Source organism: Loxodonta africana, chromosome 1, assembly GCF_030014295.1.
Source record: "Loxodonta africana isolate mLoxAfr1 chromosome 1, mLoxAfr1.hap2, whole genome shotgun sequence".
NCBI lineage: Eukaryota > Metazoa > Chordata > Mammalia > Proboscidea > Elephantidae > Loxodonta > Loxodonta africana.
Genome location: NC_087342.1, coordinates 105,988,867 through 106,114,249, shown reverse-complemented (window position 1 = coordinate 106,114,249; position 125,383 = coordinate 105,988,867). Strand labels below are relative to the sequence as shown.

Below are 125,383 nucleotides of genomic sequence, written 5' to 3'. Positions count from 1 at the left end.
ATAATGTTGGAGTCATTATTACCTGTCCTTGAGCATAGAGAATGTGACCCAGCTGGGGTTGGGCTTGCAAGGACTCACAAGGACACATCAACTGAGGTATAAAGACAATAGCTAAAATAATCTTGGAAAATATCTTTTAGGGAACCTGTCACATAAGCCAGAACACAAAAGACTTTCCACTCTTTCTGTTAACATTTAGTGAATAGAAAGTTGTTGGACCAGTGAAGACCCTCCGACTGCCATTACTGAAACCTGTATCAATGATTGTTGAGAGAGACAATTCAAAATGTAGGATCACAGTTTCTAGCCAATCTGTGAAAAGGTGAAGCTTTCAGTGGTTTTGCCCATTTTGTAATGTTAATATGTACTGATGACTCTGTAAGGTTCCTTGGACTCGGGCAGACTTGGCTGTGGCAGCATGCTTGTCCGTTTTCCCATTCTTGCTTATTCTATAATATTCTCTGAGCTCGGGCAGGCATGTATGTGGCAGCAGGCTTGTCTGTTTTCCCATTCTTGCTTATTCTGTAGTCTTTCCTCAGACTGGGGCAGACATGGCTCTGGCAGCATGCTTGTCCGTTTTCCCATTCTTGCCTATTCCATAACATTCTCTGAGCTCGGGCAGACATGTGTGTGGCAGCAGGCTTGTCCGTTTTCCCATTCTTGCCTATTCTATAATATTCTCTGAGCTCGGGCAGACATGTGTGTGGCAGCAGGCTTGTCCGTTTTCCCATTCTTGCCTATTCTATAATATTCTCTGAGCTCGGGCAGACATGTGTGTGGCAGCAGGCTTGTCCGTTTTCCCATTCTTGCCTATTCTATAATGTTCTCTGAGCTTGGGCAGACGTGTGTGGCAGCAGGCTTGTCTGTTTTCCCATTCTTGCTTAATCTGTAGTCTTTCCTCGGACTTGGGCAGACATGGGTGTGGCAGCATGCTTGTCTGCTTCCCGCTTTTCTCTTTTTGAATATATGCTGAATAAAACTTTCTTCTTGCTTTACTAAACTTTATGATTTTTTTCCCCTGCAACAGTGGGAAGTGGCAAAGGGAGAGGAAGAATCTTTAAAAGAAGCATTAGCTTCCCCTTTTACCCTCCTTTGTGGACTCTAAAGATGCTCCTTGTCTTCTGGCTCTTAGATATCTCACACTTACCTTCACCCCATTCTGCTTGTACGCATGCAGTGAAACACACAAGTCTTTGGAGGACATAGGTTTTCATTTCTCATGGGTAGGTACCTAGCTGTGGAATTGCTAGGTTTTGTGGTAAATTTATATTTAAATTTTTAAGAAACTGACAAACTGTTTTCCAAAGTTTTTATACTGTTTAGCATTCCCAATATCTGAGGTTTCCTGTTTCTTCACATCCTGGCCAACATTTGCTATTGCTTACCTTTTTATTTTACTCATTCTAATGGGTGTGGGATGGTATCTCATTGCGGTTTTAATTTGCATTTTTCTGGCGGTTAATGATGCTGAACATCTCATGTGCTTATTAGCCATTTATATATCTTCTTTGGTGAAATATGTATTTAAATAGTTTGCCCATTTTTACACTGGGTTGTATTGAAAAAATGCTTTTATATGTATGTTTAATATTTTAAATACATAACTTATATACATTGTATATTCGTATATCTTATATTTTGCATCCGTGTTTAAAAAATAAAGGAGTCCTGGGTGTCACAAATGGTTACGTGCTTGACTACTAGCAGAAAGGCTGGCAGTTCGAACCCACTCAGAAGACCAGCCTGGCAATCTACTTCCAAAAGGTCACAGCCTTGAAAACCCTATGGAGCAGTTCTACTTTGTTCAGACCGGGTCGCCATGAGTCAGAATTGACTCCATGGCAACTAAGGACAACATTTTAAATATATATTTCTTATCAAGATCTCGGAGCTACATATTTAGCTTGTTCAATGTATGGAAAGTATCTTCCATATAAATTTGTTAGCACAGTCATTCCTCTTTGTCAAATACTTCATCTTTCAATTCAAATAGGTTAATATGGACCCAATGATAATGACAACTCATTTCTGAAGTTTAATGCTAAATGGAGAAGCTATGGAGTCTTACCATGAGTTTGTTTTTGAATGAAATAAAGTGCTTTTATCTGCTGTGTTTGTTAGCTACATTCTCTTTGCTTTGTTCTCAGGGACATTCCCTGCGGAGCAATGCATTCTTCAATAGTAAGCAGGGAGCAGAAGACAAGAAATTACCATCTCTCTGGCCACGGTCTACAACATACAACATATCTGAATTCCGAATGTTCCAATGTGGGCCAAAATACTGCATTCCTAATCATGCTTGTTCATGACAGAAACAGGTATAAGATGGGGGAGACAGAAGTCCTACAACAGTGACCTAAATAAAGGAGGCTACTTGTTTGGTTCTTGCTCCAGAAATTTTTACTGGCCAGAGAATTTTGTTTTTGCATTTCTTTTGCACCACATTTTTGTTTTGCATTTCTTTTTTATTTTCAACTTTTTATTTTGAAATCATTATAGAGTCACAGGAAATTGCAAAGTTAGTACAGAGAGGTCCCCTGTATCCTTCACCCGGTCTCTCCCAATAGTTACATCTTACATAATTATATTTTGATATCAAAACTAGGAAACTGACATTGGTAGAATGTGTGTATAAAGTTTGATGTCACTTTATCATGTGTAGATTTGAATAACCACCTCTGCAATCAAGATACAGAATTATTCCTTCACCACAAAGATCTCCCTCGTGATACCCTTTGAAGTCACATACCTTCCAATCGCCAACTCTGACAACCCCAAACCATTTTCCGTTTCTATAGCTTTGTCATTTTGACAATGTTATATAAATAGAATAATGTGACATTTAGAGATTGGCTTTTTTCACTCAATATAATGCCCTTCACATCCATCCAAGTTGTTGTGTGTGTCAATAATTCATTCCATTTTATTGCTGAGAAGTATTCCACAGTATGGCATATTACAGTTTGTTTAACCTTTGACCTATTGAGGGACATTTTGTTGTTTCCAGATTTTGACTATTAAAAATAAAGCTACTAGGAACCATCGTGTACATGTGTTTGTGTGGACATAAGTTTTCATTTTTCTGGGATAAATGCCCAGGAGTGTGAATGGTGGTCGTATGGTAAGTGTATGTCTGGTTTTTTAAAAAAAAACTTCCAAACTATTGTCTAAGGTGGCTTATCATTCTATATTCTCACTAGGCATGTATGAGAGGTTTCGTTTCACTGCATCCTCACCAGTATTTGGTACTGTCACAGTTTTTTATTTTAGCTGTTCAATAGATGTATGCACTTAATTTGCATTTTCCTAATGACTAATGACGCTGAACACCTTTTCATGTGCTAATTTGTCATCTGTATATCCTTTTAGGTGAAAGGTCTCTTCATGTTTTTTCCCATTTTCTGATTTTTTTTTTTTACTGTTGAGTTTTGACAATTCTTTCTACATTCTAGATTACAGACAACAACAATTCTTTGTTGGATAAGGGGTTTGCAAATATTTTCTCTCAGTCTGTAGCTTGCCTTTTTTTTTATCCTCTCAACAGAGCCCCTCACAGAGGAGAAGTTTTTAATTTTGATGAAGACCAATTTATAGATTTTTTTTTTTTTTTTTAATGAATCATGCTTTTGGCATCAAGTCTAAGAACTTCTCACCAGGTGCTGAAGATTTTCTCCTAAAAGTTTTATACATAAATCTATGATCCATTTCTAGTTAACATTTGTATAAGGTGTGAGGTTTAGGTTCTGGTTCTTTTTTGTTGCTGTTGTTTTTGACCTATGGGTGTCCAGTTGTTCCATCTCCATTTGTTGGAAAGACTATCCTTCTTCCATTGAATTGCTTTTCATCTTTGTAAAAAACTAATTGGCTATGCTTCTGTGGGGCTATTTCTTGGTTCTGTAATCTTTTCCCTTGATCTATGTCCCTTCACCAATACCACACAGTTTTGATTATTACTGTCGTTGGCTCTCATCTGTTCAGCATCATAGCAACACACAAGCCTCCACTGAGGGAGAGGTGGTGGCTGCATTTGAGGTTGTATAAATGATTTGGGGGCAGTATCTGACTTCCTCTAACTTCACAAGGAGGAAAGAGAATCAAAATCAACAGCCCAAGGCTGATCCCCATGACCTAGAGGTCAGACATGTCTCCTCTCTCTGCCATCTTTACCAATTTTGACACCAACTGTCCTTGTCACAACACTCTACTTCTGTGCTGGGTTCAATAATTCACTGCAATGGCCACACAGAACTCACAGACAATACTTAACAATTGTGGGGTTTATTAGGGAAATAACAGGTTACAATCTAGGCTCAGGACCACTTAGGATACAGTTCTTCCATCAAGACAGACTCTTCCCAGTCCCGTTTGCAGACACACCTCTCCCTGGCTCTCTACCTCTACCCAAAGGCACTCAGCTTTCTCTCTTTGTGAGCTGAGAAGCCCGCCATGCCGTCTCCCGCTGCTGAGTCTCTACCACCGCTTCTCGCTGCCTTCACTGTTACAGCTCTCTCTCTCTCTGTCTCCTGGTTGCAGGAGCTTCTCAGTGCAGGGTCCCAGGCCCAAAGGACATACTGCTCCTGGCCGTTCTTCCTTGGTGGTAGTGGGATCTTTTCTCTCCTGTTTCTAGGATGGTTCACCTCAAACCCAGAAGGATGGCAAAACTGATCAATCCCTTTGGTGGGCCACAATTACCCTAGCTACATAGTCCCACCCAATCATTTGGGTGATAGCCCCAACGCTACGGCAGGAAAGTCCACACAAAAGGGATCCATCACTCTGCAGAGGTGCATTGGCTGAGAATCGAACCTGAGTCTCCTGCATGAAGGTGAGAATTCTATCACTGAACCATCACTGCCCTGTTTGATTACTATGGCTATATAAGTCTCGAAATCGGGTAGAGTTATTCCTCCACTTTATTCTTCTTTTTCAAAATTGTTTTAGATATTCTAGTTCCTGATTTAATGTGGTACGGTATGAATACCAGGAGTCAAGGATCATTGAGACTGGCTATCACAGCTGGTGTCTTAGTTATCTAGTGCTGCTATAACAGAAATACCACAAGTGAGTGACTTTAACAAACAAAAATTAATTTTCTCACAGTTTAGGAGGCTAGAAGTCCAAATTCAAGGCACCGGCTCTAAGGGAAGATTTTCTTTCTTTGTCAGTTCTGGAGGAAGGTCCTTGTCTCTTCAGCTTTTTTCCTGGTTCCTTGGAAATCTCCAAGTGGCTTGGCATCCATCTTCCCCATCTCTGCTTCTCTTCCTTGCTTGTTTAATCTCTTTTAAGTAAGAGATTGACTTAAAATACACCCTATACTAATCCTGTCTCATTAATATAACAAAGACAACCCATTCCCAAACAGGATTATAACCACAGGCATAGAGGCTAGGAATTACAACATACGTTTCTGACGGACACAGTTCAATCTATAAGAGCTGGTAAGTAGCAGAGCTGGAATTCAACTCAAGGTAGTCAGGCTTCAGAGTCAGGAATCACAATCACCATGTTATACTGCCAACTATGGCAAGATTTGAGGTGGGTGAGAGGTATGGTTTCTATTGTAAAGGGGAAAAGGGAAATTGAGAAAGGTCAGGTGGTGTTCTCAGCTAGACCAATTTTAGGAAAAAGGACATATGGAGATTGAGTATGTGAAAACTGATTCTCTTAAAACTATCCATGCCTGAGCTCTTGGAAAACTGCTTCATGCCCCAGGGGTAAGGGAACCCCAGTCTGCCATCCAGGATGACTGTTCTCCACCTTCTACAACCTTCTACATCTCTTTCCCTTTTCACTCTCAACTGACAACATTGCTTTCTATTCCACAAAGAAAATAAAAGCAAACAGGAAAGAGTTCCTTTTCTCTTCCATCACAATATTTTCCCATAAAGCATCTGTGCTCACACACTCTTCCTTAGATGCTATAGACAGGCTGTCTCTGCTTCCAAACGTAACCTCCTCGACTTCGGTGCTAGATTTCTCGACTTCGGTGCTAGATTTCTTCTCTCTCAACTACTTGAGGACTTTGGGTTGGGACTGTCATCCATTCCCCCCATCTCCTCTATCAGCAGTTTGTCTCCCTCGATTGAATCATTCCCATCAGCATATAAATCAGGCTATGATATCTTCCAGTCCCTGGGTGGTGCAAACAGTTAAGTGCTCAACTACTAACCAAAAGTTTGGGAGTTCAAACCCACCTGGACCCCTCAGAAGACAGGCCTGTCGATCTGCTTCTGAAAGGTTACAATCTTGAAAACCCTATGAAGCTGTTCTACTCTGCCCACATGGGGTTTCCATGAGTTGGAATCTACTGTCTAACAACAATGTATATAGAGTACCTAAAATGTGCCACACCCAAAAAAGTTCCCTTTAGGCCCCTTTACAGTCAATCCTTCACTCTACCCCCAGTTCTAAGCAACTATTGATCTGGGTTCTATCAGTACATATGGCTTTTGCTTTTCCAGAATTTCATATCTACAGAATCATATAGCTTGCACTCTTGCGCCTAACTTTTTCCACTGACCACAATGTTTTCGAGATTTATCTATATTGTCCCATGTATCAGTGGTTCATTCCTTTTTATTTTTTCATGAGTTGCCTATTTATATCACTAATTTTTTTATTGTGGTGAAAATATACATACCAAAACATTTGCCAACACAACTTCCACATTTACAATTCAATGACATTGATTAAATTTTTTATGTTGTGCCACCATTATCACTATCCTTTTTCAAAATATTCCACCACCATTAACATAAACTCAATGCCTCCAGTGGTTCATTCCTTTCTGCTGCTGAGTAGTAATCCATTGTATGGATATACCACATTTAGGTAATTTTTGCATGTTTCAGGTTAGGAAAATGGGAGTTAAAAAAAAAAAGATGGAGGAGGGGAGAAGGGAGTTGCTAATGCAGAAGCTTAATATGGAAGACCCGTGCTATACGTTCCTTGTCAAATAAAATTCTTTCATCTATTTCTTCATTTCAGCCAGTTAAATTGAGACCTAAGGGGTTGCATTTAGCTTTTAATGCTACCTAAGTAAGAAATAAGAAATTCCAAATCCTGGCCTTAAAATACAGGTCTTAAAAATTAACAAAAAGATGTCTATGAAAGAAATGTAGATGTCCCCTCTTCCCTGCTGCAACAGAGGGAGAGATATCATTCTGCATTATAAAATGAGTTCAAAGAATCTGATTTGATATGACATTAAGTTGAGAACATTTACAAAAATATCAATCTCTTTTTCCTGTGCAAAATGAAGTCTTAGTGACCATCCCTATCTTCAACTTGTTCTGTTCTCTGGTAGTACAACAAAACCTGTGAAAGCCGGTACCTGGGTAAGAGGAAACCTGTCAGAGAAGGAAAACTCAGATATTTTCCACTAAAATGAGTGGTAGAAAAGTGGTAAGACTGCACCCTGTCAAAAAAAAAAATTTTTTTTTTCAAAAGGTGCAGAAAAATTTGAGAGATCCACCAAACAAGGCAGTACTGTCAAGTTCCTGCTCTCACAGTTTTCTCTGTATAAATCTGTCCTTTTCGAAGTATAATTTGAATAAAGGGGTCATGTAAGAATCACAGAACCCTGGTGCACAGTGGTTAAGGGCTCAGCTGCTAACCAAAAGGTAAGCAGTTCGAATTTCCTGCCGCTCCTTTTTTTTTTTTTCCCTTGGAAACCCTATGGGGCAGTTCTACTCTGTCCTATAGGGTCGCTATAAGTCCGAATCGACAGCAACGGGTTTGGGTTTTTTTGGTTTGTAAGAATCATGTCCTGGGAAATTTACTTTCAAAATAAACTTATAATCCTTATTAACTTTCTTACTTGATAATTTATTTGATTTATTGCCTTATTAGTAATGTAGTAATTGGCATTTCTAATTTTCTAAATGATATAAATACTGTAAGTATAAATACCGTCTCATCGGCTGATTGGCACAATGGAAAACATAAAAGCCTCTAACTCTGCTAGATTTTTATTTTAACAAGGACATTGAGTCTGCTTGTATTTAAATTAATACCCAAGAACGAAAATAAATGTGAAAGAAGCTCCCTCCAGAGGTGAGAAAGCATAAAAATAATTTACACTTGTAACAGTAGTGTGCTTACAAGATTATACAATCATATGTGCCAAGAAAATATAGTCTCTCTATTTTATATAACTGATCAAATCCTCTTCACAACCCCAGTCCCACTGGTTGGTTGGTGACTTTAACTTGCCAATTAATAGAATCCTCATCTCTTTTGGTTTAAACAACAAAACAACTCTTTCCAGTAAATTCTCAGATCTTTAGATATTCTCCTCTTCCTCCCGCTCTTCTCTAGTATGTCTTCAGGGTATATGAAAGAGCTATGTGGTCTCCTGGTAAATGGACAGAGTCTTGAATCTGCTCTCATAAGGTCTCTCGCACCTTTGGTTTCTGAAGCAGTTTTCCTTTTCTGTCTCTCTGGTCATCGGATGAGGAGCCATGGTAGTGCAGTGGTTAAGCACTTGGCTGTTAACCAAAAGGTCAGCAGTTCAAACCCACCAGCTACTCCACAGGAGAAGGATGTAGTGATCTGCTCCCATAAAGATTAAAGCCACTGCTGTCAAGTTGATACCGACTCCTAGTGACTCTATAGGATAGAGTAGAACTGTCCCATAGAGTTTCCAAGAAGCACCTGGCGGATTCAAACTGCCGACCTCTTGGTTAGCAGCCACAGCACTTAACCACTACATCACCAGGGTTTCCCCACAAAGATTACAACCTTGGAAACCCTATGGGGCAGTTCTACTCTGTCCTATAGGGTAGCTATGAGTCAGAATTGACTCAACAGCAATGGGTTTTGTGGGGTCACTGGGCACCTTCTTGGTGACTGCCCTTGAAGTCTACACTCAGTGAACTGTTGCTCTATTTGCTTGGCCAATCATGGCTCAGTGGTGTCTCCACTGATAACTCAGTTTCATATTGGCACTTGCTGGCACTGTACATCTCTCTGAGTCTCATCCATGTCCTTCATAAGTTCTTGGCTCAAGCTGACCTATTCTTTTGCAACATTGTGGGATCTAAGGAAATTGAGGAGGCTGTCTCATGCCATTTGCCTAGTGCACATTACCATGCCTACATTTCTACCCATGGCAAGTGTCATGGATTGAATTGTGTCCCCCAAAAAATATCTGTCAACTTGCCTAGATCATGATTCCCTCCTATGATTGTATGATTTTCTACCATTTTATCTTCTGATGTGATTTCCCTATATGTTGTATGTAGTATCACTATGATATAATAAGATGGATTAGCAGCAGTTATATTGATGAGGTCTACAAGATTAGGTAGTGTCTTACGCCAATCTCTTTTGAGATATAAAAGAGAGAAGTGAGCAGAGAGACATGGGGAGCTCATACCACCACGAAAGCAGAGCCAAGAGCAGAGCGTGTCCTTTGGACCTGAGGTTCCTGTGCTGAGATGCTCCTGGACCAAGGGAAGATAATGACAAGGACCTTCCCCTAGAGCTGACAGAGAAAGAAAGCCTTCCCCTGGAGCCAGCACCCCGAATTTGGACTTCAAGCCTACCGGACTGTGAGAGAATAAAATTCTGTTTGTTGAAGCCATCCACTTGTGGTATTTCTGTTATGGCAGCACTAGATGACTAAGACAGAAATAGAGGGGACTAGAATTGAGGTGCACATCACCCAGCTCTTAAATTTCTTAAAGTCCAAGTTCTTTGCTTTACATCTGACTTCTCCATTCTTCCCCAACTCAAGGCATTTTTAATTTCTTCTAAACCTGTAAAGTATTTCAAGAGTATTGTTTATAAAATTTATGCATTGAGGTTTTCAGGCTCCTGGTTTTCACACTGAAAACTTTTCTCTCAAACTATTTTCTTTGCCATGAGTTTAAAGTAGCAATTTTTTTTTTAACTTTTATTGAGCTTCAAGTGAATGTTTACAAATCAAGTCAGACTGTCACATATAAGTTTATATACACCTTACTCCATACTCCCACTTGCTCTCCCCCTAATGAGTCAGCCCTTCCAGTCTCTCCTTTCGTGACAATTTTGCCAGCTTCCAACTCTCTCTATCCTCCCATCCCCCCTCCAGACAGTAGATGCCAACACAGTCTCAGGTGTCCACCTGATACAAATAGCTCACTCTTCATCAGCATCTCTCTCCTACCCACTGTCCAGTCCCTTTCATGTCTGATGAGTTGTCTTCAGGAATGGTTCCTGTCCTGGGCCAACAGAAGGTTTGGGGACCATGACCGCCAGGATTCCTCTAGTCTCAGTCAGACCATTAAGTATGGTCTATTTGTGAGAATTTGGGGTCTGCATCCCACTGATCTCCTGCTCCCTCGGGGGTTCTCTGTTGTGCTCCCTGTCAGGGCAGTCATTGGTTGTGGCCGGGCACCAACTAGTTCTTCTGGTCTCAGGATGATGTAAGTCACTGGTTCATGTGGCCCTTTCTGTCTCTTGGGCTCATAGTTATCGTGCGACCTTGCTGTTCTTTCTCCTTTGATCCAGGTGGGTTGAGACCAATTGATGCATCTTAGATGGCCGCTTGTTAGCATTTAAGACCCCAGACGCCACACTTCAAAGTGGGATGCAGAATGTTTTCAAAATAGAATTATTTTGCCAATTGACTTAGAAGTCACCTTAAACCATGGTCCCCAAACCACCGCCCTTGCTCCGCTGACCTTTGAAGCATTCAGTTTATCCCAGAAACTGCTTTTGGTCCAGTCCAGTTGAGCTGACCTTCCATGTATTGAGTATTGTCCTTCCCTTCACCCAAAGCAGTTCTTATCTACTAACTAATCAGTTAAAAAACCCTCTCCCACCCTCCCTCCCTCCCCACCTCGTAACCACAAAAGTATGTGTTCTTCACAGTTTATACTATTTCTCAAGATCTTATAGTAGTGGTCTTATACAATATTTGTCCTTTTGCCTCTGACTAATTTCGCTCAGCATAATGCCTTCCACGTTCCTCCATGTTATGAAATGTTTCACAGATTCGTCACTGTTCTTTATCGATGCGTAGTATTCCATTGTGTGAATATACCACAATTTATTTATCCATTCATCCATTGATGGACACCTTGGTTGCTTCCAGCTTTTTGCTATTGTAAACAGTGCTGCAATAAACATGGGTGTGCATATATCTGTTTGTGTGAAAGCTCTTATGTCTCTAGGGTATATTCCGAGGAGTGGGATTTCTGGGTTGTATGGTAGTTCTATTTCTAACTTTTTAAGATAACGCCAGATAGATTTCCAAAGTGGTTGTACCATTTTACATTCCCACCAGCAGTGTATTAGAGTTCCAATCTCTCCACAGCCTCTCCAACATTTATTGTTTTGTGTTTTTTGGATTAATGCCAGCCTTGTTGGAGTGAGATGGAATCTCATTGTAGTTTTAATTTGCATTTCTCTAATGGCTAATGGTTGAGAGCATTTTTTCATGTATCTGTTAGCTGCCTGAATATCTTCTTTAGTGAAGTGCGTGTTCATCTCCTTTGCCCACTTCTTGATTGGGTTGTTTGTCTTTTTGTGGTTGAGTTTTGACAGAATCATATAGATTTTAGAGATCAGGCGCTGGTCAGAGATGTCATAGCTGAAAATTCTTTCCCAGTCTGTAGGTGGTCTTTTTACTCTTTTGGTGAAGTCTTTAGACGAGCATAGGTGTTTGATTTTCAGGAGCTCCCAGTTATCTGGTTTCTCTTCATCATTTTTGGTAATGTTTTGTATTCTGTTTGTGCCTTGTATTAGGGCTCCTAATGTTGTCCCTATTTTTTCTTCCATGATCTTTATCGTTTTAGTCTTTATGTTTAGGTCTTTGATCCACTTGGAGTTAGTTTTTGTGCATGGTGTGAGGTATGGGTCCTGTTTCATTTTTTTGCAGATGGATATCCAGTTATGCCAGCACCATTTGTTAAAAAGACTATCTTTTCCCCAATTAACTGACACTGGGCCTTTGTCAAATATCAGCTGCTCATATGTGGATGGATTTATATCTGGGTTCTCAATTCTGTTCCATTGGTCTATGTCCCTGTTGTTGTACCAGTACCAGGCTGTTTTGACTACTGTGGCTGTATAATAGGTTCTGAAATCAGGTAGAGTGAGGCCTCCCACTTTCTTCTTCCTTTTCAGTAATGCTTTACTTATCTGAGGCTTCTTTCCCTTCCATATGAAGTTGGTGATTTGTTTCTCCATCACATTAAAAAATGACACTGGAATTTGGATCGGAAGTGCATTGTATGTATAGACGGCTTTTGATAGAATAGACATTTTTACTATGTTAAGTCTTCCTATCCATGAGCAGGGTATGTTTTTCCACTTAAGTAGGTCCTTTTTAGTTTCTTGTAGTAGTACTTTGTAGTTTTCTTTGTATAGGTCTTTTACATCTTTGGTAAGATTTATTCCTAAGTATTTTATCTTCTTGGGGGCTACTGTGAATGGTATTGATTTGGTTATTTCCTCTTCGATGTTAAAGTAGCAATTTTTAAATGCGAAAGTTGATTAAGCCATCAAAGACAAAGTAAGAAAGTAAAAAGGCAAGCCACCATATGCGAGAAAAATTTGCAATACATAAAAAAAAAATTTTTTTTTATAACTGACAAAGGACTCATAACCAGAATATATGAAGAATTCTTAAAAATTAATAAGAAAAAGAAAGGCAATTCCATAGATTAAATAGACAAAATACTTACGCAATTTACAAAAGAATATTCAAATGACCAATAAGTATATTAAAAGATGCTCAATCTCATTTGTCATCAGGGACATGCAAATTAAAACCACAATGGTGGGGAACATCTAGCTCAATTGGCACAACATAGCTTATTAGGAAAATGTTCTACATTCTACTTTGGTGAGTAGCGTCTGGGGTCTTAAAAGTTTGTGAGCAGCCATCTAAGATACTCCACTGGTCTCACCCTGTCTGGAGCAAGGCAGAATGAAGAAAACCAAAGACCCAAGGGAAAAATTAGTCCAAAGGACTAATGGAGTACAACTATCAGAGCCTCCACCAGACTGAGCCCAGCACAACTAGATGGTTCCAGGCTACCACCACCGACTGCTCTAACAGGGATAACAATACAGGGTCCCAGACAGAGCTGGAGAAAAATGTAGAACAAAATTCTTACTCAAAAAAAAAAGAAAGACCAGACTTACTGGTCTGACAAGAGACTGGAAAAACCCTGAGAGTATGGCCCCTGGATACACTTGCAGCTCAGGAATGAAGTCACTCCCAAGTTTCACCCTTCAGCCAAAGATTAGGCTGGCCCATAAAACAAAATAAGACTAAATGGGCACACCAGCCCAGGGCAAGGACGAGAAGGCTGAAGGGGACAGGAAAGATGGTAATAGGGAACCTAAGGTCAAGAAGGGGACAGCGTTGACATGGCACGGTGTTGGCAACCAACGTCACAAAACAATGCATGTATTGTTTAATGAGAAACTAGTTTGCTTTGTAAACCTTCACCTAAAGTACAACAAAACAAAACAAAAAACCACACAATGGAATAGCACTACATCTACTAGAATGGCTAAAAAAGTTAAAAAGAAAAACCCAAAATACCAAGTTTTGGCAAGGATACAGAGTAACTGTAATGCTTATACACTTCTGGTGTATGAGGCTTGGAGAATAGGAAAAATTAATTAAAGATAATAAAAGTTAGAATAGTGACTACATCTATCTTAGGAGATACTATTGAAAAGGAAGGGGCACAAGGAAGCTATTGACCCAGTGAAATCTTTTTCATTGGCTTAACTAACACAAAACACGAGATACAATACCCAGCAATACACATTTATTTATTGTCTCATGGTTACATGGATTCTCTAGCTCTGTGCCACAATTTAATGGTACTTCTTGGCCATCTTACCCATTCAACAAGGCATCTTGCTTATCCACTAAATTGGTGAATCAAGGTGATAGGACATGCAGAGTATAAAATAGTTTTGAGAAGGTGGGGAGCCAAAGTACAAATGCCATCCACTTCACTGAAGTTTCTTGAGATTTAGTTATCTCGCACATAGGTGTCCTCTCCAAAATGAGGGCTAAGTTGCTAACACTTATGCTACCTACCACCAAACAAACAAAAAGCACATCCCTTTGTGGGCTTCTTTGAAGTTTAGAGGCAATATGTACCATATTTGGGCATGCTACTCTGACTTACCAGGTCACCTGAAGTCACATTTGAGTGAGACACATTTGAGTTGAGCAAGAGAAGTTTCTCTAGCTGCTCCAGTCTGTAGTGTAATTTGGTCCTTATCATCCTTAAGATCAAAGTGTTTTCTACACATTAAGGTAATGTGTGGAGCCTGTCTATGCCAAGAAATTTGGAAGAGAGCTACCTGGCCAACTGACTAGAAGAGATCCATATTTGTGCCCATTCCAAAGGAAGGTGATCCAACAGAATATGGAAATTATCAAACGGTATCATTAATATCACACACAAGTAAAATTAATTTTGAAGATAATTCAAAAACCGTTGTAGCAGTACATCAGCAGGAAACTGCTGGAAATTCAAGCTGGTTTCAGAAGAGGATGGGGAATGAGGGATATCATCATTCTTGATGTCAGATGGACCTTGGTAGAAAGCACAGACTACCAGAAAGATGTTTACCTGTGCTATGTTGACTATGCAAAAGTATTTGGCTGTGTGAAGCATAACAAATTATGGATAACACTTCAAAGAATGGGAATTCCAGAACACTTAATTGTGCTCATGCAGAACCTGTACATAGACCAAGGGGCAGTCATATGAAAAGAACAGGGGGATGCTGTATGGTTTAAAATCAGGAAAGGTGTGAGTCAGGGTTATATCCTTCGGCCATATTTATTCAATCTATATGCTAAGCAAATAATCCAAGAAGCTGGACTATATGAAGAAGAATATGACATCCCGATTGGAGGAAGGCTCATTAATAAACTGCAATATGCAGATAACACAAATTTACTTGCTGAAAGTGAAGAGAGCTGGAAACACGGAAGAAGATCAAAGACTACAGCCTTCAGTATAAATTACATTTTAACATAGAGAAAACAAAAATGCTCACAACTGAGCCAATAAGATTCCTGAAGTTGTCAAGAATCTCATCTTACTTGGATCCACAATCAGTGCCCATGAAAGCAGCAGTCAAGAAATCAAATGACATATTGCACTGGGAAAATCTGCTGCTGCAAAAAAATCAAGTGGACAGAAATAATATAGACAAAAACTGATGATAATGAACTAAAAAGAAAAAAGAAATTCAAAAGCCAATTCCTTCAGAAGACCAATAATAAACACTTCATGAACCTGATCGGGAATAAAGAGAGCGAAAAATATCAAGATTAGGAACAAGAAATGAGACGTATCTATAGACACAAAAGAAATTAGGTAAAAGAATTAAAGAGAATGCTTCACTAGTTCTATGGCAACAAATTCAAAAACCTAGAGGAAATGGATGTTCTGCAAGAAAAAAGCAAATTACTAAAATTGACCTATGAAGACGTAGAAAACTTGAAAAGACCAATAATGACAAAAATTATCAGGAAGATAATTACGGATTTACCCTTGAAGAAGACAACAGAACCAGATGGTTTCACAGCTGCCTTATCTTTTAGCAAACAGATGACTCCAGTGGTGCTTCATTTTTCTAGAACAGAAAAAATAAGAAACTACACACATCCTCACCTACGTCTGGAATTTTAGCCATGTTGGTGAGTGTGAAATGGTATCTTTTTATGGTTTGAATTTGCGTTTTCCTGTTACTTGTGAGGTTTCATAGCTATTTGTATTTCCCCTCTGAGCACCTATTCAAGTATTTTTTCCACGTTCCTAATGGGTTATCTCTTTTTCGTATTGATTTATAGCTATCATTTATATATTGTGGATATGAGCCCTTGATTGGTTTTATGTATGGCCTGTATCTTTTCCCACTTTGGTACTTGAGTTTTCACTCTCTTAATGGTGTCTCTTGACAAACAGAAGTTCTTAATTTTAATGAAATCAAATATATCAATATTTTCCTTATTGGTTGTGTTAGACTGGGTTCCCCAGACACCAGAGCCTGGTTTATTTTATTACGGAGTCCAGGGAACAAAAGTGAGGAACAAGGGGATTGAAGCAGGAAAGGAAGGCCAGCCAAAATAAGAATGCTTCATCAAGCTGATGCTGCCAAATTAAACTGATCTGGGGACCGTGCCTTCAACAAACTGTATCTTAGCACCACCCTGGGAGAAGTGAGATAGGGGAAGAGATGGGGGGTGGGAGGTTTGTCCATTGGCTCCTATCTCCCACTGATAAAAATTCCATCCCATGGGGCATTGTGTCCCTCATACCTTCAGGTTGCACGTATGAGTTTATATCTTGAAAAACAGACACATGCACACACAAAAAAAAACCTTTACTATCATTTTAAAGAGCCCTGGTGGCACAATGGTTAATTAGTACTGGGCTGTAATTGAAAGGTTGGTGGTTCAAACCCGCCCAGCATCTCCAGGGGAGAAAAATCTGCTTCCATAAAGATTACAGCCTAGGAAGTCCTATGGAGCAGTTCTACTCTGTCAGTGGGGTCACCACAAGTCGAAATCAACTCCTCAGCACCTAACAATAACAGCCACTACCAGTAGTCATTTTAGTGGGGTTTAGGGTTGAATGGTGATAAACGCATGGATCAAACCTACCACATTTAACAGAAAATTCATATTTTCTAATAGAAACATCGGTGATATCAGGGTATTATCATTCTGGTCATTAGCAGGGAGTGCCTAGGCTCAGGTTCTGCTCTAAAGACTGTCAATTTTTTTTCTCTTCTCATTCATTTGGCACATAGCTTTGCATAAAGCTATTGCTTCAAACAGAAGGTTGGCGACAGTTTTGTTCACCTTCCTCGTCGGGGTAGGGATGTCCCTGTTTTCAAGCTGAAAGCTTTGCCCAGGTCCTCTACCTCCTGGTGGGACTTAAGTCTCCATTATCTCACAGAAGTCAAATCTCTTGCTTCTAGACTCATTTCAAAGTATTAGCATATTCACTGGGGCGGGGGTGGGGGGCGATATCTTGTTTTAGAGCTTAGGTCTCTTTACTTTTCTCTTTTCATATTTTATCTTTCATTGCTATATGTCTGTTCCAGTGTGCATCAAAGCCTTAACCATTCCACCATTCTGGTCAGAATTTTAATAGAAATTCTTGAATTGATGACAGACAACAGTTGTGACAGGATGTTAATTTAGATCCTTCTTCTAGTCTTTCTTTTCTGTTGTTTTTTCTTGTCTTTGGAATTTTAGTAAAACCTCAAAGACAGAAAGCAACACAATAGATGCCAGATACCTCCCTCCTCCCATCTTAAAGGAGGATGGTAAGAGATTGTGAACCTAGTAAGCCTACATTACTGATCACCCACATCCGGTCTACATGAGAGAACGAATGCTGTGTTGGATAGTTATCTGTGGGCTTTCTGTTTCTTTGCCCAGCACTGTGGATGGAGAGGGGCCTTTCCCTTTGTCTAAAGCCAAATGAAGGAGAGACCTTCATTAGAACTATTCAGAATGATTGGCCTGTGTCTCCTAGGGTTTGGATGACTTAACTCCCACCTGACTATTGGCCCTGGAAAGGCAGACCAAGGTGGTGGTATGGAGAGAGAACCCCATTGTCCTTGCCAACAAGGGAAAGATGAACGAATTGTCCTGTGGGCCAAGTGTACCTGGAAGAAAACTAACCTGGGATCATTTAAGAGGGATCCTTCACGTGAGATATGTCCAGATGGAAAGGGACTCTAGAGGAGTTAGCTTTACACGAGGTGAACCTCCAAAAGGCCAAGGACTGGGCAGTCAACCAAAGGAGGCACGTTGCCCAGGTCCCAGCAAAAGAGCCCTAAAAAAACTCACAAAGATTTTATAAGTGAGAAAAAGCCAACATTTGCGAGTCCTAGTTAAGAGCTGGAAACCCTGGTGGCATTGTAGTTAAGTGCTACCACTGCCAAACAAAAGGTTGGCAGTTCAAATCCACTAGGTGCTCCTTGGAAACTCTATGGGGACAGTTCTACTCTGTCCTATAGGGCCGCTATGAGTTGGAACCGACTCAATGGGTTTGGCTTTTGGGTTAGTTAAGAGCCATCATTTTCTCAGACTTCTTTCTTTCACTTCCCTCATCAACTCTGGTATCTGGTTTCCTTTAAGGGCCACTTTTTTCACACATACATAAAAAAAAAATTTTAAGTTTCTTAATGTATGTTACACACACCAAGAGAAAACAACAGAAATGAGTTGAGATATGGACAGTAGGCATTTGGCCAGGTTCATTCATTAGCTAGGTAACTCATTCTAAGGTTGAGGTCCCCAGGCTTCAGAAGATTCCACTGCCTCAATCAAGCAGCTTGCTTGGTACACCCCACAGTTTTACATTAAAATCCTGGTTCCTCTCTCCTTAACTGCTGCCCAAAACTAGAGGAAATTGGCAGAAACCGGTTTAGGGGCCATGTGGACATTAGGATAACTTTTTAGCTCATTAAATACCTCATACATAATAACTTCCCTGCCTCTGGGTGGAGTTTAACTCCCATTTTCTGAACATGTATGCACAAAGTTCTATGTAAACCCCATTGCGCCTTCGTAATATGATTAAGAACATTGCTGATTTAACTTGCGTGAGCTTCCTACTTATAAACCCCTTCCCACTCACCAGTTGCCGATCAGTCTTGGCAGCAGCAGCCCTGACTGTTTCTTTCCTTGTGCAACGAAATAAAGGCTCCTTTGCATTCTCCCACCTAGGTCCTCGTTTTTCTGGCTGAGGCGAGTTCCCCTGAGCAGAGCCTGGGGTTCCCACCTGGCAACAATTCCTTCACTACGGCTTCCCAGTTTATGTAATCTGAATTCATGTTTCACATTAAACTTGGCTATCCATCCATAAAAAATAATTTTAGATTTTAATTCAGTGGATTCTGTGAGGATTCATAATAAAATTCCAGATGAACTAAAGATGGGAAACAAAATTATTAAAGTCTTAAAGAAATATAGAATATGTGATAATGCTGGCATGGGGAAGGTTTCCTTAAGCAAACCACAAAGCCCAAAAATCTGAGATCAGACGTTCCAATACCTATAGGGACCAAGCAAGTAATGTCAAGGAGTAAAGCAAACTGGTATAAGAAAAACCAACTAATAAAGATTTTCAACTTTATTTTTACTGAGCTATTATGTTATCATATGCCATATTACAAGCATGTGAAAATGGATATATTTTATATAGAATCATATAAATTAGAAAATGAAAATCTTTTATAACTAAACTTTTTTTTGTTTCACCTTTGCTTTGGAAGCAGAAATCTAATTTCTTCTACCCATTTCAGGTTTTGTTATTTCTAGTTGATAGATGAAAAATGTTTAGCCATTGATTTCAAAGAGTTTGACTAGTCAGGGCCAAGGCTTTTGTTTGTTCATTTGACCACTGTATTTCCTCTTTTGTGTGTTTTCTTGTTTTTTGTTCTTAGGATGCAAGCCCTGAGCCTGGAGACTATCCCTATAGCACAGCTTCTGTGAAAGTTCCAGCCATAGAGTTGGGGTCTGGATAGCTCACCAAATGTTCTCCAGGCCTCCTTGGTCATGATGTGGGGCCCCTCGTGGTGTGTGACCTTCACCATTATCACCAGTGCTCTGTTTGAGAGGTACAGACACCTACCGAAAATTTACTCTGATGTGTTTCGATTTGAGGGAGTTTAATTTTCACCCCGCCTTTCCTACTTACCCATCTTCAATTTCAACCTCTAGAAATCAGGCAAATTGGAAAGTAGGCCAGCGCTGTTGTGCTACTTCTGTGCAGACCAGAACATGGGTGTTCGCTTTTGTCACGGTGCTAACCTCCAAACTAGCTAACATTTATAAGTTATTTATATTCCCATCATTTATAACCATTTATTGTCATCACGGAAACCCTGGTGGCGTAGTGGTTAAGTGCTACTGCTACGGCTCCTAACCTAGAGGTCCGGCAGTTCCAATCCGCCAGGAGCTCCTTGGAAACTGTTATCAGGCAGTTCTACTCTGTCCTATAGGGTTGCTATGAATCAGAATCCACTCGACGGCAGTGGGTTTAGTTTGGTATTGTCACCACACCAGGAGCCCCGGTGGGGCAGTGGTTAAGCGCTAGGCTACTACCCGAAAGGCTGGTGGTTCAAACCCACCCAGTGGATCTGGAAGATGTGGCAGTCTGCTCCTCTAAAGATTGCAGCCTTGGAACCCAATGGGGGTAGTTCTACTCTGTCCTACCGGGTCGCTATGAGTCCGAATGGAGTTGACCGTAACGGGTTTGGTTGTGGTTAGTATTGTCTCTACATAAGGTCGCTATGAGTCGCAGCCAACTCAACGGCACCTAATTGTCTCCACATAAGACAGGGTTGGGGATAGGGGAAAGGGAGATGTTCCCACTGCCTCGCAGCCAGCCCGTCCCGAAGCCTCAGGGATCCCTGGAACACCTCGCATCTCCGGCTAATCTTTTCTTTTTCGCCCCGGGCCGCAGAGCCTCAGGGTCACGTGATCTTCTGGGAAAGGGAAGTGGGCAGCCGAGTGACCGCCATCTTGCCAGTTTGGGGCGGAGCGTGCAGAACTCAGGTCGCGCGCTTCACTTCCCCGCCCCCTCACCGAGGCTTGCCCGGGCTTCCGTGCTCCTCCCCTTCTCCCTGGCGCTGTGAGTGGAGGAGCCGGAAGCCCCGCGGGAGGGGATGGGGGAGTGGGAGGGGGGGTGCCGGGAGCGTGCTCGCGCTCTCCAACCGCCAGCCGCTGCTGCGGGGGCGCGCTCGGCCGGGCCCCCGGGCGGCGCGGGGCCGAGGGGGAGGGGATTGCTCTTGCTGCGGGGGCGGCGCGCAGCGGCTGTAGCTGCGGCGGCGCGCTCGGGGCCGACGTCCAGGTTGCCGCCGGGTCGGACCTGCCGCCGTGGCCCCTGCAGCCGGAGCCATGTACCGCAGCGGTGCGCGCTCTTCCGTCTCTTCGCACCGGCCTAAAGACAGCGGCGGGGGCGGCTCGCGTAGCGGCCGCAACTCCGGCTCTTCCTCAGGCCCGGCTCGCCGCGCCTCGCCGCCGCCCTCCGGTTCCTCCTCGTCGCGTACCCCGGCCCGCCGGCCCCGCTCGCCCTCAGGGCACCGCAGCCACCGGGCCTCGCCGTCCCCGCCGCGGGGTCGCCGCGGCTCCCCGTCCCCGCCCCGCGGCCGCCGGGCCTCTCCGTCCCCGCCACGGGGTCGCCGCGGCTCCCCGTCCCCGCCGCGGGCCCGTCGCGGCTCCCCGTCGCCGCTGCGGAGCCGACGACTCTTCCCGCCGGGCCCACCCGCCTTCAGAGGCAGCAGCCGGGGGGAGTCCCGCTCCGACTTCGCCCGGGACTGCCGCGGAGACCATCCAGGCGACAGCGGCAGCCGGGTAATTCCACCCCTCACCCGGGAATCCCCCCCGTCCCAGTGCCCGGGGTTCTCGCTTCCAGCAACGCCCGTAGCCGGGGCTCCCCGAGGCCTCCAGGCCAGGGTCTCAAAATCGAAGGCCTGTCCCCGCCACGGTCCCCCTCAGCGATGCCGAAGGCGCCCCGTCAGCCCTGTGAGCTTCATTGACACAATAACGGACTCGGGCCCGGCACGGGCGCCCCGTCGGGAAGGGGTGCCCCATTTCCTTGGAAAAGACTATTTCTTTCACTCTGGTGAGGTGTGGAAAAGTTTGCCACAGGCAGGGGGATTTCGCCCGAACCGTGTGCCTTGTACTTTTTGGATAGTTGACATTTCCTCAGAGTTCGGGGTTTTGAATCAATTCCCTTAGACCTGAACTGCCCCCTGGGTCTTAGAAAAGGAGGTGAAATTTCCATCTTTGTGGCGAGATAGGAATGCTTGAGTCTTACCAGGGTAGAGACCTGCAGTGGAAGATGTTAGCTACATAAATTGGAGCTGTTTCTCTGAAATAAAGTGTGCATAACCACAGTCATTGTAGTAACTGCCACCACTTACTGAGTTACATGGCAGGAATTATGCTTAGTCCCTCACTTTATATGTTCTCTTTTCATCCTCACAGCTGTATGAGGTGAGACAGTTAATGGTATTCCTTACAGTACAGCTGAGGGAACCCAGAGGGGTTGTAAGTAACTTGACCAAGTTCACAGAACTAAGAAGTGGCAGTGCTGTGATTTAATTCCGATCTGCCTGGTTCCCAAAGCCAGAATTTTGATGGGTGTGTTTTGCTGCTAGAGGACCAGAGGGTGAGGTTAAGAAGTTTAGCTTAGACATAATCTTGACTTTTCACGGTAACCACCACTCTAGTACAGTCTCTGCTGTTTTGGAATTTGATTTTATTTTTCCATTTCAGCAAACTTTTTAAACCGTTGACAAAGTTTTTGTTTTCTTGAGTGGCTGTCTAACATGTGTCTAAGTGTTCTAGGAACTCTGGTCATAGGTGATTGGCTTATCACTATGTTAAGATTTTCGAAGCCAGGCAGTGTCAATGTGAGGGTCAGTCACTACACAGGAAGCAGGAAGAACTATACTTGTTCCCACAACCTTCCTCTGCATCTCCAGTGCACAACTTCTTTGCCCCTGTCTTTTCTGTCTCAGTAAATGGCATCACTCATTGCTCAAGTCAGAAACAGTCATCTTTGTCTCTCTTCTTCCCACGTACAGTCCACCACCAACCTTGTCCGCTCTACTTCCAAAGTACATCCTGAAAACTGACCTTTTTCTGCCTCAGCTCTGGTTTAAGCCTTATTACTTCTTGCCTAGAGTACTGGGTTAGGCTTTTTTACACTTTATTCTTGCTACCCTCCAGTTTATTCTGTGCACAGCAGTCAAAAAATGATCTTTTAAAACCTTCATTTTATACATTTGACAGATATTTATTGAGCATCTTATATGTTCTAGACACTATTCTGGGCACTGAGGATATGACAGTGAACAAACTGACAAAAACCGCTGCCCTTGTAGAACTTGTATTCTAGCAGGGGGAGCTAGTTAAAAGATCAAGAAGTAAAATGCTACGGCATGTTAAATGTGTTAAAGTGCTGAAAAGAAAGTAGAACAGAGAAGTTATAATTTTTCATAGGGTGACCAGGGAAGACTTCCTGAGAACGTGGCTTTTGCATAAAGACTTGAAGTAGGTGATGATGTGGGCCATGCAAGCATTTAGAGGAAGAATGTAGTCAGATCACATCATTCGCCTGGCTAAAACCCTTCTGTTGCCTCTTATTACACTAGAATAAAATATGCATTTCTTAACCATGGCCTCTGCCTTTCTTCATCTCTTCTGTCACTTTGCTACAGCCACACTGGCTCTGTTACTCAAAACACACAAACTCATTACCAAGGTTGCTCTTCCCTTTGCCTGAAACATCCTTACACCTGTTCTTTGCAAGGCTGATGTCTCATCTTTCAGGCCTAGGTGAAATGATACCTACAAAACAAACCCACTGCTGTGGAGTCATAGTGACCCAATAGGACAGAGTAGAACTGCCCCGTAAGGCTTACAAAGCTGTAACCTTTACAAAACTGTAACGCTCACAGAAGCAGACTGCCGCATCTTTGTCCCATGGAGCAGCTGGTGAATTCAAACTGCCAACCTTTTAGTTAACAGCCTAGGGCTTAACATCTGTGCCACCAGGGCTTCTTGGAAAAGCCTTCTCTAATTATTCTATGTAAAGTAGCTCCTCCTTTTCCCCAGTCTCTTTCATGTTATGTTTTTATGACTTTATAGCACTTATTGCTATACACTCTTTTTTTTTAAACCTGTTTTTGGCTTGTGTGCTTCACTAGAATGTATAGGTTCTAAGAGCAGAGACTTTATTCATTCCTCTATTCCCATGCCCAGTCAGTAAAAGAATGAGAGGTCACTGATTGGGAGGTAAACGAATCATTTATAAGGATCAACCCAAAGCTGGTTCCTATGAGGCGGATGTTAGAGATGTCCCAAATGTCTGACTTTTCCAGGTTGCAGCACCACTCCATCATCTGTAACATCAACTATTCCCTGTCACCTCAGTACTCTCCCACCTGCCTTTGGTTCCCTAATTTGCTGCAGCGTCTCACAGAACTCACGAACCATATGTAGGAAATGGCCCATGTGGTTGTGGAGGCTGGCAGATCCCAAATTCATGGGTCAGGCGTAGACTTCTCCCTGGCCCTCAGTCTCTGCCCAAAGGCACTCAGTTTTCTCACTCTGTGGGCCAAGAAACCACTGCTGTCTCCTGCAGGTCTCTGCTGTGGGTCTCTCCTTTGGTGGTGTTAGGCTCTCCTCTCTGCTCTTTTTTGGCTCTTTTAAGGCAAAACTGACCAGTCCCTTTGGTGGGCCACAGCTATCTTTGATTTGTACAGCCCCACCCGATCATCTCGGTGGCAGTCACAAGACCACGGCTAGAAAGGCCACACACAAAAGTAATTAATTGCACTGCAGGTGGTTGGAGATGTGAGGTTTTATCTCTAAAAAAATGATACTTTTTAAAAAGGTCTTTATTTTTTCGGAATGGTATCTCATGAAAGAGGAGCACTGAAGGTGCCTTGGTTAAAGTGCTCAGCGGTTCCAACCCACCAGCCACACTGAGGGAGAAAGATGTGGCATTCTGCTTCCGTAAAGATTTACAGCCTTGGAAACCCTGTAGGGCAGTTCCGTTGGATCCTATAGGGTTGCTATGAGTCAAAATCAACTCAGCAGCCATGGGTTTGGTGGGATTTTACCATAATCATTTCTTACCTTGTTCAACCACACCTTCTGACTAGGCAGAAGAGCATATTTGGGTGTAGGAATGTCTTGACACTACTTGACTACCGTTTTACCCTTTACTTTCGTAGAGACATTCTCCTGGTCTGCGTTCTGATTCTTCCTTGGAACAGAGTTTAAGGATCACTGTTGGCAATGACCACTTCTGTGTTGGCACACCAGAACGGAGACGGCTTAGTGATCGGCTGGGGTCACCAGTGGATAATCTGGAGGATGTGGACAGGTAGGCCTCGCCCAAGTCAAGGCACACTACAGTAGTCCTTGAAGGCAGCAGTGTTGTTGTTTTCTTAGTGTTGTATTTGAAAGGATAGTGCCAGCACTGAAGTTATGCGCTATGGTCGTGTGTCCAGTACGAAGTGTAACAATGGAAAAGGTTTTCTAAGGGGGAAGGGTATATTGATGTGAACTTTGTTGCTGAATGAATTCGGTAGCATCCTGACCCAACTGCAAAGAATAAGACTGAGGGGATGTAGAGTTTGCTAAATCAAAGCGTTGAGATGATATGAGTTCTGAAATATTGGAACTAGGGGCAGTTTCTGAAAAGGAGAAGTTCTGAACAGAATAGGAGATCATTTTTTAATGATGTTGTTTTTCAGCTTGTCTAGACTGAAATGTAGTTTCAGAAAGGGTTTAGATAAATGTGTATTTAATATGTGTATATTAAATAGGAATTAATAGCAAGTTAGAAATCTTTAAAAATGTGTATGTTCAGTTATTACTTTACAACTATTGAGTGTTGAGGAGAGGCAAATGCATTCCACACAGCGTTAAATGTAGACCACAGGTACTAGGAACTTAATTATACATGAGAAGTAAATAATCACATTAGGTGTTTTTTTATTTTGTAGTAGTCAAGATTGTGAGGATGGCAGTGGAGGAAAGCACTCTTTCTGAAAGCTGAGAGCGTGTCTCTAATCATCTCTGCCAAGCACATTGGGAATTAACCAAATGATTAGCAGCAGCAATAAATCTATGTAATGTCCTGTCAAACAGACTTTCCATGCAGTGGTATACAGAGCATAGGCAGGCAGGTGGGGGACAGCTGGGCAGGAAGCCTGAGGACCAGTACTGCACTTGGGTAATGCTTACTTCAAAGCTGCAGTGGCTGTGGATGCAGAAAAGCAAGGTAAGACAGTCCTACGTGATATAGTACTGAAGCTTCTGGAAATTGGGCTGTCAAGGCATGTGACTGTATCACTTATTTGAGACAACAAGCCCTTGCTCTTTCGGCTGCTTCTGTTTTGGGAGATGATTGAGTAGGCAGTCTGGGTAGGTGGTACATGGTGTGATTCTCTTCCTTCCTTGATGAGGTTTTGAGGTAACTTCAGCATTTCCTCTTGGTAGGCCTAGGGTGTCACTTCTCCTTTGTATAAACTTTGCTATGTGTGTATGCTTCAGATAACCAATTGTCTGTATTTAAGTTATGAAAATAAAAACATTTTTCTTAGGGAGTTTAGAATAGTAATCTTCTTTCCTAGAGTTACATGTTAGAGAAAGTGAGGTTAAGGCTCTGAAAGGAAGTACAAGGCCATTCTTTACACATTTTGCTCCCTGTACATCTGTGTTCCTTTCCTCTTGCTTCGTATAGTTTGTGTGGATAATTACTGTGCATTAAAACCAGGCCATAGGACTCTTGGCATATTTGGATATCTCCTGAGAGTGAGTCTAGTCTCAGCCAATGAAATAAACCATTTCCAGCCTTTGTATATAGATACTTTTTACCCCCTGAGCCCTGATGTTTTTTCCCTTCTTTTACTGAATTTGTTAAATTTTATATCAGGTTTGAGTTACAGCCAAGTTGCCGGAGTTGTCTCTGTCCTCAGCTTGGCGGGACTGTAACTTATTCTGAAAAGGGAGTATGAGCATGTTGTGTGAAAAAGTCTAAAACACTTCTAAAACCATGTGGATGTGAGGTTGATTTCCTCTGGTTATCAAAGAACTCTACACATTATATGTTCCATTCATGGAATTCTTATCTCCTAGCTCCTTCTTGGCCTTGACATAGGTTGAAGTCAGGTTTGTTTTGTTTTGTTTTTTGTCTGTGATCTGCCTTAGGGAAAAGACAGAAGGAAGCAGCTTTCTTGGCCCCATTTGGAGAGTCAGCAAAGGAAAGAATGAGACGTGTGGGCTCAGAAGTACCTTTTTTCTTTTTTTATCATACACATTTTTAAACAGCTTTATTCAGATATAATTCACACACCATACAACTCACCCATTAAATTGTTCAATTCACAAAGTTATGAATCCACCACTACAACCAATTTTAGAACATTTTCATTGCCCGGAAAAGAAACCCCACACCCCTTAAGTATCACCCCGCAGACCCCTTATGTCATCATCCCTAGGCAACCGCCTGTCTACTTTCTTTTTGAGATTTGCCTATTCTGGATATTTTGTATAAATGAATTCATGACAATATATGATCCTTTGTGACTAGCTTCTTTCTCTTAGCATAGTATTTTCAGGGTTCATGTATGTTATATCATATATCATCATTCCGTCATTCCTTTTTGTTGCTGATAATATTTCTTTGTCTGGATATACTGTGTTTTCGTTTATCCATTCCTCAGTGATGGGCATTTGGGTTGTTTCCAGTTTTTGGCTATTTCAAATAATGCTTCGGTGAACATTTGTGCACAAGCTTTTATGTGGACATGTTATATACATTTTTAAACTCGTTTTAATACACATTTTTAAACACATTGAGTCCCCATGTACCCATCACTCACATTAACAATCAATTTTTTAAAAAGATAGACCTTATTTTAGAAAAGAGTTGGACTTAACCAAGTCTTTCAGAGAGAATTCTTCACTGGACTATTCCTGGTTACAGGAGATGGGAGCTCTTTTCAGGGCTCATTGTTACTGCAGCTAGTTCTCTGTCTTATCCTTTGGAGTGTTGGGGAACGGAGACATAAGTTTCTAATAGCAACCTGATTTCTGCTTTTATTTACATGATAACTCATTCTTTCATTGTTTTTTTTGTTTTAGTTTTTGCCTCTTGCTGGAGATTACAAGTGTGGAATTGAGACTTTCTGAGAGCCATCTCATTTCAAGCTTCTTGATATTTATTGCTAGACTAGAGCCTGAGCTAGTATGTTATTTAATGGTGACATGTAATACTCGTAGCCAGGAGCTGGACATGGGAACATGGATGAACTTGCTACAAGCTGTGGAGACCATGTTTTCCCCCATACTGATACGATCAGAGGCTTTTTGTATGGTAGGTGGTGTTTCAGCAACAGTGACTCAATTCAAGGACATTCCTCCTTGGAAAGAGGTGTGGAGAGTTATTCATGGCCAACAGACTTACAGAACCAAACTTTCTATTGCAGTTACTTTTTTTTTTTTTAATTGCGGTACCATCTGTATAACATAAATTTTGCCATTTTAGTCATTTTAAGTGTACAATCCAGTGACTGTAATTACACTCACAGTGTTGTGCAACCATCATCACTGTTATTTCAAAAACTTTTTCATCACCCCAAATAGAAACTCAGCACCCATTAAGCAGTAACTCCCCACTTTCCCACTTCCCTAACCCCTGTAACCATTAGCCTACCTTTGTCTCTATGCATTCTACAGTTACATTTGATTTCCAGTTCTTTCTCACTACACTGAGACCTTAGAATTCCCCAGATTCTTGTGGAGGAGGTGGGTCACAGGGACCTGGATTCTCAAAGGTGGCACTCTTGCAGAGGGGGTGATAGTTTATCTTTGCTGGCTTTTCCTAAAGTTGTTTATAGCTGTTGCCTAGGCCTAATACATGGCCGGTGAGTAAGAAAAGAACTTTTTGATGTTTTGCTAACTCTGCAGAAACAAAAAAAGTCATTTCTAGAAACTCACTAAAAACAAAAGTTAGGTACTAGAAAAAGACCTGGATGGTAATTGTGAAGCCCTGGTGGCACAGTGGTTAAAGCATTCGGCTGCTAACCAAAAGATTTGGTGGTTCGAACCTACCGGCCGCTCTGCAAGAGAAAGATGTGACAATCTGCTTCCATAAGAATTTGCAGCCTTGGAAATCCTATGAGGCATTTCCATCCTGTTCTGTAGGGTCGCTGTGAGTCAGAATCAGTTCTACAGCTGTGGGTTTGGTTTTTTTGGTTTGGATGGTAATTATCACTCTGGATTATGAGTGACACATGAGCACTTTAATTTTTTGTTCAAATTACTTAAAAGGTATATTCTTAAAGTGTTAGAGGATCTTTATTTCTCTTTATAATTTAAATCAGGAACTTTCTTTTTGTGCCATAGGAGCTCCATGGGTATAGTGCACAAAAAGACTAAGACTACTGTGTGTGACTTAGAGTTCTGAGCTGAAAGGATAGCTAGATGCCCCATCCTGTATTTCCGTCTCCATGACACGAAGATCCAAGACCTTTTTACGTCTATGAAATAAAAATAGTGAGCCAAAGCATCACTTAATCTTTCCTGGGTTTAAGATTGCAGAGTGTGGATATCCAGGCAAGGCAGGAAAGAGGGTGACGAAACAGGCTGAGGGAGTTCTGTGGCTTTTAATATGTGAGCCAGCAAGACAAAGCATTGGAGAATCTTTAAAAACTTCTGAGAAAACCATGCCAATCAGATAGATCAGTAGTTTAAAAAAATTTTTCCCTACAGAGAAACCCATTTTCCAAATTCATTATTGTTTAAAACTGTAATATTTAAGCACAATAAGTTGGGGCTAGTATGATTTGAAAGGAGTGGAAGGCCCAGAGCCCTGCCTGGTGGTTTGCGTTTCCAGTGCTCAGCTTCTGAGCACTCTTAAGAATCTCTGTGGAACTCAGCTTAAAAACCATTGACGTAAACCAGTGTTTTTCAAACTTTAAAGTGCATATTAACTACCTGGAGAACTTGTCAAAATGCAGATTCTGATTCAGTAGGTCTGGGGTGAATCTGCATTTCTAAAAAGTTCCAGGTAATAGTAATGCTGCTGTGACCTGGACCACACTTTGAATAGGAAGGAACTAGAATTTAGCTAGTGTGGAGTTGTGTAATCTGGGGCTCTTTGTAGTCTGTTAGTGGCGTTTTCACATCTCCCAAACCATAGCATGATACTTTGCATCCCCAAAGTCTAGTCAAAAAAATTATCCTAAGAGTACTGTCTAGATATATTGGTGATATTTCCCCTTGATTAGAAACTGAAGCTATTGTGCTCCTGAGGAAAGGAAGAGGAAATGTCCCATGGATATACATAGATTTGTTCTTGGTCTTCATGTTCATTGTCTTTTGCCCCAAACAGCCTATAGTCCTTTTACCAAATGTCACTTTCTTCGCCTTGTCTGGTCTTGCTCTTCCCAAGTCCATTATATTCAGTGATGCTTGTCTCTTTTCTCAGGGATGACCTAACTGATGATTCTGTCTTCACTCGAAGCTCCCAATGTTCTCGAGGTCTTGAGCGATATATTTCCCGGGAGGAGGGGCCTCTTAGTCCCTTCTTGGGACAACTTGATGAGGACTATCGAACAAGAGAAACTTTCCTGCATCGATCTGATTATAGTCCCCATATCAGTTGTCATGATGAACTGTTGCGTGGCACAGAACGGAACAGAGACAAACTCAAAGGCTCCTACTCTGTACGATCTGAGGAGAGAAACCGGGAGGCCAAACGGCCCCGCTACGACGACACAGAGAAGATACACAGCATGGGAGGGACTCACCTGAGTTTTACATCAGGGACCCGCAACTATCGACAGCGTAGACGAAGCCCAAGCCCTAGGTTTCTAGACCCTGAGTTTCGAGAGCTGGACCTTGCTAGGCGAAAGCGAGAGGAAGAAGAGGAACGAAGTAGGAGCTTGAGTCAGGAGCTGGTGGGAGTTGATGGTAGTGGCACCAGCTGTCCTATCCCTGGATTATCAGGTGTCCTACCAGCATCGGAGCCAGAATATTCTTTACATCGGCCTGAGGAAGTATCTGTGATGCCCAAGAAGTCTATTCTGAAGAAGAGGATTGAGGTGGACATGGACCCTTCCGTGCAGGTCTCGGCAGCATTTCTTCTTGGGTATCTTGATAGTTCCTCTAATACCTTAAAAGTCTGGTTGCTTTCCTGGGGGCTGTGACCCAAACGGTATCTTTGTAATGTATCGTGAAATGTCATTGTCATGCCTATGAGCTGCACCTTCCAGGACTCCCCAAAGGAACTGTAGACCTCATAATGCATCAGTAGAGAGCTTCTATTGCCGTAAATAGGCTTTCTAAACAGACATTTTGGATAGTGCCTACAACTGGAAATTTTTTCCCTAAACCGGATAGCCCTATAGGGATCTTTGAATATGCATGTCGTAGAAATGAAGCATAAGGGGCAAAAGGGAGAGGTGATCTGAATTTCCTCATCTCTCTTTAGAGGGAAGACTATATTTGTGAGTGGTAGGACAAAATAGACCAGAAATCAGGTGATTCTGCTTCTGGACCCACTTCTGCAACCAACTTGCTGTGTGATTTTTTTTTTTAGACAAGTCATCTCACCATTCTGGGCCTTGATATTTTTTCCCCACCCATGAAAAGATGGTCAAGCAAGAGGACTTGTTTTTAGCTGTGCTCTTAGGAGCTAAAAGACGCCTTAAAGAGGTGCCTTTGAACACTTAGAGAAGCAAGGGGGAGGCTGAACAGTTAGAATTCCAGAGTTTCCTGTCCCCATTTTAAGAAGGCAGCTCAGCTTTTATGTTTCCTCTATTGGAGAGCCACAGAAAAAATCAGTAAGCTAGAAGATCTCTAAAGCCCTTTTCAATTCATATTCCTTGATAAGGACCATTACACATGGGTGAAGGAGAAGATTGTTCAATCTACGTCATTTCCTATCTCCCCTTGCTACAGCAGAGACAGCTAGAGAGATGGGGACCCATATCTTGAGCCTGGCTAAAGGTACTGTCTCTCCCTTTCACCCATTCTTATCTCTCCAGTATTAACTCAAGAAGTAAAAAAGGTATTTTTATCTCAGTTACTAGTTTTCTCAGATTCTGCATAGGGACTAAATCAGTTGTGTTTGTCTTTGCAGCTCGAGAGATTTTCCAGCAGTACCAGCTCCAGCCAAGATCACACACTCTACTCTGGACACCAGTCTCTTCCACTAAGTGGTGCTATAGCTGCTTTTGCTTCAGAAATTGAGAACAACAAAGAGACTATGGTGGAGACTGCCTTGAAGGAACATCAGGACAACCTCTACCAGTGGGGTTCCCTCCCTGGGATGACCAAAGACAGCAGTCCTCTCAGAGAAAAGTTTGGAAGTTTTCTGTATCACAAAGAGAAATTGGATATGAAGACTGAGGGACCTGAGCGGCACGCAGACTTCTTGCTGCCCCATAAGAGGGCTAGCCAGGACGGCAGTGGTTTTTCCCGCATTCTGAGAATGTTGGCAGATTCTACCAGTACGCAGGAAAAAAGGCGACGTAGCTTCCCTGACATTGAGGATGAGGAGAAATTTCTCTATGGGGATGAAGAAGAGGACTTAAAGGCAGAATCCCCACCAAAGCCCCTTGGGGGCTCTGAGAGTGAAGTTATGAGGCAGAAGGCAAGCTCCCTTCCCTCTTCAGTTCTCTCTGTAAAGCGAGAATCACTAGAAGAGACCAATCCAGAATATGCTAAGATTCATGACTTGCTGAAGACCATAGGACTGGATATTGGAGTAGCAGAGATTAGTAATCTGGCTGCGCGCACCCAAGAACGACTTCATGGCAAGAAGCCATCATCACGTTCCTCAGATGACCGCCGTTCCTCAGTTGACCGACACTTTTCATCTGACTGTCGTTTCTCAGTTGACCGCCATTTCTCAGCTGACCGGCGCTCCTCAGATCCCCACAGACTGGAGAGCAGAGAGGCACACCATAGCAATACCCAGTCCCCAGAGGTGTCCCATCCACACCCAGCCTCCCTCATGGATCCTTACCTGCTCGCAAAAAACAGCCCCCCTTTCCTGAAGTCTGACCATCCAATGGGTCAGGTTGCAGGACCAGAGATGGTTGGCGGTGGGTTTCAGTCATCTGTTGCAGTCAGATGCATGTTGCAGTCAGCCCCATCTGCTCCAATTAGACTTCCACACCCTGCTTCTTTATCTCAGTTTCACATACCGAGGGCCCCTCAGTTTGCTGCAGCGCGAATACCTCCAAACTACCAGGGACCTGCCATTCCCCCTGCCTCCTTTGATGCCTACAGGCACTACATGGCATATGCAGCCACAAGGTGGCCCATGTACCCCACCTCTCAACCGTCAAATCACCCTCTACCTGAACCACACAGAGTGATGCCAGCTACTAAACAAGCTACTCGAAGCCGTCCTAATCTCCGTGTGATTCCCACTGTGACTCCTGATGATCCCAAGCAGGAGGAGTCGGTGCTAAGCTCAGTTCCTTCTGTTCAAGTGCCTGTCCAGGTGCCCATCCCATCACTCATAAGATACAATCCTGAGAAGATCTCTGATGAGAAGAATCGGGCTTCCCAGAAGCAGAAGGTAAGTATTAGCTGTGGGCATCCTGTGCCTATGCCTTCTGTTTTAACAGAAAGTTAATTTTTTTCTTTGAGAGAGGGCTGAAAATTTGTAAGGCCTTTTCACTTTAAGTCCTTTGGAGGCTGCTGTCGTTGCCTTTAGTAGATGTATATAACCTCTTTGTTTTTTTCCACATAATTTCACAAAAATGAAAAATGACCTTAGGTCCCACAGTGATTTCAAGGCCTTTTTTTTTTTTGAAGGTCCTTTCCCTAACTGTATTGATAATCTTATAACATTGTGGGTAGGAGCTGGGCGCCTTGAAGTCTTCAATATGATCTCAGAGGGTGGAGAACCAAAATTGGGTTGGGTAAAGGAGGATCAGTAAACTTATATTTCACCCCATGAGTTTCAGATCCTTCCCCTGTAGTGATTATAGGGATTAAAAACTATAATAACTAGGTGTTGCTTGATAATTAAAACAAACCAAGAAATAAGCTTTGCTTGTTTTGCTTTATCAGTGTCTCTAGGAATAATAATACTTTTATGACACTTTTTTTATAAAAGCAATTTTTATGCCATCAAGTTTCATTGGATTTCCACACTTTGGTAAGGAAGCAGAAGCAGGGGTAATCAACCAAAACGAAACCCAGTGCCATCAAGTCGATTTCGACTCATAGCGACCCTACAGGACAGGGTAGAACTGCCCCATAGAGTTTCCAAGGAGCACCTGGCGGACTTGAACTGCCGACCCTTTGGTTAGCAGCCGTAGCACTTAACCACTACACCACCAGAGATTCTGAAGCAGGGGTAGAGGTATAATAATTCTAGGTGTTTTAAAGCAGTAGGTAAAGATTATGTAGGGATGGGGAATACAGAATAGATGAATTCTGAGTGGAAAAATTAATATATATCCTTTATTGTAAAGGTCCTTAATAACAAATAACTTACTGGGCTTAGGAACAGAAAAATGTAATATGTGTAAATCTGTTTTGCTCATAAATCAAGAGCTAAGGAGAAAAAAAAATTGGAGGGCCAAACAACGTTCTCTTAATTTTCCATTGTCCTGGGATACCCTGAACTTGAGTTTTTAGTTATGTTGAAGTCTTTTGGGAAGGAGGAGGATAGGTTCAATAAAAACAAAACTTAAGGCTTTAGACACCGTTTGGAGACTTGGACTTGACTGTCTCTCTTAAGAGCCTAGCACTTAAGTCAGGGCTGATATACACAGGTATTTCACACTAGCCTGTTATAAACAAACCGTATTTGTTTTTTCCCTCAGGCGTTAGTAGTATAGTTGAAAAATCGTGAACTTTAGGCTAGGTATACCTAGATTTTAAATCTACTCTTACTGTGACCTTGGATAAGTTACTTAATCTTTTACAACCTCAATTTTCTTACAGTAAAATAGAGGTCATGAAGATTAGAAAAGATGATACATGTAACACCTATTAATTTTCTTTTTGATGATTCCCTTTGAGTTCAAAACCACTATCTAATAGTTGCTGTCAGTGACTTTGGGTTGACGTTAATAGTATAGGGCTTCCTGTGTAAGAATAGAACTATCTGGGCATTGTAACTCTGAAACTTGGATTGGAATAAAATAACACCTTGACTATAAAGGCAGAATCTTTGGGGGTAGGCCTTTGGTCCTCATATTCAGGTATTACCTAGCATGAGAGCTTATGGAAGAGAGCAGTAGAAAAGGTAGGATGTTGGAGGGCAAAGGGCTGTCTCACTGCTGTGCATTGCAGGTTATTGAAGAGAGGGAAAAGCTGAAGAGTGACCGGGAAGCACGCCAAAAGAAGATGTACTATCTCAGGACTGAACTGGAGCGGCTTCATAAACAACAAGGTACCAGACAGTCCTTTGCATGACTGCCTTTTTGTAGTAACTTGAGCAGTAAACCTAAATAGAGAGCTTTTGGGACTCTCATACAAGGCCTGTGACCTGAGGCCTTACTTTGTAAAAACAAAGTTTGGTAATTAGACTGACAGAAAAGTTCCAATAATAGTGCAAAGAATTCTCAGATACCCTTTTCCAAGATTATTAATATTTTATGACATTTACTCTAGCCTTTTCTCTCAGTTTATATATGGGTGTGTATGTAATTTTTACCTGAACTGTTGAAGAGTAGCTTATAAATAAGATACTCTTTCATCCCTAAATACTTAAGTATGTATTTCCTAACAACAATGAATTGTCTTACATAACCAAAATGTACTTACCAAAATTGGAACATTGACAATAATACAATATTATTATCTAGCCTGTAGCTCTAATTCATATTTCACCAGTTGTCCCAATAATGAACTTTATAGCAAAAGAAAATTGAAGATTATGTGACACATTCAGTTGTCATGTTCTTTTAGTCTCCTTTAATCTATAACAGTTCTTGAGTCTTTGTATTTCATGATACTTTTTAAAATTTTTTTATTTTAAAATAATTTGTTTTCATTGTTGAGAATATACACAGCAAAACATATACCACTTCAACAATTAGTACATATACAATTTAGTGACATTGATTATTTTCTTCGAGTTGTGCAACCATTCTCATCTTCCTTTTCTGAGTTGTTCCGTCCTCATTGACGTAAACTCACTGTCGTCTAAGATTCCTGTCTAACATTTTGAGTTGCTGTTGTCAATTTGACCCCTTATAGATAAATCTTAAAATAGCTCAGTGCTCAAGGCGGACATTCTTTACTAGTTCAGCTAACCTATTGTTTGGTTTTAAGAAGACTTCAGGAGATGTTTTTGGTTTAAGGTTCAAAGATTATCTCAAGGCAGTTATTTCAGGGGTTTTTCCAGCCTCCGTGACTCCAGAAAATCTGGATTCTGTGAAAATTTGAAATTCTGTTCTGCATTTCCTCCTTGTGATTAGGATTCTTGTGTAGAATCTTTGATCAAAGTGTTCAGTAATAGTAGCCAGGCACCACCTAGTTCTTCTGGTCTCTTGGCAAAGGAGGCAGTTATTCATGGAGGCAGTTAGCCACACATTCCATCTTCCCTCCTATTCCTGACTCTCCTTCTTCCTTTGTTGCTCCATGCGAGTAGAGAACAAGTGTTGTACGTTGACTAGCCTCTTGAAAGCTTTTAAGACCCCATACACTACACAACGAACCAAGATGTAGAACAGGAGCACTAAACATGTTATTAGGCCAATTAACTGGATATCCCATGAAATCATAATCCTAAACCTCCAAACCAAGGAACCAGATCCCGTGAGGTGTTTGGTTGTACATAAGCAGCCTCAGCTCTTCTTTTTCTTTTGTCATTGTTGTAAACATGACATCAGTGTTTTTGAAGAGAGGTCACATATTTTGTAGACAAAAAAAAAAAACCAGACCCACTGCTGTCAAGTCAATTCCAACTGATAGTGCCCCTATAGGACAGAGTAGAACTACCCCACAGAGTTTTCAAGGAGTGCTTGGCAGATTCGAACTTTCCAGCTCTTGGTTAGCAGCCATAGCACTTAACCACTACGTCACCAGGGTTTCCATATTTTGTAGAATGTCCCTTAATTTTGTTTTTTCTGATGTTTCCATGTGGTTAAATTCAGGTTATGTATTTTTGGCAGGAATACCACAGAAGTGATGCCGAGTTCATATTAGGTGTTGCTTTGTCTTGTTACTGGTGATGTTAACTTTGATCATTTGCTTAAACTGGTATCTGCCAGGTTTCTCCACTGTAAAGTTGGTATTTTATACTTTTGATTAATAAGGATCTTGTGGGGGAGATACTTTGAGACTATGTAAAGCATTCAGTTACTCCTCAGATATCCACCCACTGGTTTAACATTCATTGATGGGTCTTGCCTCAGTCAGTTGCTAAATTACGATTTTCTAATTGCGTCATTCCTTCTACTTTTATCAGTTGGCTTTCCACTGTAAGGAGGAGCTCTCCCCCTGTTTATTTCTTTATATCATTGTGAACTCATGAATTCTTTATTTGATAGGTTATAATCTTTTGTTTTAGTTATCTAGTGTTGCTGTAATAGAAATACCACACATGGGTGACTTTAACAAACAGAAATCTGTTTTCTTAGAGTTTAGGAGGCTAGATGTCCAAGTTCAGGGTGCCAGCTCTAAAGGAAGGCTTTCTTTCTCTGTTGGCTCTGGGGGAAGGTCCTTGTTTCATTGCAACTTCTGTTTCTTGATTCCTTGGAGATCTCATGGGGCATGGCATCTCTCATCCCCTATCTATGCTTTCTAGCAACTTGCCGACTCTGCTGTCTTTCAAATTTTAAAAAAGATTGATTTAAGACACACCCTACACTAAAACCAAAAAAAAAAAAAACCAAACCCAGTGCCGTCGAGTCAATTCTGACTCATAGCGACCGTATAGGACAGAGTAGAACTGCCCCATAGAGTTTCCAAGGAGCACCTGGCGGATTTAAACTGCCATCCCTTTGGTTAGCAGCAGTAGCACTTAACCACTGTGCCACCAGGGTTTCCACCCTACACTAATACTGCCTCATTAACATAACAGAGAAGCCCTGTTCCCAAACGGGATTATAACCACAGGTGTAGTAGAATTTACAGCACATGTTTTAGGGGGACACAATTCAATCCATGACGTCTTTATTCATTTATTTTCATGCTCAAATTGTCCCAGATATGGCCAGTGGGAGCCCCTTTAAGCTGATACCTATGTCCTTTTGATATGTCCGCATCATTTTTTAAGCACTTCCTTACTTTTTGGCACAAAAAAGATGTTCTTTGATGCCTCATTTTTGATTCCATCTCCATTTATGCTTTCAAAAATTTACACAATGAGGAAAGAACAGAGGAAGACTTCTGTATGCAGCAGTTTGTCGATGGTATGGAAGAACAGAGGGTAGGAGAAGAGTTGCTTTTGACTGGGTTTGGAAACTTAGTTATGAATCCTGTGAGAATTAATACCTGAGGACATGCAGTTTGGGATAAGAGATAACATTGGTTGAGCCTGAGGCAAAACCTAAAACTCAGTGAAGGGAGTTAGTGAAGGATCATTAAATCAGATAAAGTCAAATATGTGACTTCGAATGTTTCTTACATTCTGGAAAATCTTTGTACCCTAGATTCATAAGTACAGCATTTATTAACCTTTTTCTGGGTACACGACATGCACACAAACTTGGACATACCATTTTGGGGGTTCATAGAGCCCTGGAAGCCTGTCTGTAAATCGCTGGCTGATAACCCCTACACAGAAGATAATGTAATCTTCCATCATTTATCTCCATAGAAGGTGCATCTAAACCAACCATGTGGAAGGAGAGTCTTGTTTGCTCTTAGAAACTTTTGTGAGAAAAGATTTCGTAACCCTAAGATCCTGATAGATTACTACTTGTGACTGGAAAATGATTCACTCTCTTAACTTTCTTTTCCTGTGTTGCTTTCTGTTGACATGTGACTACTCAGGAGAGATGCTGCGCAAAAAACGAAGGGAAAAGGATGGCCACAAAGACCCGCTCCTGGTGGAGGTGAGTCGGCTTCAGGATAACATTATGAAGGACATTGCAGAGCTACGACAAGAAGCGGAAGAGGCAGAAAAGAAGCAGTCCGAACTGGACAAGGTGGCTCAGATCTTGGGAATTAACATTTTTGATAAATCCCAGAAGTCTTCAAATGACAGTAAAGAACCTGCAGAGAGGTCTGAAAAAACAGAAAAAGCTACAAGCCCGGAAAAAGTGTCATCCCCCTCAAGCTCCTCCAACAGCAAGGTAACAGCTCAGCTTTTTCATTTCTGTTATTTTATCTTTTATCTCCCATGGCTCTTACAGACGCTTTCTAACTATTTTCTTAGCTTTCTTTTCCTATCTGTTCTTAATCTTGTTAGTGTTATTTTCTTAAACATAGATCAGATCGTGGTACTCTCTGGAGTTTCAGCAGTTCCCTGTTGCCCACAAAGTAGAATCTAAAATCCTCAGCATTCAGGGCCTCTATGATCTTGTTCCACCATTTACTCCTTAGTCCACTCTAGTGTGACTTCTAATTTTCTCACAGTTTGTATATATTTAATTTTGGGGTTCGTATTTAGCAACAGGGTCATCACAATGCTGCTGAAGCCAGTGAATGTATTTCAGTTGTCAAGTGAGCAATATTTGACACAGGGAATCACTCTCTCCTAAAAATACTTTCTTCCCTCTGCTTTTCTCACACGTGTTTTTCTCCTAGTATTCTGGCTGCTGTTTGTTTAGTGTCCTTTGCTACCTATCCTCTTGCTATCTGATCTTTAAATATTTGAGTTTCTCAGGGCTCAGTCCTGGTCCAGTTCTCCAGAATTCTACTCTCTCCCTAGGCCATTTCATCCAGTTCTGTGCACAGATACCATACTGACAACTTCCAGTTTTATATTCTACCTCAAATCATCCTTCTGAGGTCCAAACCTGAGTGTCAGCACGTCTCAAACTAATGATTGTGGTCACCCTCCCTCCAACATTTTCGTCTTCCAGTGTTACTCATTATCAATGAATAGTACCACTATCCATCAGTTTTTATGCCATCAGTGCTTCCCTCTCCCCAACTACTACATACCCAATCAGTTACCAAATTCTGCCAGTTCTCCCTCCAGAGTATATCTAAGTTTCATTTTGTCTTAGTCATCTAGTACTGCTATAACAGAACTACCACAAGTGGAATACTTTAACAAAGAGAAGTGTATTTTCCCAGAGTCTAGTAGGCTAGAAGTCCGAATTCAGGGTGTCAGCTCCAGAGGCTCTCGCTCTCTGTCAGCTCTAGGGGAAGAGCCTTGTCATCAATCTTCCCCTGGACTAGGAGCTTCTCTGCGCAGGAGCCCCAGCTCCAAAGGATGCGCTCTGTTCCCGGCACTGCTTTCTTGGTGGTTTGAAGTCCCCGACCCTGCTTGCTTTCTATTTATCTCTTATAAGATAAAAGGTGGTGCAGGCCACATCTCAGGGAAACTCCCTTTACATTGGATCAGGGATGTGACCTGAGCATGTTACATCCCACCCTAATCCTCTTTAACCACAGGCAGAGATTATGGTTTATAGCACATAGGAAAATCACTAAATGGAAGACAACCAGGCAATACTAGAAATCATGGCCTAACAAAGTTGACACATGTTTTGGGGGGACACAATTCAATCCATGAAACATCCTCTTCATCTCCATTGCCATCCAAATCCAAGCCACCTTCAATTCTTGATTGTACTGCAACACTCTTAATCCTTTCTGCACATTATAGCTGATGATTGTGATGTTCCCTTGCCTATGTTTTGAGCCTCATTTCCTGTCTCTTTTCCCTCTTCCTCACTATATTTTCTTTATCAGCCTTTCAGTTCCTCAAATGCATCATCCCTCTAATGCCATTGCGTCCTTTGTTTGCTCTGCTTACCATACAAACCCCTTTCCTTATCCCCTCTTACTAACTCACATTTATCCTTCAGATCTCAGCTTAAATTACTTTCCCGACTCCCTTCCGTGATTCCCCAGCCCGTTAAATTTGCCAGGTAGGCACTCATAGTATCTTATAATTTTCTTTCTTAGCATTTATGATAGTTGTAATTATATAATTACATGTGTAATTATTTTATATCGGTCCCCCAATTGGATTTTTAAGGTTCAAGGGATCAGAGGCCATATCTGTTTCAGGCATCGATATAATTTCCAATACATAGCTCAGTGCCTGGCATGTAATAGAGTTCAAGAAAATATTTGTTTGAATAATGAACCTGTCTTTCCAGATTCCCTCTCTGCTACATCTTACACTCCCACCACTTCAAAATGCTTGTTGCTTTCTAGATGTGCAATATGCTATTACACCTCTGATTTTGCATTAGTAATCCTCTCAGCTGGCATAATCTTTCTCCCAGTCCCCGTTTTTCATGAGGGCCCAACTTTAATACTACGTATTTCATGAAGAATTCTTAGAATCTTACCCAGATTTAGTCAGCTCTTTTTTAGCACTCCCATAATATACAATTGCTTCTTTGAGACTTATTTCATTCTGTCTTTTTGTTCTCATGTGTGTCTCTTTCATTAAATGAGAGCTTGAGGATAAAAGAGTATAACTTATTTATCTTCGTGTTTCCCGGGGCATCCAGTATGTCCAGCACATAGTAGATGCTTGGTTAATTTTGGGATTAGGGGAAAGGATAGTCTGTATTCTCTTATCAACCTGCTCTAATTTCTACGTGTCTTCCTGGAAGAGTAGTTCTCTTTCTCACCCAGATAGGACTATAATCTTTTATACTTGAGTTACTTAGTCCCGGACCTTTGACGGAAGAAGAGCTTGAAAGTTTGGCCCTTTGTATTTGACTTACACACTGTTTGGAGTTTTTTCTATTCACCAGCCCCATGATAATTGATCAGCTCAGTTTTGATGAGTCTTCATGTTCCTTGAAGCTGATGAAAATATGTTGCAATCCAGTTTCCATTTCAGCAGTAAGGAATGTTTTGTCTGTAACCTCTTTTTTCTGTCTGTCTTTGGTATTCTTTCTTTGCCTTTCTTTAAAAATACATAATTGGTTTGAGGTTTTCTATCTCTTTATGTTCATTTCAGGGAAATAAACACTGACATACAATCCCACAATTCCGTCCCCTAGAGACAACCATTATTAATACTTCAATGTATATTACTCCAAATCCTTCTTCTGTTCATTAATTCATTTAACAAATATTTATTGATCACCAAGAAGGTGCCAGGCACTGTTCTAGATATTGGGAATATAGTCAGGAACAGTATAGACGTGAATTAAAAGACAAACAAATAAGTGTATGTTACATAGTAATAAGTACATTAAAAAAGAAAACAGAATCAGGGATTTAGAGTGACTGTATTTGATATGGAGTGGTTAGGAAAGGTCTTTTGGATAAGGTGACATTTGGCGTTTTATGCCTATTTACATATCTTTTTTGATATTCGCCATGCTTATTCAATCTGTATGCCGAGCAAATAATTCAAGAAACTGGACTGTATGAAGAAGAATGCAGTATCAGGATTGGAGGAAGACATTAAAAACGTGCGATATGCAGATGACACAACCTTGTTTGCTGAAAGTGAAGAGGACTTGAAGCACTTACTGATGAAGATCAAAGACTACAGCCTTCAGTATGGATTACACCTAAACATAAAGAAAACACATCCTCCCAATTGGACCATTAAGCAACATCATGTGATAAACAGAAAAGATTGACGTTGTCAAGGATTTCATTTTACGTGGATCCACAATCAACGCCCTTGGAAGCAGCAGTCAAGAAATCAAAAGATGGATTGCATTGGGCAAATCTGCTGCAGAAGACCTCTTTAAAGTGTTAAAAAGCAAAGGCATCACTTTAAGGACCAAGGTGCACCTGACCCAAGCCATGGTGTTTTTAATCTCCTCCTATGCATGTGAAAGCTGGACAGTGACTAAGGAGTACTGAAGAATTGATGCCTTTGAATTATGGTGTTGGCGAAGAATATTAAATATACCATGGACTGTCAGAAGAACAAACGAATCTGTCTTGGAAGAAGTGCTGCCAGAATGCTCCTTAGAAGGGAGGATGGTGAGACTTCATCTTATGGACTTTGGACGTGTTATCAGGAGGGACCAGTCCCTAGAGAAGGACATCATGCTTGGTAAGGTAAAGGGTCAGCAAAAAAAGAGGAAGACCCTCAACTACATGGATCGACACAGTGGCTGCAACAATGGGCTCAAGCATAACAATGGCTGTAAGGATGGCACAGGACTGGGCAGTGTTTCTTTCCATTGTACTTAGGGCCTCTTGAGTTGAAACTGACTCGATGGCACCTAACAACAACAATAATTGATATTCAAATATATTTTATTACTGGTTATCTCAGTATATCATAAACATCTTTCCATATCAGTAATAGATTTCTATAATATCACTTTTAACAATCTTATTAGTTTTTTTTGTTGTATGGATACCAAAATTTACTTAACCAATCAATCACCAGTTGTCTGACATAATAATTTCCTTAGGATAAATGCCAAAGAGTGGAAATGCTGGGTCAAAGGGTATATAAAATTTTAAGGTATGTAATATGTATTCTTACATATATAGTATATATTAAAAAAAAAAGTATATATTACATACCTTAAAATAGTATTCTTGGAGCCCTGGTGGTGCAGTGGTTAACACCTCAGGCTGCTAGCCAAAAGGTCGGCAGTTCGGATGCACGAGCTGCTCCTTGGAAACCCTATCGGGCAGTTCTGCTGTGTCATGCAGGGCCACTATGAGTCAGAATTGACTTGACAGCAATGGGTTTGGTTTTTTTTTTAAATATGTATTCTTAGATTATCCTCCAGAAAGGTGGTGGCTAGTAATACTCTTACCAACAGTGACATATTCATCCCCTGCCTGCCTGGTGTGATCTTTTCAGTGACTCTTGCATAGGACTCTTAATAGTGAATGGTTATCTTTGCTGCCTGATTGTTTCTTTTTCTTCCTCTTGTCTGTTGCTCCCTACCAGCCAGTATTCCAGGAACCCATTTCCTTTATCTTATCTACTGTAGAACCCCATTCATACTTACCCTCTCTGTGTTCCAGAACTGTCTTTTTTCTGTGCCTTTCTCATCTCCTAAGTGCCTTTTCCCCAGCTTGCTGACAAATTAATTTCCAATAAAACATTTGTTATATTTGATAACTTAATGTTGGAGAGTTTTAAAAGATTTTGTTTTGAAATGTTTCAAAAGAAGATTAATGTTAACTCAAAGTTGTTAAATACAAAGGGTAATATTTTAGGCAGTTAGAAATATTTTACCCAGATTTCTTTTAAGTTATTACATGACTTTTTATCTATACACAATGCAGTTTTTGCCTCCAGTTTTCTATACTAGTATTCATCAGTGATGATGAGCTCACTGTTGTCTGTTTTCTGCATTTGCTTTGCTTAAGCTGTCAACTACCTTTGCCATTTTGGTTTTTCTCCCCTTCCTAGTTGTCATTATGATTTTTAAATTTAGTGTATTTAGTTGCATAGGTAATAAAAAGACCTCCTACCCACTCCCGCTCTCCAGTTCCTGTCTCCAGAGGTAGCCAGTATTTTCATAAACTTGAGTGTTCTTCTAGGATATATAAGTAAATATATGATTTACTCTTCATAATGTGATAGCACTGTGGAGTCTGACTGGTTCTATTTGCGCCTTGGAGACAAATTTTCCTTGGGTTTTTCCCCAGTTTATGCAGCTTTACCAAAATCAAATCCATTGCCATTTAGTCAGTTACGACTCAGAGCAACTGTATAGGACAGAGTAGAACTGTCCGAAGGGTTTACAAGGCTGTAATCTTTATGGGAGCAGACTGCCACATATTTTTTCCATGGAGCAGCTGGTGGGTTCAAACCGTTGACCTTTCGATTAACAGCTGAGCACCTAACCACTTTGCCACCAGGGATCCATTCTGCAGCTTTAGGCACTGGAAATATGACCCTTTATTATTGTGGTGGAGCCCTGGTGGTGTGATGGTTAAGCATTCAGCTGGCAACAGTAAGGTCAGTGGTTCAAATCTATTAGCCACTCCTTGGAAACCCTATGGGGCAGTTCTGCTTTGTCCTATAGGATCACTGTGAGTTGGAAATGACTCAGCAGCAATGGGTTTGGTATGGTTTTATTCTTGTGGTAATTGGAGCCCTCGTAGCTTAGTGGTTAGGGACTCGGCTGCTAAACGAAAGGTCAGTGGTTTAAACCCACCAGCCTCTGCAAGAGAAAGATATGGCAGTCTGCTCCTGTAAAAATTTACAGCCTTAGAAACCCTAGGGAACAATTCTGGTCTGTCCTATATGGTCACGATGAGTTGGAATCAACTTGACAGCAGTGGGTTTGGTTTTTTGGTTTATTATTATGGTAGACTACTTGCTTCTTCTGAAAGATGACAGATCTAGACTGCCTTGAATTCCTTCTAAGTGCAAGTTTTTCCCCTCAGGAATCAAAGCTAAATAATGAGAAGTCATGTGCTAAGAGCCCCAAGCCTGTTGAGAGCTCCCAACCAGCCGCTAAGCAGTCAGATCAGCCCATTACTGCCTATGAGTATTATGATGCTGGCAATCACTGGTGCAAAGATTGCAATTCCATTTGTGGAACCATGTTTGACTTCTTCACCCATATGCACAATAAGAAGCACACACAGGTAGGAGTCTTGCTGTTTGTTATTTCCACTCTCTTCCTCCTTACCCTCCAAGTTCTATACCCTTCTCTACATCACAAAGCTGGAAAATGAAACATTCTCATATGGGCAGGAGCCCCAATCTGAAAAGCCAGGAGATATGAGCAAAGGAGACACCATCCCCAGGGCTCTGTCCAGGGGACCTGCCTTGTAGCTAAACACCATGACAAGCGTAAGTGAGGCTTTTGCCTCTTTTGATTTCTTGAGTACCTGATATTTTTGTTTCATTTTATTCATCGCTAGTACTTGTTCTAACATATGTTTACCTTTTCTACAGGTGGTTTCCATTTAAACAGTTGGCAGAGTGGGTGGTGGAGGGTAGTTGGGGCTTGTGGTCCCCTGTTCTTATGTATGGGGGAAAAAGAGAGAAAAGTGGGTTATTGAACTTTTAGTGCTGTTGTGTGAGCGCATCTGCCTCTTGCAAATAGACACTGGATCCCTACAACAGACCTTGGGCTTCAAAGACCCAGAGTGAGGCCAAGCAAGATGCCGTAAAGCGCACTGACAAGATAACTGTTCCTGCAAAAGGTATGCTTCCTCCTTGCCTCCTCTGTAGCTTGTTTACATTCACTAAGGAAGAGGTGTCCCTGAAATAAGGTCTTCTGAAGCAGCATAGGGTGAGACATGGCCATTCCTTTTAACAAAGCTGGGCTTCTGTGTATGAAATAGTATACTAGGTCCTGAAGAAATAAAGAGACCCATCAGATAAAAATAATCTCTACTCATGTGGCCAGAAATCTACTAATAGATGTAAAACATTTACATACCACTCTAAAATATAGCAGAATAACTGTCTTTGATATTGGTTTATTTATTTGAAATCCAGATTTTTTAAAAAGGACAGTAAAGTATTTTAACTGCCTTTCCAACTAGGAACTATAAAATGTTTTGAGTAGTTGTTATTGGGGATAAATTGAGAAGTAGAAAGTTCTTCTGCCTTTAGACCTCCCAATATCTTATCTCCACAAGTAGTCCATGCTGCCGCATCCTTTAGATCTGGACAAGATAAATTCCTGAGGAATTAATACCAACACAAGAGATCCTCATACCAGTGGTACTGGGCTGTTTGGGAGTAATTTTTAAACCTCCTGAGATGCTTAGTGCTAATTGGAGTTTGAGGGGATTCAGCAACAAAAATGGGTCTGGCAGAGGAGATCCCTGAATTGATCAATTAGTGTTCCCAAAAGGTAGAGAGGATAGAGGTTCAAGACTTAGATTGGGGGACTGTGCTATTGAGATTCATCTAAATGCTACCTTTGACTCCAAAGTGGGTAAAGCCCTCTCTGCTATACCATTTTAATGCAAAGGGAGATAGGGTTTCTTTTGGTAACTGTGAATTTGGGTGGAAAGAACTTATTTCCATGACTTTCTTCTGCTGCTTCCAGGCTCTGAGTTCCTGATACCCATCACTGGATATTACTGCCAGCTCTGTGAGGAATTTTTGGGGGATCCAATTTCTGGAGAGCAACATGTGAAAGGTCACCAACACAATGAGAAATACAAGGTTCGTCTTTGTAATAGCCTGTGAAGTTTCCAGCTTTTTGTAGCAATCTTTTTGACTTAGTCACATATCTTCTTCAGAGCCAGAAGAAGTTATTTACATTTCTTTAATATTAACTACTAGGAAGTTCTCCACAATCCTAATGAGAGCTGCTGAGTTGATGGTACTATCTATATCCACGAGGAAGATGATTTTAGGAATTTTCTACTAGATGAATTTTAACAGTGGTAGGGTCAAGATTTTTTTCTTTTGAAGTGTGTTGAACAGTTATTGATCCTTTATCTTTTCTCTTCCCAGAAATATGTGGATGAAAACCCATTATATGAGGAGCGGCGGAATCTGGACCGCCAAGCTGGCTTGGCTGTGGTCCTAGAGACAGAACGGCGACGGCAGAGTGAGCTTAAACGCAAACTTAGTGAGAAACCAAAGGAGGAGAAGAAAGAAAAAAAGGCAAAAGTCATGAAGGAAGTAAAGGAGGATGACAAGGTCTCTCTGGAATTAGAGGACCAATTCTCTGAGGGTGGGAACTCCCCTGAAAAGGCTGAAAATAAAAGGAGAGTTGGCACCAAACTGCAATTAAAAGAAGAGGCAAAGAAGGAATCACCAATATCTTCCTCTTTTGGAAAATTCAGCTGGAAGAAGCTAGAAAAAGAGGATGAAAAAAGTTCAGTGGTACCCTCAGGTATCCCTAAGGAAGACATTGCGGAAAGCATTAAGGACAAAGAAGATGGCAAAGCTGAAGCTGGGAAGGCAAAGCCCATCAAAATCAAGCTCTCTGGGAAAACTGTTGTTGCACATACCAGCCCTTGGATGCCTGTTGTGACAACTTCATCCCTAACTAAGATCCGACCCAACCTTCCCATCCCATCCACAGTACTTCGCAAGTCAAGTTCAGCCACAGTGAGTAAGCCAGCTCCTCTCAACACCTTTCTGTCTATCAAGTCCTCTGGAACCACTGCTAAGCCTCTGCCAGTGGTCAAAGAGTCTTCATCTGATCTCCTCTTGCCTCCAGACATCATCTCCAAAGCATTTGGAGGGGAAGAGGTGATTCTGAAAGGGTCTCCAGAGGAGAAGATGGTGCTGGCTGAAAAAAATGAGCCATCCCATATACCTGAGCAAATGCTACCACCTCTTCCACCACCCCCTCCACCACCCCCTCCACCACCCCCAGTTTTACCTCATCCAGCTGCTGCATCACCTGCTCAAGCAAATGCTGTCTTGGCTCCAGTAAAATCAAACGCAACTGTGTCTCAGACTCTCAGCCCTGGCTTTCTGGCTCCTAACATTTTGAACCCAGTGTTACCTGTAGCCATCGTGGCCTCGGCACAGCCAGCTGCCATTCCTTCTGATGAGACTGCTCCTGGGGTGAGTGAGAGTGACCGAGACCAGGCCCTGTTCTCTCTGTTAGTGCGTCCACCTCCACCCCTCTCAAGTGTGTTCAGTGAACAAGCCAAAAAATTGGAGAAGCGAAATTCATGCCTAGCCACAGCCAATGCTAAGGACCTATATGATATATTTTACAGCAGTGGTGGAAAAGGGGCCCCTGAGACTAAGCTGAGCAGTGGTCCATTGGCCAATGGGGAAAACAGCAACTTCTCCAGAGCAGAAAGTTCAAACAGCTCTTCCACTTCTACTTTGAACAGCAGTGCATCCCAAGAGGAGATGCCTCAAGATAGGGCTTTAGTCACTGCACCTTTAGTCAGCAACCCTGAAATGCCCATTGCAAAAACTGTGATGTCCCTAGGGAAATGGTCAGTAGTAGAACACACAGACCCAAAAAGCAGAGACAGCAGCCATGGCTTCCTGCAGCCTCTGACAAGGTTGTGCCAAAGCAGGCATTATGAAACTATTACCCCAAAGACAGATACTTTGGCCATGTGGAATTCTAGCTCCTTCCAGAGTGACACTAATAAGGATATGCCTCCAGAAGGAAAAATCAAGCTTGATTTGGGAGAGCCAGGACCACCCAGTGCAGAGCCAGGCCCTCAGCGGTCAGAAACACATTGTCATATCGTTGAATCTCAGAAGTTGGTGGCAGTCCATCGCATAGAATCTGGTAACCAGGATGAGGAAAACCAAGAGCTCCACCAATCTGAGGATTGTGGAAAAGGGGAGGTAGAGACAAACACTGAACTAAAAAAAATGGGAGCAAAACTCTCTGAGGGGATGGTAGCAGAGGGAATGGATATCAACGTTAAGCCCCACAGGATAGAAAATTCTAATTTGAATGATGGAAGCAGGTACATGTGGGAGGGAGAAGTGGAACAGCCCAAGTTGCTGATGACTGACAGAGAGGCTGAACAGCCCAAGAAATTGATAACAGAAAGTGAAACTCAAAGTAAAGTAGTGATTGAATTGAGTGCGCAGGCTCTCTCTTCCACAAAGGCAAAAAGAGACTCATTTCCGTCAGAAGCTAGGTCTTTACTCCAGAATCCACAAGATAAACCTGTGAAGAACTCTGCCCCAGAATTGCTTCTTCAGTCCTCAGTCAGATCAGATACGTTTTTAACAGGTAGTCTACAGGAGCAAGGAGTTTCAGTTGGTGAAGAATGGCTAGAAAATTCAGCTCCAGAGTCAGCTTCCAAAATTTCTAGGTACAGAAGCCTCAAACTCAAGAGACAAAGATCAAAAGGCTTTCAGGGCAAAATGATCTATGAATTGGCTGTTTGGGATGAGAACAAGAAAAAGCAAGAGACCTGGGAGAACCCAGAAAAACGAGAATCAGAAGCCCTGGAGCTAAGAGGTGTCCATCCAGAATTAACAGTGACAATAGAAAGCAAGACCTCAGAAGACTTTGAAACTACAGACTTAAAATTAGCAGAGCTTGTTGCCTTGGGGAATCTGGGGGATATCTGTGTTGATTTCTGCAGTACTCAGGTAGAACCAGCACGCAGATCCCCAACTGCTCTGTCTCAGAAAGTGTGTCAAGAATATTCTGCATCACTTGTAGAATGTAATCCCTCCACTCCTGCTGACTTTGAACCAATCCCATCCTTTTCTGGGTTTCCATTAGATTCTTCAAAACCCCTGGTGCTTAACTTTGGGGTAGAGGGTGAGCAAAACTCATCTAATCCCAGAAATGGGAGGATCACTCCTAAGATTTTAAAAACTGGACCGCCTGTAGAAAATGTTGACCTTGGCTCGGGGAGCTTAGAGGTAACACACCAGGCCCTTGACCTCTTAGCAGGAGGAATGATGCCTGAGGAAGTAGAAGAAACTTCCCAGTTAGAGAAACAAGAGTCACTTAGATTAGAATCAGAAACAATTAACTCTTCAGGCCTTGGGCCATCTCCTTGCCTTCCAGACCTTGTTGACTTTGTCACCCGGACATCTGGAGTTCAGAAAGACAAGCTGTGTTCTCCTTTCTCTGAGCCAGGTGACCCTCCTGAGTGTAGCTCTCTCCAAATGGGACCACTACAGCTGGAAATACCGAATGCATCTGTCACAGAGGTAGCAGTTCCTCAAGTAGATGAAGAGAATTCACGGCCCCTTCCAAGGGAGCAGGTAGTTGGAGGTAACATAGCCCCTCAGCAAATGCCTGTACAAGAAGCTACAGTTGATACCATCCGGGACCTCATGGAATCCAGTGTTCACAACTGAAAGAATATATACCCAGAGCTACTTGTGGATGAATCACATTGGCTTCTAGAAATCAGGTGCCCAGATGACCCAGTGCTATTTGGCTATCTCCTCTGGAAGCTAGACCAAAAGATGTTGTTAACATCTTACAGTAAATGTCCATGGAAGCTAAAAAATTTACCTCCTTTCCTTTTTATTTCTTTTCCCTTAAAATACCAGACAAATCAATCATAACTGCTTCTATATATGTCTGTAAAAAAGTATTTTGTGTTAATTCTTTTTGGCCATTTATTTTCTCCTACTTTGTCATTAAAATCAAATGTCTATCTGACTGTCCACATAGTGTGCTTTGATTGTATTTTGACTTTGACTCTGTAATTTCTGGAATATGGGGGAGGAGGGAGACAGCTGACTTCTCCAATTGCTGTGTTGTATTCCCACCCAATTTTCTGGGCAGCTGATGGATCTCTGGGAGAAACACCACAAGGCTTTCTGAAATGGAAAACTTCTACTGATGAAGGAAGAATTGTTCATCCCTTAGGCTTCCAGTTTGGATGGGCCTGCCTTAACATTGTTTGAAATGCAGCGTGAGTAGCTCTTTTGTTTACTGTTTACTTCCCCGTGGCATGTGAGCCCCCATACTTCCCTTACTATGTTGCCTTTGCTGGAGATGATCCTGCCAACTCCCAAACCTGTTTGGAAATGGCCTCAGTAAACATGGAAGAAAATCTAGCAGACTCACTTTTGGAAGACAACAAATCGGTAAGGCTTACTCATGACTCAATGAAGCAGGTATATATTTTGGGTCACTTTTGTTTTTGAGATGGCCTTTAGCTCATTGTATTGTGATCCAGAAATACTTTATGTTAAATTGTTTAGTAGCCATTTCTGTTCTGAAGAGGTAGATGATCTGAAACTTGTCTTGGGATCGGACTCATTCTCTGTTCCACAGACTCACATGTATCTCCTCTACCTCTCCCTTTCCCAAGTTATTTCCACCATAGTGTGATGTTTTGGGTTGTACATTTTGTTAAAAAGATTAAAGAATTCATGTGTTGGCTTGGACAAGTTTAACTTTATTTTTAATGTGTTAATTACTTGGAATAAATGCATTAATCTCATGTTTCTTTCTGGATTTTTTTGTTTTGAAACCACACACATTTGAACTCAGGAAAACTAGAACAATGAGTCCCTGCTGCTGCCCTATTGTCTTCTCACCCTCACTCCCACTCCCTGCCAAGCATTCTTTCTCCACTTGTCAGAGCTACTTCCAGCATGGTTAGAATGTTAAATTATATACTGTGTGCCCCACTGCTGCCTGGATGGGTAGTGACTATGCAGTGGCCATCTGGTATTGGTTGTGAAGCTTTTTATACACCCTTGTGCTGGCTCTGCCCGGAGTCCTCTGGGAACTGAGCTCCCCACGGATATGCATCGTCCTGCTGAGGGCCCTCTTGGGAGTTAGGAAGTTCAGCCCTGGGATTTTTAAATCTCCGTGCCATTTTTACCGTGACATCCTATTAGCAATTTGTAAACTGGCTTAACAGAGACCTCAGAGTCCCACTCCCCTACCCGCTCCTCAAAAATAATGCAGAGTTGCTGGTCTTTTCTCCTAAGATTTCATATTTCTGTTTTTCTTGTCCGCAGAGCTGCAGAATCCCTACATTGAGTTTTAGAAGGCTATTTAATTTTTCAAGAGCCTTGACTAGCGTCAGTTTAGGGATTGTCCTGTCCCCTCTTTTCATGTCGTGGAAAGGGTACGGGTTGGGAAGAGCTAGATCCTTAAATACGCTTCAGCCATTTGCCTTGCTGTGATTTTGGACAAGTTACTTCACCATGCCACAGATTTTGTATTTCTTCTGTAAGATGAGGTTCATTCTGTCCATCCCAGCACTAAATGTGTACAGGGTTAGGCTGTCCTGAGTAATCTTCCTAGGCCTGCTTTTTAGGCTGAAGTCTGAGTTCAGTGTACTTTTCTGGCCTGGAAACCAGACTGACTGAGAAGATGCCCCACAGAGGAGCTTGAACCCAGGTGAGCTTCAGAGATGTATTTGTTTCTCCAGAGAATATACCCCTTGTCCAGTCTAGGAGGCTATCTACAGGAATTCAGGGAACATAAAGAATTTAAAATGCCAGTTTGTATTGATTTTCAGGCCTATTCACTTAGTAAGTACCACTTGCCTTTGGGGTAGAGACAGGTGAGTGGAAAGAGATTACCAAAGCCAGATCCCAGTCCTAACCTCACCCCTTCTCAATGGGACTCAGAATCTAAGTCTCTAGTTTAGGAGGGGACCGCTTAAAAGAGGTAGGAAAGGGAAGAGCAAATCTAGGAAGGACAAGAAGCTGGGACTAGAGTACTTTGAGCTTTAGTTTTGGTAGCAACTCCTCTTATACTCAGCCACGCTCAAATGGTAGTCTCTCAGACTCTATAACTTCAGGCTTTGCACCGAAGGCATTTACTAATCTTGGGCTTTTCCTATAATGATGCCCACTTCTGGACTTGGTGGGAGCCCTGCTGGCATAGCAGTTACGTGCCTGGCTGCAGACCAAGAGGTTTAGACCCACCAGGTATTCCACAGGAGAAAGATGAGGCAGTCTGCTTCTGTAAAGATTGCAGTCTTGGGAACGTTATGGGGCAGTTCTGCTCTGTCCTTTAGGGTTGCTATGAGTTAGAAGGAAACCCTGGTGGCGTAGTGGTTAAGTGCTATGGCTGTTAGCCAAAAGGTCGGCAGTTCGAATCCACCAGGTGCTCCTAGGAAACTATGGAGCAGTTCTACTCTGTCCTGTAGCATCGCTATGAGTTGTAATCGACTCAACGGCAGTGGGTTGGTTGGTTGGTATGAGTCAGAACTGACTCGATGGCAACGGGTTCTAGAGTTGAAGAAACGGCATTCTTCATATCTGCCTTATGCAGGAGGATGCTCAGGATTCTGTAGTCTGGGAAGCAAGTGTTGGCTGCTGCATCGTCTTAGCTCAGTGCAATCTACCTTTGGCGCTCATTCAGAGAAGTCATTGGAAAGAAAGGGCAGAACTCTAACTTAGGAGCTAGTGCCTAGAGGTAGAGCCTGTGTCTTTTTATTCACACTTTCACAGCACTGAATAAATTTTCACATTAAGAGGCGAAGGCACATGCCAGGAGTGGGCCTGATTTTTACGTGTGGCTTGTGGTGTCATATAACTATGGTTCAAATTTCTGAAAACATCCGAAGCAAGTATTACTGACTAGTGAGAATAAATCAGTTATGTTTAAATTGAGACAAACACCTAATTTTACCTAGGTTGTGTAAATAACCCCTTAATATTCATTCCCCTTGGCTTTGTGAATGGATACCTCCCTGTTTTACAAGCCATCTTCCTCATATTCACAGCTAGCTTCAGGACACATAATACTCAATAACCTTTCTGCTAATACTGCTGAGTAATGTAGCAGAGTATTCCCACTTCACCCCATGCCGCTCCATCTCTAGAAAATCAAGAAGTTAGCTGAGTTTTTGGTAGCAAAGCCTGCATTAATTTATTAGATTGCCAGATTCAGGGACTAAGGAAGAATTGGGGGTTTGAGTAAGGACACAGGGATCCCAAAAGGGACATTATGTATATTACTGAAGAAGTTGGGGAGGTTCAGAGAGGATATAGCCTTGAACAGAACCTAGTGAGGAGGGGTGTTGTTTATTTTTAATATATTCCTGAACATTGGTTCTCCACCTTAATAAAGCTTACCTACCAAACCATTAGGATGAGGAGCTAAACAGAGTCTTCATTCACGATTTATGTGAGAATGGAGACAAATGAAAATAATCTGGAATTGTGGGCACATTTCTTTATTTAGAGTTTAATTTTGTAATCGTGTTTATGCGTTTTTTAACTAAAAATTATGTATATAATAGCACTATTCATTGATAAATCAAGCAGTTGCATTATAATGAAAATTTACCCTTAAAAAAAAACCATCCTGATTTGCCCTAAACCCATAAACACTTTCAGAGCACCATGTACTTTTATGTTGTAGCACTGAACGTGGTTGCAATTTTACATTTATGTTTCTTTGATTAATATATGTCTTTCTCCCTCACCCCATCCCAACTGGATTATAAACTCTCCAAAACAGAAGTCTGTCTTTGCTTTCAATGTTACTTTTTTTTTCCATCATTGTATTTATAGTGCACAGTTGCCTGACCCTTCAGAGGACATGCAATAAAAATTGGATGAAAGAATCAATGTGGTAATAGTAGCTGTTATTTAAATTAAGTGATTGTTAATACTTAACAGTTAGCAAGTGGGTAAAAACCGTAAACTAATGATTGTTATTTGCTGGATGTCTTAGTTATCTAGTGTTGCTGTAACAGAAATGTTACCAAGTGAATGGCTTTAACAAACAGTAATTTATTCTCTCACAGTTTAGGAAGCTAGAAGTCCCAATTCAGGACGCTGGCTCTAGGGGAAGACTTGCTCTGTCTGTTGGCTCTGGAGGAAGGTTCTTGTCTCTTCTGAGCTTCTGTTCCCGGGCAGCCTTCATGTGCTTGGCATCTCTATTCCCCCATCTCTGCTTCCTAGCTTACTTGTTTAATGTCTTTTATATTTCAAAAGAGATTGACTCAAAAATCTACCCCCTACACTAATCCTGTCTCAATTAGCAAAACAAAGATAGCCCATTCACAAATGGGATTATAACCCCATGCATAGAGGTTAGGATTTATAATACATAATTTTGGGGGACACAATTCAATCCATAACATTCAACCCTTGGGCTCCCAAAATTCATACCCCTGCCCCATGCAAAACACATTTACTCCATCACATCATCCCAAAAGTCTTAAAATCAACTGCAAGCCTAAAATCTCGTCTTCGGAATCATCTAAATCAAATTACAGGTAAGACTTCAGGCGTATTCCATCCTGGGGCAGAATAACCTGTTCATCTGTGAACCTGTGAAATCTACGCAACAGGTTATCTGTTTCAAAAGTACAATGGTGGAACAGGCACAAGGTAGACATTTCTATTCCAAATAGAAGTTGGACGAAAAAAAGGATAACGGGCACCAAGCAAGTCCAAAACCCAGCAGAACGGTTACATTAGCTTTCAAAGCTTGAAACTAATCCTTCACTCTTTGGGACCATCTAGGCAATGGCCCTGCCGGCCAGACTCTGAGTGTTGGCCACCACCTCTGGATTCTGGGTGGCGGCTCCTCAATCCTGGGTTTCAGCTCTGCCTTCCAGGCGCACGGGGATGGCAGCTCTGCTCCCTCAGTACCAAATTCTGTCTTAGTTACCTAGTGCTGCTGTAACAGAAATACCACAAGTAAATGGCTTTAACAAACAAATTCGTTTTCTCACAGTTCAGGAAGCTAGAAGTCTGAATTCAGGGTGGTGGCTCTTGCTCTCCGTTGGCTCTGAAGGAAAATCCTTGTCTGTTTGAACTTCTGCTCCTGGACAATCTTCATGTGCTTGGCATCTCTCTTCCCCTATCCCTGCTTCCTAGCTTGCTTGTTTAATGTCTTTTATATCTCAAAAGAGGTTGATTTAAGACACACCCTACACTAATCCCGTCTCATTAGCATAACAAAGGTAACCCATTCCCAAATGGGATTATAACCACAGGCACAGAGGTTAGGATTTACAATACACAGTTTTGGGGGACACAGTTCAATCCATAACACTGGGTGCTTAGAACTCTATAGGCTGACTGTCCTGTTGCTCTGTCCTGGGTCATTGTATACAAAGCACTGTCTACAGCCATGAGTGCATATCAAGGCTGCTTGTGATCCCTTCACTTCAACAGCATTCTGCAGTAGTGGTGTCAGGCCAGGTGGGGGACACACTACGCCCGCAGCTCTAGAAGAGAAACTGAGGATGGGGAGGAGGGTAGAGTAACCTTAGAGTTAGAAGTAAAAGGCTTTTGGGGCTCTGATTTTCACATCTTTTCTCTGTCTAGCCAGAGTTCAGATGTTAAAGTCAGCCAGTCAAACCTCAAATCCCTCTGATTTGGCTGAAGGAATAATTCAACCTTTCATAGCCCAACAGTTTCTTGTCACCTCTCAAAACTGGAAATCAAGCTATCACAATTTTATTTCTGGAAAGAAACAAAAACATTAACCAAAGAAGTTTGTCTTTGGAAGAGGGAGGAGAGATGGTTTCTTTTTTTTTTTTCTTGTTTTGTTTCAACATTCTGCCCATGAAAATGCATTGCATGCGTGTGTTTATCTGTCTATCTAATCTAATCTTTGTAAGGGTTAACTGGGGCTGCAGAATTACAGGCCAGGTTTTTTTCCTTTCCGTATTAAAAAAAATTAATGATTTTTTGTGTGTGTGTGTCTCACATTCCGTACATCTTCTCATCTATTTTCCATCATTACAACCAGTTCCTGCTGTTTTTCCCCTCAAGACTCCCTCAATTCTTCTACTCCCGTTGAACCAGGGCAATATACCTTCTTCAGGAATCTGCTACCCTTCTTCTCCCTCTCTTCCTCTTCCCTTTTTGTTATCCCAACTTCTGTTGAGCTGGTTGTGCATATTCGTTGAAACCCTGGCGGTGTAGTGGATAAGGGCTATGGCTCCTAACGAAAAGGTCAGGTCGATAGTTTGAATCTACCAGGTGCTGCTTGGAAACTCTGGGGCAGTTCTACTCTGTCCTATAGGGCCCCTATGAGTCGGAGTCGACTCAGTGGCAATGGTTTTTTTTAAATTTGTACAGGCACTTGGACATTATATAAATCAAGCTACCTGTCTTCACAAAACTTACTTTTATTCAGGTCCACAAAAGCTATCACAAACTTTGTTACATACAAAAGGACAGAAGACTACTACTATCTAGATGTAGTAAATTAAAACTTTACAGGCTTTTGTTCCATTTGTAGAGGATCAGGCAAGGAAGGAATTTTGTAGAAAACAAGGGAAATGGGCATGCTTAAAGGAAGTGAGTGAGCAGGGTGAAAATAGAAGGCAGAGTTACATAATGAGAGAACAAAAGAGAGAGTGGAGAAAGATAGCAAGGAGATAAAAAGTATATTGAGGTATTATTTACATTCTTGGCTTTCTGATACTCTGCCCCCCGCTAAGGTTCCATCCATCCTTTCCATAGCCTACCTGCATAAGATGATTATGATGACATTGTTATTGACTCACCAACCTGTCTTTCTTTTCAGGAGCAATTCAGGTTTCCAAAAGGAAGGACTGCAGCAGACATCTCTGCCTCAGGGAGGCCTGGATGGAAGCCACAGAGTCCACAGAAGTGATGAGCGCCCTTGTGGCCAATAGGCAGTTACCTAAAGGGTCTGACTTCCAGAAGGTGGGTATAGCTGCTGGGGAAGGGATAGGTTGTGGAGAAGACGCTGCAGTTTCACTTTCCAGGAAATGATGAGTTGGGTGAGTAAATACTTCTATGTGTGTTTGTATCTTCATACCAATAGAGGAGGCACAAGGTGAAGATGGGCATAGAAGGTGCCCCTCCTCACCTCATTTAGCATTGAATCAGCTATCACCTAAACTTCCATCTCTCATTTTGTGCCACGATACCGTGTTAGAGCTGTGGAGTTTGGGTTTGTCCATCCCTTCTGGGCCCTGTGCCCAAATGTCCCTAGCAAGTAGAACATCTTCCATCTCTGTTCCAGTGTCCCTTACCAAAATCAAGGTAACAATTGGGCATGTCCTTAGAGGAGTGTGATATGAATAGTTAAAGGAAGTTGCCAGGAAGGAGGTATAATCACAAAAAGGATGTCTGAGAAATTCTGGGGTATCACACCCTGTCTTAGTTATCTAGTGCTGCTATAACAGAAATACCACAGGTGGATGGCTTTAACAAAGAGAAATTTATTTCTTCACAGTAAAGTAGGCTAAAAGTCCAAATTCAGGGCGTCAGCTCCAAGGGAAGGCTTTCTCCCTCTGTTGGCCTTTTCATCAATCTTCCCCTGGACAAGGAGCTTCTCTGCACAGGGACCCCAGGTCCAAAGGACTCACTCTGCTCCTGGCACTGCTTTCTTGGTGGTATGCGGTTCCCAGCCCCCAGCATCTCTCTGCTTGCTACTCTCTTTTCTCTCTCAGGAGATTCTCTTAAGACACAATCCAATGTTGTAGACTGAGTCCTGCCTCATTAACACAACTGCTGCCCATCGTTCCTCATTAACATCATAGAGGCAGGATTTACAACATATAGGAAAATCACACAATATGCGGAATCCTGGCCCAGCCAAATTGATAACACACATTTTTGGGAGACATAATTCAATCCATGACTTAACCCCATTCAGATTTACTGCTTCTGCACACACTGAAACGTCAGGTACGTGGAAGCAGCAAGCATCCTTTCAAAATACTGAGGAAACCCCTTAGTCTTGTCCGTCTAAATTGCCAGTAGGTGCTTCTTTTGTACTTTGTGATTCTGGGAGGGAGAATACAGTGGGGTTGAGAACAAGAACAACAACAAAAAAAAAATAAGCTGACCTTTAAGTTCTTCAGATGCTTAAGTTCATTTAAATCTGAGCTATCCCAGTTCCAGATTTATCTAGAAGACCATTAGCGTAGTTTTGTCCCTTATTTGTAAATCGAGGCACTTTTAGGATCCTGGGGGTCTAGTTTACTGTCCAAATACATCTGTGGTTTTGGTAATTTTGGGGAGTACTCACGATGTCATAAATACAAAGAACTGCATAATGTACAAACAAAGCCATCAGTAGAAAAGGGATAAGAGGTGTATCAGGGCCTCTTGCTGCTGAGGTTTTATCAGTTGAAGGACTACTCATTCCTGAGGCGTGACCCTGTGGATGAAGCAATGGAAAGCAGTCTGGTGCCAGGGCTGCCAGCACATTGTCACCACCACTTTCCTTCCCTGCGCCAGCCTAAGATCTGTTTCTCTTCAGCCACCACATTCCTCTGCTCAGGAACAGTCAAGGGTGTGGGTCACAAGCTTTCATCCCTAACTGTGAATTCCATTCCTACCTCCAGCCCGTTTTGCTGCTTGAACCCCCGTTTTCCAGTGGTGTGTGAAGTACATGACTGAGGTGTGCTGATCTGGGGGATGGGCAGGGGAAGGGGAACATTTTTGAGAATAATATTTCTCTCTTGGGGCTTCTTTTGTTTGATATGTTAGCATTTGTATATATTCAGAGTGATGAAATATTTAAGATCTATTCCTTTTTTATTGACATATAATTCACATAACATTACATTTCACATGACAAAATTCACCATTTTAAAGTATACTTTAAAATGGTGATTTTTTGGTATATTCACAAGGTTGTGCAGTCATCACCACTATCTAATTCCAGGATGTTTCCATCACTCCCCCGAAAACCTTGTGCGTATTACCCAGTGTACATATTAGTCTCTCCCAATTCCCTCCTGCCCCCAGCATCTGGCAACCGCTAATCTACTTTCTGTCTCTATGGATTTGCCTATTCTGGACATTTCATATGCATGGAGTCCTACAACATGTGGCCTTTTGTGTCTGGCTTCTTTACTCAGCATAATGTTTCCAAGGTTCATCCATGTTGTAGCATGCATGTATCAGTTGTAGCAGTGCTTGCTTCTGTATTATGGCTGAATAGTATTCTGTTGTTTTTCTAGTCATTTTGTTTATCTAGTCATCAGTTGCTTGGCATTTAGATTATTTCCACTTTTTGGCTATTATGAACTAATGCTATGAACATTTATGTACAAATGTTTGCGGGACCTATGGTTCTAATTCTTCGGGATATATACCTAGGAGTGGAATTGCTGTGTCGTATGTAACTCTGTTTAACTTTTTTTTTTTAAATAAACTTTTATATTAAAGTATAATATTCATATTTTAAAAAAGCACACACATCAGAAGTGTTTAGCTCAACAATACTCAGAAAGTAAACACATCTGGGTAACTAACACCGAAATCAAGAAAGAGAATATGACCAACACCCCTAAAGCTCCTCTCATGCCCTCTTCCACTTGCTACTTTCCCAAAATATAGCCATTATTCTTCTGTTGCAAGCGCTTTTTTTATTACTGAGGTGAAAGTTCAATAATGTAAAATTAAAGGTATGGAACAAGTCAATGTCATTTAGTACATTCACCATATTTTACAACCACCAGTTCTAATTCTAAAACATTTCATCACCCCAAAATAAAAACCAAACCCATTAAGCAGTTAGTCCCCATTCCCCATTCTCCTTCACCCGAGCCCCAGTGAAACCCTCTTCCTAAATGTTTCTTCGTTGGGAGGTTTTGGATTACTGATTCAGTTTCTTTTCTTGTTATAGATCTGTTCAGATTTTCTGTTTCTTCTTGAGTCAGTTTTGGTAATTTGTACGTGTTTAGGAATTTTTCCATTTCATCTGTGTTTTCTAATTTTTTTGGTGTACAGTTGTCAATAGTATTATAATCCTTTTTATTTCTGTATGATTGGTAATAATGTCCCTACTTTCATTTCTGTCTTTAGTTATTTGTATCTTCTCTTTTTTTTCCTTAGTCGTCTTAGCTAAAGGTTTTTCAATTGCATTGACTTTTTCAAAGAACCAACTTTTGGTTTCATTGATTCTCTGTAATGTTTTTCTATTCTCTATTTTGTTTATCTCCACTCTAATCTTTATTTCCTTTCTTCTACTAGCTTTGGGTTTAATTTCCTTTTCTTTTTCTAGTTGCTTGTTGTAGAACTGTTTATTTCTCCCTTTAGTTCTGACAATGTTTGCTTCGTGTATTTTATGTTTCATATATTTTGGTGAGTCTGTGTTTATAATTGTTATATCTTCTTGATGAATTGTTCCTCCTTTGTCTCTTGTAACAATTTTTGGCTTAAAGTCTATTTTGTCTGATATTAATATAGCCACCCCAGCTTTCTTTTGGTTTGCATGGACTATCTTTATCCATCCTTCCACTTTGAACCTATTTGTGTCTTTAAAGTGATTCTCTTATAGACAGAATATATTATATTTTTATGCAAATAATACATGCCTTCTATGTTTCTTTGCCACCGGTGCCCTTCCCCATGAGGTATTCTCATAAGTGCCGCTATGCCAATTATTTTTTAGTGTAAAAAAAAATTGGCATATTGGCACTTATGAAAATACCTCGTGGTGCGAGGGCAAGGTTAGCAAACAAACGTAGAAGGCACACATTATTAATGTAAAAATATCGTAGTTGGATCCCTGAAAATCATACATTAAGAAAGTACGTATATAGTACTATCTACAGTGTCAGACCCTTTGTACAAGATGATAAAATGCTTAAATACAAGATGCTTTTCTTCTACTACAAAGGCGCATGTTATAATAGGTTATATTAATTAGGAGTTTTTGGTTGCGAGTAACAGAAACCTAATTCAAACAAGCTTGAGAAAAATAAAAGGGTGGGAGGATTTTGTGGCTTGGTAACTGAGAAACTAAGGTTGACCTAGATCCTGGAAGGCAGAGATGTCACTAGAACTCTCTTCTTCACTCCTGCAGCTCTGCTTGACTCTGTTCATTTCTTCTTCACCTCATTTTGAGAGCTCTTTCCACTCGAGCAGGATGGTCCCCATCAGTCTCAAGCTGCCATGGCCTTGTAAGCTTCCATCTAGAAAATGACAATGTATCTTTTCTGGTAACACTAAAAGTCTCAGGGAGGACACCGATTAGTCTATCTTGGGTCACATTTCTATCTCGGAACCAGCACTGTGGTCAGGTGGTTGGGGTACTCAGACCAGGCCCAGGTCACAAGTTCACCATGGGAAGGCAGGGTCTGCCCTACTGAACCGTCTTGACATAAGTTGCATTAACATGGTCTCGAGGAAGATGAGGTTCTCCAAAATAAATTCTGCTAAACAGAAAATAAAAATGTCCTCTATAGAGCTGCAGAGATTTAGTGCCTTCTTTCTTTTTAGCCTTTCTCTTTGTGACTTTTCATCAAGAGATGGGTGCCCAGGTTCTTGTCTCCAGTACGATAGTAGCTGCGCCTCCTTTTTTTTTTTTAGTAGAGATTAGAAATAAGAACTTTATAGCCTTGCCTGTTCCAAAAGCTCAGAATAAGAAGAGAAAAACCCCAGTCATTTTGGAGTTGAGAAGAAGCTGGGGCTTGACTCCTGATTCTGTGACCTTGAGCTTCATAGAGGAACTAAAAGACTCCTTTGTTGAAAGGTAAGCATTTGCATTTGTCTGAATCCTTAAGTTTAAACCCTTTTAGCTTTGTTAACATACTGTCATGATCTAGAAGAACTGTACTCACATATTATAAAGAGTTACCTCCCCCTAGACCTTAGTACAGAGATGAAGAAGTTTGTGGTAGTTTATGCCAATTCCAAAGAGCATTGTTACCATTACTAGAATGATAAGCAAACTGACCACTGAGTTTCACTCCTCTTTTTTTTTTTTTTACCTCCTTAGTTTCTGGCATATGGATACATTTTCATGCTACAGATATTTGGGAGTAGTTACTTTTATATATTCTCAGATGAAATACACATTTCCAGATGATACTACAGAAGCCAAATCCATCTTTACATAGAAGGCCATCGTTCAAAACTGTTATTGATTTCTTTATGAGCAAAGATTAAAGGCAGTCGTGGTGAAGGGTCAGGGGGTCCTCTATGCAGTCTTGATTCTGAATTAGTCCAGCTGATTTCACTGAGTCACAAAATGTAACCCACTCAGTAAATCCCAAGCTACCAGTACAGATAGCTATACAGAGATTGCCTTCAATAGGTTCCTGTGATGCCAAAATGATGCTGGAAAACAAGGGGAAAAAATCAAACAGATTCTTGAAAGAGTCATAGGAGATGTATGGCTATTAAGCAACAATTCTCTACAGGTAGGGGGATTAGTGTGTTTTTATTAAAGCATATTCATTCTATTTGTTTTTCTGTATATTTCCATTTGTATTACATTTTTTAAAAGTAATATAAACTACAGAAAGTAGGGTTTTCTTGCTGGAGGGGATGTGCGGAAGATGGAGTGAGAAAGCTTAAGGGATATGGGTAATAAAGATTAAGAAATACACTCTAAAGAGGTAAGACTGATTTTTCACAGACATACCAGAACCAGGTACTTTCCCTTTTAAAAGTGTCGTCTAGGAGCAAAGTTCTTGATAATGCCTTAAAAGGCACAAGCCTATGACCATTTAGTTGAGTAAGTCTACAAAAACTCACTGCAAAGCTAACCTGCCATATAGTAGCAGCCATATATGCAAGGTTCTTTATAGTTTATATAACACATTCTCTGATTTGCCACATATTTAATGATAGACATAATTGTGCTACATGCTAATTAAGCTTAATTAGCAAGTTCTTATGGATGACTAATTAATGGGACTGGTTTGCTGCCAAAACAAAATTTCAGTTCCCTTTTTACATTATGAGCTACCTAGTATTTATAATCAGGATCAGTGTAAATTATATTCCCTTTTGGGCATCATACATACTGATCCTCATGTACATTAAGAAATTCCTGAGATCTTACTCCTAGGCAGGTGAGCTTCCCTCACTCCAGGGCTTCTGTTACTACTAGTGTCCCATTAACTCTCAACCCCTTCCTATTCCTACATCTCTGTCTAACTTCCTATTCCTACTGACGCTCGTCTACTTATACCTGAGGGGGACTTGCATATAACATTTACCATTCATTCACCAACAAATGTTTATTGAACATGTATGCCAAAAGTTGAGCAAGGCACTAGAAACATACACAGGGGTTGGCAAGACAACCCTGGTCCCTGCCCCCGTGGAGCTTACAGACTAATAGGGTAGACAAAGCCTAGACTAGGGTCGGGGAGGTAGGCAGGAAGTTGGCAGGCCTATTTGACTCTTTCACTAAGCTACAACCTAGCCTTTACCGGTAATGCATGGGTCTCCATCTGCCTTTTATCCCTCATTTTGTCCAGCAGTCAGGCAAGGAAAACAGGGTTGTCATTGATTGGGCCCCCTCAGCCCTATAGCACAGGCTGTAATGGGATATAGTACTTGGGACCAATAGCCTGGTATTGAGTAGGTGAGGGAGCTGAGTGAGCTGAGTGAGGCAGGAATTGGTAAGGTGAAGTTATTAGAGAAGTGAGTTCCCAGCAAAGAGACAGCATTTGCAAAGGCCTTGAGGCAGAAAAGAGTTTGGCAGGTTTAAGAAGCTCATTTAGTATGGATTATGCAACAGGAAGAATGGCTAGAAGATTGTAGAGGTGGAGGGCCTGGGTATGGAGGGTTTTAGAGCCAAGTTAAAAACTTTATCCTGCTGCCACTGCGAAGCCATGGAAAGGTTTCAGTGACATTTTCGTGCCCCTTGTCTCTCAACCCATTATTTCCTGGACAGGCCCTCTTTTCTTCAGGTACAGAGCTACCATACAGATAAATTTACCATCCTTTCAGGCTGAAACACGTGGACAACTTAGTAGAAATCAAGCTTAGGAGCATAGAGTGGGAAGAGTGTGGACTCTGGAGTCAGAATTCTTGGGGCCTGTATAATGTTGAAGAAAGTTCTTAACCTCTCCAAGCCACTTTCCTTTTCTGTACTTGTGTTAATGTAACATACATACCCCTCATCAGGTTGTTGCAAGGATCAGAAATAACAGGTACAGTGACTGACATTCCATAGACGGTAGCTGTCATTATTTCAGCAATGCTCTCTTGCTCACACAAATTCAAAACTCCTCTTTGGGAATGGAATCACAGAATCATAGATTGTCAAATTGTGAAGAAACCTTCAAGGCCTGTCAGCTTATGATGTTTTCATCCCTTATGCACACTGATGATCAGTTGGTTTGTTGTCCAGTGTTACTTATATCCAGACAGGAAGCTCACTACTGTTTGAGGCGGCCTCTTCATGTTTGGGCTCTGTTAAAAGGTTCTTTCTTAGACTGAATCCAAATCTATCTTCCAGTGGTCTCTATCTAGGGGTCTTGGTAGTGCCCCTAATACTTTTTGTGACAGCATTCTAGGTGTTTCAGGTCATTGTCTCCACCCCCACCCCCTCCCCACTCACCTAGAATTGAAAAGCTGAAGGGGAAAAAAAAAGTTGAAGAGCCTTTCTCACAGCAGTAATAACAATATCAGTTCATCAAGAAAACACAACAATCCTAAAACTTAAGTGTACCTAATTGTTGTTGTTATCAGGTGCTATTGAGTCGATTCCAACTCATAGTGACACTATGTACAACAGAATGAAACACTGCCCAGCCCTGCACTATCCTCCCAATTGTTATGCTTGAGCCCATTGTTGCAGCCACTGTGTCATTCCATCTTGTTGAGGGTCTTGATCTTTTTCACTGACCCTCCATTTTATCAAACATAATGTTCTCTAGGAACCGGTCCCTCCTGATAACATGTCCAAAGCATGTGAGACGAAGTCTCTCTATCCTTGCTTTTAAGGAGCATTCTGGCTGTACTACTTCCAAGACAGATTTGTTCGTTCTTTTGGCAATCCGTGGTATATTCAGTATTCTTTACCAGCACCACAATTCAAAGGCATCACTTCTTCTTCAGCCTTAGTTATCCCACAGCTTTCACATGCAGATGAGGCCATTGAAAACAGGTGCACCTCAGTCTTCAAGGTGACATATTTACTTTTTAACACTTTAAAGAGGTCTTTTGCAGCAGATTTCCTCAGTGCAGTGTATCTTTTGATTTCTTGACTGCTGCTTCCATGGGTGTTGATAGTGGATTTAAGTAGAATAAAATCCCCAACTCAGCCTTTTCTCCATTTATCATGATGTTGCTTATCAGTTCATTTCTGAGGATTTTTGTTTTATGTTGAGGTGTAATCCATAATGAAGCCTGCGGTCTTTGATCTTCATCAGTAAGTGCTTCAAGTCTTCACTTTCAGCAAGCAAGGTTGTGTCATCTATATAAACGCAGGTCGTTAATGAGTTTTCCTCCAATCTTGATAGTCCAGCTTTTCGGATTATTCGCTCAGCATACAGATTGAATAAGCATAGTGAAAGGATACAACCCTGATGCACAATTTTCCTAACTTTAAACCGTGCAGTATCCCCTTATTCTGTTGGAATGACTACCTCGTGATCTATGTACAGGTTCCTCATGAGCACAATTAAGTGTTCTGGAATTCCCATTCTTGGTGGTGTTATCCATAATTTGTTGTGATCCGCACAGTCAAATGCTTTTGCAAAGTCAATAAAACACAGGTAATAGTGCTTAAAAACATGAAGCCAAAAGTATTAGGGGAAGATTTTTAATAGTAATAATAGTAGTTATCATGTAATGAACACTCACACTCTACTGAGTGCTAGAGATATACAGAAAAGTAAGCCTCAATCCTGTGAATTGAAAGTACGACAAGTAAACAAGTATGAAAACATTATGGATACTGTGAGAGAGGTCTGTGCAGGGGACACGGGCGGGGAAGATTGTCACCTGGTCCTCATGAGAAAGGGGCTTGCCTCTTAGAGGAGATGGTACAAATTGCACCTTGACCATTGAGCAGGTATAATATACACTCAGCTGGATTTATCCATTTGTGGTATTTGTTAAAATACCATTTTAGTGAGTTTAGCCACAACAACTGTTTTTTTTTTAAAACAACCACTGTCAGTAACAGCAAATACATTCCTACAAGAAATGTTGGTTTTCCCTGTTAGCATTTGTAAAAAAGGAGTCAGGGTAGTCTGACCTCCTCTAACTTCACAAGGGGGAAAGAGAATCAAGATCAACAGCCCAAGGCTGATTCCTATGGAGGTCAGATATGGCTCCTCTCTCCACTATCTTTACCATTTCTGACACCAGCCATCCCCCCTACAGCACTCTCTACTTGTTTTCTGAGTTCGATAATTCATTGCAACGACCACACAGAAGTCACAGACAATACTCACGATTATGGGGTTTATTAGGGAAATAATAGGTTGCAGTTCAGGTTCAGGAACACTCAGGATACAGTTCTTCCATCAGGACAGCCTCTGTTCAGTTATGCCCACAGGCATGCTTCTCTCTGGCTCCTCAGCCTCTGCCTTGCTTGGGCAAGTGTTACAAAGCTCTTTTAGCCCTGCCAATAAGTACCCCAAGACACCGCACTGCAGCAGTAAGCCTTGGACCGAAGATGCTCAGCTCAGGCTCAGTAGGTCAGCAAACCTAACTCCACCCAGGGCCCAGAGGCACCCTACTCTGGCAGCAAGCCTCCTGCCCAAAGGGACTCAGCTTCTCATACCGTGGGCCTGAGAGCCCACTGTGCCATCTCCTGCTGCTGCTTATCTGCCACTGTTTCTTCCTGTCTTCAGTGTTCCTGCTCTCTCTCTCTCTTTCTTTCTATGTCTCAGTCTGTGTCTTCTGGTTCCAGGAGGTTCTCAGTGCAGGGATCCCGGGTCCAAAGGATACACTCCGCTCCTGGTTCTCCCTCCCTGGTTGTGGTGGGATCCTGTCTTTCCCGCCTCTGGGGTGGCTCATTTCAAGCAAAACTGACCAACCCCCTTCGTGGGCCACAGTTACTTTATTGGTACAGTTCCACCCAGTCACTGTGTGTGAGTGACAAAGGCCATGGCTAGAAGGGCCACATTAAGTAACTCATTGCACTGCAGCATTCTGTACAAAGCCTCTTTGTAAAGAATAACAAAAACCAGGCAAGAAAGGAGTGAAATGCTGTGATTTGCTGTATGTGCAAATGGATGGCAACTGTTTGGAAAGGAGCCTCCACTAGCCTTTTCTCAGCACTGACCTGGAAGAGCTAAAGGATGCTGTATTTGTCGTGGCTATAGAATACGGGAATGTCACAGAAAACGGGAAGCAGTAAAGCATTTGCCCCACTGACATTGCAACTTGTGTGAAAACAGCATGGAACTCACACTCAGATGCTTGCTTCTTGGTTTTGGACCCTGTGCTGGATACTAGGGTAAAGATGACCTGCCTAGGAGGCATGAGGCACCTGCAGAAGGTGATCTTAGGTAGAAGGTGCCTGGAGGCCTTGGGAAGGGATTATTTGATGTGCTGTGGAAGTTCTAAGGAGGATAGATCCCTGGGCAGATAAAGTTAGGCCTTCCTAGAGGATGAAGCATGTCTACAAATAAAGACATCAGTGCAGTGCTTCACTCTCCTAACGTGGAGGCTTCTCCATGAGAGCCATAGAGAACCTTTTGGCAGTGAACTTAAAACTGCCTTCTTCAAGAAGAAACAAATGAGGCAGAAGCACAAGAGTAAAACTCAGATGAGGATTAAAATAAACAATAAACCCATTGTTGTCAGCTCCAACTCATAGTGACTATAGAACAGAGTAGGACTGGCCCATAGGATTTCCAACACTAAATCTTTATGGAAGCAGACTGCCACCTCTTTGTCCTGCAGAGAGGCTGGTGGGCTTGAACCTCCGACGTTTCAGTTAGCAGCCAAGCTCTTAACTACTGCACCACCAGGGCTCCTATCAGTGGAGGATAAAACTGTAATATTTTTCAAGTTTGTTATAACTATTTTCAACAGCTATAAAACTAAGGATCTTTAAATAGTCTCCATAGCAAGAAACAAATAATGAAAAAGTGTAGACAAACTTGTCCACAATGTATAAGCCTTACACCCTTAGAAGTCAACAAGGAGGATAAAACAAGTGTTGTAAGCAAAAGGTACTGATGGAGACAATGTAGGAAATAAGAATGTTGAGTGGAAGTTCATAGACTTCCAGGGACCTTAGGCACTACCCCATCCCCATTGCTCATATGAATCCAGAGAGGATCTTGGACTCCTAGCAGGGCACAGGACTACAGCCCAGTGATGAATTTAGTAAACATGGTCCCTTCAGCCCTTTCTGAGCTGGCTTGACATAAGAAACGAGCTTACTCCAGAAAACTTTTCCACCACAATACATCATGGAGGGGTTGTCTCCTTTGCTGGTCAACTGGCACCAGGTAATTAGCTCTCCCTCTTGCTCCTCACTTGCTTAAGTACTGTTTGTTTTTAGTTTCTCTTCTTTTAACTAGTTCCCTTCAGGATGTTTTATTATCATTGCTATTGAGACCTAATTCATATATCAAAAAATTTACTCTTTTAAAGTGTATAATTCAGTAGTTTCTGGTACATTCATAAGACTGTGCAACCATCACCACTATCTAATTCTCAAACATTTTCATTTCCCCAAAAAGAAACCTGGCACCCATTAGCAAAAGACAAAAACAAGACCAGTTGCCACTGAGTAGATTCCGACTCATGGCAACCCCATGTGTTTCATAGTAGAACTGTGCTACATAGGGTTTTCATGAATGGAACCTTTTGGAAGCATATTACCCGGCTTTTCTTCTGAGGCACCGCTGGGAGGTTCAAACCACCAACCTTCTGGTTAGTAGCTGAGCACTTAACCATGTTCGCCACCCAGGAACTCCTGTACCCATTAGCAGACAATCCCAATTCCTCCTCCCTCCAACCCCTGGTAATCACTAAATCTACTTTCTTCCTCTATGGATTTACCCATTTTGGACATTTTGTACAAATGGAATCATACAATATGTGGTCTTTTTGTCTGTCTTCTTTCAGTTAACAATGCTTTTAATGTTCATCCATGTGTAGCATGTATCAGTATTCCATCCCTTTTTATGCTGAATAAATCATTGCATGGATATACCACACCAGGTGATAGGCTTTAAGGTGTTTTCACCTTTTGGCTATTGGGAATACTGCTGCTGTGAACACTCGTCTACAAGTTTGTGTGTGAACATGTTTTCAATTCTTTGGCGTAGTGGTTAAGTGCTACGGCTGCTAAACAAAGGGTCAGCAGTTCAAATCCCCCACGCACTCCTTGGAAACTCTATGGGGCAGCCCCACTCTGTCCTATAGGGTCGCTGTGAGTCGGAATCGACTCGACGGCACTGGGTTTTTTTATACCTAGGAGTGGAATTGGCAATATGGTAACTCGATGTCTAACGTTTTGAGAAACTGCCAGACTGTTTTCCAAAGCAGCTACTCCATCTCACATTCCCACCAGCAGTGTATAAGTGATCCAGTTTCTCTACAACCACACCAACACTTTTTATTGTCCATCTTTTTAATTCTAGTCACCCTAGTGGGTGTGAAGTGTTATCTCATTGTGGTCCTGATTTGTATTTCCCTAATGCTAGTGAAAAAGATTCCTGAGAAGGGAAAATGGTTAAGCACTGGACTGATAGAAAGGTTGGCTGTTCGAACATACCCAAGGGCAATCTGCTTCCAAAAGGTCACATTCTTGCAAACCGTATGGAGCAGTTCTACTCTGCGCACATGAAGTCACCATGATTAGGAATTGACTCCACAGCAATGGGTTTGGGTTTTTTGGTTTTTAAATAAACGTTGAGCATCTTTTCATGTGCTTAATGGTGCTATTACTGATATCTTTAATTCATTATATCATTAATATCACACACAAGTGACATTTTGCTGAAGATCATTCAAAAGCATTTATCAACAGGGAACAGCCAGAAGTTCAAGCCAGATTCAGAAGAGGATGTGGAACTAGGGATATCTTTGCTGATGTTAGGTGGATCTTGGCTGAAAGAAGAGAACAGTAGAAACATGTTTAATCTGTGTTTTATTGACCATGCAAAGGCATTCAGATGTGTGGATCATAACAAATTATGGATAACATTGCAAAGAATGGAGTTCCAGAACACTTAATTTTGCTCATGAGGAACCTGTACATAGACCAAGAGGCAGTCGGATTCCAAGAGAACAAGGGAATACTGAGTGGTTTAAAGTTAGGAAAGTTGTGCGTCAGGATTCTATCCTTTCACCATAATTATTTTATCTGTATGCTAAGCACATAACCCAAGAAGCTGGACTATATAAAGAAGAACTCGGCATCAGGATTGGAGGAAGTCCCGTTAACAACCTGTGTTATATAGACCACACAACCTTACTTACTGAAAGTGAAGAGAACTTGAAGCACTTACTGATGAGGATCAAAGACCACAGCCTTCCGTATGGATTACACCTCAGCATAAGGAAAACAAAAATCCTCAACTGCACCAATAAGCAACAACATGGTAAACGGAGAAAAGATTGAATTTGTCAAGGATTTCATTTTACTTTGATCCACAATTAGTGCCCCCATGGAAGCAACCATCAAGTAATCAAACAACACATTGCTTTGGGCAAATGGGCTGCAAAAGATCTCTTTAAAGTGTTAAGAAGTAAAGATGTCACTTTAAGAACTAAGGTGTGCCTGACCCAAGCCATGGTATTTTCAGTCACCTCATGGGCATAGAGAAGCTGGACAATGAGTAAGGAAGACCGAAGAAGAATTGATGGTTTTGAATTAGGGTGTTGGCAAAGAATATTGAATACGCCATGGACTGCCAAAAGAACAAACAAATCTGTCTTGGAAGAAGTACAGCCAGAATGCTCCCTAAAAGCAAGGATGGCGAGACTTCATCTCACATACTTTGGACATGTTATCAGGAGGGACCGGTCCCTGGAGAAGGACATCATGCTTGGTAAAGTGGAGGGTCAGTGAAAAAGAGGAAGACCTTTAATGCCATGGAGTGACACAGTGGTTGCAACAGTGTGCTCAAGCATAACAATGATTGTGAGGATGGCACAGGACTGGGCAGTGTTCTGTTGTACATCGGGTCGCTGTGAGTCAGAACCGGCTCAAGGGCACCTAAGGACAACAATAGTGCTATTTGAATATCTTCTTTGGAAAATGTCTGTTTAAAATCTTTGCTCATATTTTAATTGGGTTATCTTTTTATTGCTGTGTTGTAAGAGCTCTTTGTTCTGGATATTAAACTCTTAATATATTTTCTTCCATTGGGTTGGTTGTCTTTCACTTTTTTTTTTCCCCCACTTTTTTGGTAGTGTCTTTTGAAGCACTGCTGAGCTACTTTAAACAAATATTTCAAACTAAAATTAGACTTATCTGATTTTAAAGAAAACTAAATTAGACATATGTAATTGGTGTCTAAACTATACTTTTAAATGTAATAAGGAAGCATTACACTTTTACAAGCAAACCTTTGTATGCAGACCACGTTTTGAGGATTCCAAACTAAATCCTGAGCCCGTTAAGGGACCTAACAGAATGACAGCTATCACTTCTATGGAATTTATGTGCCAGGCACTGTTTGGGCACTTCACGTATATTAGCTCATCAAATTCTCACAACAATCCTATGAGATAGAGACTGTTATCATAATATTTATTGTACTGCTAAGAAAACGGAGGCAGAGGGAGGTTAAGTAATTTTCCTGAAGCCAAACAATAAGTAGCAGAGATGGGCTCTGAGTCTGGCTCCAGATTCCCTTGCTCTTAACCATTCTCCTAAAGTACCAGCACGGGATTCGACCATTTCAAAGAAGCTTATCCCCTCGCTTTGGGGACAGAATCTAGTGTTTTCATGGTGTCTGCACGCTGGGCATTTTTCCTCTCGGTACCAAGCCACCCATGTGTCTTCCTTGCATCGCTTCCCTCCCGGTCCGGAACCCGCTTGGTTTCAGGACCCTTCCTCCTAAAGTGTGAGAGGCTTTAGTATTCTTCAAAGCAACTGGGAAGTCGCCTGCGTCGCGCAGGTTCTAAATTCCTAGCGGCCTATGGTCGCCGAGGAGCTGTGGAGTGAGGCCAATGAGGCTCAAAGCTGGGCCGTGGGCGGAGCTAGCGGAGGGGGCGGGAACGGAGGCCTCTCGGCAGTACCTACTGTGTGCTGCGTTTGCTGCCCAGAGCAGAGCCATGAGCTGGACCTGCCCGCGTTGCCAGCTACCCGTTTACTTTGGTAAGGGCCGGGCTGGGGGGGGTGGGGGGGTGGAGGGGAGGGGGTGAAGATGGGCGAATGTGGACCACTGTGTTTTCTGAGGTGCTGGTGACAGCGGGGTGCCAGACCCCTCTTTCCACCTGTGACGGCGGGGGGGGGGGCCCCGAACCACCACCCTTTCCCAGCTGGGACCCCCTGCAAGAGCCAGGTGGGGCACATCGCGCTGGGGCTGGCCTCCCGGAGACGCACCCGGCCGTCTCCAGGTAGCAGGGCGGACGGGTCTGGTTTCCCCAGAAGGCTGAGGGGTAAAGGAAGGCGCCCGATGCTCGGCCTGGTTCTCCGCAGCCCGGTTCCACCTTGTCCCCCACAGCTGAGAAGGTGAGCTCCCTGGGCAAGAACTGGCACCCCTTCTGCCTGAAATGTGAGCGCTGCCACAGCATCCTGTCCCCCGGGGGGCACGCAGAGGTGAGGCCCGGACAGGGCACATAGCCTGTCACTTCCCCCAGCCCCCGACCACTGCTTTCAGCCCTGGAGGCCCGCCAAAGGCAACCACAGAGACCAACCCCAAAGCCACCCACCTGTGCGCTCTACTCCAGCAGTGGGGGTTAGAGTGGAGGACAGTAGTGTCGCTCGACCCACTATGGCCCTTCCTCCCTCAACCACATTGGTAATTCTGCCCAATGCCCACCAATGCCAGCCCACCCCCCACCCTCCCAACTCTACCAGGCCAGGTCAGCAGAAAGACACACCTGGCAGGCTGACTTGGGGGAACACCTGTGGGGCACAGAAGAGGGCCCCTCCACCCCTTGACCCAGAGCAACCCCCCCTTCTGCTTTTACCCAGCACAATGGGAGGCCATATTGCCACAAGCCATGTTACGGGGCTCTCTTCGGACCCAGGGGTAAGTAAGTACCAGCCTGGAAGGGGCCAAGGCACAGCAGAACTCTCCTGTGGATGTGGTCTGCAGACTCAAGCCTGTCCTCCCTTGTTTTCTCTGCAGGGGTGAATATTGGTGGTGTGGGCTCCTACCTCTACAGTCCCCCCACTCACACCCCTGCCAGCAGCACTTCCCTCAGCCCCAGCAGCTTCAGCCCCCCTAGACCCAGGACTGGCCTTCCCCAGGGAAAGAAAAGTAAGTGAGGTTGGGTCCCAGTCCCTCCTCTTCCTGAACCTTCCCCAGGATGCAGCAGGAGCTAGAGTGAGGTGCAGTCTTCCACCTGGGTCTCTGCTCCAGATTCTTACAACTTTTGTTCTTAACAAAGTCTTCTGTTTTTTTGATGTTCCCTCATGTCAGCTGTTAAGCAGTAAATAGGGCAGATGGCATTATCATCCCATTTTGCAGGTGAGGAAACAGGTCCAGAGAGGGCAAGTGACCTTGTGCAGTCACACAGCTAGTCAGAGGCAGAGCTGGCCTGGAACTTGAGCCTCTCTCAGGGCTGTGGAAGGAATGACTTATGGTTGAGGGGTCATTTGGTTGGGGCCAGCCCCTCACCTGCATCAACTCCCCTCCAGCTCTTGTTCTTTCCTCCCACTGCCTGGACTGGGCATTGACACCATGCTCCCCAACATCTGACACCTCTGCCCTGGCCAGCTCATGTATCAGCTTAGGTTTCCTGAGGATTGAGTTGCTGACAGGGTTGGGCTGCTGGGCATCTGAGCCCCTGGGAGGACAAGAAGAAAGCAGGTGGTCCCTCTTGCATGCAGGGATGGGACAGGAGGTAGGGTCAAAGGGGCTCAGCTGTGGGCCACAAGAAGGCAGACTCGTGGCTGCCTGGATGGGGTTGGGGCTCTGGGATGTGCATGGCTTTTGGAAGAGGCTAGTGCCATGTGCAGGCATGTGCTGGTGGGTCCTGCTTAGGCCTCGGCCCCCACCTCAGCCCTAGCAAGGGCCTCTTCCCCTTAAAGGCCCTCCCCACATGAAGACATTCACTGGGGAGACTTCACTGTGCCCTGGCTGTGGGGAGCCCGTCTATTTTGGTAAGTAATAGTAGAAAACTTGGGGAGGGGGTGTAGGGTGGGCAACAGGGGGCAGGGAGGTGGTCCAAGGATGTGGGTCTTCCTGCCTGTTCCCAGTGCAACCGCCTCTTTCCCCCACCAGCTGAGAAGGTGATGTCTTTGGGCAGAAATTGGCACCGGCCCTGTCTGAGGTGCCAGCGCTGCCAGAAGACCCTGACTGCTGGGAGCCATGCTGAGGTGTGCAGGGCAGGGATGGGTGGGTATGTTGGGAGGAGGGAGACTGGAGATGGGAAGAGACAGGCTGAGATGGGCTTTCTTTTTCTCTCCCTGTCCCAGCATGACGGCCTCCCCTACTGCCACATCCCCTGCTACGGCTACCTGTTTGGCCCCAAAGGTGGGCAGCCCCACCCTAGACACTGAACCTAGAGTATGGCATGTATATAGCCTGTGGGGATGTGAACAACTTCCCCTGTGGTCAAACACACCCCAGCCCTTTTCTAATTCCCCCCAACCCTCAACTGAACACCCCTTAGCCATAAGGCGCTTGGTGATGGGGTTCTCTCCCTCAGGCGTGAACATTGGCGACGTGGGCTGCTACATTTATGACCCAGCAGAGATGAAATCCAAATGAGGTGCTCACAGCAGAGATCACTCTGACTCAGGCTGCTCACCATTCTCTCTGTGGTCCACTGGGAGCTATAGAATTCTTTAGTCCTATCGGGATGGAGGGAGGTATAGGCCTGGGCCTAGGCTCCATGGGAGGAATAGGCATGTGGGCCAGAGAACCTGGACTTTATCTGACAACTCTTGCCTTTCCCATTCCTATCTTTCCTATCTGGCCACGGGTCATAGGCAATCCCTTTGAAGAGTGGCCTCCTTGCCTTCCCCATCCCTTTTGCCAGCAAACTCTGGAGGTTCGAGATACTCATAAAACTTGTTTATTGAGCCTCAGCCTCCCTGGCTTCTCCAATAAAATGTTACCTCCCATGACTTCAACTCTTCTTTGGGCATGAGGCCTAGACAGTGGATTGGAGGATGGGGAGTGTGTGTGTGGTGGGGGGTGGGGGGGGTGGGGGTGCATTGTCCGGCAAGACCAGCCAGGGGAATAAAAAGCTCTGTTCTCCTGGTCCCCTGGCCCTGGCATTAGGCAGCCCCCTGCCCACACAGTGGACAGCATGTCCTGTAGTCTTCTTGGTACCTGAAGTCATCATGGGACAGTCTTCTTTAGCACCATCTCTAGAAGAAGCACCTTCTTCAGCATTTCATTTGAGTATGACAACAGATCCTGTTGTGAAGTCTGCTAAGAGGCTTCATTATCCCATTTGAGAGATTAGCAGATTAAGGCCTGGTGAGGGGAAGCCACGTGCCCAAGGTCACACAGCAAATCAATTGCAAAGCTGGAATCAGAGCCCAGGGCAAACTCAGTGGCTTCCCATCTAGGGCTCTCCCCACAGCTCCTTATTGTTGTCACAACCCAAAGAACACCTTTATTCAGAATCCCCCCAGCCATGAGAGGAGGGCTAGAATTTTCCAGTGGCTCACTGCATTCTGGGAAGTCACCCTGTTGCTGGAGGCAGAATAGTCAAGGCTGGATGAGCACAGGGAGGGGGCACCAGTGGCAACTGCAGCCTTGAGCAGAGAGCTTGGTGTCGGGATTGGGTGAGAGGATTGGAGTGCAGTGTGTATGCAGGGATGTTGGTAAGAGATGTGACTAACAAGCCCACCTCTCCTCCAGGAGCCCAGGTGCCCCTACCTGAGCACGGTAGGGTACAACTCTGACGTGAACAGGTAGGCAGTGGTGAAGGCAGCTTCAGAAAAACCCTTTCCCATCACCGCCAGGATAGTGCCCCACGGCCCCTTCTCTGGAAGAAAAGCGCCACAGTGCAGTAAGCGGCCCTTGTGGAAGAGCGAGGGCTTCCGGGATAGGAGGTGCGGTCTCCGAGGAGTGGGCGGGACTTAAAGGACTGAGAGTCCCAGCTCCCCGCGGAAGGGCGGGAGGTTTCGGGCTAGGAGGCGGGGCTCCGGCGGGTGGGCGGGGCCCAGGGGTGGAACTTCCGGGAGTGGGCGTGGTCTGAGGGCGGGGCTCACTAGAGGGCACCAGTATCCAAATACCCAAAGCAAGGGCCGATCCCAGCAGCGTTCCCGCCTGCGTGAGACGGCGTCCGGCATGGCGTACCGACAGGTAGACTAGCAGTTTGGCGGGCAGCTCCACGGCCGCAAACAGCAGTTGTGTCTGGTACACGTTGAGTCCGAGCCCCGACACGTCAAGGCTCAGGCCGTAATAGGAGAAGTTCACTCCAAACCTGAAGAGGATCGCGATGCCACTCAAGGGGCCTTCCTTCCCATCCTCTTTGTCTTCTCAGGGAGCCTTGGCTTTTAGCGGGACTACCTCCTCCCCTGCAGTGCCCGATGCCTAGGATCTTTCCCCTCCCTGTAACTCCCCTGAATAGGCAGCGCGTCCCAGCGTCCAAAGCCGTTTATACTAATCGCCACAGCAACCCTGCCAAGTAGGAACTAATAGCATCCCTATTGTACAGAAGGGTCAGTGAGGCTCAGAGTGGTTAAGTGAACTGTCCAAGGCTGCAGAGTAAGGAAGGGCAGAGCCTGAGTTAGAACCTAGGTATCTCTGATGCCTGCTGCATCTTGTGACCTCGCCCAGCCAGATCTCCTGAAGCTAATCCTCCTGCCTCCCACAGTTACAGTTCATTTGTCCCTCGTCCTTCTCACATCCAGTCCCATCCTGGCGGCTGCCCCACACCAGCCCAGCCAGGTTCAGGACAACCACTCCTCACCACACCACCATGCAGCACAGTGAAATGTGTCAGAGCCGAGGCGTGCGGAACAGGTCTAAGTAGGAGGGTTTCTGGACCACCCGCTCCTTGGCTGCTACCTTGCTCAGGGCCTGGTGGGGGAAGAGGCAAGTTTGTGAGATCAGAGTTGGCTATGTGGCCTTGGCAGGGCACATTGCTCTCTCTGGGTGTCTATTCCTCCCCTCTGCCAGGTAGGGGGGTGGAGGGGGAGTGTGTGCACATGGGAGCTGAGAAAGGTGAAGGTGGGCCCTGAGTCAAGAGTGTGGGTAGGACATCCCAAGGAGTTTGGACCTTTCCTTAGGGGTCAGGGGCTTTTCCTGTCAGGTACCGTGAGCCCCTAGAGGGAGGCACTTGACATAGGACACACACACACACATTCACCCTCACCTCCAGGCTCAGGCCGTCCTCACCCATGGGCCGCCCATTAAGCCTGGCACAGCGGAGCAGGTACCTGTGAGCCTCCTCCACACGACCCTGGGTCAGAAGCCAGCGGGCAGACTCAGGCACCCACCTGCAAGACAGGCACGGGGCTCTTCAGCGATCAAGTTGGGTTCTGGGACTAGATGACAATGCCCTAAGCCACATCTCCATCCTGGTCATGCCACAGGCTGTTAGGCTAAAGACCCTCAGCTGGGAACATTTCCTTCTCCCCCTACCGCCCCCCACCCCCACCCCAATGAACTCTTACTCATCCTATAAAAAAAAAAAAAAACAGTATCCTCGAGTTCATTCCAACTCATAGTGACCCTATAGGACAGGGTAGAACTGCCCCATAGAGTTTCCAAGGAGCACCTGGTGGATTTGAACTGCCGACCCTTTGGTTAGCAGCCATAGCACTTAACCACTACGCCACCAGGGTTTCCACTCAACTTATTAGGCAATTCAAAAGCCGCCTCCTCCCAGACTTCCTTGTCTGGGCCTAGGTATCCCACAGAGAACAACCCTGCCCTATTGAACTGAATTGGCCTTACCCTCAGTACCTCGGTCCACAACACCAACCACCCACAGGAGGGCATAAGATGAAGGAGAGACACATACTCAGAGGGCTATCTTTGGGATGAAATGAAATGCCCACCCTGCCTGGCTTCCCACCCTCCCTCCAGGGATCTTTCCACACCACACGCTGGCCCTGGTCCCACCCCTACCTTAAACTGTGCCTGGCTGTGTCTGTCTTTCCTTCTCTGTCTCTGTGCCTCTCACAGACTCTTGTTTTCTCTGTGTCTATTGCCATCTGTACCTCTCAATCTACTGTTGAGTTCTGTCTTTTTCACTCACTGTCTCTCACTGGTTTCACTGTCTCTCACTGGTTCTGTCTCTGTCTCGCCACCTCTCTCTAAAGATCTTGCTCTCCATTTCTCACTGTCCTGTGCAGTCGTCATCTGTCTCTATCTCACCTCTGTCTATTAGTCTCTGTCTCTGGTTCTATCTGTCTCTTGATCACTGACTCCAGCTGTCTCTCTCCATCTCTCAGTCTCTGAGTCTCAGTCTCTGATTAATTCCATCTCTGGGTTCCTATATCTCCATCTCCCCAGCTGCCCCAAGGCCTCACCAGAGGCTAACAATGCCTGGGGCGCAAGGAAGGGTGACAGCCAGCAGAAGCCATCGCCAGTCTCTGATCAGGTACCCAATTAGTGCCAGCAGCATCACGCCCCCTGTCCAGAAGGTGCTGCTCAGGACGCCTGCCACAGTGCGGTGCCCCACGTCCAGCCACTCCAGCTCTAGGCCCAGGGAAGGGGCCAGACAGAAAGACAGTTAGTGGGAGCCAGATGGGCTCAGTCGCATCCTTGGCAACACCTCCCTCCAGCCCTATAGGCCCTGTCCATCCTTTGCCTGTCTCACCCAGTGGCATCACAATGATGGTAAAGCCAGCCAGAGCTGTGCCAGTGAGGGTGCGGGTGATGGCAAACATGGTATAGCTGATGGAGGCTGCAGATGCCAGGCCCAGCACCAGGGTACTCACATAGGCCACCAGTAGCAGGCGGCGGCGTCCAAACCTGCAACGGGTCATGCAGAGTCAGCTCCCCCATGGAGGGGAGATCCCAAGACAGAGGCAGACTAGGCCCATACCCCTGCTAGTGGGAGAGAGCCTCCCCATCCCACCCCCCTATCAGCCCCACGGCTCACCCCACCTGTCGGACAGGTATCCGAAGGCCACGGCCCCCACTAGCACACCAGCAAAGAAGAATGTGGACGTGACTTGGTTCAGGCCTTTCTGCTCACATACCAGGTCCCACTGCAAGGACAGACAGGGAAGGACTCCAATGGGCACAGGACTCCTTCTAGCTGGCACCAGACCTTGGGCTCTGATGTCAACTGAGCCATCCCCCTCTGCCTCCATGCTAGATATTAAACACCCAACTATTCATCCCAGCCAGGGGGTATAGGACACTTGTCCCCTCCCCAGTCCTGCAGCCTCAGCTGCTTCCCATGGAGACCTCAACCATGACAACAGGAATCCTCCTCCCTCCCTGGAGAGAGTCAACCCCCACCAGCACCCCATATCCAGATGGGCTATGTAAATCCCAGACCTGGGGCCTGAAAAGAGGAAAGGAGAGAGGGAGATCTCTGTGGTTTCCCCACCATTTCCTGCAGAATTACCCTTCTCAGCCCTCTGTCCCCAGTTCCTGCAGCCATCTTGGCCCCCCTCCCCCCACCTTCAACATCTCCCAATTTAATAATAGCACCCCCTGTGACGGGCCCTTACTACAAGCCAGGAGCTAGGCTCAGTGCTTTATATTTATAGACTCCAACTACAGATGGGTAAACTGAGACTCTAAGAGGTAAAGAAGTATATCTAATGCCCACACAGTAACCACCCAAGGCAATGGCAGCCCACCCCACTCACATGCCCCACAACCTCTGGTACCTCGGTTACAATGGTGGAGGAGAACTGTGAGTGGTCATACTCCCAGCCCTGGGGACAGGCCATTGTGGGGGGCACCCCCTCAAGCTCCTCAGGGCTATGTCGTCCTCCCACCAATGTGGTGTTGAAGAGTGGGTGGGGGTGGGTGAAGCGGAGGCAGGAGCTGAGTGTGCCATTGGATTCCCTGGGCAGGTAGGCCTCTAGCCATTCATCCTGGTGGCTGAAGTTGTCAGGGGCTCCAGGCAGGGCACAGCGATGGGCAGGCACAGCAGCCAGGAAGATAGGCAGGAGGAAGTGCAGGGGCTGCAGCAGCCGGGGCAAAGCCAGCAGGGCCACATTCCACAACTGGAAGGGCCCAAAGCCACCGACCTGATGCAGCAGCTCCTCAAAGCCCATGCTGCCCACCCACCAATCATCCCCAGTGCAGGCTCCCTCTGCAGTGTCCAGCACAGCTCAGTCTGCCTGCCACCTGGACCCTTGGACTCTGGGGGAGGAGCAGGATGGACTGATGGGTGGAGAGCCTGTAGCCAGAATTCGGCCCTCAGGGGCTGGCCCAGGACCGGGCCCTCCCCAGTCACCCAGGTTTCCAGGGACCCCTGTTCATCTGGCCCAGTGCCTAGAGGGGAGGAGCTACCATCTGTTCAGAGGTCACAAACTTTGTGGCTCTGGGTCTTACCCATTGGTGCTCAGAGACTGGGTTGGGTAGCTTGATGTGTAGGAGGCCAACAGAGCTCTAAGAGTCCCTAAGAGAGGAGGCCCTGGGGCATGATGCCAGCTCCCCCTGGATGCCCTTTGTCCTAGGAGGCTTCAGGTCGGCCTTGCCTCTTTGCAGCCCCAGCCTGGCTGGCAGCCCAGGCTTCAAGACTGATGGCCAGGCCTTGACCATGTGGGGTTCTTTCTGCTGAGCCACAAGTACACCCTGTACCTCTAGGTCTTCACCTGGAGCTTATGCTCTGGCCTGAGACAGACCTGGAGCCCCACTGGGCAGCCTGACCTCTATAGGACCCCAGGCCCATCCCTCTCCACTTCCTCTCCCAGGGGCTCACCCCATATACAAGGTTCCTCCTGCCTGCCCCACTGTCCCATTTCCAGGAGCTTCGCAGATTGCCCCTTGAGGGTGCAGGGAAGGAGTGGCTTTGCCAAGGCCCTGCCATGGGTCTCTGCAATGCCTGAGACCCAGCACTTGCTCACTCAATTCCCAGGCATGGCCCCTGTAGCAAAGCACAACCGAGTCAACAACATTTAATTCTGATCTCATTAACCAAATGCCAGGATGGCAGAGCTGGAACGGCCTGTCCACCAAGGAGTAGTTAAATTGTGTTCCCAGGAGCTCCAGATTTCAAAACAAGCGAGCTTCAGAAGATGTCCTTGGAGAAGAGGCCCAGGCTCCAAAAAAAAAAAAAAGAAAGAAAGTTGAAAACCACTAATTTAATCTGGCTCCATCATTGAAAGATAAAGAAACCAAGGCCAAGGAAGGGGGACAGAGGGACTTGCTGGCGCCACACAGTGACTCAGCACCAGAACTGAGGAGAACACCAGGGCCCCTTGACCCCCAGCCCAGGAAGCTTGCCTTTCACCCAAGCTGCTGAGCTACAAGTGGCCAGTCTGCACCAGGGAAAGAGCTAAATCAGTGACATGGTGTGTGGGAATGGTGGTGCTAGTAGGCGTGGGAGTGAGGACAGTGACAGGAAGCAAATGGCAGAAAATGCTGGTAGTGGTGGTGATGGGAGGTGATAATACTAAGAGGTATTTGTTGAGGCCCCAGTGCAACTAAGGCATTCTACAAGTTACAGAGATGCCTCAGACACAGTCCCTGCCCTCAGGGAGCTTACAGTCTAGCAGGAGGGTTAAGATAGCTACACAGACATCCTTGCCTTCATTCTTACCTCTTTCAACCCATTCTCCACACACCCACCACAAGCACTGTTTTAAAACACAAAGGTGACATGGTCACATCCCCTTGTAAAGATCGTTGCCAGCTCCCACTGCTGAAAAATGGCAGACCAGCTCTGTATCTTGGCCCACATGACCACCCAGGAGCGGTTCCACTCCCCTAGCCCATACCTGGCCCTTCCCCCAACACTCCTCCTTCCTTCCAGTTCCCAAACATAACAGCCCACTGGCACTTCACACCTTTGTGTGGTCACTTGGCCAGTATTAGTCTCCCCGTTATTCATCTGAAGGGTGCCCAGGCCTCCCTGGAGACCAACATGAGGGTGAGACACCACCTATCCCTCTCACCCACCTGTTACTCCCTCTTTTTTAATACTATATAATCATTATATAAATACTGATATGTATCTTAAAGTTCACTCGGGCAACGTCCAACTGGATATGCGTGCATGTAAGTCTGTGGGCCGGGGCACACCGCTGTCTCAGTGCCAGGACTCCAGATCCCTCATCTTGAGGTGAGAGCCCCACTTTTGTCTGGCTGCTGGACACAGCCCAGAAGCCTTCTAGCCTGCGGCTATGGAGGCCCAAGCCACACTTCCAACCCTGCTCCCCCTCAGCTCCTGAAACTTGGCAAGTTTAGTCCCTGTGTCTTGCCTGATGTGGTCCCGTACAACGGTGATGGGAAGGAATGCACCCCAGATGCCCCAGACCTGGCTTGGGCAGCTTCAGCCCCCTTGGCCTGTGCTGTCCCCTAACCCTGCAGGTTCTCAAGGGCAGGCAAGCTGGCCTTCCCTGCAACTGGCTTAGCAGAGAAGGCAGTGACAGCTGGGTGGGACCTGGCCAAGCACTCAGCTGAGGTCTCCACAGTGGAGCTGCCCAGGCTGCAGGCTATACAGCAGCTCCTGGGTCACCGGGAGCCCCATGGCAAGAAGAAGACACAAATGTTCACATAATATCCAAATAACATAAGGTCCTATTTCACAGAATGTATCATAGATGTTAAGCAATGCATACCTGTATATAAAATGCCATAACCCTTTGCAGCTCCTTCAAGGTGAGCTTTTTTTAAAACTTTTTTGTTGTTGTTGTGGTAAATATATAGGTAACAAAGCATTTGATCTTTCCATGTACAGTTTAGAGACATGAAATATGTTCATCATGTAGTGAACCATCACCATTAACCATTCCCAATTTTTTCCATCATCCTCAACGGAAGCTCGGTGTCTCCTAAGTGCTGTGTTTTCCTTTCCCCTCCCTCCGGTCAAGATGCATTAATAGTTACTAGTGATTGAAATATGACAACTGGAAATGAGGAAGGATTGGTAGATGGAAAATATGGCCTTGGTGATAGAATCGCCACTGGAGATCAAAGGACGGAATTTTGTAACACCAACAACTTCTTCATTCCAAAAAGCTTTTTTCAACAATATAAACAGTGACTATACATGTGGACCTCACCAGATGGAAAACACAGGAATCAAATTGACTACATCTGTGGAAAGAGAAGATAGAGAAGCTCGATATCTTCAGTCAGAGCAAGGCCAGGGCCCGACTGTGGAACAGACCATCAATTCCTCCTATGCAAGTTCAAGTTGAAGCTGAAGAAAACTAGAGCAAGTCCACAAGAGCCAAAATACAACATTGAGTATATCTTGCCTGAATTCAGAGACCATCTCAAGAACAGATTTGACGTATTGAACACTAATGACCAGACGAGTTGTGGCATGACATAAAAGACATTATACATGAAGAAAGAAAAACGTCATTAAAAAGACAGGAAAGAAAAAAAAAATGGATGTCAGAAGAGACTCTGAGACTTGCTCTTGCATGTGCAGTAGTTATAGTGAACAGAAGAAATGATAAAGTAAAAAAGCTGAAAAGAAGATTTCGAAGGACGGCTGGAGAAGACAAACTATCCTAAAGAAATGTGCAAAGACCTGAAGTTAGAAAACCAAAAGGGAAGAACACACTCAGCATTTCACAAATTGAAAAAAAGTGCAAGCCTGAATTTGCAATGTTGAATGATTCAAGAGGAAAATATTGAATGATGCAGGAAGCATCAAAAGATGATTGAAGGAATACACAGAGTCCTGTACCAAAAAGAATTGGCCAAAGTTCAATCATTTCAGCAGGTAGCATATGATCGAGAACCGACAGTACTGAAGGAAGAAGTCCAAGCTGCGCTGAAGCAAATGGTGAAAAAAAAGGCTACCGGAATTCATGGAGTACCAACTGAGATGTTTCAACAAATGGATGCAGCACTGGAGGTGGTCAATTGTCTATGTCAAGAAATTTGGAAGACAGCTTCTAAAGAAAGATAATCCAAGGGAATGCAAAAATTACCGAACAGTATTATTAATATCACACACAAGTAGAATTTTATTGAAGGTCATTCAAACACGGTTGCAGCAACACATTGACGGGGGACTGTCAGAAGTTCAAGCCAGATTCAGAAGACGACCTGGAATGAGGGCTATCATTGGTCATGTCAGATAGGTCTTGGTTGAAAGCAGAGAATACCAGAAAGATGTTTACCCCTGTTTTATTGACTATGCAAAGGCATTCGACTGTGTGGATCATAGCAAATTATGGATAACATTGTAAGGGATGGGAATTCTAGAACACTTAATTATGCTCGTGAGAAACTTGTACATAGACCAAGAGGCAGTTGTTCAAACACAAGGGGATACTGCATAGTTTCAAATCAGGAAAGGTGTGCGTCAGGGTTGTACGTTTTCACCATACTTATTCAATCTATATAGTGAGCAAATAATCTGAGAAGCTAGACTATACAAAGAAGAATGACACATCAGGATTGGAGCAAGACTTGTTAACAACTTGCAATATGCAGATGACACAATCTTGCTTGCTGAAAGCAAAGAAAATTTAAAGGACTTATTGATGAGGATCAAAGACTACAGACTTCAGTATGGATTACACCTAAACATAAAGAAAACAAAAATCCTCACAACTGGACCAAGAAGCAACATCATGATAAAGGGAGAAAATATTGAAGTTGTCAAGGATTTCATTTTATTTGGATCAATAATCAATGCCCATAAAACAGCAGCCAAGAAATCAAAACATGTATTGCATTGGGGAAATCTGCTGTAAAACACCTCTTTAAAGGGTTAAAAAGCAAAGATGTCAGTTTGAGGACTGAGGTGCACCTGACCCAAGCCATGATATTTTCAATCACCTCATATGCATGGGAAAGCTGGAAAATGAATAAGGAAGACCGAAGAAGAATTGATGCCTTTAAATTACGGTGTTGGCAAAGAATATCGAATATACCATGGTCTTCCAGAAGAACGGACAAGTCTGTTTTGGAAAAAATACAGCCAGAGTGCTCCTTGGAAGTGAGGATGGCACGATGCAAAAAAGGGGATGACCCACGACGAGGAGGATTGACACAGTGGCTGCAACAATGGGCTCAAACACAGGAATGATTGTCAGGATGACGAAGGACTGACCGGGCAATGTTGTATGTACGGTTCTGTTGTACATAAGCTTGCTATGAGTTGGAACAGACTTGATGACACCAAATGGTCTTGTCAAGGTTTTGGTACCAAATGAGTTTGTGTCAATTTAATGAAAAACTCTCAGTTTTCAGAACTTTTTGGAGCTATACAAACAATGCTGCAATGATTGACTTTGGACAAGGGTAATTTTGCAAGTATACAAGTATATCCATATGATGAATTTCTAGAAGTAGTAAGGCTGGGTCACAGGTTATGTGCATTTGTAATCTTGATAGATTTTTGTTCTTCCTTGCCTGGGAGTCACTGAAATTCTCGATTTTCCAAACATTGTCACATTTGTCTGTTACCTTTGAGACAAAGAAAGTTTTTCCTCCCTCCCTCTCTGCACAAAGCTAGATTTAGGGACTCTGGCCAGTAGGGAGTCAGCCAAGGGAGCTGAGCAGAGTGCAAGCTTCAGTGTCAGAGACAGAGTAGAGCAGTCCCCCTCCTTCTGAGTGACCCTGAGCACCTTTTCCCTCATCCATGAATGCTGTGCCTGCCTCCATGAGGTAGAGTCCTCCCAATTGCCCACGATCCTGCCCCCTTCTCTCCTCCCCCATGCCATTCCCCCAAAGGGAAGAAGAGTCCAGGCCAACAGAAAGGTCCACAGGCTTTTTAATGGTGTGATGACTACTTCCCTTCTGAGACCCGATCTACTCATGACAGCGGCTTCCGGGTGTGGGGTGGAGTGTAGGGGGTGGGGTGGACAGGTGCAGAATGGGCAGAGGCCATGCAGTGACTTGGGGGGGGTGGGCTGTTACATTCTGTTTGGAGTGTAAACATTCTTCAGTGGCTTCCTCAGGGAAGGGCAGGGCAGCTCCCTCTCCCTGCCCCATGCCCACCAGGGCAGGCCCCTGGGGCTGAGAAGACTGAGCAAGCCAGGCCCCTGCAAGGAGCTGGGAAGTGGGGAGCCCTGTGCCTGGTGCACAGCCCCTCTCCTGTATCCCCTTCATGCTTGGTGCAGCTGGGGAGGGAAGGTCTGTTCTGGTGCAAGCAGACTCTGCTGTCTGAGCCAGTGACAGGCTGTGGTGATGGGGAAGTGCAGGGGTGACACTTTTATAGTGGAGGTGCTCAGGACCCATAGGGTCTAGTGCAGGGAGTGTGCAAGGGGGAAGAGGCTGCAGGTGGGGATAGGAGTGCTGGGAGATGTGGTTTCTCTGCCCTGGATCCTTCCTGGGGAGAGGAGCAGAATCAGTCCCCTCAGCTCCCCATCCCCCCAACCCCCACCCCCACCCCGGTGACATTCAGTGATGCAGAGGCCTGAGGTCAGTTGAGAGCCCTAAGAACATCGAGAATCCCAAGAACAGCTGGGTTTTTCGTCTCTGCCCAGCTCCAGCGCTGGGTGAAGCAGGGGTTGGGGGTGGGCCTGGGGCTCTCTCAGGCCCCCCTCTTCCTCCTAACTCCAAACCAGGGTGTTGTTCGTCCTGGGACAGGGGTGAGGCTGGGGGCCCTACATTCACGATTCAGTTGGTGGCAAGGAGCAGGCCCAAGGCCTGGGCACCAGGGGTTTTACCCTGGTCCCCACCTGGCACGAGCTGATTGTCATTCCGAGAAGCTCTAGTGGGGAGGGACTGGCCCCATCTCCATGCCCTTTGCTGGATCCAGAGGGCAGCAGAGATTCTTGGGAGGGCCTTGGGTTGACAAGGAGGACTCTGTTTGGAGAGGTTTCCTGAGTGTTCTGGGAGCTTCTGGATCAGCGTGGGGTGAACCTTGAAGGCTGCTCACCCTGGAGTCCTCTGAGTTGGTCTGCAGAGAAGCCACCATCTTGGCATAGAAGTGGCCGCCAGAGCCTGTTGACCCTCCATGAGGGGGTTCAGCTGGCCCCACCAGCTTCTCCTGGGGCCAGCTTCTTCAGGGACAACCTTCCACGTGATGGTGGCTGGATGCTGTCAAAGAGCTGGGGCTCGCTGGACCTTTCTTCTTTTCCCTGGATGTCTTGGCTTGTTCTCTGTGGCCCAGGGAAGGACAGAGTGGCCAGGCCAGGGTGCTGAGGATGGAAGAGGCCTGCTGGGAGCCTATCCCAGATAGGTAGGGTTGGCTGTCCCTTCTGCAGTCAGTGTGCTGCCACCCCGAGACATAGGCAGCTGAGGCTCAGGATGGGGTGTGGTGAACTATTGGGGAACCAGAACCCAGGAAGAGTCCTCACACCCACTCGTGGAGCAGCACAGCCCTTGCCCTCTGCAGGGATGGCTCAGGTGCGTGGGCTGCAGTCAGAGCAAGAGGGGACAACAGGCCAAAAGGTGAGCTGGGGGAGGGGTTGGGCTGGAACCCATCACACAAGCATACAATCTGGAAGTTAGACGGGTCTTGCTACCTCAAGTAAGGGGGCCAGTTGTCTGTCTGTCTGCCTGTCTGTGTCTCCTGTGTTCACTAGGGGAGATGGTGGCCTGACCTAGCCCATTCCTCACAGCCAGGAGGGTAGAAAGGGTGACCCAGACAGAGCTGAGTCCCAGAATGAACCTCCGAAGAGCCAGAGCACAGATGATAGCCAGTCTCCACCTCCACTGAACTCAAGAGAGGGGGAAGTCCGCTGAAACTGCAGGAGGCAGAACTGAGGTTAGATAGCAAGAAGGAATTCCTGATGGTGAGGGGTCCTGAGCACTAGATCAGGAGGCCAAGGGAGAGGGTGAAACCTCTTTTGAAGCCCCCCTCCAATTTCCCCTTGGGAAATATTTGCACAGGAGGGCAGCCCACACACCCCGTGGTTCTCATTGAGGGCACACCCAAATTTAGGGGGAGAGGTCTTTGTACCCTAAAGCCTCCCCCAAGAATTGCCTCCCCATGGGTGTCCAAGATGGACTTGACTTTGGGGCAGATCAGGCCTGCCCCTCACAGCTGCGTGGACCTGTGGCCCCTGAATCCCACCTCCTCAGCCCCCAGCCTGGCCGCTGAGAAGAGGCCTCCCCTTTACCACAACTGCCAGGACACCGTGGGGCTGACACCCGGGGGAGGCTAGCGCCTCCACTTCTGGAATTTGGGGCTGCTCCTTTCTCTGAAAAGGAGGGGATCTGGCTGCAAGAGGGTCAGGAGGAGGGAAAGGCGCCGCAGGAGGTGTAAGCAGAGGTCCTTGTGGGAGCCTGGAGAGCAGCCGAGGCCTGGGGGATGAGTGGGGTGGCCTAGAAGTGGAGTCCTCGATGAAGAGTGGCTCTGCCTTCCCCAGGGTGGGGTGGAGGGACCGGTGTGAGCCCTCCCCGCCTGATGGGGGCAGGGGGGAGGGGGGTAGGGAACGGGAGGGGACCGGGATCAGGACGTCCCGCCACAGGAGGCACCGTGCCCGCCACCAGCTGGGCCAGTGGGCGGGGCACCGCGTGTCCCCGCACGTTCTCTCGTGTGCAGGCGGGAAGCTGGGGCCGCGGGTGGCGCGTCGGGCGCGTAAGGCTGTGCTGGGAGCCGTTCCAGTGTGGCCGGCAGGCGGGCTTCGGGGCGAGGGTGGGGGACGGGGGAGGGCCAGTCCGGCCGCGGAGGGCCGCGGCGTCATGATCTGGCTCCGGCCCGGCCTTCCGTGACCCCCGCCCGGCCTTTGGTTACTGCACTCTGAGTCTGGAGTTTCCCTCTGGGTCCTTTCTTGGGGCCCCCCGGGGAGCGGGTGCCATCAGGCTGGGCCCGGGCCTGTGGGGCTCCGCGGGGTGGAGGGCCCGCGGGCCGGACCTGGTGCGAGGGGGTGGGGCTCTCTTTGCGGGTCAGGGAGTGGCTCCGTGGGGAAGCGCTGGGGTTGCGCGGGGCTGCGGGGAGCCCAGGACTGCGCGGCGCGGGGGCGGGGCCGGGGGCGGGGCCGTGGGGCCTGGCTCCCACTCGTGCTCTGCCTGGACGCGGGCCGCCGCCGGAGGGCTGTTTGGGTCGGAGGTCAGCAGCAATGGCCGACCCCGGGGGCTTCTGCAGCTGGAGCCTGCGTGAGGAGCAGAGAACAGAAGGCAAGTGGAAAGGGGAAAAAGAAACAAAAAAGGAGACATTTTCAGAATCCTCCTGGGTGTGAAGTCTGCCCTAGAGCCCTATATCCTGAGCTGGATGAGATTGAGACCATGGCACAGATGGGTAAACTGAGGCCTGGTGCTCCCTCCTCCAGAGCACTACCTGTAGGGGCCACACTCTCCCAAGGCCTGCTGCGGCTTTCTTTGGTATCTGTTTCATTTTTAATATTCTCATACCAAAACCCAGTGCCGTTGAGTCGATTCCGACTCAGGGACCCTAGAGGACAGAGTAGAACTGCCCGGTAGAGTTTCCAAGAAGCGCCTGGCAGATTCAAACTGCCGACCCTTTGGTTAGTAGCCGCAGCACTTAAGCACCAGGCCATCAGGATTTTGCAAATTTCTCTATAATATACCCATGTTTGCATTAATATGAAATGTTCTGATGTTGTCTCCCATCAGTTAAGTGCTCTGGGTTTATCTTTTAGCTTCACATGCCCATGGCACACTGGAAGCTGTGTGTGAACGCCACTATCCCCCATTACCCTTTCCCATGCCTGGCCTCCCTGGCGCCCCTTCCAGACATTTTTACTCTACCCACTCCCTGAGTCAGATGAAAAACTGAGCCCAGTTGGGGAGGTGGTGGACAGGGGGTGTAGCTGAGGGTCCCTCCCAATCTTCAACAGCCCCTGACCTTGGGTCTGGGAAAGCCCCTACTGGTGGGCGCCTTCTATGGTCACCCCCAGTCCACCCTAGGATGGGCAATGGTTTCTCACCTGCTGGTGATGGCTGTGTCAGATGCTGGGGACGCGCCTTGGAGTCTACTGGGGGGCTGCTGGGCTGCGGCAGGTGTGGACATTCGAATGCTGATGGGACGGGGAATCCGGCTCCGGGTGGCTGCCGCCCTACCAGCCTTCCTGGGCACTGTAGGCTCAGAGGCAGGGGTGTCCTCCTCGGAGCCCGTGCCGGAAAGTGTCTCAGAAGCACGACGTTGCTCCTCACTGGAGGAGGACGAAGCCCCTGATGCCAGGCGCAGCAGCAGCCGGCCTTGCCTCTTCTCCATCACTAGCCGGGCCAGGTCCTGCTGTGGCCGTGCCCTCTTGCTCCACCGCTCTTTGGCCGACAGTGAGCCCGAGGGCTCTGAGCCTGTGTCCTCCTCAGACAGCAGGACAGGGATACGGCTCCTCAGACGTGGGCCTGGCCGGGCCTGGCGGCTGGGAGAGATCGTGGCCAGTTTCTCAGGGCCTGCCTCCAGCGGGGATACTGGGACTGCCCTATCAGCCAGGGCTGGGCCATTGGGCAGTGAGTCCACAGCCACCTCTGAGGGACTGTCCCTGGGAGGGCCGTACAGGGCACAGCTCTCTGTCTCGGCCCCATCCAGTCCTGACAGGGTGATGCCATTCTCCAGGGGCACCGGGGCCCCCTCCTGTGCAGCATCCCCATCAGAGGGCACCCCCAGGCCCAGCTCAACCCGAGTGCCGAGCTCCTCAGGTGGTAAGGCCTGCCCACCGGAAGACATAACGTTAAGGTGGGTTTTCTCTGCAATGTGTACAAAGGTCCTCTCAACTTTGGTGAAGGGTGAGGAGGTGACGGCCACTCCCACTGCCCCTGTGGTCACCGTCCCAACCCCTGGCCCTATACCGGGCCCAGGGGGCTTGGGCTCAGACTTGAGGACAGAGGACAGGGTGCCTGGCTCAGACACATCCAGCTGGCTGCCAGTGGGCTGGGGCCGTTCGTGCTGAGGAGTGAGGGCAGCCAGAGTGCCCAGATCGGGCTCAGGGGCCAGGTCGGCAGTGACAGGTGACTTCTTCATGTCACCAGGGGAGACAAGCACCAGCGTTTTGGAGCCCTCCTCAGGCTCTAGGTCCCCGTCGGCCACGGAGGCCCGGCCCCTGGACTCCTTCTGATCATCGGCCAGCAGTGTGGATGGGGCACCCTCCTGGCTCCGGTCAGTGCTTCTTTCGGTCCCCTCACTGCTAGAGCTACTGCGAGGCCCCAGCACCTCCTCCAGAGCCACTGCCTCCTCCTCCTCTTCCTCCTCTTCCTCTTCCTCCTCTTCTTCCTCCTCTTCCTCCTCCTCTTCCTCCTCTTCTTCTTCCTCTTCCTCCTCCTCTTCCTCTTCCTCCTTCCCATTGGCCTGAGGCTGAAAGGGAGCCAGAGGGACCTGGGGGGTAGTGAGCAATGTGTGCGAGAAGCCCACCCTCCGGACCCTGTTGAGCAGCCGTGCCCGCTCACAGTAATCAGAGAGATCTCTCTTGAAGTCCTGGTAGGGCAGGTTCAGAGGCACAGCTCGTGGGAGACCGTTCACCTCAAACGGGGGCGCCACGGAGAATACCTGCAAGGAGCACACACAGGGGCCCGCTGAGGTCTTCCACCCTCCTGGGCCTAAGAGGGCCTCGACTGCTCCCCCAAGCAGGAGACCCACATGCCCCGGGGTGCCTACTAGTCTCTAAGCTTCAGGAGGGTAGGGATAGGGCCTGCTTTCTTCACTGCTGTATCCCCAGAGCCTCGAATGGTCCCTGACACCTAGTACCAGGAACACCAGTTGCTGTCACGTCATCTCTGACTGACGGTAAACCCATGTGTTCAGAGTAGACCTGCACTTCATAGGGTTTTCAGTGGCTGATTTTTCAGAAGTAGATCAGCAGGGTTTTTTTCCGTGACACCTCTGGGTGGACTCGAGCGCCTAACCTCTCAGTTAGCAGCTGAGTGTGTTAATTGTACCACCCAGGGGCTCCTTAAGGACCTCCAAACTCATTGCCGTGGAGTTGACATAACTCATGGCGACCCCATGTATGTCAGAGTAGAACTGTGCTCCATGATAGTTTTCAGTGACTGACTTTTTGGAAGTAGATCTCCAGGCCTTTCTTCTATGGCACTGCTGGGTAGGTCCAAAGCTCCAACCCTTTGGAGGTGAGCAGCCAAGCGCAGTAACCATTTGCACCACCCAGGAACTCAACACCTAGCAAGTGCTCAATACATCTCTGACGAATGACTATGGCCATGCTCCAGGTCCCCTGAGGTGCCAGGCCCTGATCCTGGTGGCTGTTCTGTCTCTCTGCCCTCTCCATTTTCCCATTCCTCACTGTGTGTGCCCCCAACCCTAGAGTCAACCCCAGAGAAAACAGCAGACCCCTAAAGTCAACAGCAGAAAGTGAGAACCAGAAGGCACCACTGATGCCATTTAGCTCAACCCTCCCATTTTGCAGATGTGGAAATGGAGCCCAGAGAGAGGCAGCAGAATGTCTGGGTCACTTCCTGAGATGCCTGGGCTTGGACTGGCCCACAGCTGGCCAGCCCCTCACTACCTCCTCACAAGCCCTCCAGAACCTGTGTCTGATAAGGGCAAAGTCAGGGCCATCTTCCATCCCCCGAAGGTGCAGGCTGGGCCCCCTGGAGCTCCGGACCTTGTGCCCCCTCTTGGCCTTGCTGACAGGAATTTGTCCCGCCCTGTACAGGTATATTTTGAGTCCCCACCTGGAGTAAATTTCCTCTTTCAAGCAGAGCCCAGTGCAGTGTGATGGCCAGACCTGTTCTTGGTTTTCTAGACTTCAGCCACATCCCTTAGCCTCCTTCTGTCTAGACTAGAAGGGCCTGCCCACTTTATCACGACCTCAGCTGCTGTGTCTTCTTTACCTTCCTGATCCATCCTCTGCTCCACCCTCTTCAATCCACAAACAGCCCCAGACACCACAATGCACTGGGCACCATCAGGGCTGACACGGTTTTGCTGCTGGCTAGGTTGGTAGTTTCTATCTGACAGTGTCCAGCACTTTGTTAGCCTTTTGCAACACACTAGGCCTTTGTCTTCCCGAACTAGCAGAGCATAGCCCACCCAGACCAGGAGCCCCAGATTCATCGTGTCATCTCCTCCACCTTCATGTCCATCCAGGCTCTCAGAGAGTCTTCTCAAGTATCCCCTTAAACATCTGTGTCTGCTAACTACCAGCCCCATGGGCATAGCCTTGTCCTACCTGGTGGTTAGCGGTGGTTTTCAGCAGCTGGTTCTCTCCAGTTCTGCACTGCCAATCCATGCTTCCTATAGCTGCTCAGTGGTCTTCCTGAAACTTAAATCTGGTCCCATCTCTCTGTTTCACACCTGCACTGGCCCCCACAGTCCTCAGAAACAGTTTCAAGTCCTTGGCTTGGCACAAGAGCACCCTCCCATACACAGCCACCTCATGATCTGGCCCCTTCCGTCTGCTTCAGCCTCACTTCTTGTAGCATGCCATGGTCCCCCAGCCTATGCTCCAGCAGATGCTCTGATACCACCAGCACTTCCCTGGACCCATCATGCCATTGCACACTTCTGGCCTTTGCCCAGGCAATTTCCTCTGCCTGGGGTCCCTCCTTTCTCCTCTGTTCACAGGATAACCCCGTACTTTTCCTCCAAGACCCAGCTCCAACAGCTCTTCTCCAGCAAAGCCTGGTGTACTGTCCATCTTCCCGCCCACTGCCAAGCAGGCTTTGTTACTCTTCCCTTTCTACTTGTTTCCCACATCCTCCATCAGAGAGCCTGCCACCTTCTATCTGTGTGTGCTTACATGGTTCTCTCTTCTACTAAACGCGGAGCTTCTTGAAGGTGGAGACCAAGTTCATTTTTTCATTCATTCATTCCTTGTATGTCTCTTGTCCCAACCACCAGATGGATCAGATTTCAGATTAAGGCAGACATGATCCTTGTGTTCATGGAGTGTGCATTCTCTATATCAGGCAAATGAAATGGGGATAATGCACACTCCACAAAGGTTGTGAGCATAAATGAGGTAGTATAAGCAATGGAAGGAGCCCTGGTGGCACAGTGGTTAAGTGTTTGGCTGCTATCTGGAAGGTTGGTGGCCTGAACCCACTAGCCACTCCATGGGAGAAAGATGTGGCAGTCTGCTTATTTAAAGACTGCAGCCTTGGAAACCCTATGGGGGCAGTTCTACTCTGTCCTGTTGGGTTGCTATGAGTCAGAACTGACTCGATGGCAACGGGTTCTAGAGTTGAAGAAACGGCATTCTTCATATCTGCCTTATGCAGGAGGATGCTCAGGATTCTGTAGTCTGGGAAGCAAGTGTTGGCTGCTGCATCGTCTTAGCTCAGTGCAATCTACCTTTGGCGCTCATTCAGAGAAGTCATTGGAAAGAAAGGGCAGAACTCTAACTTAGGAGCTAGTGCCTAGAGGTAGAGCCTGTGTCTTTTTATTCACACTTTCACAGCACTGAATAAATTTTCACATTAAGAGGCGAAGGCACATGCCAGGAGTGGGCCTGATCTTTACGTGTGGCTTGTGGTGTCATATAACTATGGTTCAAATTTCTGGAAACATCCGAAGCAAGTATTATTGACTAGTGAGAATAAATCAGTTATGTTTAAATTGAGACAAACACCTAATTTTACCTAGGTTGTGTAAATAACCCCTTAATATTCATTCCCCTTGGCTTTGTGAATGGATACCTCCCTGTTTTACAAGCCATCTTCCTCATATTCACAGCTAGCTTCAGGACACATAATACTCAATAACCTTTCTGCTAATACTGCTGAGTAATGTAGCAGAGTATTCCCACTTCACCCCATGCCGCTCCATCTCTAGAAAATCAAGAAGTTAGCTGAGTTTTTGGTAGCAAAGCCTGCATTAATTTATTAGATTGCCAGATTCAGGGACTAAGGAAGAATTGGGGGTTTGAGAAAGGACACAGGGATCCCAAAAGGGACATTATGTATATTACTGAAGAAGTTGGGGAGGTTCAGAGAGGATATAGCCTTGAACAGAAGCTAGCGAGGAGGGGTTTTGTTTATTTTTAGAGATCAGGCGCTGATCCGAAATGTCATAGCTAAACACTTTTTCCCAATCTGTAGGTAATTTTTTTACTCTTTTGATAAAGTCTTTGGTTGAGCATAGGTGTTTGATTTTTAGGAGCTCCCAGTTGTCTAGGTTTTCTTGTACGTAGTTAGTAATGTTTTTAATACTGTTTATGCCATGCATTAGGGCTCCTAGCGTCGTCCCTGTTTTTTCTTCCATGATCTTTATCGTTTTAGATTTTATATTTAGGGCTTTGATCCATTTTGAGCTCGTTTTTGTGCATGGAGTGAGGTATGGGTCTTGTTTCATTTTTTTGCAGATGGATATCCAGTTATGCCAGCACCATTTGTTAAAAAGACTGTATTTGGCTTTTGTTTATTTTTAATATGTTCCTGAACCATGGTCCTCCACCTTAATAAAGCTTACCTACCAAGCTACTAGGATGAGGAGCTAAACAGAGCCTTCATTAACGATTTATGTGAGAATAGAGAGAAATGAAAACAATCTGGAATTGTGGGCACATTTCTTTATTTAGAGTTTAATTTTGTGATTGTGTTTATGCATTTTTTAATTAAAAATTATGTATATAATAGCAGTATTCATTGATAAGTCAAGCAATTGCATTATAATGAAAATCTACCCTTAAAAAAAAAATCACCATTGGTTACAAGAGGGGGCAGGGAGGGCAGGAGAGGGGTTTTCACTTATTAAATAGTAGATAAGAACTATTTTCACTGCAGGGAAAGACAACACAATACAGGAGAGGCCAGCACAACTGGACTAAACCAAAAGCAAAGAAGTTTCCTGAATAAATTGAATGCTTCGAAGGCCAGCATAGCAGGGGTGGGGGTTTGCGGACCATGGTTCAGGGGACATCTAAGTCAATTGGCATAATAAAATCTATTAAGAAAACATTCTGCATCCCACTTTGAAGAGTGGCATCTGGGGTCTTAAACGCTAGCAAGTGGCCATCTAAGATGCATCAGTTGGTCTCAACTCACCTGGAGCAAAGGATAATGAAGAATACCAAAGACACAGGGTAATTAAGAGCCCAAGAGACAGAAAGGGCCACATAAACCAAAGACTACATCACCCTCAGACCAAAAGAACTAGTTGGCGGCCAGCCACAACCAATCACTGCCCTGACAGGGAACACAACAGGGAACCCCTGAGGGAGCAGGAGAACAGTGGGATGCAGACCCCAAATTCTCGTAAAAAGACCAGACTTAATGGTCTGACTGAGACTAGAAGGATTCTGGAGGTCATGGGCCCCAGACCTTCTGTTAGCCCAGGATAGGAACCATTCCTGAAGCTAACTCTTCAGACAGGGATTGGACTGGACTATAGGATAGACAATGATACCAGTAAAGGATGAGCTTCTTGGATCAAGTAGACACATGACACTATGTTGGCATCTCCTGTCTGAAGGAGAGATGAGAGGGTAGAGAGGGTCAGAAGCTGGCTGAATGGACATGAAAAGAGAGAGTGGAGGGAAGGATTGTGCTGTCTCATTGGGAGAGAGCAATTAGGAGTATATTGCAAGGTGTTTATAAATGTTTGTGTGAGAGTCCGACTTGATTTGTAAACTTTCACTTAAAGCACAATAAAAATTAAAAAATATGTATTTTTGAAACTCCATGGACAAATACAAACTCCCTTAGGGGCCAAATTACTGAGCTGAAGGCTGTGGGGACCATGGTCTCAGGGAATATCTAGCTCAATTGGCATAACAGAGTTTATAAAGAAAATGTTCTACATTCTACTTTGGTGAGTAACGTCTGGGGTTTTAAAAGCCTGTGAGCAGCCATCTAAGATATTCCACTGGTCTCACCCCTTCACGAGCAAGGAAAAATGAAGAAAACTAAAGACACAAGGGAGAGATTAGTCCAAAGGACTAATGGACCACAACTACCGTGGCCTCCATCAGTACAACTAGATGGTGCCTGGCTACCACCACGGACCGCTCTGACATGGATCACAACAAAGAGTCCCAGACAGAGCTGGAAAAAAATGTAGAACAAAATTCTAACTGAAAAAAAAGATCAGACTTACTGGCCTGACAGAGACTGGAGAAACCCCGAGAGTATGGCTCCTGAACACCGTTTCAGCTCATTAATGAAGTCACTCAGGAGGTTCACCTTTCAGGCAAAGATTAGATGGACCCATAGGACAAAACAAGACTAAAGGGGCACACTAGCCCAGGGGCAAGGATTAGAATGTAGGAGGGGACAGAAGAGCTGGTAATAGGGAACCCAAGGTGGAAAAGGGGGAGTACTGACATGTTGCGGGGTTGTTAATCTGTGTCATAAAACAATGTATGTACTCTTTAATGAGAAGCTAGTTCTGTAAACCTTCATCTAAAGTACAATAAAAAAAAATACTTTTGAACGTTAAAAAAAAAAAATCCTGATTTGCCCTAAACCCATAAACACTTTCAGCGCACCATGTACTTTTATGTTGTAGCACTGAACGTGGTTGCAATTTTACATTTATGTTTCTTTGATTAATATATGTCTTTCTCCCTCACCCCATCCCAACTGGATTATAAACTCTCCAAAACAGAAGTCTGTCTTTGCTTTCAATGTTACTTTTTTTTTCCATCATTGTATTTATAGTGCACAGTTGCCTGACCCTTCAGAGGACATGCAATAAAAATTGGATGAAAGAATCAATGTGGTAATAGTAGTTGTTTTTTAAATTAAGTGATCGTTAATACTTAACAATTAGCAAGTGGGTAAAAACCGTAATCTAATGATTGTTATTTGCTGGATGTCTTAGTTATTTAGTGCTGCTGTAACAGAAATGTCACAAAGTTGATGGCTTTAACAAACAGTAATTTATTCTCTCACAGTTCAGGAAGCTAGAAGTCCCAATTCAGGACGCTGGCTCTAGGGGAAGACTTGCTCTGTCTGTCGGCTCTGGACGAACGTTCTTGTCTCTTCTGACCTTCTGTTCCTGGGCAGCCTTCATGTGCTTGGCATCTCTATTCCCCCACCTCTGCTTCCTAGCTTACTTGTTTAATGTCTTTTATATTTCAAAAGAGATTGACTCAAAAATCTACCCCCTACACTAATCCTGTCTCAATTAGCAAAACAAAGATAGCCCATTCACAAATGGGATTATAACCCCATGCATAGAGGTTAGGATTTATAATACATAATTTTGGGGGGACACAATTCAATCTATAACATTCAACCCTTTGGCTCCCAAAATTCATACCCCTGCCACATGCAAAACACATTTACTCCATCACATCATCCCAAAAGTCTTAAAATCAACTGCAAGCCTAAAATCTCGTCTTCGGAATCATCTAAATCAAATTACGGGTAAGACTTCAGGCGTATTCCATCCTGGGGCAGAATAACCTGTTCATCTGTGAACCTGTGAAATCTACGCAACAGGTTATCTGTTTTAGAAGTACAATGGTGGAAAAGGCACAAGGTAGACATTTCCATTCCAAATAGAAGTTGGACAAAAAAAAAAAAGGATAATGGGCACCAAGCAAGTCCAAAACCCAGCAGAACAGTTACATTAGCTTTCAAAGCTTGAAACTAATCCTTCACTCTTTGGGACCACCTAGGCAATGGCCCTGCCGGCCAGACTCTGAGTGTTGGCCACCACCTCTGGATTCTGGGTGGCGGCTCCTCAATCCTGGGTTTCAGCTCTGCCTTCCAGGCGCACGGGGATGGCAGCTCTGCTCCCTCAGTACCAAATTCTGTCTTAGTTACCTAGTGCTGCTGTAACAGAAATACCACAAGTAAATGGCTTTAACAAACAAATTCGTTTTCTCACAGTTCAGGAAGCTAGAAGTCTGAATTCAGGGTGGTGGCTCTTGCTCTCCGTTGGCTCTGAAGGAAAATCCTTGTCTGTTTGAACTTCTGCTCCTGGACAATCTTCATGTGCTTGGCATCTCTCTTCCCCTATCCCTGCTTCCTAGCTTGCTTGTTTAATGTCTTTTATATCTCAAAAGAGGTTGATTTAAGACACACCCTACACTAATCCCGTCTCATTAGCATAACAAAGGTAACCCATTCCCAAATGGGATTATAACCACAGGCACAGAGGTTAGGATTTACAATACACAGTTTTGGGGGACACAGTTCAATCCATAACACTGGGTGCTTAGAACTCTATAGGCTGACTGTCCTGTTGCTCTGTCCTGGGTCATTGTATACAAAGCACTGTCTACAGCCATGAGTGCATATCAAGGCTGCTTGTGATCCCTTCACTTCAACAGCATTCTGCAGTAGTGGTGTCAGGCCAGGTGGGGGACACACTACCCCCACAGCTCTAGAAGAGAAACTGAGGATGGTGAGGAGGGTAGAGTAACCTTAGAGTTAGCGGTAAAAGGCTTTTGGGGATCTATTAAGAAAACATTCTGCATTCCACTTTGGACAGTGGCGTCTGGGGTCTTAAATGCCAGCAAGCGGCCATCTAAGATGCATCAGTTGGTCTCAACCCAACTGGAGCAAAGGAGAATGAAGAACATCAAAGACACAGGGTAATTATGAGCCCAAGAGACACAAAGGGTCACATAAACCAGAGACTGCACCAGCCTGAGAGTAGAAGAACTAGATGGTGTCCCGCTACAACCGATGACTGCCCTGACAGGGAACACAACAGAGTACACCTGACGGAGCAGGAGAGCGGTGGGATGAAGATCTCAAATTCCTGTAAAAAGACCAGACTTAATGGTCTGACTGATACTAGAAGGACCCCAGAGGTTGTGGTCCCCAGACCTTCCGTTAGCCCAAGACAGGAACCATTCCCAAAGCCAACTCTTCAGACAGGGATTGGACTGGACAATGGGATAAAATATGATACTGGTGAAGAATGAGCTTCTTGAATCAAGTAGACAATTGAGACTATGTTGGCATCTCCTGTCTGGAGGGGAGATGAGAGGGCAGAGGAGGTGAGAAGCTGGCTGAATGGACATGAAAAGAGAGAGTGGAGGGAAGGAGTGTGCTGTTTCATTAGGGGGAGAGCAATTTAGTAGTATATAAAAAAAAATATAGCAAGGTGTATATAAATTTTTGTATGAGAGACTGACTTGATTTGTAAACTTTCACTTAAAGCACAATAAAAATGTTTTAAAAAAGGTTTTGGGCCACCTCACTCCAACAAGGCTGGCATTAATCCAAAAAACACAAAATAATAAATGTCGGAGAGGCTACGGAGAGATTGGAACTCTTATGCACTGCTGGTGGGAATGTAAAATGGTACAACCACTTTGGAAATCTATCTGGCGTTATCTTAAACAGTTAGAAATAGAACTACCATACAACCCAGAAATCCCACTCCTCGGAATATACCCTAGAGAAACAAGAGCCTTCACACAAACAGATATATGCACACCCATGTTTATTGCAGCTCTGTTTACAATAGCAAAAAGCTGGAAGCAACCAAGGTGTCCATCAACGGATGAATGGGTAAATAAATTGTGGTATATTCACACAATGGAATACTACGCATCGATAAAGAACAGTGACGAATCTGTGAAACATTTCATAACATCGAGGAACCTGGAAGGCATTATGCTGAGTGAAATTAGTCAGAGGCAAAAGGACAAATATTGTATAAGACCACTATTATAAGATCTTGAGAAAAAGTATAAACTGAGAAGAACACATACTTTTGTGGTTACGAGGCAGGGAGGGAGGGAGGGTGGGAGAGGGTTTTTTACTGATTAATTAGTAGCTAAGAACTGCTATAGGTGAAGGGAAGGACAACACTCAATACATGGAAGGTCAGCTCAACTGGACTGGACCAAAAGCAAAGAAGTTTCCGGGATAAAATGAATGCTTCAAAGGTCAGCGGAGCAAGGGTGGGGGTTTCGGAACCATGGTTTAAGGGGACTTCTAAGTCAATTGGCAAAATAATTCTATTATGAAAACATTCTGCATCCCACTTTGAAATGTGGTGTCTGGGGTCTTAAATGCTAACAAGCGACCATCTAAGATCCATCAATTCGTCTCAACCCACCTGGAGCAAAGAAGAATGAAGAACACCAAGGTCACACGGCAACTAAGAGCCCAAGAGACAGAAAGGGCCACATGAACGAGAGACCTACATTATCCTGAGACCAAAAGAACTAGTTGGTGCCCAGCCACAATCGATCACTGCCCTCACAGGGAGCACAACAGAGAACCCCTGAGGGAGCAGGAGATCAGTGGGATGCAGACCCCAAATTCTCATAAAAAGACCATACTTAATGGTCTGGCTGTGACTAGAGGAATCCCAGCGATCATGGTCCCCAAACCTTCTGTTGGCCCAGGACGGGAACCATCCCCGAAGACAATTCATCAGACATGAAAGGGACCGGACAGTGGGTAGGAGAGAGATGCTGATGAAGAGTGAGCTAATTATATCAGGTGGACACTTCAGACTGTGTTGGCATCTCCTGTCTGGAGGGGGAATGGGAGGATAGAGAGAGTTGGAGGCTGGCAAAGTTTTCACGAAAGGAGAGACTGGAAGGGCTGACTCATTAGGGCGAGAGCAAGTGAGAGTAAGGAGTAAGATGTATATTAACTTATATGTGACAGACTGACTTGATTTGTAAACGTTCACTTGAAGCTCAATAAAAGTTAAAAAAAAAAAAAAAGGTTTTGGGGCTATGATTTTCACGTCTTTTCTCTTTCTAGTCAGAGTTTATAGGTCGAAGTTAGTCAGTCAAACCTCAGATCCCTCTGATTTACCCAAAGGAATAATTCAACCTTTTGCAGCCCAACAGCTTCTTATCACCTCTCAAAACCAAGCTGTCACAGTTTTACTTCTGGAAAGAAACAAAAACATTAACCAAAGAAGTTTGTCTTTGGAAGAGGGAGGAGGGATGATGTCATTTTTTTTTCTTGTTTTGTTTCAACATTCTGCCCATGAAAATGCATTGCATGTGTGTGTTCGTGTATCTATTTATCGATCTAGCAATCGATCAATCGATCGATCTGTCTACCTGTCTATCTATCTGCCTATCTACCTATCTATCCATCTACCTACCTACCTATGTTTGTAAGGGTTAGCTGGTGCTGCAGAATTACAGGCCAGGTTTTTTTCCTTTCTGTATTAAAAAAAATTAGTGATTTTTTTTGTGTGTGTGTGTGTCTCATATTCAGTACATCTTCTCATCTATTTTCCATCATTACAACCAGTTCCTGCTGTTTTTCCCCTCAAGACTCCCTCAATTCTTCTACTCCTATTGAACCTGGGCAACATACCTTCTTCAGGAATCTGCTACCCTTTTTCTCCCTCTCTTCCTCTTCCCCTTTTGTTATCCCAACTTCTGTTGAGCTGGTCGTGCATATTTGTTGAAACCCTGGTGGTGTCGACAGTTTGAATCCACCAGGTGCTCCTTGGAAGCTCTGTGGGGCAGTTCTACTCTGTCCTATAGGGCCCCTATGAGTCGGAATCGGCTCAGTGGCAACGGATTTTTTTTTAATTTGTACAGGCACTTGGACATTATATAAATCAAGATACCTGTCTTCACAAAACTTACTTTTATTCAGGTCCACAAAAGCTATCACAAACTTTGTTGCATACAAAAGGACAGAAGACTACTATCTAGATGTAGTAAATTAAAACTTTTAGAGGGGAGTACGGAGTAAGGTGTGTATAAACTTATATGTGACAGTCTGACTTGATTTGTAAACGTTCGCTTGAAGCTCAATAAAAGTTAATTAAAAAAAAAAACTTTACAGGCTTTTGTTCCATTTGTAGAGGATCAGGCAAGGAAGGAGTTTTGTAGAAAACAAGGGAAATGAGCATGCTTAAAGGAAGTGAGTGAGCAGGGTGAAAATAGAAGGCAGAGTTTCATAATGAGAGAACAAAAGAGAGAGTGGAGAAAGATAGCAAGGAGATAAAAAGTATATTGAGGTATTATTTACATTCTTGGCTTTCTGATACTCTGCCCCCCCCACTAAGGTTCCATCCATCCTTTCCATAGCCTACCTGCATAAGATGATTATGATGACATTGTTATTGACTCACCAACCTGTCTTTCTTTTCAGGAGCAATTCAGGTTTCCAAAAGGAAGGACTGCAGCAGACATCTCTGCCTCAGGGAGGCCTGGATGGAAGCCACAGAGTCCACAGAAGTGATGAGCGCCCTTGTGGCCAGTAGGCAGTTACCTAAAGGGTCTGACTTCCAGAAGGTGGGTATAGCTGCTGGGGAAGGGATAGATTGTGGAGAAGACGCTGCAGTTTCACTTTCCAGGAAATGATGAGTTGGGTGAGTAAATATTTCTATATGTGTTTGTATCTTCATACCAATAGAGGAGGCACAAGGTGAAGATGGGCATAGAAGGTGCCCCTCCTCACCTCATTTAGCATTGAATCAACTATCACCTAAACTTCCATCTCTCATTTTGTGCCACGATACCGTGTTAGAGCTGTGGAGTTTGGGTTTGTCCATCCCTTCTGGGCCCTGTGCCCAAATGTCCCTAGCAAGTAGAACATCTTCCATCTCTGTTCCAGTGTCCCTTACCAAAATCAAGGTAACAATTGGGCATGTCCTTAGAGGAGTGTGATATGAATAGTTAAAGGAAGTTGCCAGGAAGGAAGTATAATCACAAAAAGGATGTCTGAGAAATTCTGGGGTATCACACCCTGTCTTAGTTATCTAGTGCTGCTATAACAGAAATACCACAGGTGGATGGCTTTAACAAAGAGAAATTTATTTCTTCACAGTAAAGTAGGCTAAAAGTCCAAATTCAGGGCGTCAGCTCCAAGGGAAGGCTTTCTCCCTCTGTTGGCCTTCTCATCAATCTTCCCCCGGACAAGGAGCTTCTCTGCACAGGGACCCCAGGTCCAAAGGACTCACTCTGCTCCTGGCACTGCTTTCTTGGTGGTATGTGGTTTCCCGCCCCCAGCATCTCTCTGCTTGCTTCTCTCTTTTCTCTCTCAAGAGATTCCCTTAAGACACAATCCAATGTTGTAGACTGAGTCCTGCCTCATTAACACAACTGCTGCCCATCGTTCCTCATTAACATCATAGAGGCAGGATTTACAACATATAGGAAAATCACACAATATGGGGAATCCTGGCCCAGCCAAATTGATAACACACATTTTTGGGGGACATGATTCAGTCCATGACACACCCTATTCAGATTTACTGCTTCTACACACGTTGAAACGTCAGGTACGTGGAAGCAGCAAGCATCCTTTCAAAATACTGAGGAAACCCCTTAGTCTTGTCCGTCTAAATTGCCAGTAGGTGCTTCTTTTGTACTTTGTGATTCTGGGAGGGAGAATACAGTGGGGTTGAGAACAAGAACAACAACAAAAAAAAAAATTAGCTGACCTTTAAGTTCTTCAAATGCTTAAGTTCATTTAAATCTGAGCTATCCCAGTTCCAGATTTATCTAGAAGACCATTAGCGTAGTTTTGTCCCTTATTCGTAAATCGAGGCACTTTTAGGATCCTGGGGGTCTAGTTTACTGTCCAAATACATCTGTGGTTTTGGTAATTTTGGGGAGTACTCACGATGCCATAAATACAAAGAACTGCATAATGTACAAACAAAGCCATCAGTAGAAAAGGGATAAGAGGTGTATCAGGGCCTCTTGCTGCTGAGGTTTTATCAGTTGAAGGACTACTCATTCCTGAGGCGTGACCCTGTGGATGAAGCAATGGAAAGCAGTCTGGTGCCAGGGCTGCCAGCACATTGTCACCACCACTTTCCTTCCCTGCGCCAGCCTAAGATCTGTTTCTCTTCAGCCACCAAATTCCTCTGCTCAGGAACAGTCAAGGGTGTGGGTCACAAGCTTTCATCCCTAACTGTGAATTCCATTCCTACCTCCAGCCCGTTTTGCTGCTTGAACCCCCGTTTTCCAGTGGTGTGTGAAGTACATGACTGAGGTGTGCTGATCTGGGGGATGGGCAGGGGAAGGGGAACATTTTTGAGAATAATATTTCTCTCTTGGGGCTTCTTTTGTTTGATATGTTAGCATTTGTATATATTCAGAGTGATGAAATATTTAAGATCTATTCCTTTTTTATTGACATATAATTCACATAACATTACATTTCACATGACAAAATTCACCATTTTAAAGTATACTTTAAAATGGTGATTTTTTGGTATATTCACAAGGTTGTGCAGTCATCACCACTATCTAATTCCAGGATGTTTCCATCACTCCCCCGAAAACCTTGTGCGTATTACCCAGTGTACATATTAGTCTCTCCCAATTCCCTCCTGCCCCCAGCATCTGGCAACCGCTAATCTACTTTCTGTCTCTATGGATTTGCCTATTCTGGACATTTCATATGCATGGAGTCCTACAACATGTGGCCTTTTGTGTCTGGCTTCTTTACTCAGCATAATGTTTCCAAGGTTCATCCATGTTGTAGCATGCATGTATCAGTTGTAGCAGTGCTTGCTTCTGTATTATGGCTGAATAGTATTCTGTTGTTTTTCTAGTCATTTTGTTTATCTAGTCATCAGTTGCTTGGCATTTAGATTATTTCCACTTTTTGGCTATTATGACTAATGCTATGAACATTTATGTACAAGTTTTTGCGGGACATATGGTTTTAATTCTTCGCGATATATACCTAGGAGTGAAATTGCTGTGTCATATGTAACTCTGTTTAACTTTTTTTTTAAATAAACTTTTATATTAAAGTATAATATTCATATTTTAAAAAAGCACACACATCAGAAGTGTTTAGCTCAACAATACTCAGAAAGTAAACACACCTGGATAACTAACACCGAAATCAAGAAAGAGAATATGACCAACACCCCTAAAGCTCCTCTCATGCCCTCTTCCACTTGCTACTTTCCCAAAATATAGCCATTATTCTTCTGTTGCAAGCGCTTTTTTTATTACTGAGGTGAAAGTTCAATAATGTAAAATTAAAGGTATGGAACAAGTCAATGTCATTTAGTACATTCACCATATTTTACAACCACCAGTTCTAATTCTAAAACATTTCATCACCCCAAAATAAAAACCAAACCCATTAAGCAGTTAGTCCCCATTCCCCATTCTCCTTCACCCGAGCCCCAGTGAAACCCTCTTCCTAAATGTTTCTTCGTTGGGAGGTTTTGGATTACTGATTCAGTTTCTTTTCTTGTTATAGATCTGTTCAGATTTTCTGTTTCTTCTTGAGTCAGTTTTGGTAATTTGTACGTGTCTAGGAATTTTTCCATTTCATCTGTGTTATCTAATTTTTTTGGTGTACAGTTGTTAGTAGTATTCTCTTATAATCCGTTTTATTTCTGTATGATTGGTAGTAATGTCCCTGCTTTCATTTCTGTCTTTAGTTATTTGTATCTTCTCTGTTTTTTCCTTAGTCATCTTAGCTAAAGGTTTTTCAATTGCATTGACTTTTTCAAAGAACCAACTTTTGGTTTCATTGATTCTCTGTAATGTTTTTCTATTCTCTATTTTGTTTATCTCCACTCTAATCTTTATTTCCTTTCTTCTACTAGCTTTGGGTTTAATTTCCTTTTCTTTTTCTAGTTGCTTGTTGTAGAACTGTTTATTTCTCCCTTCAGTTCTGACAATGTTTGCTTCACATATTTTATGTTTCATATATTTTGGTGAGTCTGTGTTTATAACTGTTACATCTTCTTGATGAATTGCTCCTTCTTTGTCTCTTGTAACAATTTTTGGCTTAAAGTCTATTTTGTCTGATATTAATATAGCCACCCCAGCTTTCTTTTGGTTTGCATGGAATATCTTTATCCATCCTTCCACTTTGAACCTATTTCTGTCTTTAAAGTGATTCTCTTATAGACAGAATATACCATATTTTTATGCAAATAATACATGCCGTTTATGTTTCTTTGCCACCTGTGCCCTTCCCCACGAGGTATTTTCATAAGCGCCGCTGTTCTGATTATTTTTTACAGTGCAAAAACTATTTCCAAATGATACTAGAGAAGCCAAATCCATCAACTGTCATTGATTTCTTCATGAGCATAGATTGAAGGCAGTCATGGTGAAGGGTCGGGGGTCCTTTCTGCAGTCTTGATTCTGAATTAGTCCAGGTGAGGCCACTGAGTCACAAAATGCAGCCCATTCAGTAAATCCCAAGCAACCATTTGGGTAGCTGTAACCACTACAGATAGCTATATTCAGATTGTTTTCAACAGGTTCATGTAATGGCAAATGCTGCTGGAAAACAAGGGGAAAAAATAAAAAGGATTCTTGAAAGACTCATAAATGATGTATGGTTATTAAGCAGCAATTCTCTATGGGTAGGGGGATTAGTGTGTTTTTACTAAAGCATATTCACTCTGTTTGTTTTTGGTCTGTGTATTTCCGTTTGTATTATATTTTTCAAAAGGAATATAAACTACAGAAAGTAAAGTCTTCTTGCTGGAGGGGATGTGCAGAAGATGGAGTGAGAAAGCATAAGGGTTATGGGTAATACAGATTAAGAAACACAGTATAAAGAGGTGAGACTGGAGGAGGCGGGTCCAAGATGGCAGAATACCCAGATGCTTCCAGCAATCCCTCTTACAAAAAAGACTTGAAAAATCAAGTGAAACGATTATATTTATGACAAGCTAGGAACCCTGAACAGCAAAGGCAATGTTAGAAAATGGACTGTGTGGCAGGGGGAGAGAGAGATGGTTCAGAAGCAGAGAGGAGTTGCCGGACCTGAATTGCTGGGAACCCTCGGGCACCATTCCTGGGAGTGGCTGCGGTGGGCTGGTGGTAGCATTCGGCTGCAGTTTCCTCAGGAAGAACCAGCCAGCTGCACAGCCTACTTACACCTCTGGAACCAGAGAAGAATGGCACTCTCAGCAAAAGCTAAGTACTTGCATATATTTTACCACATCCTCTGCTCCCAAGCCTGCTTCAGTGGTTCTTGATTTCTCTGGGCCTGAGATAGGCCCATGGGAGCATGCTGAGCCGTGCTTCCGGACTTGGAGAAGGAATAAATTCACAACAGGGGGAAAAGATAATTTTCCAGCTCCACTAACCTGGGGAGCTTAGGACAGAGTGGCTCCTGTGCAGGCATAAATGGTCTGTGGACTTTGAATACCTTTCCCCTCTGCATGGACCTGTGTGTGCCTATTTCAGGAGAATAGCCCTTGCTGGCAGACTACAACTCTTTAAGCTGTGTGATGCAGAGGTGTGTGCTTGATATTTGATACCACTTTGCTTACTAAACAGGGTCCTCACCTACCCACATCAGGGGCCAAAGGACTGGTGGCTCCACTCAGGTCTCCCAGCCACCAGTGACAGGGATCCGAGGATAACTACTACCTACTAGTCCTTATAACCAAAAGCATTGGGTGCCCATGGACCATCTGCAGAATCCACCCACCTGTATGCTTTAGGGAACAGGGACATGCTTTCCTCAGAGACACTCAGGGGATCGTTCTCAGCCCCCTGCCTTGTTCAGAGTGTGACCCCCAGCTGCAACCAGGTACCGGTACCTACACCAATCACCCCTGCCCCTCTAAGACTGTAGGACAGAGCCTGTACTACGCACTTGATGGCCAGCTACCTGGACACCTGAGCTGAAACCACTCCAGAAAAGTAAATGGACGCATAAGCTCATATACCTGATAACAGCTCTAGCCATCTGGGGACAGGGTGTCAGAGCTCCAAAGGTGAAAATAATCAAGCTAGCTCACTCAAGCAACCCATTTGGGCATAGCAAAACAAAACAAAGCAAGAAACTATGATACAGTAAGCAAACATAAAATAAACTAATACAATAACTTATAGATGGCTTGGAGACAACAGTCAATATCAAACCATATAAAGAAGCAGACCATGTTCGCTTCAACAAGCTCTTGAAACAGAGAATCAAAAGATCTTCTGGATGAAAGTGCCTTTCTGGAATTACCAGATGCAGAATTCAAAAGATTAATATACAGAACTCCTCAAGACATCAGGAAGGAGATCAGGCAATATGCAGAACAAGCCAAGGAACACACAGATAAAACAGTTGAAGAACTTAAAAAGGTTATTGAGGAACACACTGAAAAATTTAATAAGCTGCAAGAATCCATAGAGAGACAGCAATCAGAAGTTCAGAAGATTAACAATAAAATTACAGAATTAGACAACTCAATAGAAAGTCAGAGGAGCAAAATTAAGCAAGTGGAAGGCAGAATTGGTGAGCTTGACGATAAAGCACTTGGCACCAATATATTTGAAGAAAAATCAGATAAAAGAATTTTAAAAATTGAATAAACCTTAAGAATCATGTCGGATTCTATCAAGAGAAATAACCTATGAGTGATTGGAGTACAAGAACAGGGAGGGATAACAGAAAATACAGAGAGAATTGTTGAAGATTTATTGGCAGAAAACTTCCCTGATATCGTGAAAGATAAGAAGATATCTATCCAAGATGCTCATTGACCTCCACATAAGGTAGATTTTAAAAGAAAGTTGCCAAGATATATTATAATCAAACTTGCCAAAACCAAAGATAGAGAATTTTAAGAGCAGTTAGGGACAAACAAAAAGTCACCTACAAGGAGAGTCAATAAGAATAAACTCAGACTACTCGGCAGAAACCATGCAGGCAAGAAGGCAATGGGATGACTTATATAAAGCATTGAAGGAAAAAAATTGCCAGCCAAGAATCATATATCCAGCAAAACTGTCTCTCAAATATGAAGGTGAAATTAGGACATTTCCAGATAAGCACAAGTTTAGGGAAATTGTAAAAACCAAACCAAACCAAAACTACAAGAAATACTAAAGGGAGTTCTTTGGTTAAAAAATAAAAAATATCAGGTATCAACCCAAGAACGAAACACTGGACAGAGAAATCAGATGGCAACGGGGAAATCACAAAAATAAATCAAGATAAAAAACACTCAAAACAGGAAAACAGCAATGTTACTATGTGAAAGAAAACAACATTAAAATAATGAAGAAGGACTGAGAAATGTTGTCATAGATCTTTCATATGGAGGGGAAGACAAGGCAATATAAAGAATAAAAGTCAGGTTTAAACATAGAAAAATAGGGGTAAATATTAACGTAACCACAAAGGAGACAAACTATCTTACTCATCAAAATAAAATACAAGAAAAAAATAGAGACTCAGGAGAAACAAAATCAACAACAACAAAGAAGAAGAAATGACAATATATAAAGATAAACTACTCAGCATAAAAATAATTAAGTGGGAAAAAAAACTGTCAACAACACACAAAAAAAGACATGAAACTGATAGCACTAAACTCATACCTATCCATAATTACACTGAATGTTAATGAACTAAATGCACCAATAAAGAGACAGAGAGTGGCAGAATGGATAAAAAAACATGATCTGTATATATGCTGCCTATAAGAGACACACCTTAGACTCACAGACACAAACAAACTAAAATTCAAAGGATTGAAAAAAGTATATAAAGCAAACAACGATCAAAAAAGAGCAGGGAAGCATTATTGAAAAAGAGGAAGAAAGTGGGAGGCCTTACTCTACCTGATTTTAGAACATATTATACAGCCACAGTAGTCAAATCAGCCTGGTACTGGTACAGCAACAGGCACATAGACCAATGGAACAGAATTGAGAACCCAGATATAAATCCATCCACATATGAGCAGCTGATATTTGACAAAGGCCCAGTGTCAGTTAATTGGGGAAAAGATAGTCTTTTTAACAAATGGTGCTGGCATAACTGGATATCCATCTGCAAAAAAATGAAACAGGGCACATACCTCACACCATGCACAAAAACTAACTCCAAGTGGATCAAAGACCTAAAGGTAAAGACTAAAATGATAAAGATCATGGAAGAAAAAATAGGGACAACATTAGGAGCCCTAATACAAGGCATAAACAGAATAAAAAGCATTACTAAAAATGACGAAGAGAAACCAGATAACTGGGAGCTCCTAAAAATCAAACACCTATGCTCATCTGAAGACTTCACCAAAAGAGTAAAAAGACCACCTACAGATTGGGAAAAAGTTTTCAGCTATGACATCTCTGACCAGCGCCTGATCTCTAAAATCTATATGATTCTGTCAAAACTCAACCACAAAAAGACAAAGAACCCAATTAAAAATTGGGCAAAGGATATGAATACGCAATTCACTAAAGAAGATATTCAGGCGGCTAACAGATACATGAGAAAATGCTCTCGCTCATTAGCCATTAGAGAAATGCAAATTAAAACTACGATGAGATTCCATCTCGCTCCAGCAAGGCTGGCATTAATCCAAAAAACACAAAATAATAAATGTTGGAGAGGCTTTGGAGAGATTGGAACTCTTATACACTGCTGGTGGGAATGTAAAATGGTACAACCACTTTGGAAATCTATCTGGCATTTCCTTAAAATGTTAGAAATAGAACTACCATACAACCCAGAAATCCCACTCCTTGCAATATATCCTAGAGAAATAAGAGCCTTTACACGAACAGATATATGCACACCCATGTTCATTGCAGCACTGTTCACAATAGCAAAAAGCTAGAAGCAACCAAGGTGTCCATCAACAGATAAATGGATAAATAAATTATGGTATATTCACACAATAGAATACTACACATCGATAAAGAACAGTGATGAATCTGTGAAACATTTCATAACATGGAGGATCCTGGAAGGCATTAGGCTGAGTGAAATTAGTCAGAGGCAAAAGGACAAATATTGTATACGACCGCTATTATAAGATCTTGAGAAATAGTTTAAATGAGAAGAACACATTCTTTTGTGGTTATGAGAGGGGGGAGGGAGGGAGGGTGGGAGAGGGTTATTTACTGATTAGATAGTAGATAAGAACTACTTTAAGTGAAGGGAAGGACAACACTCAATACAGGGAAGGTCAGCTCAACTGGACTGGACCAAAAGCAAAGAAGTTTCCTGAATAAACTGAATGCTTCGAAGGTCAGCGGAGCAAGGGCAGAGGTTTGGGGACTATGGCTTCAGGGGACAACCAAGTCAATTGGCAAAATAAATTCTATTAAGAAAACATTCTGCATCCCACTTTGAAGTGTGGCATCTGGGGTCTTAAATGCTAACAAGTGGCCATCTAAGATGCATCAGTTCGTCTCAAGCCACCTGGATCAAAGGTGAATGAAGAACACCAAGGTCACAGGATAATTATGAGCCCAAGAGACAGAAAGGGCCACATGAACTAGAGACTTACATCATCCTGAGACCAGAAGAACTAGATGGTGCCCGGCCACAACCGATGACTGCCCTGACAGGGAACACAACAGAGAACCCCTGAAGGAGCAGGAGAACAGTGGGATGCAGACTCCAAATTCTCATAAAAAGACCAGACTTAATGGTCTGACTGAGACCAGAAGAATCCCAGCGGTCATGGTCCCCAAACCTTCTGTTGGCCCAGGACAGGAACCATTCCCGAAGACAACTCATCAGACATGGAATGGACTGGACATTGGGTTGGAGAGAGATGCTGATGAGGAGTGAGCTACTTGTATCAGGTGGACACTTGAGACTGTATTGGCATCTCTTATCTAGAGGGGAGATGGGAGGGTAGAGGGGGTTAGAAACTGGCAAAATGGTCACGAAACGAAAGACCAGAAGGAGGGAGCAGGCTGACTCATTAGGGGGAGAGTAAATGGGAGTATGTAGTAAGGTGGATATAAGTTTATATGTGAGACTGACTTGATTTGTAAACTTTCACTTAAAACACAATAAAAATTATTTAAAAAGAGCAAGAGTGGTAATATTAATTTCTGACAAAATAGACTTTAAAGTTAAATCCACCACAAAGTATACAGAAGGACACTATATAATGATTAAAGGGACAATATACCAGAAGGATATCACCATATTATATATATATGCACCTAATGACAGGGCTGCAAGATACATAAAACAAACTCAGCATTGAAAAGTGAGATCGACAGCTCCACAGTAATAGTAGGAGACTTCAACACGCCACTTTCAGTGAAGGACAGGACATTCAGAAAGAAGCTCAATAAAGACATGGAAGATCTAAATGCCACAATCAACCAACTTGATCTTATAGACATATACAGAACACTCCACCCAACGGCTGCCAAGTGTACTTTCTTTTCTAGTGCACATGGAACATTCTCTAGAATAGACCACATACTAGGTCATAAAGCAAGCCTTAGCAGAATCCAAAACATTGAAATACTACAAAGCATCTTCTCTCACAATAAGGCCATAAAAGTGGAAATCAATAACAGAAAAATAAGGGAAAAGAAATCAAACACTTGGAAACTGAACCAACCCCGCTCAAAAAAGACAGTTATAGAAAACATTAAGGATGGAATAAAGAAATTCATAGGATCCAAGGAGAATGAAAACACTTCTCATCAGAAACTTTGGGACACAGCGAAAGCAGTGCTCAAAGGTCAATTTATATCAATATATGCACACATACAAAAAGAAGAAAGGGCCAAAATCAAAGAATTACCCCTACGCTTGAAAAAAAAAAAAGAAAGAAAGAAACAGAGCAACAAAAGAAACCTTCAGGCACTAGAAGAAAAGGAATAATAAAAATTAGAGCAGAACTAAATGAAATAGAAAGCAGAAGAACAACTGAAAGAGTTAAAAAGACCAAAAGCTGGCTCTTTGAAAAAATTAACAAAATTGATAAGCCATTGCACAAACTGACAAGAGAAAAAAAGGAGAGGAAGGAAATAACCTGAGTAAGAAATGAGATGGGTGATGTCACAACAGACCCAACTGAAATAAAAAGAATCATATCAGATTACTATGAAAAATTGTACTCTAACCAATTTGAGAACCTAGAAGAAATGGATGAATTCCTAGAAACACACTACCTACCTAACTGACACAATCAGAGGTAGAACAACTAAATAGACCCATAACAAAAGAAGAGATTGAAAAGGTAATCAAAAAACTCCTGATAAAAAAAAAAGCCCTGGCTGGGATGGCCTGACTATAGAGTTCTACCACACTTTCAGAGAAGAGTTAACACCATTGCCACTAAAGGTATTTCAGAACATGGAAAAGGACAGAATACTCCCAAACTCATTTTATGAAGCCAGCATACCTCTGATACCAAAACCAGGTAAAGACACAACAAGAAAAGAAAATTATAGACCTATATCCCTCATGAACTTAGATGCAAAAAGCCTCAACAAAATTCTAGCCGATAGAATTCAACAACATAGCAAAAAAATAATTCACCGTGACCAAGTGGGATTCATACCAGGTATGCAGGGATGGTTCAACATTAGAAAAACAATTAATGTAATCCATCACATAAATAAAACAAAGGACAAGAATCACATGATTTTATCAACTGATGCAGAAAGGGCATTTGACAAAGTTCAACACCCATTCATGATAAAAACTCTCAGCAAAATAGGAATAGAATGAAAATTCCTCAACATAATAAAGGGCATTTATGCAAAGAGAACAGCCAACAGCATCCTAAATGGAGAGAGTCTGAAAGCATTCCCCTTAAGAACGGGAACCAGACAAGGATGCCCTTTATCACCACCCTTATTCAACATTGTGCTGGAGGTCCTCGCCATAGCAATTAGGCAAGATAAAGAAATAAAGGGCATCCAGATTGGTAAGGAAGAAGTAAAAGTATCTCTAATCGCAGATGACATGATCTTATACACAGAAAACCCTAAAGAATCCTCAAGAAAACTACTGAAACTAATAGAAGAGTTCAGCAGAGTACTGGGATACAAGATAAACATACAAAAATCAGTTGGATTCCTCTACACCAACAAAAAGAACATCGAACAGGAAATCACCAAATCGATGCCATTTATGGTAGCCCCCAAGAAGATAAAATACTTAGGAATAAATCTTACCAGAGATGTAAAGGACCTATACATAGAAAACTACAAGACACTACTGCAAGAAACCAAAAGAGACCTACGTAAGTGGAAAAACATACCTCGCTCATGGATAGGAAGACTCAACATTGTAAAAATGTCTGTCCTACCAAAAGCGATCCACAGATACAGGCAATTCCAATCCAAATTCCAATGACATTTTTTAATGAAATGGAGAATCAAATCACCAACTTCATATGGAAGGGAAAGAGGCCCCAGATAAGTAAAACATTACTGAAAAGGAAGAACAAAGTAGGAGGCCTCACTCTATCTGATTTTAGAACCTATTTTACCACCACAGTTGTCAAAACAGCCTGGTACTGGTACAAAAACAGATGCATAGACCAATGGAACAGAATTGAGAATCCAGACATAAATCCATCCACATATGAGCAGCTGATATTTGACAAAGGCCCAAAGTCAGTAAAATGCAGAAAAGACAGTCTTTTTAACAAATGGTGCTGGCATAACTGGATATCCATCTGAAAAACAATGAAACAAGGCCCATACCTCACACCATGCACAAAAACAAACTCAAAATGGATCAAAGACCTAAATATAAAATCTAAAACAATAAAATTCATAGAACAAATAGGGACAATGCTAGGAGCCCTAATACATGGCATAAACAGTATATAAAACATTACTAACAATGCAGAAGAGAAACCAGACACCTGGGAGATCCTAAAAATCAAACACCTATGCTCGTCCAAAGACTTCACAAAAAAAAGTAAAAACATTACCTACAGGCTGGGAAAAAGTTTTTAGCTGTGATATTTCCGATCAGCATCTGATCTCTAGAATCTACAGGATACTGCAAAAACTCAACTACAAAAAGACAAATAACCCAATTAAAAGATGGGCAAAGGATATAAACAGACATTTCACTAAAGAAGACATTCAGGTAGCTAACAGATACAGAAGGAAATGCTCATGATCATTTTCCATTAGAGAAATGCAAATGAAAACTACAATGAGAGTCCATCCTACTCCAACGAGGCTGGCATTTATCCAAAAAACACAAAATAATAAATGTTGGAGAGGTTGTGGAGAGACTGAAACACTTATACCCTACTGGTGGGAATGTAAAATGGTACAACCACTTTGGAAATCGAGTTGGTGCTTCCTTAAAAAACTAGAAATAGGGGGCCAAGATGGCTGACTAGGTAGACGCTATCTCGGATCCCTCTTGCAACAAAGACTCGGAAAAACAAGTGAATCGATCACATACATGACAATCTACGAACCCTGAACAACAAACACAGATTTAGAGTTGACCTGAGTGACAGAGACAGAGAACAAACAACTACAGGGAAGCAGCGACTGTTTTCGGAGCCTGGAGCCAGCGTCCCAGTCAGGTAACCTTGGCGCTGGGCTTAGGACTGGGCTCAGGGGAGCTGAACACGACATCTGTGACGTGCAAACACGGGGCACAGCCCTAGCCCCCTGAACTGACCCCGGGAGGGGGCCTAGCCGGTCCGCGCGGGCTGCACGGCCACGCGGCTGGTGGGAGGAGAAGTCCCCGGGAGCCAGTGACTGGTTTTGGAGCCGGGAGTGCAGCGTCCCAGCCGGGGAACCTTGGCGCCGGGCTTTGGACTGGGCACAGGGGAGCTGAACGTGGCATCTGGTCACAGCGCAAACATGGGGCGCAGCCGTACTCCCCTGAACTAACCCCGGGAGGGGGCCCAGCCGGTCTGCGGAGGTGGCGCGGCGACGCGGCTGGTGGGAGAAGTCCCCGGGAGGCAGCGACTGATTTTGGAGCCGGGAGTGCAGCGTCCCAGCAGGGGAACCTTGACGCTGGGCTTTGGACTGGCAGCGGAGGATCTGACCACGGCTTCAGCAGGCCAGACCCTCGGGGAAAATCTCCACACAGCCAGCACACATAGGCAACATGCCCCTCGGGAATCTCAGATAAAATAGTCATCCCAAGCAAGATAAGCAACTTTGGCTATATTCCGGGGTGCTACTCTCTGCTGTTTTTCTGAACCCTCCCCTCCCCTTCCCAGGCGGCTTCATTAACATTGGAATTTCCTGAGCCAGAGGGACAACAGCTCCGGCTCCGCGGCTTTGCTTTTCCCTTTTTTTTCTTTTGGTCTTTTCCTAACCCATTCTTCTGGCCTGAGAGAAGCAACCACAAAAAACCCAGGGACCAAAAATCCTTCCCTAATTGGACTAAAAACAGAGAACCAGCTCCAGCCAAGCATATATGATCCAAATCTCAGGCTTTCACCCTTACAGGGAACAAGGTGGCTGTTCTAATGCAAAGGCGGTTCTGATAGGGATCTGACTGCATTTTTTTTAGCGGATTTACTGGAAAAACAAGTTCCCCAGGTCTGATATCTCTGCTTATTCAACAGAGCCCTAACTGACCCACAACAGGGGACTGAGGGCTGAAGCTCCCCCCAGACCACCTAGCCTCTTGCCTTAGGGGTCTAAGGAGGGTGACACCTACGAATCAGTAGAGGTACTTGCATTGGGGGCCTAAGGTACAGCTGCAGAGCCCTCCCACCAAGGTGCTATAGGAATAGAGACACACCTACCTCACTGACACTTGGGGGAAGCCTGTAAGCATCCTGCCCCCCCTGGAGTGTGAACCCCAGCTGCTAATAGAATCTGGTGCACACAACTATCACCACTACTTCTCGAGGTGGATAGGTGTTAGGGTGCAGCATACACTTGATAACCCAAAATCAGATTCTACTCAAGAATAGTGAATAGACTCAGGCATATATATCTGGCAACAGCCCAAACCAGCTGGTAATAGGTCATAAGTAAGTCAAGGGCTACAACAAACAAGACAGCACAATCTAGTAGCCCATCCATGTATATTGAAAGAAAACAAAACAAGATAAGACTCAGTGAGCAAATATAGAATAAATCACTACTATATCTTAGTGATGGCTCAGAGACAGCAGTCGATATCAAACCACATAAAGAAGCAGACCATGACAGCTTCTACAACCCCCCAAACAAAAGAATCAAAATCTTTCCCAAATGCAGATACAATCCTGGAATTAGCAGATACAGAATATAAAAAACTAATTTACAGAATGCTTCAAGACATCAGGGATGACCTCAGAAATGAAATAAGGCAAACTGCAGAAAAAACCAAGGAACACACTGATAAAACAGTTGAAGAACTCAAAAAGATTATTCAAGAACATAGTGGAAAAATTAATAAGTTGCAAGAATCCATAGAGAGACAGCATGCAGAAATCCAAAAGATTAACAATAAAATTACAGAATTAGACAACGCAATAGGAAGTCAGAGGAGCAGACTCGAGCAATTAGAAGGCAGAGTGGGAAATCTGGAGGACCAGGGAATTAACACCAACATAGCTGAAAAAAAATCAGATAAAAGAATTTAAAAAAATGAAGAAACCCTAAGAATCATGTGGGACTCTATCAAGAAGGATAACTTGCGGGTGATTAGAGTCCCAGAACAGGGAGGGAGGACAGAAAACACAGAGAAAATAGTTGAAGATCTGCTGACAGAAAACTTCCCTGACATCATGAAAGACGAAAGGATATCTATCCAAGATGCTCATCGAACCCCATTTAAGACTGATCCAAAAAGAAAAACACCAAGACATATTATCATCAAACTTGCCAAAACCAAAGATAAAGAGAAAATTTTAAAAGCAGCCAGGGAGAAAAGAAAGGTCTCCTTCAAGGGAGAATCAATAAGTTCAGACTACTCAGCAGAAACCATGCAGGCAAGAAGGCAATGGGATGACATATACAGAGCACTGAAGGAGAAAAACTGCCAGCCAAGGATCATATATCCAGCAAAACTCTCTCTGAAATATGAAGGCAAAATTAAGATATTTACAGATAAACACAAGCTTAGAGAATTTGCAGAAACCAAACCAAAGCTACAAGAAATACTAAAGGAAATTGTTTGGTCAGAAAACCAATAATATCAGATACCAGCACAACACAAGGTAACAGAACAGAACATTCTGATATCAACTCAAATAGGGAAATCACAAAAACAAATTAAGATTAATTAAAAAAAAATGCTCAAAACAGGGAATCATTGAAGTCGATATGTAAAAGATCACAATAATCAAAAAGAGGGACTAAATACAGGTGGCATAGAACTGCCATATGGAGAGTGATACAAGGCGATATAGGACAATACAAGTTAGGTTTTTACTTAGAAAAATAGGGGTAAATATTAAGGTAACCACAAAGAGGTATAACAACTCCATAACTCAAAATAAAAGCCAAGAAAAACGTAACGACTCAACAAACATAAAGTCAAATACTATGAAAATGAGGATCTCACAATTTACAAAGAAAAACATCTCAGCACAAAAAAGTAAGTGGAAAAATGAAATTAATCAACAACACATAAAAAGGCATCAAAATGACAACACTAAACACTTACTTATCTATAATTACGCTGAATGTAAATGGACTAAATGCACCAATAAACAGACAGAGAGTCTCGGACTGGATAAAGAAACACAATCCGTCTATATGCTGCCTACAAGAGACACACCTTAGACTTAGAGACACAAACAAACTAAAACTCAAAGGATGGAAAAAAATATATCAAGCAAACAATAAGCAAAAAAGAAGAGGAGTAGCAATATTAATTTCTGACAAAATAGACTTTAAACTTAAATCCACCACAAAGGATAAAGAAGGACACTACATAATGATAAAAGGGACAATTGATCAGGAAGACATAACCATATTAAATATTTATGCACCCAGTAACAGGGCTGCAAGATACATAAATCAAATTTTAACAGAACTGAAAAGTGAGATACACACCTCCACAATTATAGTAGGAGACTTCAACACACCACTTTCAGAGAAGGACAAGACATCCAGTAAGAAGCTCAATAGAGACACGGAAGACCTGATTACAACAACCAACTTGACCTCATTGACTTATACAGAACTCTCCACCCAACTGCTGCAAAGTATACTTTTTTTTCTAGCGCACATGGAACATTCTCTAGAATAGATCACATGTTAGGTCATAAAACAAACCTTTGCAGAATCCAAAACATTGAACTATTACAAAGCATCTTCTCAGACCACAAGGCAATAAAACTAGAAATCAATAACAGAAAAACTAGGGAAAAGAAATCAAATACTTGGAAACTGAACAATACCCTCCTGAAAAAAGACTGGGTTATAGAAGACATTAAGGAGGGAATAAGGAAATTCATAGAATGCAACGAGAATGAAAATACTTCCTATCAAAACCTCTGGGACACAGCAAAAGCAGTGCTCAGAGGCCAATTTATATCGATAAATGTACACATACAAAAAGAAGAAAGAGCCAAAATCAGAGAACTGTCCCTACAACTTGAACAAATAGAAAGTGAGCAACAAAAGAATCCATCAGGCACCAGAAGAAAACAAATAATAAAAATCAGAGCTGAACTAAATGAATTAGAGAACAGAAAAACAATTGAAAGAATTTACAAAGCCAAAAGCTGGTTTTTTGAAAAAATTAACAAAATTGATAAACCATTGGCTAGACTGACTAAAGAAATACAGGAAAGGAAACAAATAACCCGAATAAGAAACGAGAAGGGCCACATCACAACAGATCCAACTGAAATTAAAAGAATCATATCAGATTATTACGAAAAATTGTACTCTAACAAATTTGAAAACCTAGAAGAAATGGATGAATTCCTGGAAAAACACTACCTACCTAAACTAACACAATCAGAAGTAGAACAACTAAATAGACCCATAACAAAAAAAGAGATTGAAACGGTAATCAAAAAACTCCCAACAAAAAAAAGCCCTGGCCCGGATGGCTATACTGCAGAGTTCTACCAAACTTTCAGAGAAGAGATAACACCACTACTACTAAAGGTATTTCAAAGCATAGAAAATGACGGAATACTACCCAGCTCATTCTATGAAGCCACCATCTCCCTGATACCAAAACCAGGTAAAGATACCACAAAAAAAGAAAATTACAGACCTATATCCCTCATGAACATAGATGCAAAAATCCTCAACAAAATTCTAGCCAATAGAATTCAACAACATATCAAAAAAATAATTTTTTTTTTATGCAAGGCTGGTTTAATATTAGAAAAACCATTAATGTAATCCACCATATAAATAAAACAAAAGACAAAAACCACATGATCTTATCAATTGATGCAGAAAAGGCATTTGACAAAGTCCAACACCCATTTATGATAAAAACTCTCACCAAAATAGGAACTGAAGGAAAATTCCTCAACATAATAAAGGGCATCTATGCAAAGCCAACAGCCAGCATCACTCTAAATGGAGAGAGCCTGAAAGCATTTCCCTTGAGAACGGGAACCAGACAAGGATGCCTGTTATCACCGCTCTTATTCAACATTGTGCTAGAAGTCCTAGCCAGAGCAAGTAGGCTAGACAAAGAAATAAAGGGCATCTGGATTGGCAAAGAGGAAGTAAAATTATCTCTATTTGCAGATGACATGATCTTATACGCAGAAAACCCCAAGGAATCCTCCAGAAAACTACTGAAACTAATAGAAGAGTTTGGCAGAGTCTCAGGTTATAAGATAAACATACAAAAATCACTTGGATTCCTCTACATCAACAAAAAGAACATCGAAGAGGAAATAACCAAATCAATACCATTCACAGTAGCCCCCAAGAAGATAAAATACTTAGGAATAAACCTTACCAAGGATGTAAAAGACCTATACAAAGAAAACTACAAAGCTCTACTACAAGAAATTCAAAAGGACATACTTAAGTGGAAAAACATACCTTGCTCATGGATAGGAAGACTTAACATAGTAAAAATGTCTATTCTACCAAAAGCCATCTATACATACAATGCACTTCCGATCCAAATTCCAATGTGATTTTTTAAGGTGATAGAGAAACAAATCACCAACTTCATATGGAAGGGAAAGAAGCCTCGGATAAAGCAATTACTGAAAAAGAAGAAGAAAGTGGGAGGCCTCACTCTACCTGATTTCAGAACCTATTGTACAGCCATAGTAGTCAAAACACCCTGGTACTGGTACTACAACAGACACATAGACCAGTGGAACAGAATTGAGAACCCAGATATAAATCCATCCACATATGAGCAGCTGATATTTGACAAAGGCCCAGTGTCAGTTAATTGGGGAAAAGATAGTCTTTTTAACAAATGGTGCTGGCATAACTGGATATCCATCTGCAAAAAAATGAAACAGGGCACATACCTCACACCATGCACAAAAACTAACTCCAAGTGGATCAAAGACCTAAAGGTAAAGACTAAAACGATCAAGATCATGAAAGAAAAAATAGGGACAACATTAGGAACCCTAATACAAGGCATAAACAGAATACAAAACATTACCAAAAATGACGAAGAGAAACCAGATAACTGGGAGCTCCTAAAAATCAAACACCTATGCTCATCTAAAGACTTCACCAAAAGAGTAAAAAGACCACCTACAGACTGGGAAAGAATTTTCAGCTATGACATCTCCGACCAGCGCCTGATCTCTAAAATCTGTATGATTCTGTCAAAACTCAACCACAAAAAGACAAACAACCCAATCAAGAAGTGGGCAAAGGATATGAACACACATTTCACTAAAGAAGATATTCAGGCAGCTAACAGATACATGAGAAAATGCTCTCGATCATTAGCCATTAGAGAAATGCAAATTAAAACTACGATGAGATTCCATCTCACTCCAACAAGGCTGGCATTAATCCAAAAAACACAAAATAATAAATGTTGGAGAGGCTGCGGAGAGATTGGAACTCTTATACACTGCTGGTGGGAATGTAAAATGGTACAACCACTTTGGAAATCTATCTGGCGTTATCTTAAACAGTTAGAAATAGAACTACCATACAACCCAGAAATCCCACTCCTCGGAATATACCCTAGAGAAATAAGAGCCTTCACACAAACAGATATATGCACACCCACGTTTATTGCAGCTCTGTTTGCAATAGCAAAAAGCTGGAAGCAACCAAGGTGTCTATCAACGGATGAATGGTTAAATAAATTGTGGTATATTCACACAATGGAATACTACGCATCGATAAAGAACAGTGACGAATCTGTGAAACATTTCATAACATGGAGGAACGTGGAAGGCATTAGGCTGAGCGAAATTAGTCAGAGGCAAAAGGACAAATATTGTATAAGACCACTATTATAAGATCTTGAGAAACAGTATAAACTGAGAAGAACACATACTTTTGTGGTTACGAGGTGGGGAGGGAGGGAGGGTGGGAGAGGGTTTTTTACTGATTAATTAGTAGCTAAGATTTTTTTTTTTTAAGAACTGCTTTAGGTGAAGGGAAGGACAATACTCAATACATGGAAGGTCAGCTCAACTGGACTGGACCAAAAGCAAAGAAGTTTCCGGGATAAAATGAATGCTTCAAAGGTCAGCGGAGCAAGGGCGGGGGTTTGGGGACCATGGTTTAAGGGGACTTCTAAGTCAATTGGCAAAATAATTCTATTATGAAAACATTCTGCATCCCACTTTGAAATGTGGCATCTGGGGTCTTAAATGCTAACAAGTGGCCAACTAAGATGCATCAATTGGTTTCAACCCACCTGGAGAATGAAGAACACCAAGGTCACACGATAACTAAGAGCCCAAGAGACAGAAAGGGCCACATGAACCAGAGACCTACATCATCCTGAGACCAGAAGAACTAGTTGGTGCCCGGCCACAATCGATGACTGCCCTCACAGGGAGCACAACAGAGAACCCCTGAGGGAGCAGGAGATCAGTGGGATGCAGACCCCAAGTTCTCATAAAAAGACCATACTTAATGGTCTGACTGAGACTAGAGGAATCCTGGCGGTCATGGTCCCCAAACCTTCTGTTGGCACAGGACAGGAACCATTCCCGAAGACAACTCATCAGACATGAAAGGGACTGGACAGTGGGTAGGAGAGAGATGCTGATGAAGAGTGAGCTAATTATATCAGGTGGACACTTGAGACTGTGTTGACATCTCCTGTCTGGAGGGGGGATGGGAGGATAGAGAGAGTTGGAAGCTGGCAAAATTGTCACGAAAGGAGAGACTGGAAGGGCTGACTCATTAGGGCGAGAGCAAGTGGGAGTATGGAGTAAGGTGTATATAAACTTATATGTGACAGTCTGACTTGATTTGTAAACGTTCACTTGAAGCTCAATAAAAGTTAATAAAAAAAAAAAAAAACTAGAAATAGAACTACCATATAATCCTGCAATCCCATGCCTTGGAATATATCCTGGAGAAATAAGAGCCTTTACATGAACAGATATATGCACACCCATGTTCACTGCAGTACTGTTTACAATAGCAAAAAAGATGGAAGCAGTCAAGGTACCCATCAACAGATGAATGGGTAAATAAATTATGGTATATTCACACAGTGAAATACTATGCATCAATAAAGAACAATGATGAATCCGTGAAACATTTCATAACATGGAGGAATCTGGAAGGCATTATGCTGAGTGAAATTAGTCAGCTGCAAAAGGACAAATATTGTATAAGACCACTATTATAAGAACTCGAGAAATAGTTTAAACAGAGAAGAGAATGTTCTTTGATGGCTAGAGGAGGGGAGGGAGGCAGAGGGGTTTTCAGTAATTAGATAATAGATAAGAACTATTTTAGGTGAAGGGAAAGAAAACACAATATAGGAGAGGTCAGCACAACTGGACTAAATCAAAAGCAAAGAAATTTCCTGAAAAAATCGAACGCTTCGAATGCCAGCGTAGCAGGGATGGGGGTTTGGGGGCCTTGGTTTCAGGGGACATCTAAGTCAATTGGCATAATAAAATCTATTAAGAAAACATTCTGCATCCCACGTTGGAGAGTGGCATCTGGGGTCTTAAACGCCAGCAAGCGGCCATCTAAGACGCATCAGTTGGTCTCAACCCACCTGGAGCAAAGGAGAATGAAGAACACCACAGACACAAGGTAATTATGAGCCCAAGAGACAGAAAGGGCCACATAAACCAGAGACTACATCAGCCTGAGACCAGAAGAACTAGATGGTGCCTGGCTACAACCAATGACTGCC

The 125,383-nt window shown here is 43.7% G+C and overlaps 4 protein-coding genes across 6 annotated transcripts; 2 read left to right on the top strand and 2 right to left on the bottom strand.

The window, feature by feature from the left end:
* Positions 1 to 20,853: 20,853 nt before the first annotated feature.
* ZNF318 (zinc finger protein 318) lies at positions 20,854 to 51,111 on the top strand. The gene is made up of 10 exons (XM_003404174.4): positions 20,854 to 21,352; positions 24,748 to 24,899; positions 30,015 to 30,654; positions 31,671 to 33,119; positions 34,850 to 34,949; positions 38,501 to 38,802; positions 44,972 to 45,175; positions 45,640 to 45,739; positions 46,597 to 46,715; positions 47,010 to 51,111. Exons 1-10 carry the CDS (start codon positions 20,897 to 20,899, stop codon positions 50,310 to 50,312), a joined length of 6,825 nt encoding a protein of 2,274 aa, XP_003404222.2. The 5' UTR covers positions 20,854 to 20,896; the 3' UTR covers positions 50,313 to 51,111.
* Positions 51,112 to 51,537: 426 nt separating this feature from the next.
* Positions 51,538 to 75,840, top strand: LOC100663941 (cysteine-rich protein 3). 3 transcript variants are annotated; one of them, XM_003404175.4, is made up of 8 exons: positions 51,538 to 72,876; positions 73,226 to 73,320; positions 73,699 to 73,756; positions 73,856 to 73,987; positions 74,761 to 74,832; positions 74,954 to 75,048; positions 75,148 to 75,205; positions 75,381 to 75,837. In XM_003404175.4, the coding sequence occupies exons 1-8, from the start codon at positions 72,729 to 72,731 to the stop codon at positions 75,440 to 75,442; spliced, it is 720 nt and encodes a 239-aa protein (XP_003404223.2). In that variant the 5' UTR covers positions 51,538 to 72,728; the 3' UTR covers positions 75,443 to 75,837. The 3 variants fall into 3 exon arrangements, with proteins under 3 accessions (XP_003404223.2, XP_023401286.1, XP_023401279.1); XM_023545518.2 differs by lacking the exon at positions 75,148 to 75,205 and having other exon boundaries at positions 75,381 to 75,840; XM_023545511.2 differs by lacking the exon at positions 74,761 to 74,832.
* A 927-nt stretch (positions 75,841 to 76,767) lies between these two features.
* Positions 76,768 to 80,880, bottom strand: LOC100659099 (solute carrier family 22 member 7). Its single transcript, XM_023543861.2, has 8 exons — positions 80,467 to 80,880; positions 79,751 to 79,854; positions 79,461 to 79,615; positions 79,171 to 79,339; positions 78,009 to 78,132; positions 77,640 to 77,713; positions 76,924 to 77,114; positions 76,768 to 76,862 (listed from the first exon to the last, which is right to left on the bottom strand). The coding sequence occupies exons 1-8, from the start codon at positions 80,878 to 80,880 to the stop codon at positions 76,768 to 76,770; spliced, it is 1,326 nt and encodes a 441-aa protein (XP_023399629.2).
* An 8,492-nt stretch (positions 80,881 to 89,372) lies between these two features.
* Positions 89,373 to 94,245, bottom strand: LOC135232856 (tau-tubulin kinase 1-like). The gene is made up of 3 exons (XM_064294550.1): positions 94,186 to 94,245; positions 90,580 to 92,138; positions 89,373 to 89,784 (listed from the first exon to the last, which is right to left on the bottom strand). Exons 1-3 carry the CDS (start codon positions 94,243 to 94,245, stop codon positions 89,373 to 89,375), a joined length of 2,031 nt encoding a protein of 676 aa, XP_064150620.1.
* Between the last annotated feature and the right edge of the window lie 31,138 nt (positions 94,246 to 125,383).

What these genes read in the sequence shown, in the direction of transcription:
- ZNF318 (XM_003404174.4), top strand. Translation starts at nt 20,897, where the DNA reads ATGTACCGCAGCGGTGCGCGCTCTTCCGTCTCTTCGCACCGGCCTAAA. An exon ending in GGGCTTCCCAGAAGCAGAAG is followed by an intron (nt 33,120 to 34,849) that starts GTAAGTATTAGC and finishes TGTGCATTGCAG; the next exon opens with GTTATTGAAGAGAGGGAAAA. An exon ending in CAAGCTCCTCCAACAGCAAG is followed by an intron (nt 38,803 to 44,971) that starts GTAACAGCTCAG and finishes TTTTCCCCTCAG; the next exon opens with GAATCAAAGCTAAATAATGA.
- LOC135232856 (XM_064294550.1), bottom strand. Translation starts at nt 94,245, where the DNA reads ATGGACAGTACACCAGGCTTTGCTGGAGAAGAGCTGTTGGAGCTGGGT. An exon ending in AGCTGGGTCTTGGAGGAAAA is followed by an intron (nt 92,139 to 94,185) that starts GTACGGGGTTAT and finishes TGCTCCTTGCAG; the next exon opens with GTATTCTCCGTGGCGCCCCC. An exon ending in GACACAGCCATCACCAGCAG is followed by an intron (nt 89,785 to 90,579) that starts GTGAGAAACCAT and finishes CTCCTCACGCAG; the next exon opens with GCTCCAGCTGCAGAAGCCCC.
- LOC100663941 (XM_003404175.4), top strand. Translation starts at nt 72,729, where the DNA reads ATGAGGCTCAAAGCTGGGCCGTGGGCGGAGCTAGCGGAGGGGGCGGGA. An exon ending in GGCTCTCTTCGGACCCAGGG is followed by an intron (nt 73,757 to 73,855) that starts GTAAGTAAGTAC and finishes TTTTCTCTGCAG; the next exon opens with GGGTGAATATTGGTGGTGTG. An exon ending in CCTTCCCCAGGGAAAGAAAA is followed by an intron (nt 73,988 to 74,760) that starts GTAAGTGAGGTT and finishes TTCCCCTTAAAG; the next exon opens with GCCCTCCCCACATGAAGACA.
- LOC100659099 (XM_023543861.2), bottom strand. Translation starts at nt 80,880, where the DNA reads ATGGGCTTTGAGGAGCTGCTGCATCAGGTCGGTGGCTTTGGGCCCTTC. An exon ending in TTCGGATACCTGTCCGACAG is followed by an intron (nt 79,616 to 79,750) that starts GTGGGGTGAGCC and finishes GACCCGTTGCAG; the next exon opens with GTTTGGACGCCGCCGCCTGC. An exon ending in GGGATCGGCCCTTGCTTTGG is followed by an intron (nt 76,863 to 76,923) that starts GTATTTGGATAC and finishes CACTCCCGGAAG; the next exon opens with TTCCACCCCTGGGCCCCGCC.